The sequence below is a fragment of the Trichosurus vulpecula genome, chromosome 6 (assembly GCF_011100635.1).
Source record: "Trichosurus vulpecula isolate mTriVul1 chromosome 6, mTriVul1.pri, whole genome shotgun sequence".
Classification (NCBI taxonomy): domain Eukaryota; kingdom Metazoa; phylum Chordata; class Mammalia; order Diprotodontia; family Phalangeridae; genus Trichosurus; species Trichosurus vulpecula.
In genome coordinates, this window is record NC_050578.1 from 212,236,050 (window position 1) to 212,380,228 (window position 144,179).

A 144,179-nucleotide genomic window follows, 5' to 3' on the forward strand; every position below is an offset into this window, starting at 1 on the left:
ATTTCTTTTCTTTTTTCCTTTTTTGGATAAACGTTACTGTGTAATATTTTATTTTTCCCCAATTACACGAAAAAACAATTTTTAACATTTGTTTTTAAAACTTTGAGTTCCAAATTCTCTCTCTTTCTCCCTCCCCACCCCCCTCATTGAGAAAGCAAACAATTCAATATAGGTTATATATGTGTAGTCATGCAAAACATATCCATAATAGTCATGTTGTGAAAGAAAACATAGGCAAAAAACTCAAAGAAAATAAAGTAAAAAAGTATGCTTCAATCTATATTCAGACACCACCAGTTCTTACTCTGGGGATGGATAGCATTTTTCATTATAAATCCTTCAGAGATGTCTTGGATTACTGTATTGCAGAGAATAGCGAAGTCATTCCTAGCTGATCAGCTTACAATATTGCTGTTACTTTATACACAGTACATTTCACTTTGCATCAGCTTCTGTAAGTCTTTCCAGGTTTTTGTGAGGGCATCCTGCTCATCATTTATTATAGCACAATAATATCCCATCATAATCACATACCACAGTTTGTCCAACCATTCCCCTAATGATGGGCATCTGTAACAACAATGTTGCTTACAGCTTCTGTGGGGGTGTAAGACCAATAACACCAGCACACAAATGGGCTGCTAGAACAGGTTCTTTGATCTGCTTTTCTAAGGAAGGCAACTTTAAAGGGTTAACAATCTCACTTTAATTAAACATACATATATCATTTACTTAGTTCAGGGAGAAAAGCCAGCACCCTGAACTTCAGAGCAAATACAAACAGAAATTACAAACAGAAAATATCAACAGATCAAATAATACAAACCAGTAGACAGGCTTCTAGCTTTCTGTTCAACATCTCAGTACATAGTTACCAGGGAAGCACCAATATCTGTGTTTTTCCAAAGCTGGGGCCTCTCAATGGCTGCTCAGAGCCTCCTCTAGTCAAATCACTCTTCCAGTGAGTGAGAGCCCTAAACAAAATGCTAAACTCTGAGTTTACACATGTTTCTTAAGGCCCTGAAGGCTTCATACCTAATCAGCAAAAGGGTGTGGGCCTGGGGCTTTGCACCTAGTAAGACTTAATCAAAGGCATCTGATTACTTTAGCATTCTCAAAGAGCAAACAGTAGAAAAGTTGCACCCTGCTTAGCATTACAGCATCCCCTCAATTTCTAATTCTTTGTCAGCAGAAAAAGCTGTTAAAAATATTTTTGCACATATAGGTCCTTTTCTTTTTTTTTAAATCTCTTTTTGGATACAGCCCTAATAATGGTATTTGTAGGTCAAGGGGTATGTATGGTTTTATAGCCCTTTGGGCATAGTTCCAAATTGCTCCATAGAATGGTTGAATCAGGTCGCAGCTCCACCAACAATGCATTAATGTCTCATTTTTCCCATATCCCCTCCAACATTTGTCATTTACCTTTTCTGTCCTATTAGCCAATCTAATAGGTATGAGGTAATACCTCAGAATTGTTTTAATTTGTATTTCTCCAGTCAATAGTGACTTAGAGCATTTTTATATGGTTATAGATAGATTTGATTACTTCAACTGAGAACTGTTCATAGCTTCTGATCATTTATCAATTGGGGAATGGCTCTTATTTTTATAAATTTGACTCTATTCTCTATATGTTTGAGAAATTAGGCCTTTATCAGAGAAACTTGTTTCAAAATGCTTTCCAGAGTTATGATTGCTAACTGTATTTCCCTTCATCCTATTTCCCCCACTGTTCATTCTATTCTCTCCCTCTTTTCACCCTGTCCCTCTTCAAAAGTGTTTTGCTTCTGACTACTGACTCACCCAAACTGCTCTCCCTTCCATTACCCCCTCTCCCCTTCTCTTATCCCCTTCCTTCCTACTTTCTTATAGGAAAAGATAGATTTCTATGCCCAATTGGCTGTGTATGTCATTCCCTCTTTTAGCCAATTCCCATGGGAGTAAGGTTCGCTCACTTCATCTCACCTCTCCACTGCAAAAACTTTTTTTTTGCCTTTTTTATGTAAGATAATTTGCCCCATTCTACCTTTCCCTTTCTTCCTCTTTGCATTCCTCTTTCACCCCTTAATTTTATTTTTTTTTAGATATCATACCATCATATTCAACTCATACCTGTGTCATCTGTCTATATATACTCCTAACTGCCCTAACAATGAAAAAGTTCTTGTGAGTTCAAGTATCATCTTCCCACATGGGAATGTAAACAGTTTAACCTTATTAAGTCCCTTATGATTTCTCTTTCCTGTTTACCTTTTTACGTTTCTCTTGAGTCTTATATTTGAAAGTCAAATTTTTTATTCAGCTCTGGTCTTTTCATCAAGAATGCTTGAAAGTCCTCTGTTTCATTGAATGCCTTTTTTCCTCCTGAAGGATTATTTTCAGTTTTGCTGGGTAGGTGATTCTTGGTTGTAATCCTAGCTCATTTGCCCTTCATATTCCTTATATTCCAAGCTGCACAATCCTTTAATGTAGAATCTGCTAGATTTTATCCTGGCTGTGGGTTCTTGATACTTGAATTATTTCTGGCTGCTTGCAGTATTTTTTCCTTGATGTAGGATTGTTGGAATTTGGAATTTGGCTATAATATTTCTGGGAACTTTCATTTTGGGATCTCTTTCAGGAGGTGATAGGTAGATTCTTTAAATTTCTATTTTACCTTCTGGTTCTAGAATATTAGGACTATTTTCCTTGATAATTTCTTGAAATATGATGTCTAGGCTCTTTTTCTGATTGTGGTTTTCAGGTGGTCCAATGATTTTTAAATGATCTCTTCTGGATCTATTTTCTAGGTCAGTTATTTTCCAATGAGATGTTTCACATTGTCTTCTATTTTTTTTTCATTTTTTGGTTTTGTTTAATTGTTTTTTGATTTTTCATAAAGTCATTAGCTTCCATTTGATCAATTCTAATTTTTAAGAAATTAGTTTCTTCAATGAGCTTTTGTACCTCCTTTTCCATTTGGCCAATTCTACTTTTTAAGGAGTTGGATTTTTTTTCCCCAGTGAAATTTTGTTCCTCTTTTTCCATTTGGCTAATTCCACTTTTCAATGCATTCTTCTCATTGTTTTTTTTTTTTTGAGGGATACCTCTTTTGCTATTTGGCATAATCTGTTTTTAAGGTGTTATTTTTTTCAGTATTTTTACCAAGTGGTTGACTCTTTTTTGTGACTTTCTTGAATCACTCTCATATATCTTCCCAATTTTTCCTCTACCTCTCTCATTTGATTTTCAAAATCCTTTTTGAGCCCTTCCATGGCCTAAGATCAATTCACATTTTTTCATGGAGGCTTTGGATGTAGGGGATTTGACTTTGTTTTCTTCTTTTGAGAGTGTGTTTTGATCTTTTTTGTCACCATAGTAACTTTCTGTTCCAGGGTGGAAGGTGCACTGTCCCAAGCTTCAGGGGTTTTATGCAGCTGTTTTCAGAGATAATTCTAGGGACCTGTAAGTTTTCAGTTTTTTGAAGGTGGTATGATCTAAGAAGAAGTGTTTACTACTCTCCTGGCCCGTGCTCTGGTCTGCGAATGACCACAAGCACTCCTTTGTGCCCTGGAACTGTGATGAGGTTCCTTGCTCCACTGTGGCATGAAAGCTCTGGCATGCTAGTGCTCCTCCTTGCCCTAGGACTGCCACCCAAGACTGTAACCCGGATCAGAGTATGGGCAAAGCAACAGAGTCCTGCCCCCAGTGCTAACAAAGAGACCAGTTGTTCGACCCCCTTACCATCTGTGGGCTGACAGCTCCAGAAGCAGCTGCTGACACTGCTGATTCAGTGGCTCCCAAGGCCTGTTCCTGATTTGCTGGGGCTGGGGCTGTGCTGGCATGGCCTGTGCTGAACTGTGCTCCATTCTCACCCTGGTGCAACAGACCTTTCCTGCCAACTTTCTAAATTCTCTTTCGTTGGAAAAGTATTTCACCCCCTCCTTTTGTGGGTTCTGCTGCTCCAGGAATTGTTTTATGGAATTATTTAAAGGTGCTTGGAGGGATCTTGGGGAGAGCTCAGGCGAGTCTCTGCCTTTTCTCCGCCATCTTGGCTCCACCTCCCATAAAGCTTATATTTCAAGGAGACTTCTGACATTGAACTCCTTGCCTTTATGGAAATACCTACAGCTTCACCATAAACGCCTTCTTTATAGGGTGTGCTTGGCTTGTGTAATGGGAAACATATTCGAACCTCCTTAGGAAGAGACAGATGTCAATTCCAATGATAGAACATGACTGAAACAGTAATAGAGGCTCTCTGTTTGTGAACCCAATGGCTCTTCATCTTCTTATCTGAAGAATGGGTATGAGAATAGGGGTGCAGCCAGAATTAACTTCAATGTACTATGGTTTTCATATTGGATTACAGCTTAGAAGGGCTTGGGCCAAGAGAAATAGAAAACTGAATAATGATCTTGTCCTGACAAGGCTGGTTGTTTGCTGTGTGCAAATATCTTCCTTTCCCTGGGCTTCAGTTTTCAGGCCTGCAAAATGGAAGAGTTTGGCTAGATAGAAGCATTGTGGGACTTTGGAAAGAATGCTATCTTTAGAGTCAGAGAAGCAGGTTTTGAATCCTTGCCAACTATGTGACCTTGGGCAAATCACTTTACCACCCCAGACCAGTTTCCTCATCTGTAAAATGAAGGGGTTGGACTAAATATTCTTTGGGGTCCTTTTCATCTCTAGCTCTATGATCATTTGGCTCTTACATTTGATATTCTAATGTCTTTCCTTAGTCTGGGCAGTCTATGTTTCAAGGTTCCTCTTGGATCCAATATTCTATGCTCTAGGGTCACTTTCAGCTCTTAGATTTTATGTTCTCTGATTTTGTTAATCAAAGGACCTAAAATGCAGTCATTCTACTCCATTGGGTCTCCTAGAAGTCCTTGGTTAAAAAACAACAAAAACCCAAATATAATTGTTACCTGTTAGGGGAAATTATAGCCATTTACATCTTATTATGAATTAGAGGGTCAGATGAATTAGCTGTCTGTTGGACAGCTCACAGCCCAACCTGAAGCAACTAGCTAGTCATTAGATCATTAAGTGTTGCTACAGCCCAGGAGCTGAATGAGGTTCAAAGCCTTAGTCCTTGCCTTCAGGAAATTCCCAATCTGGCTGGAGAGACAAGACACACACATGGTAAAGAGAAAGAAGAAGATAAGTATGTAATCCTTATTAGCATATATCAATATTTATATTTCAACACTGTCAACAATCTGTGATGTCTCTGTGGATGCTTGCCACAGAGCACTCCACCCCATCTTCATGCCTTAGAAAAGGTATTGTCCAGCTTTGAAGAGCCGGCCAAAGACTTCTCTCTGATGCTATTAACTAGCTTTCCAGAGCTGAAGGATTGTTCTTGGTGCCATATTGAAACAGCAAATGAGGACTTTATGGAGAAGATTATGTGGTCTGGGATCCTGGATAATGGAAAGATCAGGAGGAAACTGGACTGGAGAAGGGAAGTCATCTGTTATTATTATTAGAGAGCCAGAGTCCTACTGTCACTTGAAAAAATGTCTTGACAAGATAGAGTTGAGGACCCAAACCAATAAGATGAAATTTAAAAGGGATTAATGTAAAATCTGACACCTGGGTTCAAGAAATCAACTTTACACGTTCAAGGCGGGGGTGGGGGTGAGGGTGGACTGTTCATTTGAAAAAGGTAGTGATTCATTTGAAAAAGACCAAGGGGTTTTAGTGGACTGCAAGTTCAATGTGTCAACAGCCAAGAAAATGAAAGAGAATTTGGGTCTCAGCATAGGTCAGTTATACTATGGCTTGGTCAGCCCACATCTGGAGTATTGTGTTTGGTTTGGGGCACACTTTTTAGGAAGGATGTTACTCATCCAGAGAACTTCTTCAAAAAGAGCTACAATGAGAATGGCGAAGGGTCTCAGGTTCATGCCGTATGGAGATCAGCTGAAGGAGCTATGGTACAGAAGGAAAATATATTAATTGTAGTCAGAGGAACTGGGTTGGTAACTTTCCTACCTTGGACGAGTCATCCCAGCTCTTTAAAACTCAGTTTGTTAACCAGTAAAATGAGGGATTGGGTGACCTATGGGTTCCCTTCCAACTTCAGCTTTATGTATTGTGAACTGTGGATGTTTAGCCTGGAAAAGAGAAGCTTTGGGGCACATGTTAGGTGTCTTCAGAGATTTGAAGGCTTCTCTTATGGAAGAATAATTCCACTTATTCTGCTTGGTCCCAGAAGTCAGAGGCAGGGGCAATGGGTGGAAGATCTCTGAGTTAGATTGAAACTTGACCCATTCATCCCTTGTTAAAAAGGGGTTACTTGTTCAGGTCTGAGTTGTACCAGATGGACTAAGGCTTCTCCTAACTCTGAGACTCTGGGATTCTGTTTCCCCTACTAGACAATGGGTTTCCAAGTTCTGCTCCTATTCTCCCTCCCCTCCCCCTACCACAAATTCTCTGAAGTTAGGGTCCAAGTCTACTTGTCTCTTGCAGAGTATAAGCTCACCGAGGGCAGACTCAAGATATATTCTGCTATCTTTTGACAGTTTAGCTTGACATACAGAGAGGACTCAAGACACACCTGGTGTCTCCCCCATTAGAAGGTAAGCCCCCTGAGGGTAAGAAGGGTTTCATTTTTGTCATTGTCTCTCCAGTATTTAGCATAGGGCTTGGCACGTAGTAAGGGCTTTGTGAATGCTTGTTGAAGGATTGATTGATGAATGGATGAATTTATTACTCAGTCTCATACTGAAATCAGATGGAAAATCTGAGGATTGGAGACTCTCTAGCATTGGTGGGGGATGGCATATAAGAGGAAGGCATTGTCAGAGCAGGAAATCTACCTCAGCTGGGAAAGGGGGGGAGGGATATTCTAGTCCATCAAAGCCCCTATTCAACATACCCTGGGCTGGCCACACGCATCTCCTAGCACTTCTCTATGCCTTTTATTTGTGGGTCTACCCAGGCCAGAATGTCTGACAGTTTCTTCAGTCTGGCTCTTCCCTGGGGAAAGCTAGCACAGGCCCAAAGCCTTTTGGGTGATCGCTTCAGCAGACCCCCCCAGGACCCCACACTCTGTTCCTTCTAATCGAAACAATATCGCATTATGGCTCGAGCCTTCTTGGTTCTATCTGTTTTCTCTCAAAGAGTATTTGTTTTATATCTGACATGTTTATACATGGTAACTGTTTGTTAAAGAAATCTGTCAGCAGAGCTGGCTGGCCGGAAACTCTTGGCCCAAAGCCAGAAGGGCCTTCCTTGAAAATCCTTCTTCACTAGGGGACCTAGGGGTTGGGTGTCTACCCAGAAAAGGGGCAGTGTTAGCCCTCATGGGAAGGGCTTCATGGGAAAGGACCTGGTCTGTACCCACTGAAGACCTGTCTGGGAGCCGCCCAGGAGTGGTTACCCCCCAGCAAACATTTGGAGTGGGACTCACCCTTTGTCACTAGTCAGAGAACGACATTTATGGGCTGCTGCTGAATGGGACCAGAAGGACCTTTAATAAAATAGAAAATATGTACAGTTTTGATCATATCAGGGGGACATGTTCCTGAGAAAGAGACATCTTTGACAGCAGGAGCAGGGAGGAAGGGAAAGAAAATAGGCAGCCTCTCTTTCATGTGGCTTCAGGGGGCTGAGGCCACCTTTTACTCTCTGCCCAGGGAAGTCTTTCAAAGAAGGACACAGGACAGAACATCCACAGCAGCAGCTTACATTTCTCCAGGGCTTCACAGTTTGCAAATAGCTTATATTTTGTAGGTAATTCCTATTTCTGTGGCATTTTATGGGGTGTGGAATACTTTCCCGCTTTGGCTCCGTGGTGGGGAGAAAAAGGATGATTATTCGTCTCATTCTATAGAGCAGAAAAGTGACGTGCAAAATGAGGGATTCTAGGATCTCTAGGGGGCACAGTGAGTAAACAGAGTGCTAGATCTGGAGTGAGCAAGTCCTGAGTTCAAACTTTGCCTCAGATGCTTCCTGGCTGTATGACCCTGGGCAAGTCACTTCATCTTCTTCAGCTTCAGTTTTTTCACCTAAAAAATGGGGATAATAACATCAGCCTCCCAGGGTTGTTGTGAGGACTGAATTAAATAACATGTAAAATGCTTCGCAAACTCTAAAGTGTTATATAGATATTATCTGTCCTTAATACTATTATTAATTATTACAGGATCATAGATCTAGAGCTGGAGAGGACCTCTGAAGCCATCTACTCCAACTCTTTCATTTTACAATTAAGGAAACTGAGGCCAACGGAGGTGAACATGGAAATGGAGGTGAACATGGAAAGGAAGCATCAGAGGCAGGGATTCGGCTGGGGTCCAGAAGAGACTCTCGCTTCCAATGAGAAAGTAAGTGGCAGAGCTGAGCATTGTGGTTTAATGAAATCCCAAGTGCCATTCTGTTGTATCTTCCTCTATTAGAATGTAAGCTTCCTGAGAGGAGGGACCATCTTATTTTCCTGAATTTGTATCCTTGGTGCTTAGCACAGTGCCTGGCATATAGTAAATCTTTAATAAATGATCTGTCTGTCTATCTAGTAATCAATCTATCTATCCATCCATCTATCTACCCATCTTCTCATCTCTCTTTTTTCTCTCTCTCTTCATCCACTCACCCACCCATCATCCATTCATCCATTCATCCATCTGTCCATCTATCTATCTATCTACCTATCCATCTAATCTATCTATCTTTCGCTATCTCTATCTCAGTGCCTGAAAAATGGTAGACATTTGATAAATGTTGCAGAATGAATGAATAAAACAAACTCTGATTTGGAATCCAAATGACTGGGCTTGAACCCTTGCTTTGCTGCTTACTACCTCTCTGGATCTGTCTCTTCTTCCATACAACAACTATCTAGTCATTGACAGAGATTGGACTAAATAGATGGCCTGTGAGTTTCCTTCTGGCTTTAAGTCTATGCTCTATGAACCCAGATCTCTAGACTCCCAGTCCAGACCTCTTTTCACTATAGCACCTTGCTTCCCAGGAAGTATTGTTGTCGTTGTTCTTTTATTTATATCATCTTCAGAAACATGTGCACCCAGACACAGCAAAGAAAGAAGATATCACCATGGTGGATAGATCCAAGTAGAGAAATTTGTGTATTTATTGCTTTTGGGAAGGACCTCATGGTCCAAGCTAGAGTTGAAAGAGACCTTTGGGATCATGAGGGTAGGGACATCCTGTGTCTTCTCCCTCTGTATTTCTTCCATCACCTAGAACAATTTTCTGTACTGAGTAGAAGCTTAATAAATATTGGTTGAGCAGATGAGGAAACTGAAGCCCAGAGAGGGGAAGGGACCTGTCCAAGGCAATGTAGCCATTGAGTAGCAGGGCTGGGTTGAATAGTACCCAAATCTCCTGCTTCTCAAACCCTATGCCTCTCAGCCTTGTAGAAACATTTCCACAGGAATATCAGCATGCTTTGGTATAGTGGAAGGAATGCTGGCCCTGGAATCAGGAGACTGGGGGTCCCAGCCTCACGTTCATCACTTAATACTTCTGTGATGCTGAGCATTGCTGAGAGGGCAATGGGGAGGAATACAGTGGATATGAGCAGGGCTGTAATACATCCCCAGTGAGGAACTTCAAACAACTGGAATAAAGGACATTATTAAAGAAAGGTACGATGGAGAAAAGGAAGATAGGCTATCACATGGGAAAGCAAGAGATAAACAATGATGGATGGTCTGGTCGTTCTCCACTGGTGTTCTTTGAAATGTCAAGAGAAATCACAGAATGTTCCCAGCATGATGAGGACTTTGAGAGAAGGCAGGGAAGAGAGCAGGCACAATTTTTTGAAAGACCAAAATATATATTAAAAATTGACAATTTTAATGTTCAAAACTTCATTCTAAGGAAAGTTTTTAAACATATTTTAAAATAAAAACAATTATTAGGACCTAGTTTTGCCAGATTATGTGCTAATAAATCTAACAATCTAAGTGAAATGGGATGAATGTTTACAAAAATATAAATTGCCCAGATTAACAGAAGAGAAAATGGGATATTTAAATAGCAGTATCTTAGAAAAAGAAATTGAACATGCCATTAAAACGAACTCCCTAAGAAAAAATATTCCCAGGACCAAATGTATTCATGAGTGAATTCTACCAAACGTTTATAGAACAATTAATTACAATACTATATAAATTATTTAGAAAAATAGGCAAAGAAGGCATTCTACCCAATTCCTTTTATTACACAAATCTGGTGCTAATACCTAAACTGGCAAGAGCTAAAACAGAGAAAGATAACTACAAACCAATTTCACTAATGAATACTGATGCAAAATTTTTAAATAAAATGCTAGCAAAGAGATAACAACAATATATCACAAAGATCATACACGATGACCAGGTAGGATTTATACTAGGAATGCATGGCTGGTTCAGTATTAAGAAAACTATCAGTATAATTGACCATATCAATAACAAAACCAACAGAAATCATATGATTACCTCAATAGATGCAGAAAACTGCTTCTGACAAAATACAACACTCATTCCTGTTAAAAATAGCAGGAAGCATAGGAATAAATGGAGCTTTCCTTAAAATGATAAATAATGTCTACCGAAAACCATCAGCCATCATTATCTGTAAACAGGTTAAACTAGAAGCTTTCCTACTAAGATTGGGGTGAAGCAAGGATGCTCATTATCATTACCATTATTCAATATTGTATTAGAAATGCTAGCTATACAGAAAACAATTTTTACAGCCAGTGTCTCTGATAAAGGCCTCATTTCTAAGATATATAGAGAATTGAATCAAATTTATAAGAATACAAGTCATTCCCCAATTAATAAATGGTCAAAGGATATGAACAGGCAGTTTTCAGATGAAGAAATTAAAGCTGTCTACAGTCATATGAGAAAATGCTCTAAATCACTATTGATTAGAGAAATGCAAATCAAAACAACTCTGAGGTACCACACTACACCTATCAGATTGGCTAACCTGATGAAACAGGAAAATGATAAATGTTGGAGAAGATGTGGGAAAATTGCTACACTAATGCATTGTTGGTAGAGTTGTGAACTGATCCAATCATTTGGAGAGCAATTTGGAACTAGGCCCAAAGGCCTATAAAACTGAGCATATCCTTTGACCCAGCAATAGCCTTTCTAGGTCTGTATCCCAAAGAGATCATAAAAATAGGAAAACAACCCACAAGTACAAAAATATTTATAGTAGTTCTTTTTGTGGTGGCTCAGAATTGTAAATTGAAGAGATGCCCATCAATTGGGGAATAGTTGAACAAGTTGTGGTATATGAATGTAATGTAATATTATTATGCTATAAGAAGTGATGAGCAGGTGGACTTCAGAAAAACCTGAAAAGACTTATATGAAGTGATGTTGAGAGAAGTGAGTAGAACCAGGAGAACATTGTACATAGTAGTAGACACATTGTGCACATTTATAGGTGTGATGACTTTGATAGACTCAGCTCTTCTCAGCAATGCAAAGATCTAAGACAACTCCAAAAGACGGAAAATGCTGTCCACATCCAGAGAAAGAACTATGGAGTCTGAATGCAGATGGAAGCATACTATTTGTTCTCTTTTTTTTGGTTGTTTTTTTTTTGTTTTGTTTCTTCTTTCTCATGGTTCCTCCCATTGGTTCTAATTCTTCTTTATAACATGACTAATGTGAAAATAAATAAAAAGAAATGCTAGCTATAGCAATAAGAGAAGAAAAAGAAATTGAAGGAATTATAATAGGCAATGAGGAAAGAAAATTACAACTCTTTGCAGATGATATGATGGCTATACTTAGAGAATCCTAGAGAACAAATAAAAAACTAGTTGAAATAATGAACATCTTGAGCAAAGTTGCAGGATATTACAATAAGCCCACCTATATCAACAGCATTTCTATATGTCACCAACAAATTTCAGCAGCAAGGGATAGAAAGAGAAATTCCATTTAAAATAATGGTAGACAATGTACAGTGCTTAGGAATCTACCTGCAAAAGCAAATCCAGGAACCATATGAACACAATTGCAGAACACTTTTCACACAAAGTCAGATCTAAAAAATTGGAGAAATATTCTTTGCTTATGGGCAGGCCGAGCCAATATAATAAAAATGCCAATTCTACCTAAATTAACTTATTTATTCAGTGCCATGCCAATTAAACTACCAAAAATTATTTTATAGAGCTGGAAAAAATTACAACAAAACTGATCTGAAAGAACAAAAGTTAAAGAATATCAAGAGAATCAATTTTTTAAAATGTGAAGGAAGGGGGCTTAGGTGTACCAGATCTCAAATTGCATAACAAAGTGACAATCATCAAACAATCTGGTACAAGCTAAGAAATAGAGTGGGGTGGATCGATGAGACAAATTAGATTAAAAATGCAGTACACAATAGTAAATGACCATAGTAATCTAGTGTTTGATAAACCCAAAGATCTAAGCTTTTGGGACAAGAACTCACTATTTGACAAAAACTACTAGGAAAACTGGAAAGAAGTTTGGCAGAAACTAGGTACAGATTAACATCTCACACCATATACCAAGATAAGGTCAAAATGGGAACATGAATTAGACATAAAAAGTGATACCATAAGCAAATTAGGGGAATAGTTTACCTGTCAGATCTATGAATAAGGGAAGAATTTATGACCAAATAAGACATAGAGAATATTATGGGATATAAAAGGGATCATTTTGATTACATTAAATTAAAAAGGTTTTGCAGGGGGTGAAGTCAAGATGGTGCTGTGAAAGGAAGGAACTACCGGAGCTCTTTCACAAACTCTGTCAGATATGTTTAAAAAAGTGTGTCAGAGCAGATTTGAGAGAGTTAGAAGCCACTAATGGACTGAGAAGGGTAGAAGCCCTGGGCATGCGGAATGGCACCAGACCAAACCAACTGGGAACAGCAGAGGAATCCAGCTCCTGGGTCTGGGAGAGCTCTGGGTGAGCTAAATGCTGGAGCAGGAATAGGCCCAGAGTGGAAGCACTGGCTATGGCCACAATTGACCCCCCAGGCCTCTCAGCCCAGGATGGGAGTCTGTCAGAGCGCAGAGCCTATGGCCGCTGGAACAACTAGCCTGGAGGCCTCCAACTACAGGCAAGCTCAAGGGCACCAGACCAAACCAGCCGTGAACAGCAGAGAAATCCAGCCAACACGCTGGTCTGGAAGGTCACTGGGTGAGTGAAATGCCAGAGCAGGAACAGGCCCAGGGCAGAAGTACCAGCTACGGCTGAGATTGAGCCCCAGGCCTCTCAGCCCAGGATGGGAATCTGTTGGAGCACAGAGCCTGCAGCCGCAGGAGCAGCTAGCCTGGAGGCCTCCAACCCATGGTCTAAAGGTTTGAAACTCACCCTCTTGAACTTCTGGGAGCCATGATGTGTAGGTAAAATGGCTTCTATCCCTCCCTCGAATAAACCCAGAGAATAATACCTCAGGAGAAACAGAAGAACCAGAAGGGGGGCTTCAGTAATGAGAGAAGTGGGGGAGAGGGCCCTTCCTGTGGTGGTAGAAGGAGACTAGTGCAGGAAGAGAGGTGTCCCCAGAAGCCCTCACCTCAGCAGAACAACAGAGTAACTGAGCCCCAGGGGGTGGAGCTAACAAATGTCAACGCCAGGAACCCAGACTGGGCTTTGCACAGCCAGGGGAAGTGGCAGTCACCAGCACAGACAAGAGCTGAGACCACCCACTCTGTAAAACAGTCCTGGGGAAGAGGAGACCCCCCAGCAGCCAGATCAGCCCTCTTGCATACCTCATGAAACCAGAGGCCATAGAACATAAAGCCAGTGAGCAGACCCACAGATTCCAACACAAGAAACTTGGGACAGAGCCCCCTGAGCCTCAGAAACGGAGATCCACTTTAGAAGCCAGAAAGAAAAAAAACACCATGAAAAAACACACTAAGAAGCCAAAGATGATCGATTTGTATTGTGGAGACAGGGAAGACGAGAGGGGGAAGGTTAGAAGAGAGGGAAGAAGTAGCAAGGGGAAAATGGTAAGATAAGGGAGGGGAATCAAGAGGGAGGGTAAACTGAGGAAGGTGGCAGTCAAAAGTCAACTCTGTTGAGGAGTGGAAGGGGAAATGGAGAAACAAAAGCATAAAGATGGGGGAAATACAATGGAGAAAAAGACACAGATGGTAATCATAACTGTGAATGTGAGTGGAATGAACTCTCCCATAAAACGGAAGTGGATAGCAAAATGGATTAAAAACCATAATCCTACAATATGCTGTTTACAAGAAACACATTTGAAACAAGGGGATACACACAGGGTAAAGGTAAAAGGCCAGAGTAGAATATATTGTGCTTCAGCTAAAGTAGAAAAAGCAGGGGTAGTAATCCTAATCTCAAAGCAAAAGTAAAGATAGAGCTAATTAAAAGAGATAAGGAAGGACACTACATCCTGCTACAAGGCACCACAAACAATGAAGCAGTATCATTATTTAACATATATGCACCAAGCAGGCAAATTCTTAGGGAGAAGTTAAGGGAGTTACAGGAAGAAACAGACAGCAAAACCATACTAGAGGGGGACCTCAACCTGCCCCTCTCTAAACTTGATAAATCTAACCTCAAAATAAACAAGAAAGAAGTTAAGGAGGTGAATAGAATTTTAGAAAAGGCAGGTATGATAGACCTCTGGAGAAAACTGAATGGGGATAAAAGGGAATATATTTTTTTTCTCAGCAGTACATGGCACATACTCAAAAGCTGACCACGTACTAGGGCATAAAAACCTCACAGTCCAGTGCAGAAAGGCAGAAGTAGTCAAAGCATCCTTTTCAGATCACATTGCAATAAAAATTATTTGTAATAAAGGACCATGGAAAAGTAAGCTAAAAATTAATTGGAAACTAAATAATCTAATTCTAAAGAATGAGTAGGCCAAAGAACAAATCAGAGAAACAATTAATAACTTCATTCAAGAGAATGACAACAATGAGACAACATACCAAAACTTATGGGATGCAGCAAAAGCAGTTCTTAGGGGAAGATTTATATCTCCAAATGCTTACATGAATAAACTAGAGAAAAAGGAGGTCAATGTATTGGGCATGCAACTGAAAAAGCTGGGAAAAGAACAAAATGAAAATCCCCAATTAAATAACAAATTAGGAATTCTGAAAATCAAAGGAGAGATTAATAAAATTGAAATCAAGAAAACCATTAAATTAATAAATAAAACCAAGAGCTGGTTTTATGAAAAAAAAAACAATAAAATTGATAAACCTTCAGTCAATTTGATTAAAAAAAAAAGAAAGAAGAAAATCAAATCACCAGCATCAAAAATGAAAAGGGTGAATTCACTTCCAATGAAGAGGAAACTAAAACAATAAATAGGATCTATTTTGCCCAATTGTATGCCCATAAATCTGACAACCTTAGGGATATGGATGAATATCTGCAAAAATATAAATTGCCCAGGTTAACAGAAGAGGAAGTAAAATACCTTAATAACCCCATCTCAGAAAAAGAAATTGAGCAAACCATAGGAAAAAATCTCCAGGGTCATATGGTTTTACATGTGAATTTTACCAAATATTCAAAGAACAATTAATTCCTATACTTTATAGACTATTTGGGAAAATAGGTGAAGAAGGAGTCCTACCAAATTCTTTTTATGACACAAATATGGTACTAATACCTAAACCAGGAAGAGTCAAAACAGAGAAAGAAAATTATAGACCAATTTCCCTGATGAATATTGATTCAAAATTTTAAATAAAATATTAGCAAAAAAATTGCAGCAACTTATAATGAGAATAATACACTACGACCAGGTAGGATTTATTCCAGGAATGCAAGGCTGGTTCTATTAGGAAAACTATCAGCATAATTGATCATATCAACAACAAAACTAGCAGAAACCATATGACCATCTCAACAGATGCAGAAAAAGCCTTTTTTTTGCAGGATAAATAGGAAATAATTTTTTTTATTTTACATTTATTTATTTAACATATTTAGTTTTCAGCATTGATTTTCACAAGAGTTTGAATTACAAATTTTCTCCCCATTTCTATCCTCCCCCCCACTCCAAGATGGCGTATATTCTGGTTGCCCTGTTCCCCAGTCGGCCCTCCCTTCTGTCACCCCACTCCCCTCCCATCCCCTTTTCCCTTCCTTTCTTGTAGGGCAAGATAAATTTCTATGCCCCATTGCCTGTGTATCTTATTTTCTAGTTGCATGCAAAAACTTTTTTTTTGTTTTTGAACATCTGTTTTTAAAACTTTGAGTTCCAAATTCTCTCCCCTCTTCCCTTCCCACCCCCCCCCCAAGAAGTCAAGCAATTCAACATAGGCCACATTGTATCATTATGTATAACCCTTTCACAATACTCATGTTGTGAAAGACTAACTATATTTTGCTCCTTCCCAACCAATTGCCCTTTATTGAATTTTCTCCCTTGACCCTGTCCCTTTTCCAAAGTGTTTGTTTTTGATTACCTCCACACCCATCTGCTCTCCCCTCCATCATCTCCCCCTTTTTTATCTTCTTCCCTCTTCTTTTCTGTGGGGTAAGATACCCAATTGAGTATGTATGGTATTCCCTCCTCAGGCCAAATTTGATGAGAGCAAGATTCACTCATTCCCCCCTCACCTGCCCTCTCCCCTCCTCCCACAGAACTGCTTCCTCTTGCCACCTTTATGCGAGATAATCCACCCCATTCTCTCTCTCCCTATCTCCCTCTCTCAATATATTTCTCTCTCATCCCTTAATTTGATTTTATTTCTTTTAGATATCTTCCCTTCATCTTCAACTCACCCTGTGTCCGCTCTCTCTCTCTCTCTTTATATATATATATATATATATATATATATATATATATATATATATATATATATACATATATATATACATACACATACAAATATACATACATACACATTTGCTTATAAATATATATATATACACATAAACATATATATATATATATATATATATATATATATATATATATATATATATATATACACATATTCCCTTCAGCTACCCTAATACTGAGGTCTCATGAATCATACACCTCATCTTTCCATGTAGGAATGTAAACAAAATAGTTCAACTTCAGTAAGTCCCTTGCAATTTCTTTTTCTTGCTCTTTTTCTTGATTACCTTTTCATGCTTCTCTTGATTCTTGTGTTTGAAAGTCAAATTTTCTATTCAGCTCTGGTATTTTCACTGAGAAAGCTTGAAAGTCCTCTATTTTATTGAAAATCCATATTTTGCCTTGGAGCATGATACTCAGTTTTGCTGGTAGGTGATTCTAGGTTTTAATCCTAGCTCCATTGACCTCCGGAATATCGTATTCCAAGCCCTTCAATCTCTTAATGTAGAAGCTGCCAGACCTTGAGTTATTCTGATTGTGTTTCCACAATACTCAAATTGTTTCTTTCTGGCTGCTTGCAGTATTTTCTCCTTGATCTGGGAGCTCTGGAATTTCGCGACAAATATTCCTAGGAGATTTCTTTTTGGGATCTATTTGAGGAGGCGATTGATGGATTCTTTCAATTTCTATTTTGCCCTGTGGCTCTAGAATATCAGGGCAGTTCTCCTTAATAATTTCTTGAAAGATGATATCTAGGCTCTTTTTTTGATCATGGCTTTCAGGTAGTCCAATAATTTTTAAATTATCTCTCCTGGATCTATTTTCCAGGTCAGTGGTTTTTCCAAGGAGATATTTCACATTGTCTTCCATTTTTTCATTCCTTTGGTTCTGTTTTATAATATCTTGGTTTCTCATAAAGTCACTAGCTTCCACTTGCTCCAATCTAATTTTTAAGGTAGGATTTTCTTCAGTGGTGCGTTGGACCTCCTTTTCCATTTGGCTAATTCTGCCTTTCAAGACATTCTTCTCCTCATTGGCTTTTTGGAGCTCTTTTCCCATTTGAGTTAGTTTGTTTTTTAAGGTGTTGTTTTCTTCGTTGTATTTTTCAGTATTTTTTTGGGTCTCCTTTAGCAAGTCATTGACTTGTTTTTCATGGTTTTCTCGCATCCTTCTCATTTCTCTTCCCAATTTTTCCTCTACTTCTCTAACTTGCTTTTCCAAGTCCTTTTTGAGCTCTTCTATGGCCTGGGACCAGTTCATGTTTTTCTTGGAGGCTTTTGGTGTAGGCTCTTGCACTTTGTTGACTTCTTTAGGCTGTATGTTTTGGTCTTCTTTGTCATCAAAGAAAGAATCCAAAGTCCGAGACTGAATCTGGGTGTGTTTTCACTGCCTGGCCATATTCCCAACCAACTAACTTGACCCTTGAGTTTTTCAGTGGGGTATGACTGCTTGTAGACTAAAGAGTTCTATGTTCCACGTTTGGGGGGGATGCACCAGCTCTGCCACACCAGCACTGCTCCTTCCCCAAGAACCCCCAACCTGGACTGGGCTTAGATCTTCAGCAGGCTGTGTGCACTCCTGCTCTGATCCGCCACTTAATTCCTCCCACCAGGTGGGCCTGGGGCCGGAAGCAACTGCAGCTGTAGCTGCCCCACCTCCACTGCCCCGGGGGCGGTGGCTGAACCTCGAACTCCTTCCACTCCCGCAGCTTTTCCCACTAACCTTCTCCACTGTCTTTGGTATTTGTGGGTTGAGAAGTCTGGTAACTGCCGCAGCTCACTGATTCAGGGTGCTAGGGCCCGCTCTGCCCGGCTCCTGGTCTGGTTGGTCCGTGTCGCTCACGCTGGGCTCTGCTCCACTCTGCTCCCAGCTCCCAGCTCCCAGCTCCGTGTGGGATAGACCTCACCCAGAGACCATCCAGGCTGTCCTGGTCTGGAGCCCTGCTTCCCTCTGCTGTTTTGTGGGTTCTGCAGTTCTAGAATTGGTTCAGAGCCATTTTTTATAGGTTTTTGGAGGGACTCGGCAGGGAGCTCACGCTAGTCCCTGCTTTCCAGCCGCCACCCAGAAAAAGCCTTTGACAAAATACAACACCCATTCCTATTAAAAACACTAGAAAGCATAGGAATAAATGGAGCCTGCCTTAAAATTATAAATAGCATCTACCTAAAACCATCAACAAGCATTATTTGTAATGGGGATAAGCTAGATGCATTCACAATAAGATCAAGAGTGAAACAAGGATGTCCATTATCACCCCTACTATTCAATTTGGTACTAGAAATGTTAGCTTTAGCAATAAGAGAAGAAAAAGAAATTGAAGGAATTAGAACAGGCAAAGAAGAAACTAAATTATCACTTTTTGCTGATGATATGATGATTTACTTAGAGAATCCTAGAGAATCAAGTAAAAAAATACTTGAAATAATAAACAACTTTAGCAAAGTTGCAGGATATAAAATAAACCCACATAAATCCTCGGCATTCCTATACATTACTAACAAAGCTCAACAGCAAGAGATAGAAAGAGAAATTCCATTTAAAGTTACTGTAGACAGTATAAAATATTTGGGAGTCTATCTGCCAAGACAAACCCAGGGCCTACATGAACATAATTATGAAACACTTTTCACACAAGTAAAGTCAGATCTAAACAAATGGAAAAATATCAGTTGCTCATGGTTAGGCCCAGCTAATATAATAAAAATGACAATTTTACCTGAATTAATTTATTTATTCAGCACCATACCCATCAAAGTACCAAAAAATTATTTTACAGAACTGGACAAAATAATAACAAAATTAATCTAGAAGAACAAGAGGTCTAGAATATCTAGGGAATTAATGAAAAGAAATGCTAGGGAAGGTGGCTTAGCCATACCAGATATTAAACTGTACTATAAAGCAGCAGTCATCAAAACTACCCAGTACTGACTAAGAAACAGTCTTGGATCAGTGGAATAGGACAGGTACACAAGACGCAGAAGTCAATGACTATAGCAATCTACTCTTTGATTAACCCAAAGAATCCATCTTCTGGGCTAAGAATTCACCATTTCACAAAAACTGCTCAGAAAACTGGGAAATGGTAGGGCAGAAACTGGGCATGGACCAATATCTTACACTATATACTAAAATAAAGTCAAAATAGGTACATGATTTAGGAATAAAGGCTGATTCTATAGGGAGTGCAAGGAATAGTTTACCTATCAGATTTATGGAAAAGCAAAGAATTCATGACACAACAAGAGATACAGAGCATTACAAAATTCAAAATGGATAATTTTTATTATGTTAAATTGAAAAGTTTTTGTGTAAAAAAAGCCAATGCACCAAAGATTAGGAGGGAAGCAGAATATTGGAAAATCTTTACAACTAGTGTCTCTGATAAAGGCCTCATCTCTAAAACATACAGGGAACTGAGCCATATTTATAGGAATACAAGTCATTCCCCAATTAAGAAATGGCTGAAGGATATGAACAGGCAGTTTTCAGAGGAAGAAATTAAAGATATCTATAGGCATATGAAAAAATCCTCGAAATCACTACTGATTAGAGAAATGCAAATCAAAACAACTCTTAGGTACCACATCTCTCCTGTCAAATTGGTTAAAATGACAAAGCAGTAAAATAATAAATGCTGGAGAGGATGTGGGAAAATTGGAACACTGTTACACTGCTGGTGGAGTTGTGAACTGATCCAGCCATTCTGGAGAGCAATTTGGAACTGTGTCCAAAGGGCTATAAAAATGTTCATACTTTTTGGCCCAGCAATACCACTTCTAGGGTTGTAACCCAAAGAGATCACACAAGTGGGAAAAGGACCCATATGTACAGAGATATTTATTGCAGCTCTTTTTGTAGTAGCAAAGAATTGGAAATCAAGGGGATGCCCACTAATTGGGGAATGGCTGAATAAGTTGTGGCATATGAATGTAATCGAATACTATTGTGCTATAAGGAATGGGGAAGATATAGACTTCATAATTACCTGGAAAAACCTACATGATATAATGCTGAGTGAGGGGAGCAGAAGTAGGAGAGCATTATATACAACCACAGATATATGGATTCTCTGATGACTAACCTTGATAGACTTAACTCTCCTCAGCAATACAAGGTTCAAAGACAACTCCAAAGGACCCATGAGGGAGAGAGATATCTACATTCAGAGAAAGAACTATGAAGTATGAATGCAGATTGAGACAAACTGTTTGCTCTCCTTTTTTTTTCTCTATCTCTGTCTTGTTTTTGTTTTTGTTTTTTTGGTTTTGTTCCTTCTTTCTCATAATTCGTTCCATTGGTGATAATTCTTCTTTACAACTAGACTACTGTGTAAATAAGTTCAATGTGAAGTTATATGTAGAAGATATATCGGATTCCATGCTGTCTTGGGGAGGGAGAAGGGAGGGAGGGAAGAAAGTCTGGAACTCAGGATCATGCAGAACTGAGTGTTGTAAACTAAAAATAAAAAATCTTAATAAAAAAACCAATTGAAAAAAGAAAAGAAAGGTTTTGCACAAACAAGACCAATGTATCCAGGATTAGAAGAAAAGCAGAAAACTAAGGGAAGATTTTTTACAAGTTTATCTGATAAAGGCTTAATTTCTCAAATATATATAGAACTAAGTCAAATTTGTAAGAATACAAGCCATTCCCCAATTGATAAATGGTCAAAGTATGAACAGTTTTCAGAAGAAGAAATCAAAGGCATCTAAATGTTATAAATTGTTATTATTAAAATTAAATTAAAACAACTCTGGATTATCACCTCTCACCTATTAGATTGGCTAATATGACAGAAAAAGAAAATGATAAATGTTGGAGGAGATGTGGGGAATTGGGACACTAATGTACTCTTGGTGGAGTAGTGAACTGAGCCAACCGTTCTGGAGAGCAATTTGCAACTATACCCAAAAGGCCATAAAACTGTACATACCCTTCAACCCAGCAATACAACTGCTAGGTCTGTATCCCAAAGAGAGTTAAAAAAAGAAAAAAAAAAGAAAAGGACGCAAATGCACAAAAAAATTTGTAGCAGTTCTTTTTGTGGTGGCAAAGAATTTGAACTAGTGGGGATGTCTACCAATTAGGGAATGGCTGAACAATGGTTATGATGGAATATTGCTGTGCCCTAAGAAATGATAAGCAGGATGCTTTAAGAAAAACCTAAAAAGACTTACTTGAACTGATGCAAAGTGAAGAGCAAAAGCAGGGGAACATTGCAAACAGTAACAGCAACATTGTACAATAATCTACTGTGAATGACTTAGCTATTCTCAGCAATACAATGATCTAAGACAATTCTGAAGAACTCATGATGAAAAATACTGTCTACCTCCAGACAATGAACTTAGGGAGTCTGAATGCGGATCAAAGCATCCTTTTTTTTTTTAAACTTTATTTTTATCGTTTTTTTTTCTTTTTTGGTCTGTGCTTTCTTTTACAACATAACTAATATGGAAATGTGTTTTGCATGACTGCACATGTATAACTTACATCAAACTGCTTGCTTTCTCAAAGGCGGGGGATGGATGGAGGGAATTTGAAACTCAAAATTTTAAAAAATGAATGTTAAAAGTTTTTACATGTGCTTGGAAAGAATTAAAATATTTGGACACATTTTAAAACAATTTTAACATTTTTTTTTATCGCGTTCCAAATTCTTTCCTTTACTCCCTATCTTCCCCTGGTGAAAGTTTTTAGAAAACGTAACAAAAAGTTTAAATCTGGCGTCCTCGCCCCTCCCCTTGCCACGCTGCGACCGGAAGTGACGTGCTTCCACTGAGCTACACGTTTGGGGTTGCCTCATTTCTCTGGGCCTCGCCGCTGGCGCCGCGGCAGAAGCGGGCGCGCAGGCGCAGTTTGTGGCTTTACTTACGGCTAATGAAAGGGATTCTTGGAGAGTGAAAACTTTAGCTGAAATTCTTGAGGAGAAGAAGCAAAGGAAGAAGCAGGAAGAGATGGCAGAGGCCAAACCCCTTAAATATTCTGACTTCAGGATTCCCTTGGAGAGGGCAAGCTGAGAGATCCAGGCCGGGAGACAAGGATCAGGAATCCCCCCCCCCCCCCACGGGAGGGAAGATTCCAGGACAGATAGAGGGAAAGAAGATGCCTCCTGGGCTCCCGAAGTCCCCCAGTACTCGTCACGGAAGGAAAAGGCCCTTCACAGGAAAGAGGAGGAAAGGACAGAGATGCGTTGGGCATCGCAGTCATTCAGGGCAGTGATGGAGGCATGTCAGGGTGGAAGAGAAGGAGCAAAAGCCGGAACCCGGGAAGAGGCCTGAGCAGGACCAGGAGAAGGCCACCTTCTGGGAAAGGCAGAAAAGGAGGAACGTGGCTCCAGAACATTCCAGGAGGGAAAAGGATCATCTTAAACCGATGCAGCAAAAGAGAGAGTGGAAGGTGAGGGAGTGGGAGAGGCGCAAAGAGAGAGAGGCCAGAAGACAAGTTTCTATACTTCTGGGAATGGTGAGAGAAGCAAAAAGAAATCACCAGAGGCCAAGCCCATTATGCCAGCAGCCAGAGAGATTTGAGCAAGGCGATGGGGAAGCCAGTCAAAGAGGAGAAACTGGAAGCAAGGGAGCTCCTTTCTGATTTACAAGATATTAATGACAAGAAGAGGAAGACCAGCTCAGCTGAGTCCTCATCAGGAGAGTCAGGAACAGGCTCTGTGAGGGAAGAAAAGAGCAGCAATGAGGAATCAGAAGAGGGGGGGTCAGGAAGCAATTCGGAAGAAGTATCTGAGCAGGCTGTTGAAGGAGTGAGTGAAGAGGAAGAGCAAGAGGATGGATGGAAACTATGTCTTAGTTGTTACGGAGTCAAATATTGACCATGATTTGGGAGAGTATGAAGAAGGCGAAGAAGTGGGTCAGAGAGGACCACAGTCCAATGTCAGGATAGAAGGAGATTATGTTCCAGACTCTCCAGCCTTATCTCTCATGGAGCTGAAACAGGAGATTCCCAAATACCTCCATACCCTCCAGGGTTATTGGAGTGTGCAAGAATTCCAGTATCTGAACAGGATTGGAGAAGGCACATATGGTGTGGTCTACAGAGCAAAGGACAAAAAGACCAATGAAATTGTGGCTCTGAAACGGTTGAAAATGGAAAAGGAGAAATTACCTCCCTCAGGGAAATCAGTATTATCCAGAAAGTTCAAATTGTCACTCTCTGGGAGATCGTGGTGGGCAGCAGCATGGACAAAGTCTACATGGTAATGAATTACATGGAGCAAGACCTCAAGAGGCTCATGGAGACCATGAAGCAGTCCTTCATGCCAGGAGAAGTGAAGATACTGACAATTCAGCTCCTTCGGGGGTTGAAGCATTTTCATGACAACTGGATCCTTCACTGGGACCTCAAGACTTCCAACTTGCTCCTCAGTCACACAGGCGTTTTAAAAATTGGGGATTTTGGACTGGCCAGAGAATATGGCTCCCCAATAAAAGCTTACACGCCCATGGTGGTGACCCTTTGGTACCGGGTCTCAGAGTTGTTACTAGGAGCCAAGGAATATTCGGCTGAGATAGACATGTGGTCAGTGGGATGTGTATTTGGAGAGCTGTTAACTCAGAAGCCTCTATTTTCAGGGAAATCAGAGATTGACCAGATCAACAAAGTTTTTAAGGACCTGGGAACTCCAAGTGAGAAGATTTGGCCTGATTACAATGACCTTCCGCTAGTGAAGAAAATGACTTTTGTAGAATATTCCTATAATAACTTAAAGAAAAGATTTGGGGCCTTTCTTTCTGACCAGGGCATCAATCTGATGAACAAGTTCTTGACATACAATCCCAGCTGGAGGATCAACGCAGAAGAAAGTCTGATGCATGAATACTTCAGAGAAACCTGCCTTCCCATTGATCCTTCTGTATTTCCCACATGGCTGGTCAAGATAGAGCAGTAGAGGGTTAAGCATGGCACCAGCCCACGCCTTCCAAAAGGAGGACTTGATTACAGCCAGCTGTGGGACTATGACTTCAAAGATTCTGGCTGCCATGTCACCACCACCAATCACGGAACATCTTCGGCTGGCCCTGGGCTTCAGCCTCAAGTTTTAAGCTCCACACCAGGTCACAGAGCTAAGCAAAACTCTGATAGAGCTGCAGTTGTACCATGGCAGTGAGCACGTGTGAACACGCAGGGGTGGAGGGGTTGGAGGGCGTGCCTCCCCCCCCCCCCCCCATGGAAACACATGCAGCTTAGGAGGGCAGAGAGGAGGGGGACGTCCAGAAGAACTGGGAACTTGTGTGTTAACGCGATTATTACATGATTTGTTATTATTTAATCACGTGACTTAACCAACTGGAGTTTCTCTGTTGACCCTTTCCTTCTAGATCCCGTTGTGCTGGGGGTGGGGGTTGGGTGGTGGGGGTGGGAAGACCTTTGAGGTGAGCTGGGCTGGAGCCCGAGCCCCCGCCCGGCCGTCCCTGCGGTCACCCCTGAGTGCCGGCCGCTCCCTCCCGTGCGTGGAGAGGCTGCTTACAAAGGCCCGAGTGTTGCGAATCAAGTTCGTTTTGTCTTTACAGTAAAATTGAAGTCGAGGAAGGTTTTTTCCTCTTTCCTGGAGACACCGTGCCCCGTTTCCAGCCCCGCGGGGACGGCGCGCAATCCCCTGGCCCGTTTGTTGGGAAGCCAGAACAAAAGCGACTTTATTGTCCTTGGAGTCGAGTGTGATAGGCGTCGCGGTTCTGGGGGCAGCCAGCCCCCGGCGCAGGGAGCTTGGGCGTGGGCATGGATATTGGGTGGGGAGGGGTTGCAAAGTAACGGAGACTGCAGGGCCGGTGCCATCGCTTGCTGCCCGATGTTCTCGGGGCCTTTTCCCCACTGTTACACTTGAGTCCCCCCCCCCCCCCCCCCCCCCCCGCTCCAGGCCCGCATTCCTCAGCCCCAACCTCTCCTAGGCTCCCTGCCCCCACCCTGGATCCCTCCCCCTTCTCCCTCCTCCACCCCCAGCTCACACCTCCCCTGGGCCCCATCTTGCCAGGCAGGAAACTTCAGATAGGCTCACACTGACCAGCTCAGGGAAGAAATGAGATCTTCTCACTCTCCATTTGCTGTTTTAAAGAGGGCGATACTTCGTTCATTCAGTCTGTTCAGTCACTGATTCACTTAATCATTCCTCTAGAGCTGCAGGGAGAGGCAGCATGTGGTACAGAATAGTATGTGGTGCAAGAAGCTCGGTTCAAATACCCTGCCCCACTGTTGCTTGGGACCGGTATGATCCTGGATAAATAACTTAACATCTCTGGGCCTCAGTTTTCCCATCTGTAAAATGAGGGGCTTAGACTTGATGGCTCCAAATCTAGTATCTTACGATTAGATGAGTTTTATGGCTCCTACCAGCTCTAGATCCTATGAAAATTCTCTTTCCCAACAGAACGTAAAGGTCTTGGCTGGTAGGGACTGTTTCTGTGTTTGTATGCCCCAGTGCCTAGAGTGTGGCAGGTACTTAACAAATGATTGTGGGTTGATTGCTTTTTGTTTGACCTGTTTTTTTGTTTGTGATGTTACTAATATGAAGAACTCCCGGGGGGGAAACTCCCTTCACCAGTGCAGAGCATCAGCTTCTCCACAACTTACAGTTTTAGAGAATTTCCCGGGACACTGAGGTAAAGTGACTTCTCCAGAGTCACACAGACTGTGTATGTCAGGCAGGATAGGAACGCTTCCCAGCTCTGTGGCTGGTTTTCTCTACACAGTGACACTGCCCCTCTTGATTGATTTTTCAGATGCATTTAATGCAAATGCCTTCCTTCAGTGCATTTTCTCCAATCTATCCTGTCTGAGAGCAGGGACTGTGTTTTTACTTCCCCTCTCTTCTTCATTCCTCCCCACCTCCCACCCTAAATGAGGACTTTGGGGCTAGATAGCTCTAAAGTCACTTCCTGCTCTCCATTGCTCCCTGGCTCATGAAATGCATGTCTAATGGTCAGAGCTGTAGCTGTGATGGAGTGACTGGAGCTTTGATCCAGGGCTGTCATGGTTAGAACAGAAACAACAGCTCCATACCTGTACCAAATTTGCCAAAAATAATTAGTTAAAATAGGGAGCTACCCAAGTGAGCGATCCATCTTCTCCAAAGGATCTATATCTCCCCTTCCACCTACCTGACAACCGGATTTGTCTTAAAAAGTTGATTTGTGGGCCCGTTTCGTAGTGCTGGTCCTAGTCTTGTTTTTGGCTAGTTAGAGTTCTAATGATGGTAGAAACAGAGGCCTGTGCAGGTAGAAGTTTAGGAGGGGAGGGGAGGGGAGGTGATCCATGTGAATATCCAAATCACATTTCAGGTAAATTGAGGCCTGGCTGAAACACTAGGATTTGAGTCCTTGGTAAAGGAACTAGCAAGACGCATCCTATCGGAGGGCTGGACTAAGGATCACCTACCAACAGCTTGAGTTTTATCAGTTACTGACCTCTAGGGTCTTTATTTTCAGTTTGCCACTTCAGCTAATCTGGGCAGGACCATGAACAAACTCAGTCCTTGCTCGAAAGTTGTGTGTAAATTGTACACTTGGTAGGAGCATAGATGAGATGATAGGAAAGTGAGTCCATGGTGTGGGCTTCAGACTTGGGCTGAAATATCAGGGGAATTTTTTGAGTAGTCTGGTGTAGACAGTCAATTCAAGCCATTTTGGTTAGGTTAAATAAACCAACCTGTCCCTAGTCCTCCTAGGCGCCAGCCCTGCATTGGCTCTGCTGTGGGGGAGATGAGAGGAGACCCTGGCCTTCAGGTAGCTCAGAATCAGATGGGAGCTCATCATCTGGGGGAGACAGAGGAAGAGCAATCCCATATGGGGGGAATGAGTATTTCCATAGCACCTTGTCATAAAATAGAGAGAGACTATATGATAAAAGGAAGGGTTAAAGAGCTGGCCTTCAAACCGGGAAGAACTGGGTTCAAATCCTACTTCTCCAACATACTAGCCATGTGACCCTAGGCAAGTTGCTTAATCTTGAAGTGCTCCAGGCAAATCTAATACTTTAAATTGCAGAGAAATTATTGACCTGCACTGGTGGAAGGGGCGTTTCCTCTCCCATACTAATGAAGACACAGGTCCATCCAGCCCCATTCGTATCATTATCACTTTTGAGCTGTATAGCTTTTAGGGTCGTTTAGTAGTTTTCAAACTTTTTGGGTGTCAGGACCTCTCAACACTTTTTAAACTATATTGAGAACCATTTCCCCCCAAGAGCTTATACCTATTACATAATACCTATTGGTATTTACTCTATTAGAAATTAAAACATCTGAGTATCATGATGGCCAATCATTTATTAAGTGCCTAGTATGTCCCAGGCACTGTGCCAACCACCGGGGATACAAAGAAACGTAAAAGTTTCTGCTCTTCAGGATGTCACAGTCTAGTAATTTATTGTGTAATCTGATCAAAGAAGTCTCTGAATCGCACTCAGAGATCCCGAAGCCTCCTAGACCTTCCTGGCCACCGAGCTCACTTGATTCCCAGGGCTCAGAGAGAGACCACCTCCTGGTCCCTAAAGAATTCCCTCCCTCTCTCTGTCTATTGCCACTCTCTCCAGATGCAGGACCTTAGCCCTCTGTACCAGCTTTTCCTTCCCCACCTTTCCTGCCTCCACACCCTCCAGGCTAGATGAGTCCTTTTTTACTAGGGTTTATTCACAAAGGACAAGAGAATCTACAAATTCAGATATAACACACCAGAAGAAGGTCATTAGCCGAGCTTATGAAAGAAAATTCCCTGGTTCCAGATGGAGGGGCTTCTATCCTAATCTAAGCCTTCTATCCTAATCTTTAACTAAAATGTTCTCCAGGCAGAACCTGCTTGTAACCCTTTCCAGGACCAGAGCCTCTACACCACATCCAACTCCCTGGTCTCCCCTCCTCCCTCCAAGAATGTTCTTTGTTCACAGAATTGTCTCTTTTTCCCTACTCTTAGTGAATTCAGAAATCTTCCGATGGATTTCATGGGTTATCTCTTCATTCTTACTCCGTAATCCTTCGCCCCAAAGTTGGGGAGCAGCTAGAATCAGCCTTGAAATGTTTTCTTGGTGGCTGGAATATCACAGTAACTCTACCTAGCACTTCTTAGCATACGCCTCGTCAAATGGAGTATAGCTCCCAGGCAGCCAGTCAAGAAGTAATTATTAAGCACTTACTATATGCCTGGCCTTGTTCTGGGACTATAAAGAAGGGCAAAAACACTGTCCATGCGTTCAATGAGGTCACACTCCAATGGGGGAGACAACATGAAAACAGCTGTGTACATGATATATGCAGAGTAATTGGGAGTTAATCTCAGCGAGAAGGCTCTAGTGGCTGGTGGGACTAAGAAATGCCTCCTAGAGAGGGCTGGCTTTTGAGCTGAGTCTTGAAGGAAGCCAGGGAAGCTGAGAAGTGGAGATGAGGAGGGAGAACAGTCCAGGCATAGAAGACAGCAAGGATGAGGCACAGAGACTTTGTTTTGTTGTTCAGGAGCAACGGTAAGGAGGTTAGTGACGCTGGCTCTAGAAATTGGGTGGGGAGTAATGGCTAAGAATATTGGAAAGGTAGGAAGGAGCTGGGAAGGGCTTTAAATGCTGAACAGATAACTACATATTTGATCTTACAGGTAATAGGGAACCACTGGGAGCATAATAATAGTCAGGGCTGTGCTTTAGGAAAATCACCTTGGCAGCTGAGTGGAGGGGTGGGTTAGAATGGGGAGAGATTCCAAGTAGGGAGCCCACTGGACAATGAAAGGCACAACCCTGTTGTCAGAAGATCCGCGTTCAGATCCTGCTTTTGATGCTGACTGCCTGTATGACCTTTCATGAGCCTCTGGTTCCTCATTCCTTAGATGACGGGGCTTGGAGCAGAGGACCCTTTCCAGCTCGAGATCTGGAGTTCTATGACCTTCTCTGCTCTGACCTACCTGTCCAAGTGAGGCAACACCACCCTCTTTCACATAGGCTATGTTCCAGACAGACTAGACAGCTCTGATCTCCAGGTGCCACCCTGCCCACTCCCCTCTCTGCCCCATGCAGGGGATAGATATGCCTCCATCTCCATTGCTGCAAACATCTCCTTTTATTAAAGGCCCAGCTCAAGCACCACTTTCTCCTTGAAGTCCCTCCTGATTCTCCCAGCAGGGACTCATAGTACCCTGCCACCTCCTCACAATAACAGGAGTTGGAAAGGTAAAGGGTATGAATGTTTTTTTTCTTACTTTCAAAAAAAGCCAAAGTCAGAGGTGTTAATCATTGGGGGTAGGGGTGCACTCTGTACCCTGAGTCAGGAAAGAAGTGAATAGATGGCATTCCATCTGTCTAATTCTGCTGGGGCTGGGAATCATCAGTCCAAGGAGTCATATGAGAGTTCTGTGTGGTCACTTAAATGGCCCTTTTGCGGACAGCGTAGAGCTGTACTTCTGCCCAACAAAAGAGCTGGAAATATGTTCACTAGCCCAGAGGCCTATTGGGCCAGAGAAGTACTTAGTAAGGAGGCAGCTAGATGGCTTAGTGGATAGAGTGCTAAACTTAGAATGAGGAAGACCTGAGTTCAAATCCAGACTCAGACACTAGGTCTGTGACCCTGGGCAAGTCATTTAACCTCTGTTAATCCACTGGAAAAGGAAGTGGTGCAAACCACTCCAGTAACTTTGCCAAGAAAACCCCAAGGACAGTAAGGTCCATGGGTCATGAAGGGTTGGACACAATTGAGCAACAACAAAGAAGTTGGTAAGAGCGAACACTTCCCTGAGGACAGGAAATAGAGGAGAAGTGTTGGGGCAGCGACAGAAGAATGGCAGTGATGAAGCCTTGACCAGAGCAAAAGACCAAATGTTGCTGAATGGCATGGGGGCTGGAGGGAAAAGGAGAGAAATTATTTCCTCCTTTGAGATACACTAAGTTCAAATTTACTACCAATCCAGATCCTGGTGGCTCTTTGCTCAAAGAATTCCGTACCTGGTTCAGTGCTCCTCTCCACTTCTCCTCCTGTCTTTCTACTAAAGGATTTCAATATGTTGGTATTTCCTCAAACACCCCGACCTCCCACTTCCTCAGTCTCTTCAGCTCCCAATATGGGACTCCTCTACTCCATCTCAGCCATACTTTCGGATGGTCAGTCACACCTATGATCTTAGCATCCATCACAAGTATTCTACTTCCAGGTTAAAAACCTACCTTTATTCAATGATAACCACCCATCCTATCTCATTCTGTACCATATCCCTCCTAAGTCAATTCTGTGTCCTGATGAGAACCTCCAATCCCTACACTGCTCAGCTCTGTCCCAGGCCATCCTCAAGGCTCTGATTTGGCTTTCTTCCTTTCTCCATCTTGACCCTATGGTCAGTTCGGTCAATTCCGTGCTGTCCTTTACTCTATGGTCTCATGTCTTGCCCGCCTCTAGCCCTAAATAACTTTGGCCATTTACTTCTGTATTCCTTCTCACCTGTAACTGAATGGAGCTGGGGCTGACTGGGCCTACCAGAAATGTATATTATCTAATTTCACCTGGGCCTTGGGCTCTCATTGTAGACAGAAAAATCTCTTTATTCTTCCCTAATTAATCTATCTCACTCTCCACAGACGCTACGCTAGACCTCCTCTCCATAAACCTCTCACATCTTCTCCACTGAGGACCTTGCCTCTTTACTGACAAAATAGGGAGAATGAAGGAAATAAAGACTACAATATGCAGGCACTTTGGTAAGCACTTCTCATTTGATTCTCACAGCAACCCCATGAGGTAAATGCTATTATCATCCCTATTTTACTTTTGAGGAAACTGAGGCAGACAGCGCTTAAGGGATTTGCCCAGAATCACACAGCTAGTGAGTATCTGAGGCTGGATTTGAACCCAGTTTTTCCTGACCTAGTTACCTCTAAAATAGAGGCTTTTGCTTTGAGCTCTCTTTTCTTCTCCATCTCAAAACCCCTTCACATCATCCCCATTCTCTCCTCTTTTACTCCAGCTTCCTTGCCAAAGCCAGCCTCTCTCCAGGTGCCCCCAATCCCATCCCCTTCTGCTCCTCCAGCAGGTTACCCCATGATCACTCCCCTTTTATTCTCTCTCCAATCTTCCATCTTGCCCTATTTTTTTCCCTTCTCTGCTGTCTACAAACACACTCAAACTTCTTTCGTCCTTAAAAACCCCTCAGTGGAGCTTACCCTTCCCTCACGTTGTCATTCCATCTCTCTCCTCCCCTTCACAGCCAAGCTCCTAGAAAAACCAATTTATCCTCTGCCACTTCTGCTCCCTCTGCCCTCACTCCATAGCCTGTTTTCTGACCTATTGCTCGACCGAGATGGCTCTCTTCAAAGTCACCTGTGATGTCATTGTCTTGTAATCGGGTGGCCCTGCCTCAGTCCTCAGCCTTCCCAACTAGCTGTCTACTCTTCTGACACTGCTAATCACTCTCTCCTCCTGGATACCCCCTCTCTGTTCTTTGGCTTCTGCCTTGGCTCTCCTACTCCCCATCCTAGTCTTTGCTGGCTCATCTGGGAGCCCCCGAACCCTGATTACTTAACACAACTTCTCTCACATGGTAGGCACACAATCAATACTTCTGAATTGAATGGAAAAGATACCCCTTTCTTTTAGATGGGCATTCTAAACACAAAGAAGGAACAACCCAGATGTATGTGGGGATAGGGGGTGGTGATAAGGAGGTCAAACCATCGTGAAGAGGATAAGGGAAGTTGGGTAGGCTCTATGCAGTCAGTCAACCAGCAAGCATGTATTAAGCGACTGCTGTGTGTTGGGTCCTGTACTAGGTGCTGGAGATATTGTAAAAATAGTCCCCGAGGCCCTTAAAGAGCCTACATTTTAGTCAGGGGAGAGAATATGTACATATTTTGTTGTTCAGTCATTTGAGACATGATCCCATTTGGGGTTTTCTTGGCAGAGGTACTGGAGTGGTTTGCCATTTCCTTCTCCAGCTCATATGACAGATGAGGAAACTGAGCAAACAGGGTTAAGTGACTTGCTCAAGGTCACACAGCTAGTAAGTGTCTGAGGCTGAATTTGAACTCAAATCTTCCTGATTCTGGCCTGGCACTCTATCCACTGTGCCACCTACCTGTCCCATGTACATATTTATGTATGAGAGAGAGAGACAGAGACAGAGAGAGAGAGAGAGAGAGAGAGAGAGAGAGATGGATAACTGGATGGATGGATGGATGGATACATAGATAGACAGATAGACAGACAGATAGAAAGACAGACAGACAGATAGATAGATAGATAGATAGATAGATAGATAGATAGATAGATAGATAGACAGATGGATGGTGATTTGGCCTGAGCAGCCTGGGGATCAGGAAGGTCTCTTTTACAAGGTGGAAACTTGGAGGAAGCGAGAGGATTCTGAGAGACAGAAGTGAGGCAAGCATGCATTCAACCTTGGGGGCCCCCAATGCCAAGACATGAAGCCCAGAGATGGAATGCTATGTATGAGGAGTGAGAAGACAGCTAGTTTGACTGCATCTGTGTGTGCAGAAGGAAGGAATGTGGGACACCGCTGAGAAATGTAGGTTAATCTCAGGCTGTGAAGGCCTTTAAATGCCAAACAGAAGAGCCTGGAGGTAAGAAGGAGCCAAAGGGGTTTATTGAGCAGAGGAGAGATAGATTTATGTTTTTGTAGGGGAAGCCCTTTTAGATCTGTCTTCTGTGTTCAAGTGACTGGGGCATTTGGACATCTCACAGTCCAAAGATTACAAGCAAACACTTAGGGGAGATGATATCTGGGCCAGTGGAGTCGCTGACCTCTCCGGAGGCCCCTCTTTGTCTCTACAATACTGGCTCTGCCGCTAACTCATCTGATTTTGAGGAAGTCTTTTCCCATGTAGGTCTCAGTTCCCTCTTTGGTAAAATAAACTCAGACTAAACAGGCCCCTCCCAGGTCCCTATTTTGTGATATAATGGGAATAGTGCTGAATGGCAGATCTGGAATAAACAAGCAACAAACGGGCTTTGGGGCATTGATATCCGAGGGGAGGGGATCTGTGCTTCTGCCTGTCAGGGACTATCATCCCTGAACCTCATCACTTCCTTCACCTCAGGCTACCTTCCCTTTTGAGATGAGGGCTATTTTTTTTTTTGGTGGTAAGGGGCTACCCCCCTTACCTAGGGGTTATCATAGCCATGGTCAGACCATCATCTGTACAGCCACTGAAGCCACCCTCCCCTTTCAAACTGAATTTACCCCTGCCCTAGTTATAGTAAGTCACTGCTCCATTCTGAGGATCTGGGTTCAAATCCTACCATATTACTTAAGCTCTATGAATCTCGTTTTCCTTCTCTGTAAAATGAAGAGGTTGAAATAGGTGGCTTTCACAGCCTCTTTCAGTTGTGACATTTAAAGTAAGTGTTCTAAGCTCCCTCCCAGCCCAGACTGTCTGTGATTCTCTTATTCCCATGAGGGAACTTTCCAGCACAATAGAGGCATGCGGGGAACGGGGTATGTGGACAATGGCCCCCAGAGAAAGACTACACCAAGGTGGGAAAAGCAGATCGGACAGGACGCTCCATGCTGTTATCAGTATCAGAAGAAAATGAGACACAAGTTAGATTTCACAGTTGTGGAAACCCGAGCCACACTGAGGGGCTGTGTTCCCAGACGCAAATCAATGCCTGTTGTCCCCAGTGCCCAGGGTCCCGAGGGCCTCTCCAATGCCCCCTCCCCCAGGCCTGTAGCATTTCTCTTTTTCTGACACTGGGCACCACCTGATGCCAGTGTGAGCCCCTGGGGAAGACAGCAGAGAAAGGCTCACAGTGAGCAGAGATGAGGCCTCAGCCTGATGTGGGAAGACATCGATAGCTGTCATCATCCCCCAACTTGGCCCCTGGACAATGGGCCAGGCAAGGCTGGGGCTTGTTGGCTGTCCCTGGCAGTAAGCAAACACCCCCGGCTTCACCGTGCATTGTTCTTGGGCTCCCTGTCCTGGACACCCGACCCAAATCACAGCTGTTATCTGAGCAGGAATGGGGGAAGTGACTGAGCCGTTGCTTTGGGTAAGACACTGCACCCACTGGCTCGCTAAGTGAGGTATGCAATGCTCCCAACTCCCTGAGATCCTGGGACCAGAATCCCAGAATTCTGGACAGAGAAGAGGCATCAGAGGGCAGTCGGTCCAACCCATACCTGAGCAAGAATGCCCAGTACAACATCCCTAACCAGTCCCAATTCATCCTTTGCTTGAAGACCTCCAAATTATGAAGGCAAGCCTCCCCTTTCACCTTGAGATGGATTTCTTTGTTTGTTCAATCTCTATGCAACACCCCCTTCCTAGTTCCCTCTTTTACTAGACAACTCTTTAAATATTTAAAGACAGTGATTATACTTTCCCTAAATCTTCTCTTCCTCGGCAGAATATTCTCAGCTCCAAGGTTAGCCCATTTTTATTTTTAAAAAATCTGAGGTCATAGGCATTGTCTAAGCCCCTCGCATTGCCCTGGCTGGTGACAATGGCTGTCACTACCTTTATTTCTGTGTCTGGTCCTCTGCCCAGCTAGGAGAATGCAACCTAGTGAGGGGTGGTCTCAACTGGCTCTACCCTCCGAGCTCTGGGCATGGTTTAGGGAGTGAGGCGAGAGTCAGAGGTGTCAACAGCTTAGCTAGTACTGCCTGTTTCCCCATGCCAGGCCAAGCCAGGTACGTGGCTTTAGGATCTGAAGTCTTTGCCTCCCTCCCTCTGTAGCTCACCTTGGCCCAACTTCGCAGCTTAGCTATGAACCTCCCAAACCTGTCTTCCTGTGTAGTCCCAGGGGCAGCTATGAGGGGCCGTCGTTGACATGGCATTTCCCCTATTCTAGGTGAGAGCTCAAAGCAGGCTCCTGAGGCAGGAGCTGGGGTAAAGCTTGATCAAAAAGCCTCAGAGCTACAGAATGAGAAAAGGGGCTGATGATTTTCGGCACTGCTGGGTATGATAGATCAAGCAACAAGTCATTCACTTCCTTTGACCTCTGCCTTAACTAATTAAAGTGCTATAAGGCAGCCTTAGAAACAGACACTTGCCTAGTCACCCAGAAGACTAATTTACACTCAGGATAATAAAATATCACAGTTAAAAGAGATCTTCCAAGGGAACCTAGACTATCATAGCTAGGAGGGTCCTTAGGACATGGAACGTTAAGGCAGGAAGAGGCCTCAGGACATAGAATCTTAGACCTGGGAAGGACCTTACAGGTCACCAAGCCCAATCCCCTCAACTTACAGATGAACAAATAGGCTCAAGGAAGTTAAATGACTTAACTGAGGTCCCAGGAGTATTAAGTCAGCAGAACCAGAATCCAAACCCAGACCCTTTGATTCTAAAGTCCAGTACTCTTTCCACTGAACCATGAACACAGAAGAAGAGAGCTGAGAGGTCCCTTTGAATATAGGACATTAGAGCTTGAGCTTATTACTTTTGCTTTCTGAGCTACAGAAACAAAAAACATCTTCCACTACTGTACTTACTGTCTACTATTGTGGGGACAATTTGTAAATCATAAAATGCTACAAGAATGGCAGCTATCAGCCTTCCAACTAAGATGCCAGGGACAGGGAGGTTGGAATGATTGTCCCTTATGTCACATCATGGGATGAGCTTCCCAAATGTCCTGGCTCCTCTTCATTACTTTAATTTAATTAATGCACATTAGTATAGTTTGAAGCTATTAAAGCTTGAAACTACCCTCAGACTTTTGCAATGCCCTGTTGTCTAGAGATTCCTCTCACCCTCCACTGAACTTCTCTGTGCTCTCTCTCAAGCCACGGAACTCCTCATATAGACTCCCCATAACGTCCTTCTCTCAGGCTTCCCAGACTGGTCCAGCCCATAGTAGGCCTTTCCCTCCATGCTGAGGGTAGACCTTATAGTTGAGTTGACCTTATAGTACTATCCACATAGCCTGGTGGTCATACATGTTGTCTCCCCCTACAGAACAGAGGCTCCTTAAACACAGCACCCAGCCCTCAATGGTGAGAGTTTTGTCTCTCCAGACAAACTGTGAGCCTCTTGAGGACAGAGCCTGGATCTTTCCTTCCAAGTTACTTGAATTCTAGGCCTTCCTCTTCCTCTGTGTGCTCCAGACTGTTTCCTGAAGGCAGGACCTGGAAGACCTCCTTTGTCTCTTTTAGACTGTAAACTCTCTGTGGGTAGGATCTGGGTCTTCTCTTCCTCTGTCTCTTCCAGTAACTGAGTCTCAGCAATTCAGGCTGAATCTTCCAATGTTTCTTCCTTAAAAGTCTGAAGTCACTGCAAGTAACAAAGACAAATGAACCTGGTTGTGTCTCCTGTTTCCTGAGAAGTCTTTTGTCAGTTATCAACTAAGACATTGGGGTGCTGGTAAATGGTTAACAACCAGCTCTCTGAAAATGCAAAATACTTCTAAGTTAATGTAATCTACATCATGAACATTTTCTCTGTCTTTTTTTTAAAAAGGCAATCAGGGTTAAGTGACTTGCCCAGAGTCACACAGCTAGTGAGTGTCTAAGGCTGGATTTGAACTCAGATCTTCCTGACTCTAGGGAGGGTGCCCTATCCATTTTGTCACCTAAGTGCCCAAATTTTGTTAGGTTTAGACTAGATATGTCAAATAGAGCAGTAACATTCCTGAGTACAACCCAAACCAAATTAAAATGTAATTAGGGAAGATTTAATAAAATAAGTAAAAAACACAATAAAACATAGATAATGTTACATTTTAAAACTAAGTCAATATGCGGCCAACAGTGATCCTTCTGTGTGGAGTAGTGGCTCCCATTTCTATTTGAATTTAACACCGCCACTTTAGACAACCAATAAAATAGTAAATCAAGCTCTGATTTGTAGCATTTGCTAATTTCTGAGTTGTAAATGCTCACGCTGAAAAATAGCAATCAGCTCTTGTGAGCCCGTTGGAACCAGTTCTAGCACACCCTTGAACCACAATCATATTTTCTTTATAACCTTCTTGTGGAGGGTGGGTCTTGGAGGAACCTCGGAGTAGTGTCATGAAATAGAATTAAATAATTCTGAAGTTCCACTTAGCAAACCCATCAGATTGGTTGGAGGGGCTAGGGGAGAACAGGCACATCAATGCATAGTCGGTGGAGCTATCAATTGGTTCAATAATTTTTGTTGTACAGTCGTGTCTGACTCTTTCATGACCCCGTGATCCCACATCCCTGGAGTTTTCTTGGCAAAGATACTGGAGTGGTTTGCTATTTCCTGCTCCAGTAGATTAAAGCAAACAGAGGTTAAATGACTTGCCCAGGTTCACACAGCTAGTAAGGGTCTGAGGCCACATTTGAACTCAGTTCTCCCTAACTCCAAGCTCAGCACTCTATCCATTGAGTCATCTAACTGCCTTTGGTCCAATGATACTCGAGAGAAATTTTGAATTATGCCCAGAGTAACAAAACTGTGACTTTGACCCACTGATACCGCTACTAGGCATATACATCAAAGATGTTGAGTGCTGAGGAAAAGGATCCATGCATACAAAAATGTTCACAGCCACATTTTTTATTGCAGCAAAGAACTGGAAACAAAGTGGATGTCAGTTGGGGAAATGGCTGGACCAATGATGGTATGTGAACACAAAGAGATATTATTACTCTGTGAGAAATTACAAAAGGGATGGACTCAGAGAAACCTTGGAAGACTTGTATGAGCTGATGCAGAGTGAAGGGAACAAAACCAGGAGAACAATTTATACAGTAATATCAAAATTGCAAAAGAAAATAACTTTGAGAGACTTAGAACTCTGATCAATGCAGGGCCCACTCATGACTCTGGAAATTAATGATGCAGCATGCCTCCCACCTTAGTGTGGAGGATATAGGCACAGAGTGAGACATACATTTTTATATGTGACAAATAAGACAACAACTTTCTTTTGCTCAACTATTCTAATTGTTACAAGGAAGGGTTTTTTTTATTTTGGGGAGGAGAGAAGAACAGTCTAGTGGTAATGATGCAAAAAGATGGAAAAGAATATCAAGAAACTTTTATAAAAATATAGACAGAAGAGAGCAGAAGGAAGTTCAGAAGAGGACCCAGATAAGCAGGGCATCATGGGTACCACCTCATTAAATTTAATATCTATTAGAAAAAATAAACGATATACAATAGATTCATGATTTCATATATAATTCTACTTTTCTGGACTTCTTTGAATATGGAAATATTCATGTTTGTTGATGATTTTCTAGTTAATAGCAAAAATTAAAAATAATAGAATTTATTGGCTTCATTTTAGAGATAGGGAAACAGGGCCAGGTAACCAATCAATCCACAAAAATCTATTATGCACCAGTGTGTTGGGCCCTGGGGACATGAAGATGGAAATAAAATAGTCCCTGCCCACAAAGAACTTATGTTCTGTAGGAAGTCAACATGTACTTTTATTAATATATACAAAACATTAAAAAATAATATTAAGGTCTTTTTTTTCTTTAGGGACACTAGCAGCAGGAGGGATTAGTAAAAACTTCATTTATTGTATGTTTTAGGTTTGAAATTTTTATTTTAAATTCCAAATTTCCTCCCTCCCTCCATCCCTCCCCCACGCATTGAGAAAGCAAGAAATACGATACCCATTATGTATATGAAGTCATGCAAAATATTTCCACATTAACAACATTATGAGAAAAAAGCAAGAAAAATAAAGAAAAAATACCTCAATCTGTGCTTAGATCAGTTCTCTCTCTGGAGGTGGATAACATTTGTCATTATGAATCTGGAATTGTTGTGGATCATTGTATTAGTCAGAGTAGAGACTTTCACAGTTGATCATGTTAAAATATTGCTGTTACACTCTACAATGTTCTCTTGGTTCTGCTCACTTCATTCTCTATCAGTTCATATAAGTCTTCCCAGGTTTATTTGAAACTATCCCCTTCATCGTTTCTTATAGCCCAATAGTTCCATATACCACGACTTGTTCAGCCATCCTCCAGTTGATGGGCATCCCCTCAGTTTCCAATTCTTTGCCACCACAAAAAGATCCTCTATAAACATTATTGTACATACGGGTCCTAGAAAAGGCTTCATTTAGATGGTGGCATTTGGAGTGAGCTTTGAAGGCAGCTAGGGATGCTGAGAGGTGGAGGTAAGGAGAAGGTGCAGAGATGGGAAGTGAGCACAAAGACACAGAGATGGGAGGTGGGCATGAGCGGTGGGCACAGAGAGGCAGGAGAACATCACAACAGGAAGACCTGTGTGGTTGGCCTGAAGATCTCAGGAAAGGGACTAGTGTAAAGCAAGTATGGAAAGGTGGGCCCAGGGAAGGGAGAATGGAGTCACTCCAGCTCCTTTCCCAGTGAGGAGAGGGAGAGAGGTCAGGCTTGGGGCATATAGGATGCCTGCCTGCCTGGCTGACTTCCCTCCTATGCTCTGCCCTTGTTGGGGCATTTAATTAGCTTGTCCCTTCAATCAAGAGGAATTTCCCATTTCCTAAGGGTAATCAGAGGGGCCCAGGGTAGGACCTTGTATACTTCTCCTTCCTCCTCATCATCAGGCTGTTTCTCTCTAACTGGGCCCAACCAAGAGGAAAGAGGATTTGGCTGGGTGAGCCCATCCTGGAAGGTCCACGCCTCACTGAAGCCAGCTGATGAAGTAAGGAAATGGAGGGCCATCTGCTGTCAGAGCTGGAAGGAAGGAAGCTGAGGAATTACTGAGGCCAAGCACCTTCTTGTATAGAGGAGGAGATGGAGGCCCAGAGAGAGGAAGTGCCCCTCTCATAATCTGCTTCCTCTGCTCTAAAACAGGAAGAAAAAAAGCCCTCTGGACTATCATTCAGTGACCTTTTGTTGATGTCACCAGAATGTAAAGAGATCTTAGCATTGAGTACAGCACTTTTATTTTACAAATAGGGAAACTGAGACCCAAGGCAAGGACAAGTTGGAATTCATACTTGGCCATGCCTGGACAACTCCAGTCATGGGGAACTTGCTCCTGATTGAGATAGCCTCTTCCATCCTGAGTCGACTGCCATCCCCACACTTTCCTCTCAAAGTTAGGGCAATTTGCCCCTCAAATGAGATAACAGATACATCACTGTATATGGGTGTTAGTGCTTACTGACCACTCTTTGGTGGAAACAGGGCAGGGGTCATTATTTGGTGAACAAGTTAACTAAGACCCAGAGAAGGAAGATGTCTTGGTCAGTGTCACACAGTAAGTTAGCAATAAGACAAAAATTAAGCCCGGGTCTGATATTTCCCAGTCCTTTCCACACTACCTAGCTCTGGGTGAGAGCCAGTTCCAAATCTGAAGCTCTTTTTAGGCCTCTGTTGGTGGTTTCAAAGGACTGCAGAAAGACAGAGGGGTGGGTAGTGTTCCTTTCTCCTCCCCCCAGCCTGTGTTCTTGTCCACAGGGCTGTCTGTTGTCCCAGCAGAGGTGGTGCTATCTGGGAACAGATCAAGTCTGAGAGGCCAACAAACACCGGGGGTGTTAAGATCCTTAGTCTCCAATAGCTTCTCTTCCCTGGCTTTCCTCACAGGATGACAGAATGTGCCAAAGAGTATAGAGATTGGGTTACTGGCTCCCAGGCTGAAGCATTCCCTGGAGACAGGAGCGGACACCTGCTTTGGCCTGCAACAAGCCCTATTCAGTGGGTTCTCAACAATAGCCCATCAGAATCCCGCTCACAAGCTGTCTGGGGTAAGTGAACAAAGGTTGTCCGTAAGCTTTGGAGAACCCACAACTGACTCACTGGGAAGCAATTGGGGGAAGTGGTTCCAGGAAGGCTCAGAATATCCCCATACTTCCCCTCAGTCAGCCCTTCACAGACTCTATAGACATTCCCCTGTTAGAGCTTCATTCCTTGGGATTAAACAGTGCCTCTCTTTAGACTCTTTCCTTAGAATGAACAGAGATCCAATAATCAGAACCACAAAATCACAGATATACAGAGCTGGAAGGGGCCATTAACTTCAGCTCATGCTTGAGCAGGCCTCCCTGACAAGGGGTCAGCCAACCTTTGTTGGAAGATATCCAGAGAGAGGGAAACCACTGAGGCAGCCCGAGGGCCTGGTCTGACTGGTACCCATACTTCCTTCATGCAGTGTAGTGCCCTTGACCGAGTACAGTGTCCAAATATGATTTAGCCTGTTAGTGAGTGAGCTGATTAGATTGCTCTGCTTCTCATAGGAGGGAATCCAGATAGCACGAGGGCTCTGCATACCTGGTAGAAATAGACATTGTGGGAAATGAGCTTGAATAAATCGAAGAAGGCCACAGAAACAATTTTGCCCAAGGCTGCCTGGCCGCATTTTATTCTTTTTTTTTTTTTTTACTTCTTCCCAGGGATGAACCCAATCTTTATGAACAGCCCAATGTTGTACCCTTGCAGTTATGGTTAGAATCGCCTAGGGCCTGTGAATATAGATTTAGAGCTCTGAGGGGTCTTAGAAGCCTTAGAGGGGTCAATCATGTCTCCCATGGGCCTTATGTGGCCCACTAAAATCCCAAATGCAGCCCAAACTAAAGTCAAATGTAATTGGGAAATACTTAACAAAATACATAAAAATACAACAACACATAGATAACATTACATTTCAAAACTAAGTTAACATGCAGCCCCCAGAAATCCTTATGTACAGATTAATGGCCCTGTTTCAATGTGTGCTGATTGTTGTCTTTCAGTCATTTTTAGTCATGTCCAACTCTCCGTGACCCCTTTTGAGGTTTTCTTGCCAAAGATACTAGAGTGGTTTGACGTTTTGCTCTCCAGCTCATTTTACGGATGAGAAACCGGGGAAAGAGGGTTAAGTGACCTGCCCAGGGTCACATAGCTAGTAAGTGTCTGAGGCCACATTTGAACTCAGATCTTCCTGATTCTAGGCTTGGCATTTTATCCACTGTGCCACCTAGCTGCCCTAATTCGTTGTTGCCTTATGAGTTGATGCCACTGATCTAATTCCATCGTCTTATTTTACTAAGGGGGATATAGAAGCCCACCATAATTGCCTGAGGTCACACAAGTTATCGTGAGACAGAGATGAGATTTTAATACAAGTGAGAGGATCTAAAGAACATGAATCTAAACCTGGAAGGGACCTCAGGGGCCATACAATCCAGCCTACACATTTTACAGATGAGGAAACTGAGGCCCAGGGTGGCTGAGGGATTTGCCTAACATTGAACAGAAAGTATCAGAGGTTACATTTGAACCTGGATCCTCTGAATCCAAATGTAGTATTGTTTCTTCTTGCCACACTGCTTCCAGGTGATCACCAGCCTCCAAATCAGTACTGACTTGCCTTACCAAGACCACACTCTTCCTATTCTAGCCATTAACACTTAACCCCCAAAAGGTTATACAACTGGTTAGAACAACAGACCCAGAATCTAGAATTTACAAGAAGACAATTAACAGGGATAAATGTAAAATTTATACTTGGGCTCAAAAAAATTCAACTGCATTACAAGGCAGGAGACCTGGGGCTTTTATTAGACTTCATGAGATTCAGCATAGAAGCATATGAGATCTTAGACTATGTTGATAGAGATGCGGTATTCAGAATCGATAGAGGAGAAAGTCTGAGCCCAGGCACTGGTCACATGGAGAACTGTGTTCCTTTTATGAAGAACATTAATAGACTGGATTGGGTCCATAGGAGGGGTGACCACAATATTAAGAGGAGTGAAAAATGTACCATCTGAGGTTTGATTTGAAGGAACTTGGTGTGTTTTGCCTGGAAATAAAAAGACTTAGGGGAGACATGATAGTTGTTTTCAAGTATTTGAAGGGCTTTCATGAGAAAGACAAATTATACCGCTCTGCTCAGCCCTGGAGGGCAGAACCAGGAGCAATGGAGGAAAGGTATAGGCAAGCATAGGTTAGCTTGCTTTATGGAAAAAACCACTGCCTATCAAAACTGTCCCAAAGTAGAATGGATTGCATCATGAGGTAGTAAGCTTCTGGGTATTGGATGTTCTCAAGCCAGGGCTGGGTGACTTTTGGTTTTGATAGGAATGGGACTAGCTGCCTTCTGAAGTGCCTTCCATGTCTGAGAATCTAGGATTCTAGGATTCGTCCACTCCCAGGGGCCCTGTCCCCTCAGGAGACACCAAAATCTCTATGATTCACTCACACTCCAGAGATATTTTGGGAGTGTTAAACAAAGATCCCTACTTTTTTTTAGAAAGCCCCATTCTTTTGCTGTGCTAGGTACTTAAAGGTATCGTGGTATACTGATCCACTCGGGATTTGTAGTCAGGAAGGTACGGATTCAAATCCTGCCTCAGATATTTACTAGCTGTGTGACCCTGGGCAGACCATGGAGCCTCTTTGCATCTCAGTTTCTTCTTCTGTAAAATTAGACGGTTGGACTTAATGACCTTTAGGGTCCCTTCCAGCTCTAACCCTCTGATCCTATGACTGATAAGAATACATTTTGGGGTCTAAATCCTTTTTTTCTGATGTGAAGGGAGCGGATGCTTCCTTGAACACAGATTTTTCCCAACAAAAGTTCCCATAGGCAGGGTGGAGGTGCGGGCTGGGGTGGGGTGAAGAGTGAATATACTTCTTGTCCAGGGATGATTGATGCACTCCTCATTTTCTCAATTTTTTTTAGAGGACAAAACCCAACTCTTTTAATGAACCCAGCTCAATAATTCCTAATCCCAAAGTTAAACACTAGCAGGGGACTCAATAGCTGCCCTCCCAAGTCTCGAGACACAAGTCACAACCAGAAACCATTTGTAAACATTCCTGAAAATAAAGTGCTTTCTTTCTTTCTTATGCCCCTATCCCCCCACCCCGAAACCCTGCAGACATCCACTCTCTCATAATCCTCAGCCTCATATCATAAGCTCATTGGACTCCTTCCCACCCAGAACAATGGCTTTCAAACTGGGTGCTGAGATGGCTGCCAGCTCAGGGAAGGTTCTCTCTTCTTGAGAAAGACTTGGGTCAATTCCTTTTTTAAGCCTTCAAGAAAGCAAGATACTTAAAAGGCTTCTGTTCTCCCTCCTCCCATCTCTTCCCTCCTCACCATTCCTTTCTGGAGTAAGGCACCTTTAGAATCAGAGAAAACAGCAGCCGAATCTACTGCTTCTCCTGTCTCAAAACCTGCCCTCATCTTCCTTGCTAACTCTCTCTGATGCCCTTGTTTCTCTTTCTTTATATCTCTATTTCTCTCTGTCTCTTAGTGTTCTTCCTACTATCTTCCTCCCTCTCCATCTTTCTCCCTCCCTTTCTCTTCTCCCTCCCTCCTTTCCTGTTTCACTCTCTCTCCTTCCCTCCCCGCCCCTGTCTTCTGCCCCTTCTCCAACTCTCTTCTTCCTTCCCTCTCTGTCTCTATCTTTCTCTGTCTCTGTTTTCTTCCTCTCTATTTTCTTCCCTCTCTCTCCCTCTCTCTGTCTTCCATCCCTCCCCCTACTTTCTTCATCTCTCTCTCTCTCTCTCTCTCTCTCTCTCTCTCTCTCTCTCTCTCTCTCTCTGTCTCTCTCTCTCTCTCTCTCTCTCTCCCCCCCTTCCTTCCCTCCCTCTGTCTTCCTCCTCTTCCCCCACTCTTTTCATCCTTCCCTCTCTCCCTCTCCCTCTCTGCCTGTATTTCCTGTATTGCGTATCTTGGGCTGGGATAGAAAGAGTCTTGGATTTGGGGTCAAAAGAAATGAGCTTGAATCTGACATGTCGCACTTACTGCTGAGTTACCTTGGATCTGCTTTATGTTTTGTACGTAAGCAGGACACGTACTTCACTTGTGAGAATAAAAAAACTCCATGGGAGAGAGCCTCCTCATGCACCGAGGGACACACATGTAAGGAGCTGCCAGTGTGGAGGTCTAGGCAGGTCAGTAGGTACCGAGGGAAGTCCTTCGATTTGTAAATATCCTCACCTATCAGTAAGATGCACAAGGGGAGGAAGGTGTAAAGAGGTAGCAATGTACACAATGATGAAGGAATTCAAAATAGAATTCATATACCAATAATAATAATAATAATAGTAATAATAATAAAAGCTAACATTTATATAGGATGCTACAAATATATTTAAATTTAAGCCTCATTACAGCCCTGGGAGGTAGGTGCTATTATTATCCCGTATTACAGATGAGGAATCTCAGGCAGACAGAGGTTAAGTGACTTATGGAGGATCATATAGCTAATAAGTATTCCAGGCAGGATTTATACTCAAGTCTTACTAACTCCAGGGCCAGAACTCTATTAACTCTTCTTTTTACTTGGAAAGGTAATCCCTTCTTTCCCCTTCATCCCAAGCTGGCTAGCATCTTCCACGTAGGGCTCTTCTACTCTAGTCTAGGGGATTTTTTATTTGCTTCAGATTATTCATTTCTCTCAAGCTGGCTAATGAATATGATTGTAGAATGACCAAAAGGGTTTGTGATCTCTAGAGAAAAAATCACAACCCTGCTCTCTCCCTGCATGCCTCTGCTCGAGGCTGGATGCATCTCCCATTTCTCCCAGACTGACCAGTATTTCCCCCATATCTACAACCCTAGCATTGATCTTGCAACGAGGATTATGGGCCTCAATTTTCTCATTTGTAAATGGGAGAGCACCTTTAAAAGTCTCTGCCAGTTCTAAATCTATGTCTATAATCTCTCTTTCTGAGATTCATTCTCTGTCTCAGTTTCTCTCCTCTTTTCTCTCCTTCTCCTTTTCTCTTGTTATTTCTCTCCTCTCTGTATTTTCTGCCCCTCTGAATATTTCCTCCCCTCTTTCTGCTCTCTCTGGATCTTGATCTCGTTCAGGATAGTGGTGGTTAGCTACATCACTACAGTTTGGAGTTTAGGGGGGCTTCCCTCCTAGCTCCCCCTGCTGAACCACTGCCCATATGGAGAAGTAAGAGTAAACAGAGAAAGTGAGAATGTCAACAGAGGAGTTAACATAAGCAGAAGAGGTGATGATGTTTCAACAAAAGTTGAAAGCGAAGTATGACGAGAAGCAGCTGCCGCATTAATAATTTGGCAGCCGGGGCTTGAGGGATTGGTTCAAAAGATGCCCCTTCCTCACCATGCTTTTGGGGTGGGGGTGGGGGCTAATGGCAGCCCTGAGCAGCCAAGCTCCAGGTATCTGGGGAAAGGAGGAGGTCCCAGAAAGAAGAGGCTCTGGAGGGCAACTTCATGATCTCAGGATCCTCAGGGGAGAAGAGACCCTAGTGGAAAGAGCCCAAGACTGGAACTCAGACGAGCCATGTTCAAAGCCTTGCCTTGATGACCTTTGGCTTGTCACTCACATCTGTGGTTCTCAATCTCCTCTCCTTGTCCAACTCTCCCATTTTAAAGATGATAGCATTGAGACTCAAAGGAGGATGGGCAGGATGGCACATGCCCACTGGCTCCTCAAAGGGAGCCAGTTCAAAACACCTCTCCGGAGGTGTTTATATTTATACTTTCTGTGGGGGCATTTACACCTTAGGAAGTAACAAAGGCCACATATCTAGGCTTTATTTGTTGTTTTGTTGCTTTCTAGACTTAAGAAAGTGATGGATAAAGTGTGTTAAAATGTATTAGAAGTGTGTTGTGACTGCATCTTCCCATCTTCCCCTCCCCTCAGAGAGCTAACTGTGCTTAGATCATAAAGTCATGGAGCCGGGGCTGGAAGAGACCATTTATTGCAAACCCTTCATTGTAGATAGAATGATACTATGGCCTCAATCTTCCAGAGTGAATGAAACCCTAGTTTCCTTTAACCAGTTAAAATCCATTAGCTTTTACAAAGGGATGTTTACTAAGAAGATCCGTCCAGGATGGAAATACAAACACTTCCCCTGGGGATCTCAGGGCACACCCATCTTTATATCATTTTAGTCCTTGGGGAGAACAGGATCAGACTTAATGCATGTGCTGTGAAAGCGTGCTTCCCAAGGTGATGGATGGATGATTTTGCATGTCTGGTACCACTGGGTTGGGTCAAACTCTGGGGGTAGGGGTAGGTGGGAAGGGAGCAATCATTTATTAGCACTCATTATATGTCAAGGACTGTCGAAGCACTTTACAAATATTGTCTCATTTTTATCTTGGCAATAACCTTAGGACTCAGATGCTTTATTAGTCTTATTTTACAGATGAGATTAAGTGACTTGACCCCCAGGGTGTAAGTGTCTGAGGTCAGATTTGAACTCAAGTCTTCCTGACTCTGGACCTAGTAATCCATGCACTGCACCATGGAGGTCTCTCAAGACTTTACTTCTCATGGTCTGGCTTCTGGCAAATCCTAGCATGGATTCCAATTCTTTGGCTTCTGGTACCTCACTCTACTGATGAAGGTCATGGTCAGATCCAATATTCTTTCACCTAAAAGCAGGAAAAACTAGCAGATATTAACAATTAATAATAATAATAATGTAATAATGGAGATAGAAGCAACAGCAGAGTGATGCACTCCCAGGCCACATGGTGGTGGCCCAACTAGGGACATAAGGATCGGAGGCCTTTCTTGCCTACCAAAGGCTTACGGCCCATCCTTAACTCCTTACTTGAATAGCTAAGAAAGTGGAAGCGCTGAAGCAGAGATTCACTTTGGCTGGCTAGTGCTTTTTGAAAACACCCTAGTTCTTCCAGTGTCAGTCTTTTTTCAGTCACATGATTAGAGGGCCAGAACCAGTAACAGAATCCATATTTGTGTTCCAAATCCAGAAGCGAGCCCTTCCATCATGCCTTTCAGGGAATAGGCTCCCCAGCCTCTTTCATGAAGGGATTGCATCAGTTGAACATGGGGCACAGATTCCCTGCTGCTCTGCCTACCCCCTGGGAGTGATGGGTGGAGGCTGTAGAGGCAAACGCCTTCTCCTTATCCCCATTAACATGGGGAAACTGAGGTCCAAGGAAGCTAAGGATGTCCTCAACTTCATATATGTAGCGCAATTGTCAGAGGCTGGATTGAATGCAGATTCTCTAATTCCAGAGCCAGCTATGTGTTTGTAGTGGGTAGAATGCCACAGCTGGAGTCAGGAAGACCCGAGTTCATATCTAGCCTCAGACACTCACTAGCTGTGGGACTCCGAAGCAGGCCACCTAACCCTGTTTGCCTCAGTTTCCTTCTGTGTAGAATAAGAATAATGATAGCATCTGAATCCTAGGGTTGTGGTGAAGACCAAATCAGATAATATTTGAAAAATAATGTTCAAATTTTAAAGTGTCATATATCATTCTTATTAGCTTGGGGTCTTAGAGACCATCTAGTGACTCCTTATAATTGACCGATTGATCAAGGTAAACTTGGGAGTCAGAAGATCTGTCTCTGCCACAAACTCATTGTGTGACTTTGGGCAAGTCACGCTCTTTCTCTGGGACTCAGTTCCTCCATCGTGAAATGAAGGAGTTGGTCTCTGTGACTCCTGTTACTTGTGATGGTCCGTGTTTCTATAACTAGGGGCCATGACGAGGCAATACAAGACATTAAGAGCTGAGGGATGACACAAGGACACGTCCCAGCTCTCTCTTGGGGATTCTGGGGGCTTCTGTCCTGTGCTCCTTCCTGAGATCCTCTCCAGCCTTTCAGCAAGAGGAGCTTGAGACCGTGGGTTTGGGCACGTCGGTTGGGCTGGGCTGGGCCTCAGCCACCCAGCTGTGGTGGGAGGGAGGGGGTGGCCGGGGGCCCTGGAACGTCATGGCAAAGGAGAACACAAAGTGAGGCTTGTTTATCTCATGGGTGGTGGAAGTTCTCAAGAAAACCAAACACAGGCTCGAAGCCCAGCACTGCAGAACGGGTGGGCAGCGGCCCTTCCAGGAGCCTCCCTCTGGAACTCAGGGTTCTGACAGCTGAAAATTTGGGGAAAAGTCCAATAGGGAGGTATAGAATACCAGCATAAAGAGACCTTCCAGGTCAACTAGTCCAATCCTCCCATTTAACAGATAGGGAAACTGAGTCCCAGAGAGAAGGCTCAAGGCCACACAGTTAATCTTATAGATCATTTTATTTTACAGAAGAGGAAACAGGCTCAGAAATCAGGATATGATCTGTCTGAGGTTACACAGTTACCTTAGAGGGGCAGTACCTTGCCACAGTGAGGATAGTGGCAGAACTGAATTTAGAACCTGCAATGACTAAGTCCTAGGTTAGATTTCATTCAACTTGTCTTACCATGAATGCTCCAAAAGAACACTGGATTTAGAATCACAGGGTCTGAGTTCAAATCCATAACTGGAATGCCTACTATACAAATATGACCTTGGGCAAGTCATTTTGGGATTGAATTAGATACAAAGACAAAAACAAAGGACTGTTCCTGCCCTCAAGAAACTGACGTTCAATCCAGAGAAAGAAGGCACAAACGTTTCTTTTGAAAGGAGGTTGGAGGGGTGGAGAGAGGGGACATGAGGTGGCAGGAAAGTCCTTCCATGCCATGCAGGTCCAAAGACAAGGAGCTTTTAACAGCCTGAGGTGACCAAAGAAGATTTCTCACCTCCTTTCTATCAAGGCAGACGGATGAGAGTAGTTTCGTTAAAGGTAGGAAGGGGAAACAGCTTAAAGCCATGCAGGGGCAGAGTTGTTCTCAGAGGTTCTTCTAAGCAGCCTGGGCAATGTGAAAATTCCAAGTTCTTTGACCTGGTGGGGAATATGGAGCAAGAGGCTGCAAAAGAAAGAGGGATGGGGAGGGAGATGCCAAAGATAAAGTCTGCTGGCTTATAAATTTTCCTAGGGGCTGGTATCAGGCTGAGACAGTCTTCATAAAGGAGGAGAGTTAGTTGAAGGAACTGGGAAAGTTTAGCCTGGAGAGGAGACAATTTGAGGGGGTGGGGTGGAGGATCAGAGGCCTAACTGTGGTGGAGATGACTGGGATTTTTGCCCCAGGGAACTGAAAATTAGAGGGTGCTCACAGCACTTTCACTCCTTCTGCAGGTAGAAACAACTAAGCTTAGCACCTAGTTAGCATAAGTAATTAGATAAAATGGAAAGCTAGTCCATTATTGCCCTCCTCTTCCCCACTCCCATCCCCCAGAACTCTTTCCCATCTCAGCCTTAGCTTCCTCTCCCTCCCAGATGATTCCCCAGAGGTGGCCTCGAACTGTCCCCGAGGTCTCCACCCACAAGGCAATGCCTCGGACTCTCTTCTCCCATTAGGCTGTGTCCTGAAGTCCAAGGTCTCTCCCCGCTCCAGGGGAGGGAGGTAACGATTTGCATGTGTCTCCAAAAGTTGATTTGAGGAAGCCTTTTATCCCCTGCCTCAGGCCACAGGCTTGTTAGTTAGTTACAGCTCTCCAAGGACGACCCAGAATCCTAGCTTCTTAGAGATGCAGGAGCCCTTCCCAAGCCCAGACAAGATCTCTTCTTCTTTACTATCCCTTTGACAGGTCCTTATGCAACTTTGGCCAGCTAGAAGGTTGGTAACCTATTCCATTGCTGGAGGGTTCTCACTGAGAGGGAGTTTTTCCTTTATATTCCGTTGGTGTTTGCCTCCACAACCTCCGCCCATCTCTCCCAGTTCTGCCCTTTGGAGCCAAGCAGAACATCTCTCATTCTTCTTTCATTCAATGCTTTTTTTTCAGACACTTAGAGAGAGCCAGCACTTCTCAATTAAGAATTTTCTTTTCCAGGTGTTGGTGTTGAGTCGTGTGTGACTCTTCATAACCCTAATTGAGGTTTTCTTGGCAAAGATACTGGAGTGGTTTGCCATTTCCTTCTCTAGCTCCTTTTGTAGATGAGGAAACTGAGGCAAACAAGGTAAAGTGACTTGCCCAGGGTCACACAGCTAGTGTTTGATGCCAGATTTAAATTCAGGACTTCCTGACTCCAGGCCCAGCATTCTGACACTGTGCCACCAAGCTGCCCCTCTTCTCCAGGTGGAATACCTCTAATTCCTTCAACTGATGTCATGACAAGGAAAACTCACCTTTACAACTGCCCTGACAAGTAGTCATCCAGCTTCAGCTTAGGGGTTCCTGTAGGACAGGTCATCCATTCCTGAAGGACTACCTCAGGGAAAGAGATTAGGTTTGTTTTGATTGGCCCAGAGGGCTGGACCAATGGAAGGAAAGGAAATAGGGTGGACTTCAGCTGAATATGAGACAAAAGTAGCCCCAGTCAGAGCTGTCACACGCATGGAGAAGGCTGCCTTTGCAGGGAGGCTGAAGGTGCTCCCTTGGAGCCTGAAGCCTCCCTTGGAGGCTAAGCAGGGAGCCTGAAGGTGCTCGATGAACCATCTAGTTCACACCCGCTGAACAATGGGACCTGACCCAGTTCAGAGAAGAGAGACCGTGGTTGTGGGCATCTGTGCGCTGAGAGGCAGAGAGATGTGGAACCCACGACCTGGGGACCCACGACCGGAGATGACATCTTGCCACAGGATGTTGGGCATTTCCCTCAATGGGCCTCCATTCTCTTCTCTGCAAATGAGGGTCTTGGGGCTGCCAGGCCAAAGCCCCCCGCCCGCCCCCCCCCAGATGCATCAGCCTGTTCTCAGCCTGAACTGACCTGACATTGTATATACGTAACTCCTGTTGCCTCGGTGAGGTTGGGGATTAGTAAGTCAGGCAAGAATTTGGTTTCTGGGTCTTGTAAGTTCTTGCTCCACGCCACTGAATTCCACATAATCCCCCGTGTGGTGTAACCAGAGCTGCTACTGCCTCAGCCAGGGCCATGATACAGTGCCCGAGTCATCGAGGAGGACGGGCGGGGGGGAGAATGATTTTTGGCTGGGAAGCTGCATTCCAATTAGTCCCGGGGAAGGCTTTGCACGTACTCATTGACCTGGGAGCCAACTGGATACTCTGACAGAAAATGAGACCTTGCTGGGGTGGGGGCGGCGCATGAAAACAGGGAAGCAGAGAGCTCGATGTGGAAAAAGAACATTGTAACGATTGGAGGTTACAAGGTGGCAGATCTTTGGCTCAATAGAAGGAAGAATTTCCTGAGATTGAGAACTACATCTAAATGAAAGAGACTGTGTCAGAAGATAGTGAGCTCCCCATCATTGCTGGTACTCAGTCAGAGGGGAGGTAAAGTCCTGTCAAGGGGGCTGAAGATGGGATTCTCACACTGGAAAGGAGTTTGAGCTGGTTGCTTTCAGAGGGCCCTCTGTGCCGTTCTAACTCTGAGAATTTCCATATGAGATCCTCTATTGTTGCTACACACGGAAACCCAAACCCCAGGGGGTAATGTCCAGAACTTGAAGACTGGATTTGTAATCAGAAGTCCTGGATTTGAATCCTGACTCAGCTTCCCACCCTCCTACATCATTTCTGCAAAATCTGTGGCCTGGGTTAAATCCCTTTTCCTTTCCGGAATTTAGCTTCATCATCTCTCAGAGATGATCCCTACTCTACCAGGCTCCAGGATTGTGGTGAGGATGCAGCAACACTTCTTCTGAGAAGCCTTCCCTGACTCCTCTTCAGGTTACCTTGCATTCCTCCTCAGTAGAATGGAAGCTCCTTGAGGGTAGGAGCTATATCATTTTTGTCTGGGTAGCCCCAGGGCTTTACACGCACTAGACACTTGGTAAATATTGAATTCAGTTGAACTGTAGCATGCCAGAAGGGCCTTTGGGACAAAGGACATAGAATTCCAGAGCCAGAACTTGAGAGAAGGTTAACCTGAGGCTCAGAAACCTCCTTTGTGATAACTGGGGCCCAAAGAGAAGTGACTTTTCCAGATCACAGTGAATTAGAAGAGCTAAGGAGGGAATTTATTGGGTAGATTCCACCTTTCAGATACTGCTATTTCTGCAGGGACCCTGAACTGCTGGATCATAAGCAACATGCGTTATTAATTGGTAACTAACCAGTTGATGTGGATCAAAATCTACCCTGTCCCTTGGTCGAAGAGGGACCTGAACTGCACAATTGCAGAGTCTTTGACAGAGTGGGAGTTATATTCTGAAGCAAATCTGACTTAGGGGATTCATGTCCACAGGGCTTGTCAACTGTTCTAGGTCACAAAGGTGGTAAGAAGCCCTTTTTTTTTAAAGTTGTAGAGTCGATTCTGGTCACTCAGGCTCCTTCTAACTGAGAAGCATCAAGACAAGGCACTGGGCTTACCTAGGGCAGGAAGATCTGGGTTCAAATCCCACCCCAGACACTTACCAGCTGTGTGAACTTGGATAAGTCATTTAATGTTTGCATGCCTCAGCTTCCTCATCTGTAAAGGATGGCCTTGAAGGTCACTTCCAGCTCTAAATTCATGACCTTTAAGCCTAGCAACTGTGACAGTCTATGATTCAAATTGATGGACAGCTTCTTGTGCCAGTGACTTCTTTCTTCTCAGTCTCGAGCTCTTCATCTCCTAAGTGCTGTAACGAAGAGGTTGAGTCAAAACAGGGTTCTCAATCTGGCGTCTGTGAATCAGTTTTTAAAAATATACTTTCATGTCTGCATTTTGATAGAATTAGTCTCCTTCTTCATCTTATGCATTTAAAAACATGATTATGAAAAGGGCTTCACTGGAATACCAAAGGGCTCCATGATGCAGTACAAGTTCAGAACCCCCTGAGTTAAAGGATTCCGTGGAGTCTAAAGAGTCTAAATAAATCCTTTTCTTAAGGGAATTTGTTCTGTGAAGTTTGGATTAAGTCAAAGGGCTGCACTTGAGGACCTAGAGGACCACATGTGGCCTCGAAGCCATAGGTTCCCTACCCCTGCCTTAGACCCTTTCAAGTGCTGATGTTCTCTGCTCTAGGCTCCAAGGCACCTTCAAGCCCTGATGTCCTCTGTTCTATGCTCTATGGCCCCTTAAAGCACTGCTGTTCTCTGTTCTAGGCTCTAAGGCCCCTTCAAATATTGACATTATCTGTTCTATGTTCTAAGGCCCCTTCAAGTGCTGATGTTCCCTAATATACCCTATTCCACATCCTAAGGGCCCCACCCCCAGTTCTGACTTGCAGTGAAACATTAATCTTTCTCCATGTGATCTTCAGCTCTGGCCCTGAAACTTGGGGAACAGCCCAAAATTTGACTACTGTTTTCTGCTGGGATTGCTGGCGGGCTGCGGGTCTCCCGCCTCTGGGATCAGCACAACTGCCAAGTCTACACATTCAGCAGGAGATAAAAGTTGAGCTAAAACAAAAACCATGAAATTTTTAAGCTGTGAATGATTCATTCTCCTTTGCAATTTCTTTTTCTGCTGGCCCAGGTTAAGGGGCTTGGGGAGCTAGATCAGACTCCTGTTTACAAGTGGATACAGTGAGGCATCCTTCTGGGCCCAGCTGGTCAGCTCCTATCCTTCAAGGCCTAACTGAAATGCCACTTCTCCCAGGGAGTTTTTCCTGGTCTTCCTCCAAGCCTCATCTCTTAACCATCCCCCTTCTCCACTACGATACCTCCACTGATGGGGAGTTCACTACCTTTAGAAGTAGTCCATCCCCTTTGTCGGACAGCTCAGACTTTTCCTATCTCTGAACTTGTGGATTTATCACAAGAACACTTTATATTGTGACTAAACTTTGATTTCACATAATAACCATAAAAGGATGTGTGAAAATAACTTTTTTAATGGTTTACCAAGGGCTTTACAGTATGAACATGACTTTATTGAGGGCTTAACAGTTTGTAAAGCTCTTTCATTTACAAAGCTCGCGAAGCACTTTATAGGTTATGAAGCTCTTTGGAGTTTACAAAGTATTTTCCCATCCATCACCTCATTCAGTCCTCCAAAGAACCCAGTGAGCAAGCCAGAGAAGGAATTATGACTCGTCTTAGCACAGTGTGGGCTGGTAAGCAGTGATTTGGCCTGGCAATGGCAAACTATGGAGAAATGATCCTTAAGACTAGAGAATGAAGTCACAGAACCTGAGCATAGGAAAGGATCTCAGATGGCATGTCCAGACTGTACCTGATAGGGATTACCCTGTGCTACATTGTCATCCTGTCTGGAGACGTTTTGTGATGGGGAGCCTGTTAGGTCTCCAGGAAATCCATTCCACTTTGTAACAGCCCTTATTATTAAGAAGCTAGCTCTTGCCCTAAAGTGAAATCTGCTTCTTTTCAATTTCTACCTGTTGCTGGTTCCTAGATCTGTACTCTCAAGTGAGTAAACAGATGGTCCTTCAATTACTTGATGATGTAGGTGCAGGGAGACAGTATGGTGGTTAAGAACAGGACCTAGAGTCAGGAAGACCTGAGTTTAAATCCTGACTCAGACATTTATGAGCTGTGTGGCCCTGGCAAGTAACTAGCCTCTGTCTACCTCAGTTTCTTCATCAGCAAAGTAGAGATAATGGTAGCACCTACCTGCCAGGTTGTTGTGAGGATAACATTTGTAAAGCGCTTTGCAAAGTTTAAAGCGGTATAGAAACATTGGCTATTTTATGTACCTGTATGTGTTTTTACAAAATGTTTTCTTCACAACAAGTCTGCAAAACATGACTATTATGGAAATGTTTTACATGTCTACACATGTATAATCTATATCAAATTGCTTGCCTTCTCAATGAAGGGAGGGGAGGGAGAGAATTTGGAACTCAAAGTTTTGAAAATGAATGTTAAAAATTGTTTTCACATGTAACTGGGGAAAAATGAAATACTAAACAAAAGAACTGAAATACAACAACTCTGTAAGGTAGGTAGTTAAAGTGCTTTTATTACCATTTTACAGATGAGGAAATTAGAGGCCCAGAGAGGGAGATAATGACCATGAATCAGTAGCAGTGTGGGAATAAATGTCCTAGTCTCCTGACTCCCCATCCAGGATGCTCTTGTCACTATAAAACTGTTTATTTCTGTGCCTCTCTCCCTTCCTCAAGAAAATTTCAGAGGGATACGAACTGGGAAGTAGAACCTGTGGGACATGATGTCAGCCAGTCAAAAACATTTATTATGTACCTACTACGTGCCAGGCACTGTGCTAAGCTCTGGGGACACAAAAAGAGGCAAAAGACAGTCCCTGCCTTCAAGGAACTTACAATCTAATGAGTAAATAATGTGAGGGTAGAATCCAGGATCTAGGAACTCTGCCTCAGACTCACTATGTGAACCCACTTAATTTCTCTGTAGCTTGGGTAATTCCCCAATAATAGTAATAAGTACTTGAAGGTTTGCAAAGAGTGTTTCATATGCCAGCTCATTTGAGCCTCCCAGCAACCCAGTGAGGCAACCCAAAGACTTAGCTGTTGCTAAATTCAGCTGATGAAATCACAGATCCAGGTCCAAGAGAGGGTGGGTTGGGAAGAGTCGGCAGCTTCCAAATGCAGTAATTCAGGGGCAACATGGGCTGGTGGAAAGAAAATAGGTTCTGGAGTCAGAGACCTTCTCTACCTCTAATTACCTGTGCGACCTTAAGTGAGTCAGCTTGCCTGTGTCAGCCTCAGCTTCTCTTTCTGCAGAGCCCAGAAAAGCAGACTTGTACTACCTAGTAGGGCTGCTGTGGGATAAATCCTTTGTAAGCCTTAAAATGGCACAAATAATAATTACAGTTAGCATTTAAACAGCCCTTATAAGACTTGCAAAGTGAACAAATATTATCTCATCAGCCTCACAACAACCCTGGGAAATAGCTGTTATTATCATCTCTCTCTTCCAGATGCAAAAACTGAGGCAGGCAACGATTAAGGAACTTGCCCAAGGTCACATGGCTGGTAAGTGTCTGAGACAGGGATCAGGCTGCTGATTATTTTTAATGGTATCATCACATTCCAGCTGTGGACCAATGGGCTTCTCTAGATCTTTCCAGCTGCCCACGTTCTGGGGGAAGGGAGCCAATCCAGCTTGCTTCCCAAGTTGAAACCCCCACAGGTTTATCGTGTTTTCATCTTCTTCTTGGGGGTCTCAGGGACACAGTTCATCTGGACAGCACACCCACCACGAGTGTTGGCCCTTGGACCTTGATTTTAAGGGGCCAAAGTACAGTATATGTGGGGGCGGTCAGTTACAGGAAGCCAGCCTCCCATTTCTCAATGGGCTTGGCACCAGTTGAAAGCCTGAACCCGCTTCTTCCAGCTGCTGGGGTTCAGGGCCCTTCCAGTCCCCCATCCCTTCTTCTAAACCCAGCCTTGTAGGTCAGGCAGGTCATCCCTGCTCCTTCACCCCTTACTTCCCCGGCTCCTGGAAGGCTTGGCTATGCATTTCTCTGAGCTACTTGAGGAGGAGGGCTCTTTCCTGTCAGGCCCTTAGCTTTAATAATGATAACAATCACTTTCACATGGCAATTTAAGGCTTGCAAAGCACTATACACATTCTCTCATCCCTGGGGAGCTGGAAGGGACTTCAGAGGGCATCATGGCCAATCTCTTCTTTTTACAAATGAGGACACTGAGGCCCAAGGGGTTGGTTGTTCTGCTCAGGGTCATCAGAGCTGGGGCCTGAACACTGGTCCTTACACTGGTCCTCTGGTCCTCCCAAACAGTGACCCTGAGAGGGCGGTAGCACAAGGGTTATTTGTACCAATTTTTGAGATGAGGAAACTGAGGCTCAGAGCAGGTCACTGACTTGGTCAGGATCCCAAGGGGCATACAACAAGCAAATGACAGGTTTGAACTCAGATCCCTTGGCTACAAGGCCAGGGTTTTTTCATGTTTTTTCTTCATCAGTCACACACTAGGTTTCACCTCTTCTACTCTTCTCTCAGTGAACCCAAGGGTCTTGTGAAAGTTCCTAATTTCCTCATAATTCATCCTCCCCCAACCTCCCAAGCACATTAAACACCTTCATCCTGACCCCACATCCTGTTCTATAATTGACCTATCCCTTGCATTATTAAAATTTTTTTTGGAATCCCAGACTCTCAGGGTTGGAAGGCACCCCAGAGGACAGACATCTAGCCCAACCTCTGCCTGAAGCACAAATCCCCTTTAAAACTTAGTGAGTGATTCAACTGTTTCTTGGACTCCTCCAGTAACAGGGACCTCATCACCTGTGGAAGTTACCAGAACCACTTTTGGACACCTCTGGCAGGAAGTCTTTCCTCCCACTGAGATGAAATCTGCTCTCTGCAACTACCTGCCCTGCTCTCCCCTTTCTAGATTTAAGAAGAATACATCGAATCCCCCACCCCAACAAAGTCACTCAAGCAATTAAAGATAGCCATCATGATCCATAGCCCAGGCCCCCACCCCCAGGATTCTCTTCTCTAGGTTAAATATCTCCAACTGCTCCTACTATAGGTGTCTTCAGGCACCTCCTGCTCCCCAGCTGCCCTCCTCCTGTGGACACTCCGGCTTGTCATCGTGCTTTCTAAGGTGCAAGTGTGAAGAGTTCTGAGTTTGGTTTAAGACCCTTCCCAGGCATTCTGACATTCTATTATTTTTAAGTCCTAAGGCTTAGCATGGAGCTCTGACATTCTCTAAGCTCGTGAAAAATTCTATAAGTTGAAAAAGGAAGGAGTTTTCAGTCCATCATCCAGATGTTTTGGCTTCAGTCCATCACCCAGATGGTCTGGCTATATAATTCATCATCCGGGTCCCTTTGCCAAAGGCTCTGTATATGTGGAAACATCTGGGGGATGGACAGAATTTTCCAGTGCATATCCAGATGTGAGGCTGCTTGTAGACACACACAATTCATTTCTGCTGAATTTTACTCCTGGTTACCTTCAACCTTTTCATTCTCTTTCACCATGGGATAGCATTGAGAGAGAGTTCTTCCTTATATGGATTGGAAATGTGTCCCCTGGTAACTTCCTCCCAATGGTTCTACTGCTGCCCTCAGTGGGCAAGCGGAGCAAATCCAGTTCCAAGCTTCAAAAGGACAGTCCCTCAGGTATCAGCTGCAGTTCAGTGGATTTGGAGGCAGGAGATGCGGGAATAATGATAATGATAATTTTATATAGCTCTTTAGGTTTTGCAAAAAGTTTTACATATATTATCTGAGCCAAGTTCCACCTAGACCTGTCATATGATCTCAAACAATTCATTCTCTTCTCTTGGGACTTCAGTTTCTACTTCTGTAAAATGAAGGGAATAACCTTGTCATAGGCTTGTTCAGAGGAAAGCACTTTCCAAAATGCTATAGAAATGTGAACTCTTAGTATACATGCTTAAAAACGGCTCTTGTCTCGCATAAAGTCTTCTTGCCAGGCTAAAACACCTCCATTTTCTTCTAACCAGTCTCCTCTGGAATGGTCTTTAGCCTTCCCACTGTCCCAGATTGCCTTCCTCTGTGCATGCTCAGCTAAAGCCAGAACTCTAGATTTAATGTGACAGGCGCAGAGTTGAGCGAGACTTCTGCTAGTTTCTAGGTCTCTTCTGTCTTTACTTTCCCGTCATGCTCATCACTCTGTCTTATTCTCATACGTGTGCAGAGTGATATTTCAGTTAATCAGCGCTCACTTATTCAGTTGCCTTATCTATAAGGATCCAGCTCCAAAGGGGGAAGGAAGGAAGGTCAAAAATCCTCTGAATGACCCAATGGCGTCTAAAGTCTCTGTGTGTTTCTAATGCCAGAGACTCAGATCCTCACTTGGAGCTTATTATCACTCATGTTATCCATGGTTCTAACAAGCCTGGTGACCCAGGGAGAATCAAGTTCAATGAATTCCATTGGAGAAGTCAGCAGTAGCTTTCAGTGTAGTAGAAAGAATACCGGGTTCAGAAAAGCTGGGTTTGAGTCTCTGTTCTGACTTTTGGCTAGCTATCTTCCCTCTCTGGGCCTTGATTTCCTCCTGTGTAAAATGGGTGTAATGATAATTGCCCTGTCTCCCTCCTTGAGCCCATGTGAGGAAAATGCTTTGAAGTGTGTAAAACACCATCAATCACAGGATCTAGATCTGGAAAGGATCTTTGAGATCATTTATTCTAAGTTTCTCATCTTACAGATGGGGATACTGAGGCAGGGAAGGACCTTGCTCAAGATCACTCAGCTAGTAAGCAGTAGAGCTGGGATGTGAACCCAGGTCTCTGAACTCAAAACCCAATGTTCCTTTCACTCTAGTGTAATGCTAATGCTATTGATATTATTTAAAAAAATTCTTACTTCTAAATGGCTAAAATATAAACTACTTTGGCCCTGAGAGGCTCAAGCCCCTAGCTCTCTGAAAAATTCTTTTATTGTGGGTAAATTGTCTGGATAAGTGAGGTTGGTCCACGTCCATCAATCAATAAACATTTATTAAGCACCTACTATGCGCTAAGCACTGGGGATACAAAAAGAGATAAAAGATAGTCCCCACCCTCAAGAAGCTTACAATCTAATGGGAGAGTGTAACAACAATGCTACTTGCTGCTACTGTAGCCAATAACACCAGCACACAGGAGGGCTACTAGCACAGGTTCTTTGATCTGCTTTTCTAAGGAAAGCAACTTTAAGGGGTTTACAACCTCACTTTAATTAAACATACATATATCATTCACTTAGTTCAGGGGAAAAAGTCAGCACCCTGAACTTCAGAGAAAACACAAACAGAAATCACAAGCAGAAATTATATAAATAGAGCAAATAAACACAAATCAACAGACAGGGCTTCTAGCTGTCTGACCAAGACATTACATACATAGTACCAGAGAGAGAAGCACCAACATCTGGATTTTCAAAGCCGGGGCGGGGAGGGGGGGCTCCTTAACAGCAGCCACCCGGAGTCTCATCTGGTTAAATCACACAAGTGAGCCCCCAAGCAAAATGCTAACCCCAGAGTATATATATATACACTTCTTCAGGGTCAGAGAGCTTCACACCTCTTGGGACCTAATTAGCAAAAGAGTGTGGGCCTTCCTACAAACAAAGGCAAGACTCAATCAAAGGCACTTGATTGCTTAGTGCTGAGAAGCACTCCAAAACAAAAGACAACGGAAAAAGTCCCACCCTGCTTGCCATTACAGGGAGACAACAAGCAAGCAAATATACACAAAGCAAGCTATAGATGGGATAAATAGGAAATGATTAACAGAGGGAAGACATTAGAGTTACGAAGGGTTGGAGAAGGCTTCCTGTTAAGGTGGGATTTTGTTGTTTGTCCTTCATTCTTAAAGAGGACTGTGACATCAGCAAGGTCATTCCATGACTTGCAAGTGAATTGGATTTAAGTGAGGGAGGGCTGTGCAGAGTCACCAGCCTCACTCTCTCCTCTGGAGACATCTGGGCCCAGTGGTAAGATATAGAGCAGGACGACTGGAGATGGCCCTGGGACTTTAATTGGAACTTAAAAGAAGCCAAGGAGGTCAGTAGTTAGAGTGGAGAAGGTAGAGTATTCCAGGCACGGAGGACAGCTAGAGAGAATGCCCAGAGCCAAGAGAGGAACTGTCTTGTTTATAGAAGAGCCAAGAGTCCAGTGTCACCAGATGGAGAAGCATGTATTGGGGAGTAATATATGAGAAGACTGGAAAGGTAAAAGGGACTAGGTTAAGAAGGGCTTTGAATGCCAAACATTAGGGAGCTGCAGAGGTTTATTGAATAGAGGCGGTGTAGGTGCATATGTGACATGATTGGACCTGTGCTGTAAGAGAATCATTTTAGTGGCTGAAGGGAGAATCTGTTAGAAATATCAAGCTTCAGGTTCAGGGTTGACATCCAGCTGCCACACTTCCCAATGATCCCCCTCCCCTCTTTAGGAAGGGGTAACCCTGCCTAGAAAGTCAGTGATTCCCTGAATGAAAATAATCCTGGTGTTCCTGAAGCCAAACAGCCGGTTCTGGCTGGCTGGGCTCAGGGTGTGAAGAGGTGAGCACAATGTGACTCTCCTACAGGGATGGTTTTTAACCATCCCACTGGGGACAGCCTCAGATTTCTTCCCTGGAGTCACACACAGCTCAGCTGCTCTGCTCAGGGCCTCTCAGAGCTTGTACTAATCCACCACGTGTGCAGAGAGTTTTTCTGGCCACATTCTGGAAATCTCTGACGGCGCTTTCTGGCTACAATCCTATGAGGCAGGTAGTGGCAATGTTACAGTAGCCCATTTTTCAAGACGGGAAGCTGAGGCTCAAGATCTGAAGTGACTTGCTTGATGTTATACAGAGAGCAAGAGATAGAGCCAGGACTCAAGCCTCAAGTCTCCCTGGCTCCAAATCCAGTGCTTTTCCCATCTCCCCGCTTGGTCTTTGATCCTTGAAAGAGGATCTTTTCCTTGAATCTCTCTGTGATCCACTCTAAAAAACTATGGGAATCAGAAAGACATTGTTCCAATAACTAGATTCCCATCACCCTCACAGTCTAAGGAATTTAATTCAACATCTCTTCCAGTACAAGAATCACCTCTACGGATGACAGGGAATCATCCAGATTTTGCTTGAACACTTCTGGTGAGAGGAAGATCACTACCTGACAGGGCAGGCGAGACAGTTCTGTTTATTTGAAAGTTCTTTCTAACGGTGAACTGGAATCTGCTTCTCTGCCCCCATCCCCAATTGCAACTAGATCTACTTCCTGGGTCTAAGCTGAACAAATCGAATTCCTCTTCCCCAGGAGGCAGGTGGCTGGTGAGATGGATAAAGCATGGGGCCTGGAGACAGAAAGACCAGTTCAAATCTGGCTTCAGACCTTGCACTAGCCATGTGACCCTGGGCAATTCATTTATTCTCTATCTTTCTCAGTTTCCTCAATAGGCATAATAATAGCACCTACTTTACAGAGTTGTTGTCTCAAATGAGATATTTTTAAAGTGCTTAGTATAGTAGCTGGCATATAATAGGTGTTCAATAAATACTTGTTTCCTCTCTTCATTTTTTCTTCCCTTCCTTCCTTCCTTCCTTCCTCCCTTCCTCCTTCCCTCTCTCCTTCCCTCCCTTCTTTCTTTCCTTCCTTCCTTCCTTCCTCTCTTCCTCTCACCCTCCCTCCTTCCCTTCTTCTTCCCTCCCTCCCTCCTTCCCTTCCTTCCTTCCCTTCCTTTCTTCCTTCCTTCCTTCCTTCCTTCCTTCCTTCCTTCCTTCCTTCCTTCCTTCCTTCCTTCCTTCCTTCCTTCTTTTCTTCCCTCCCAATCTTTCAGATGCTTGAAGATAGTCCCTCACACAAGGCTTCTCTTTTCCAGGCTAAACATTCTTACTTCATTCAGCTCTTTCTCATATGACATGGTCCCACGTCCCCTACCCATACTGGTAACTCTCCTCAGGATATGCTCCTTCCTAAAATGTTGTGCTCAGAACTGATACTCAGGTGTGGTCTGACTAGGGCAGGGGACAGCATGACTGAAATCTCCCTCATTTTAGACACTATGCCTTTATTTTTTAATAAAATTTTATTGGTATCTTTTATTTTTATATCACTTACATTTCCTCTTGTATCTCTCCCCTCACCCCCTCCCAGAAAGGAATCTTTTATAATTACTGCTGTTTGTCCTTAGGTCTCAAAGAGAAACATGACATCCAGGAGGTGATGTTATGACATGCAGGTGAATTTGATTTAAGCGAGGGAGGGCTGTGCAACGTCGCTTTCTCCTCTGGAGCCATCTGGGTCCAGTGGCCAGATGTGGATCAGGACAACTGGAGATGGCCCAGGATGCAGTGGGAGATCTTGGCCTTTTCAAGCTAAGAACATTAACAGGTCTCAGTTTGACTGAGGCAAAGCCCACTCATTGATTAAGGCTTTAAAAAATGAGGCAAAGAATGGTCTCTTTAAAAAAATAGATTTGGGAGGGGAAGACCCTCAGTGTTTCTGGCCAAAACAGAAACGAGCCTTAATTGTCCTTTATAATAAAGAATAAAAGAAGGAAGAAAGGGGAAAATCCCTAATCAACCTATCAAACAAGGCTGAGGTTATATTTAGTGCTCTGCATCCATGTGGCCTATATCTTTAAAGAAAGAGGCAGGGAGGTAGGTCTAGTTTCATATCTCTTTGGGACCAAGTTTGGTTACTACGATTTTGATAGCATTCAGTTTCTGTTGTTTCGATGTTGTTTTTTTTCTGTTGACATTGTTGAAGTCACTGTGCATATTATTTTCCTGGCTCTGCTCACTTCACTTTATATCATTTCACATAAATCTTTCTAAGCTTCTTTGCATTCATTATAGTCATCGGTTTTTTTTTCCCAGCCCAGTAATGTGCTATTATTATATTCATGCCTCACAACATGCTTAGCCAGTACCCAGCTGATGGACATCTACTTTGTCTCCAATTCTTTACTACCACGAGCAAGGTTGCTATTAGTATTGTGGTATATATGTGGCCTTTCTTTTTTTGTCAATGACCACTTTGGACTTTATGCCTACCAGTGGAATCTCTGGGAAAAAGGAAATAGAAATGTTAGTCACTCTCTTCCTGTATCTCTAAATTGTTTTCCAAAATGATTGGACCAATTCACAACTCCACCAACAATGTATTAGTGTGCCTATCTTTCCACAACCCCTTCAACATTGACCATTCCTATTTTTTGTTATCTTTGCCTAATTGCTGGGTGTGAGGTTAAATCTCAGAGTTGTTTTGGTTTGTGTTTCTCTTATTATTAGTAACTTGCTGCTTTCTCTCAAATCATCATTTTAGTTTGCAATTTTTTTGGTGAACCATTCACATGTATTATTTGACACCATGCCTTTATTAATACAGCCCAAAATCACATCGTTAATATAAATCGATATTGATTAATGAATCTGATCATTCATATTAATTGAACCATAGATCAGGTTAAAGAGTACTTGCCAAAGGTATTTTCTGTTGCCATAGAGGAGTCGAGATTATAATCTGAGTGGAAAAGGGATTCCAAAAATATGATGAGAGCTTTTAAATGTTCCCGATTCTGGATTATATGGTGGTAGTTGCAGCAGGTCCCAGAACACTAGAAAATTTTCTAAACCCATGAGATCCATAATGACTCAGAGTTCCATCTAACAACCCAGGAGAAAACAAAGCAGATTAAGAATGCTTGTTTTTCAGATGACTATATGTAGCAGAATGGACTTGTCCATAGCACTTGCCCATCAGTGCTGAAACATCTCCAATACTATATGTGAAGAATAAATTGGGGGGAGGGATCTATAGTTTTACAAAAGAACAGCAGTCTGGATGGTCTTCGGGAAGCTGTAGTTATTTTAATGTACTGATTTCAAATCCAGGGCCTTTGGATTTGTAAACATCTGTAAATAGCCCTTAGTATAGCATAGCACCTGGCAAATAGTAGGTACCTTGTAAATGCTTATTCCCTTCCCGTTTGGATAACTGCTAAATTCTTTCAATAACTCTCAAACCTCTCCCCCCTCCCCTCCCCAACCCCTTAATTAAGCACCAATATTCTTATGGTACTGTAGTGTGGCTATGAATCATGGGATATTGGAATTTGCAGAGACTTGGAGTTAGGGATCTTTCAAAGCAGAACAGAGAAGTGTGGGGTGGGCGGGGGAAGACTCCAACACGTTGCAGATGAGCTGTGCAGGAGTGGTATGCCAAGAAAGGATCATCAGAAAAAAAAAAAAAACAATAGTCATGTTGAAGGCTGAGGGATGACCAAAGGACAGTTTGCATGGTCTGTTCACATCCTTGTAAGATCATGAGGTCTTGCTGTGATATTTGAGATTTATGGGAAGCACTAGATAAGAATGAGGTTGCTAAGTGGTGCTAGTGACACATACGGAGTTAGGAAGACCTGAGTTCTAATCCTGCCTCAGACTCTCAATAGCTATATTAAAATAATAAATAAAATAATAAAGCTACCTACTTTGCATGGTTGTTGTCTCAAATGAGATAATATTTGTAAGGTATTTTGCAAACCTTGGAGCGCTATATAAACATTAGCTATCATGATTGTTATCTTCTCTAACTCTGTGTGGTCTTGAGTAAGAGGTGCATCCTTTCTTCTTCTCTATGTCTCTATAGGCATCCTTTCTTCCTCTATAAATTGAGCAGTTCAAACTACATCATTTCTAAGGTTCTTGCCAGCAGTAGCACTGTCCATTCCAAGGTCTGTCCTACTTCTGGCCTTTGGGGTTCTCTGAGCCTCTACTTAGGTGGTTCTGTGTTTCTGTGATTATAATATTCTAGTTCTATAGGCCTGTGTGTGTGTGTGTGTGTGTGTGTGTGTGTGTGTGTGTGCGCGTGCGCGCACGCGCACGAGTGTGTTTCAGGGATAACTTTTTTGTTTTCCATTGCTGTCATCTCCTAGTAAACACTCTCTCTTCTATAGAAGCCTCCCCATGACCAAGAAGTACAACTATTCAGCAAAGCAAACCGAACCATTGACTGTGTCTAATGTCGCCTATCCCTTGCTCTGCTCTGCAGCCCACCGCATCGCTACCAGAAGGAGGGAGGCATGCTTGATCATTCGTTTTGGTTCTAGGTTTCAGCAGTTCCACCATTCCATCATTCTATAATTCTGTGATTCTCAGAGGTCCCTCCAGAAGCTGCTTCTCTCTTCCAGCACCCAGGACAGGCCACAAATAATTAACTGAAATTGGGAGAGATGTGCCTCATGAAAAGGGGGGTGGGTGATACTGCTGCCAGTCCCTAACCATGTGCCAGACCTAGAGGCAGCAGCAAAACCACGAGCACGCACTAGGCATCCCTCGAGAGGGTGGGGGACGGGACTGAAGACTCTGGAGAAGCCACATAGCCAGGCGATTGACTGTCCTCATCCAGTGCCTTGTTCACATCTGGGAGCCACCCCTGAGGGAGGAGCAAGAATGAAGTCTGGATCCACTCATGGCCAGGAGCAGGAGGGGTAGGGCTGTTCCTGCTTAGGAGTGGGAGGGAAGCCTTCCCAGAACAGCTATTTTTGGTTCCTACTAACATGAAGTCATAAAAAATGTCAGAGCTGGGAAGGATGCTAGCTATGATCGAATCTAACCCCTCTCCCTTCCCATTTTAGAGAGGAGGAAACTTAGGCCCATAGATAGGATATAATGTATAAAACCATCAAGCCTCTAAGCTAGAATGCATCGCAGCCCAGCAGAAATTTTCTCTTGTAGCATCCGTAATAAATATCATCCAGGCTCTCCTTTAAGAACTCAAGTGATGGGGAACCCACTGCCTCCTAAGGAGGCTATCATTTTGGACAGCTCTTTCCCAAGGTCACACCACATCAAGTCACTGGCAAAACAGTGACTTGACCCCAGGTGTCCTGCCTCCTTATCCCAGGGTTTTCTCCTCTTTTTGTGCATCATGGACCTCTGTGTCAGTCTGCTGAAGCCTATGGACCCCTTTTCCAGCAATGATGTTTTTAAAGGCATAAAATAAAACCCATAGGATTACAAAGGAAACTGTTGAAATACAATTTATAAAATATAAATTAAAAGTCAGTTCACAGACTCCAGGTTAAGAACTCCTGCCCTAACCTGTCTTCACACTGGGACTTAAGGGTAAGATGAAGCTTGGCGTCAAGACCCTGGAGTCATCAGGCCCTGAAAACCCAAGGACTGAGTCATGGGACTGTGGCAAGATAGCAACCAGTCCTTATTAGATACTCAAATACTATAGTATTTCAAAAGCCAGCTTGAAATATATGGATTATTATTATTATCCTATTAACTGATTTCACTTGGGGAGGGAAGCTTATAAAGCCTTCAAGAAGTCAGAGTTTGGGTCCAACAACTTAATCCAATCGAATAAGCATTTATTAAACACCTACTGTATTCAAGGCACTGTGCTAGGTAATGGGGATATATAGACAAAAAAGAAAAAAGAAACAAACCCTCCCCTCAAGGGACTTTCATTTTATCGAGAAGCATACAACATATTAACAGATGAGGGTCCCGCCCTCTGCCTCTTTGCTTTTTCTTTGAAATTTCCCTTTTGAACAAACCCCTTTGCCTCTCCCCTGCACCCAATTGACAGTGACCTACACTGGAAAACACCTCCTTTTGGAGAATTTCAGGTCAAATCCAAGGGCACCAAACCACAGGCCTGCTCGGGGCTTCCGCCTCCCTTCCCTCCCCATCCGCAGAGCCATAAATCAGCTGGGGTGTTTTTTTGACTCGATGCCCAACTCCCAACAAAACTGGTGGTCATGAGAAGGTTTGCAATCTTTGGCTGAACAGGCTCTGGAGTGGGTGCCCAGCCCCAGCAACTCCTGGGCATCAAAGCAGACCCTCAATCTGCTTCCTTTCCCACCCCTACCCCGCCATACCTTAGATGTTTCTGGCAATCATACCCACCCACATGGGGACAGGGCAGTGAGGAGACTAGACATTTTCCTCTCTGTTCCAACCCTGACTCTCTGTGTGGTCTCCTTGGACAGTTAAGGTAAGTTGAGGTCAACAAATATTTTTATGATATGGCAGGAAGAGCACTGGATTTGGGGCTGGAGGCCCTGATTTCAGATGATCCCAGTTCTGCTTCTTGCTACTTCTATGACCTTGAATGAATCTTTTGCCCTAGGACTCAGCGTGCATCTCTGCAAATTGGGCATGCTGGATCGGACAATCTTTAATCTCTCTTGCAGCTCTAAATTTCCCAGTCCTATGATCTCATGAACAGTGGGGTACATTGGACACTGTAGAAGGAGACAGGAGAAGGAAAGGACATCCTTAGGAAACCAAATCTAAGAAAGGAGAAGAAGAGGAGGAGTCTTTTCTCACCTATCTGGTTGGCTTGTCTATAAGGACCCAGCCTCGAAGCTGGAAGTCAGTTCAAAAGGCCTCTGAATCGATAAAATAGATTGCCTAAAGTTCATGACACTCTATTGGAACAGAGATCTCAGATTCTTCCTCAGAATCTATTGATTTATTATATACACAATCTAAACAAGCATGGTGATGGGGGCAGGGGATGGGGAATAGTTAAATTATGTCCAATAGACTGGTTAAGAAGACATGAAGCAGGTGAATAGTTTTTATTGTGATAGGAAGAACATTGGGCTTGTATTCAGAAACAGAGACCTGGGTGAAGACCCTCAGGGAGCTTCACGGTCTATTTGGAGAGACCAGGAAGATGGGAGTGTGTAATAAAGAGCTGCATTGATATCCAAGGGCCAGTTCGTGGATATTTGGTGAATACAATGGTTTTCAGGGTGATCTGTGTTGTACGGATTATCATGGCACCTTTCAGAGACTTCAGCCTTGAAGGTGAACTAGGAAAATGTCCAAATCTGGCAACCTCAGGGAGTGTTAACATAGACCCCTAAAAAAGGTCAGGAGAAGGCTGAAGCTGCCAACCTAGCCAGCCTTTTGCCTTTGAGAATGAGTAGCTAAATCCACTCAGATGGATAAACATTTCTGTCAGTCTGTCTGTCTGTCTGTCTGTCTCTCTCTGTGTGTCTCTGTCTCTCTTTTTGTCTCTGTCTCTCTCTGTGTCTTCTCTTTCTCTGTCTCTTTCTCTCTGTGTGTGTCTCTGTCTCTCTGGTGGGCAGGAATGGGGGAGGTATTCTAGGACTTTCACATTATGCTCTTCCTCCATGTTGTTGTTCAGTCATTTCAGTCATGACCCCATTTGGGGTTTTCTTGGCAGAGATACTGGAGTGGTTTACCATTTCTTTCTTCAGTTCGTTTTATAGATGAGGAAACTGGGGCAAGCAAGGTTAAGTGACTTGCCCAGGGTCACACAACTGATAATTGTCTGTGGCTGGATTTTAACTCAGCTCTTCCTGACTCCGGGCCTGGCACTCTATCCACATTACAACCTAGCTGCCCTTTCCCTTCATACCTCATCGCTAAGCCTGGAGGTGAATTATACAGTAATTACATCATGAAAACTTTGAGGTAGAAGGGATTTCGAGACAGTGTAATTCAGAGCTTCTTCGTCCTTTTGTGTGTTATGGAGCCTTTTGGCAGTGAAGATCCCCTTAGAATTGTGTTGTTAAATGTATGGAATAAAATACATCGATTAAAAAGAAACCCAATTCTATTGAAATTAAGATCTTTTTTTTCTTGTCCATGTTCACCCCCACACTCCCTCCTTAAAATCGAAAGGGATGTTAGCTCCTGCTCTAATCCAACAGCCTCATTTTACAGAAGAGGGGATTGAGAAAAGCACCTACCCAAGCTTAGTCAGCTAATTAGCAGCAAAGCCAAGATTCCTCCCCAGGGCCCCTGCTTCCCCCACAGGTGCACCAACTGCTCCAACCGTCTCCTGCCTAAAGCCAGGTTCTGGCTCCTGGTCCAATTCTCTTCCCACTTGACTGGCTCCCTTAGGCCAGGCCCTCTGCAGAAGCTCTTTAGAAAGCCATCCGGATACCCCCTCTCCACAGGGCTGTCCCACCCCCACATCCCTTGTTTACCCCACATCCCATCAGGCCCTTCTATGTGCATCACAGACATCATTCTCTGATTGGGAAATCTTTTCTTTTCTCCCTCTCCTCTGCACCATCCAGACTTCAGGGCCTTCTTGTGTCCTGGTCTTTCTCTTTCTTTTCCCCTCTCCTCGCTCCCTGCCCCCTCCCCATCTTTTTTCTCCCCTTTCCTGGGGACTCCACAAGTGAGTTCTAATTACCCACAGGCCAAAGGACCCTAAAGAGCCTCCTGGTCTATTCTTTGGGGACATTTTATGAACTGTTCAGTCCCCAGCTCCCCCGAGGGAGTCTGATTAAACTAATTACCCTGATTGGCTTGTTTAATCAATTGCTTGCTTTAATTGGGCCCCGCTGCCAGGGACTGGGCGAGTTCACAGTCCGTAATGTGAGAACCAGGAGACCCAGGGCAGGCTGGTGACACAGCAGAGAAAGAGGCCCGGGTTTCCCAAGCTCCGGGTGTGTCTGTGTGTGTGTCTGGGAGGGGGAAAGTTTAATCAACGCCCGGCGGGCCTGAGGATCGAGGAGGGGGATTAGGCCGGCCTTTGAATGGGTCCAAGGTTTTAGTGATAATTAAAATTGTCAGCCTTCTCCCCTTCTAAATACACCTCCCCCGCCCAGCCTGTCCCTCTCCCCCCTCATTAAAGATGCTTCCCCAGTCAGGAATCTGGTCCCCATAGTCTTAGGTAAACACTCCATCTGCCTGGGATGCCTGACCAAAGAATTCAAAGGGGAAGGAGCCCTGGATTTGGAGTGGTCAGAGGACCGGCTTCATGTAACCCTGCACTGCCACTGTGCGACCTGGAGCAAATCACTTCGATTTCTGGGCCTTAGTCCTTCTCTGAAAGATGAAGGGGTTGGACCAGAGTGACCTTTAAGACCCCCTCCAGATCTAGATCTGGGACCCCATGTTGTGAGGTTGGAGAAAAGAGCCCCAGCCTTAGAAACATGAGACCCAGGTTCAAATCTCTGCTCTGACACCAATGGAGTGACTTTGGACAAGCTAATTTCCTTTTCAGAGTCTCGGTTTCCCCATCCTGAAAATGGCACTAGTCTCTACCTAATAGATTGGAATCTCATCTCTGTGTGAACCTTAGGTAGTAACTTATCTTTTCTGAGCCTTGCTTCCCTCATCTCTAAATTGAGAACATTGGGCTAAATGATACTCAAGGCCCCTTTCATCTCTGGATCTATGATTCGATGATAAGTGCATAAGAGGGATGAACAAGGTGTCCATGGGAGTTCTGAGAAGGCAAAGGTCCCCTTCCAGCTGGGAATGGAATAGCAATCCAGAGAAACATTTCGAGGTGAGCTTTATAGATGGGGGAAATTACACTGCGTTGATCTGGAGGTAGTTCTAGGGAAAGAGTTCAGAGGTAGGAAACTCAAAATTATTTGGAGGAAAGCTAGTCATCTGGTCAAGTTTTCTTGAGATGTGATGTAAAGAACACTGGGCTCAGGGTCAGTTGTTCTGGGTTCCAGTCCTCAATTGTATTCTTCATCTGTCAAATGATTATGCTACAGATATGGAAACTATGGTTGTGAGTCATCGCAACCTGTAGATCACCTGGTGTGGGCCCAAGAAAAAGCTATAAACCAATAATATACCCTGTGTCCAGAAGAGCTGAAAATAATACTGGCTTCCATCACGACTTGCTAAAAGTCAGAGGATCAGGTTTGGACTTGGAAGGGGCCTTAGAGTCCAAATCCTTTATTTTTACAGATGAGGAAACAGAGGCCCAGAGAGATTTAAAAGATTTGCCCAGGGTCTCATAGGAAGGATTAGAGTTGGAATTTGAACCCAGATCCTCTGACTCCTAATCCAGCACTCTTTCCATGGTGCCCTTTGCCTCCAGGATTCAGACCCCAGGCCTCCTTCTATGCCTGTGTTGTATCTCCATGAAATGAGATGACATGTTTTGGAAAAGTTGAAAGCAACCTGAAAATTTAAGCATCACCTGTTATAAACAGCAGCCCACATGTGTGCCTTTCGATGAAGTCTGGAAAGTGAGAAAACCAGCCTTTTTGATCCCAGCAGCTGGAATGGCTCCCCACCCCTCCCCATGATCCTTCGTGCTGTCCCCAGGGACTTCACAGCTGTTCTGAAAATCGCACAAATGCACAACTTATCCCATGAAGGAAATAAGGAAGCCAACAGGGAGACTGAGACCCATAGAGGGAAAGGTACTTGTTGTCTAGGGTCACAAGTAGTAGAGCTGAAACTCCAGGCAATATCTTCTGCCTTGAAATCTAGTGCCTAGCTAGCCCAATGCTAGCCTCATAATATGTACTTTAATGAATGTGTATTGAGTTGAGTTGAGTTTCCTAAACATACTTTGATCATTCTCACCTCTGGGCCTTTGTTGACACTGGTGTGAGCCTCCTCCCCTGCCCCCTTCCATACCCTTCCTGCTTTCCTATAGGATCTTGGGGTTTGAAGCTAGAAGAGATCATTTGGACCTCATTTTCAAGATGGAGTACAAAACCTCAGAACTGCAAAGGAACTGAGAGGCCGTTGTGTTCTCTCTACAATATCTGTGAAAGGGGCTTTCCACTCTCAGCTTCAAGCCCTTTAGTAAAGAAGACCAGCCCACCATCTCCTGAAGGAATGCATCCTACTTTTAGACAGCTGTAATTGTCAGGAAGTTTTTCCTTATTCCTTATCCATTTCTCTTAGTTTGATTCTTTGGGGCCAAGTAGAACAGTCATCTCTCCCTCTCCCACATGACAGCCCTCCAAATACTTACAACTACTGTTGTGACTCCTCCAATTGGCAGGCACCATTCTTGTATGAATCACTCACTATGTGCCAAGCATTTGTGCTGAGTGCTGGTGATGCAAATACAAGCAAAAAGAAAAAAAAGTCCCTGCCCTCAAAGAGGGGATTCTATAATGCGGGAGCTGAAAAGCTGGGGCTGGAGAAGGTACTAAGAGGGGCCATGGTGGTGGACTTCTGAGGGTCAGAGAATCATGAGCACTGCTGGCAGGGGAAGGAAGCGTGTTCCCCAAATGGAGGCTTCCAAAAGGAATTCACCAATGGGAGAAGGGGGATGGCATGTGGAGGGATCTTCAAGAGTGAAAAGACAGCTGACATGAAAATCTGGAGAGTCAGAAGCCAAGAGGGGAAAAAGAAATCTTCTTTCTTTTAGGCTAAACATTGCCGGTTCCTCCGATCAATTCTGATCTCCTTCCTTTGACAAGCTTTAGTTTTCAATGTCCTCAGAATGTGGTACCTAAAGCTGAATACCTCTATGAAGCATCTGAGGTTCCAAGAGGCTGATCAATTCCAGGAAACAAACAAGCATCATTGAAATTTGAATTCAGGCCCTCTGGCTCTGAATCCAATGCCCTCTGTACTCTACTGCTTTCTGGAGGACCAATTACTTGAGCTGGGCTTTGAAGAATGGTTATTTGTAAAGAGAGGAGGTGAAAATGTAAGCAAAGGACAGGGATGGGGCGCTTCCTTTACTCTGGGAATTTGTAGACCACAGGGCAGTGTTCACAGACTCCTGTGGTTCCCGTGGATAAAGAATCACAGCAGAGCTAGACAGGCCTTAGAGGTCACTCAAGCCAATCCCCACATTTCACAGAGGAATAAAGTGGGGCCCAGACAAAGGAAGGAACTTGCCCAAAGACAGACAGCAAGTCAGGAGAAGGACCAGGATTTGAACTTAGGCCTCCTGACTTTAAATATTTCTACCATACTACATGTAAAATATTCTTCCCTCTTACTGAAGTTCAGAATTCAATTGGATAAGTGAGGGAGCCCCAAAGTTCAAAAAGACCCCCCCCCTTTTTTTACAAGGTTCATCTAGAGAAGAGCAGAACATTTCTAAATGCTTTGATGCTGCAGATCCTTGACCCCAGTAGCGTTTTTCTGCAATTGTTCCTCAGGACCACTACAAAGGCACATCTCACCTCCCTGCTCTGTGGTTGCAGCCATATATGTTGCCCATGGATTTTCGGGAAGACCCAGGAACCCAAGGTTGATGTTGGCTGAGGTTTAATAACTGTGGGACTCTTAAAAGAGCCTGATGATAGCTTATTGTGGGTTCCTGGCCTCCTCAGTTGGCCAAAGTTGGTCTCATCTGGTTTTTAATGTTCTCACCCACCAATCCCTCCCATTGGCCAGAGCACTTGGGGGAGGCCACAGTCACTCCTGGTATTCATTCCTTCTGGGGGAAGAGGAGAAGTTATCATCTATCCAAGAATCAATCCTGTCAAATGTGTTGGTACTGGGTGCCATTCCACCAAACAAAATCCCCGTGTTATTTCAGCTGGAAATTCTTAGAGGGATCTTAGAACTTAGGATGTCAGAGCAGGAAGGAGCCTTGAAAAACAGAATAGTAGCAATGGAGAGCATAGAATGTAGAAGAGCCCTGATAACATGCAGCTTCAGAACTCTTACGCTGGGGTTTAACTTATTTTGAAAAATAATTTGATAACTGTATTTCTGTAAAATTGCGTTCCTTTGTAGTCCTGCATGTTTTATTTTAGAGATTTAAAAACGTTATACTGAGAAGAGGTCCACAGGCTTCACCAGACTGTCACAGGGATCCATAACTCTAAATAGATTAGGAAATTCTGCCTCGGAACAAAGAACATCAGAGCTGAGAAGAGACTTTAGAAAACAGAACATCAGGCATGGAAAGTAGAATTTGAATCTCAGAATGTCAGAGACCTTAGAACAGAATGTCAGAATTGGAGGGACCTTAGGACAAAGGCTGTAGAATGTTAGAACTTGGGAGAACATCAGATTCCATTTATTCCACACTCCTCATTTAACGGAAGTGGAAACTGAGTCCCTGAGAAAAGGAAACTTGTCCACAGAGTACCTGTGTACTCTGCACAATACACAGTAGGTGTTTAATAAATGTTGACTGATTGTTGTAGATACATGATAACTCCTCATGCAGTTAATTCATGGCAGGGACAGAATGACATCCTTCTTAAACAACCAGAGAGCTTTCCTAATGTAAAAAAAAAACTAAACAGAATCCCTTCCCTGCCAGCTCAGGAAAGCTCAGATTCAACGCACAAGGCCAGAAGAGAACAGAACGTTCGTTCGTTTGTTAGGCAGTCTTGAAATGCTAACTTGTTCAAGGTTCCCCTGGCATTGAAGGGCTCAGGGAAAATTGGTAGATGGGGACGAAGGTTTGGCATCAATTCAAATTGCATCAGGCCTGAAGACTCAGCTCCACAAAAACACAGAAGCCCAGGATTGGAAGGGGCCTCAGAGGCTATTCAGTCTAGCCTGTACATGAATGAGAATCTATCCTTTCCCCGCCAAAAAAAATCTGAGTGGTTGGTAAAACAGTAAAGGCTACAGGAGCCCTCGACTCCCCAGAAACCTGTCGATATCAACTCCCCAGTGGGGACTGAACCATTGATCACCATCTTTAGAACACTCTTTGATCCCATTAGGAGAGTGTGTGTATATGTATGTATGGAGGGGGATGTGCCTCTCTGTTTAAGGAGAGCTCGGAGAGCTCAGGGAGCTCAGACATGTCCTCATTTCTCACTCATCTGGATGCACTGCTTCTCAGACTGATTTCTCCACCATCGTCCCATCAGGGGTACCTTTTCCTCCTTGGAGGGCAGAGACTGTCTTTCTTCTTTTTATATTTCTATCCCCAGAACTTAGCACAGTACCTGTGTACCCTGCATAATAAATAGGTGCTTAATAGATGTTGACTGATTGTTGTAGATTTACAGAACATCAGAGTTGGAAGGGCTCTTAGAGACCCTCTGCATGATCCCCCTCCCCTTACAGACATGGAAACTGGAGACCAGAGAGGGATGTGAATTTTTCATGGTTACGCATTGACTTATGGTGGAATTGGAAGGAAGAGCCAGGTCTCCTGACTCCTGTACCAGGGGTCTTTCTAACACACCACCTCTGCCTCTATCAGAGAAAGAGAAAGGGAATAGACCCCCTGGGACCCGTGATGAGAAGCATATATTTGTTTTCTCTTGACTGCTGTCTGCTGGTTTCACAATAACCTTGTGAATGCAGAGATTATTATCCCCATTTCAGAGAGAAGAAAACGGAGACTTAGAAAGCTCCAAAGTCATAAAGCTGATAAAAGTCAGAGGATGAACTGGAGCTTCTGGGTCTTGACTTCCCCTCCCCCACCCCCCCCCCCCCACCTCTTGCTAGAGTGTGGACAACAAATGTTCTTGGAATTCAGAGCAGGACCTAGGACCTCCAGCTGAGGCAGTCAAGGAGAGACAGGTTGAAATCTCAGCTGGATTGTGAAGAATGATAGGATTTGAAGAGGAGATTGTCCTCAATTCAGGGCTGGTGGGGCAAAGGCAAAGGGACATTTGTGATCTTCTTGTCCCTTGATCTGGAGTCTAGGGACCTGGGATCTGGTCCCAGCTCTACCATTTACTTGCTATGTGACCCTGGGTAAGGTTTATGTCTCTCTCTGGACCTCAGTTTCCTCTCCTATAATGTGAGGGGGGGCAGCTCACTGGCACAGTGGATAGAGCGCTGAGCCTGGAGTCAGGAAGACTCAATTTCCTGAGTTCAAATGTCACCTTAGCCACTTACTAGCTGCATGACCCTAGGCAAGTCACTTCACCCTGTCTGCCTCAGTTTCCTCATTTGTAATATGAGCTAGAGAAGGAAATGGAAAACGACTCCAGTATCTTTGCCAAGAAAACCCCAAATGGGGTCACAAAGAAGCAGGCAGGACTGAAATGGCTGAACAACAACTGCAATAACGTGAGGGGGTAAGGCTCTCTGAGGTTCCTTCTCGTTCTGATATCCTAGGTTTTACAGACTTTCCAAATGGAGGCTCTTCCCAAGCTTGTCCAGGGCTCTCTGACGCCCGCATCTTGTGCATAGTAGAGGGGCTGGGCTGTCAGCAAGGCATATCTCTCTATAGTGCAATGATTCAATGCTGATCATTACAAATGAGCATTGCAAGGAACCAGACACAACCCCTGGAGAGTGAGTTATGGTTCCCATGGCAACCTCCAATGGACAGCCCATTGTGAAGGCACAACTAGTGGGGTCATCATTACCTGAGCACACTCTAAGGTTTTCATGGACCTTAAAATCCCTTCATAGACAGCTGTTATTTTTTTTTTACTTCCCATACCGACCATAACCACTGGATTTCTCAGTAGCTGGAACACTATTCCCTAGATTTGGGGATTCTCCAAACAGCTAGATTGAGTTGAACTGGGACAATGAAGCCATAAGTCTATAGGGTATCAGAGCTGGGAGATATTCTAGAATATTAGAAGGGAAACGGACCTTAGAACATAAAACATAGAATGATAGTACTGGGAGAGAACACAGAACATGAAACATTGACTATCATGGTTGGAACGGTCCTTAGATGATAGAATATAGAATGTTAGCACTGGAAGAGACCTTAGAACAAAGAACATAGAGTAATGGAGCTGGACGAGCCCTTAGCACATAGAATGTTAGAGTGCTGAGGAGTCTTAGATCATAGAAAAATGGAATAAAACAGGTAGAAAGGCCCTTAGAACCTAGAACACAGAAAGTTAGAGCTGTAAGGAGCCTGGGAATGTGGAACATATGTCTGAGCTAGAAAGGCTCATTCAGTGACTTTTGTAGTAGAACCATTAACTCAAGGAGCCCCCGATGCCCAGGCCAGGTTGGTCCATTGATTTTTGCCTATCCCATCACAGCACACATTCCTTAATGGAGAAGCAGCAAGCGAACAGTAATGCAGCTAACAGTCCTCCTACATACAAGGTCTTTTTTAGTGGCGGATCAAATGGGGAGAGAGAAATAAGACAGACACCTGTTATCCTGGAACTTACAAGTCTAGTAGGGGGACCTAAAACATGGATATAGGATATTTCAATGCAGGGGGCAGGGAAAGGCTCCGGATGGGCCTTGATGGATCATAAAATTTGAAAAGGTGAATGTTAAAGTTGTAGTCATGTTTAGGGTGAGGTTAAGGGAAGGTTGTGTGAAGATTTGGGTAAGAATTAGGCAGGGGTAGGGTAAGGAATAGAACAGAATAGGATGTAATGTAATGGGGAAGTGAAGGGAAGGGAAGGGAAGGGAAGGGAAGGGAAGGGAAGGGAAGGGAAGGGAAGGGAAGGGAAGGGAAGGGAAGGGAAGGGAAGGGAAGGGAAGGGAAGGGGAGGGGAGGGAAGGGGAGGGAAGGGAAGAGGAGGGGAGGGAAGGGAAGGGGAAGGAAGGGAAGGGGAGGGAAAAGGAGGGGAGGGGAGGAAAGAGGAGGGAAGGAAAGGGGAGGGGAGGGGAGGGGAGGGAAGGGCAGGGAAGGGAGGGGAGGGGAGGGAAGACTCCTTAAAGGTCTCCAGGGCAGGAAATCTGAACACCACATAATTAGAAACAGGAATTTGTTTTGTCTGGTTTTAGGGATATGTAAGATTTCTTTACCAGGAAGATAGTAAAATTTTGTTTTTGGAATTCTCTTCCAGAGCTCTTCTTCTTCATTATTAGCTCTTCTTCCCCACCCCCACCCCCAGGAATCTCTCTTGTCTCTGAGGCCCCTTGTACCTGTCTGGGTCTCAGTTGCCTGTGAACCATGCCTCTAAGAATTTAGCAGTTTAATGCGAATCCTTCTAGTTGGGGACAAGGGGATTTAACACATTTTTAGGTATTGTAGGTGGCGCAGTGGATAAAGTACTTGGAATGGAGTCGGTAAGATCTGAGTTAAAATCCAGCTTCGTACACTTACTGGCTGTGTGACCCTGGACAAGTCACTTAACCTCTGCTTGCATCATCTGTGAAACGGGGATAATAATAGCATCTTCCTCACAGGGGTGTTGTGAGGACGAAATGAGATAAAAATTGTAAAGTACATTGCCTGGCACATAGCAAGCACTATATAGATGTGAGCAATTATTATTAATATTAGTTGTATGACCTTGGTCAAGTCACTTAACCTCTGCCTGCCTCAGTTTCCTCATCTCTAAAGTGGAGATAATAACAGCACCTGCTTTTCAGGACTATACGTGAGGATGAAATGAGATAATCATTATAAAGTGCTTTGCAAGCCATAACACCAGCTAATTTTATGGGACATTCTGGCAAACCTTCGAGGTACAAAGGAATGAATCTCTAATAGTGGAATTCCAGGCACTATAAGCAGTTGGTGGGAGGAGGTTGTTCCCACACATCACCCAACTTAGGCAGCAGTGTCTTACACCTGTTGGCACCACCCGTACTTGTGGGAGAAATCGAGGCATAGTTAAATGGGATGGTAGAATGAATACTGGATTTACAAGTCAAGAGCCTTTGAGTTAGGGTCTTTGCTGAGACACTTATTAGCTGTAAGACCTTAGTAGGCAAGTCACTTCATAGAGACTGGCCTTGGGGTCAGAATACCTGCCTCTGCCACTTAGAGCAAGCCATTTATTCTTGGTAGGTCTCAGTTTCCGTATCTGTAAAATGAAGGAATTGGACTAGGTGGTTTGTTTCTAAGGTCCAATTCTAAGATCCCATGAGTCCTAGTTTTGTAACTGAATTGCTACGTGACTTTGGGTGAGTCATTTCTCTTTATGAGCCTCAGTTTCCCCCTCTGTAAAACCAAAAAGTCATACTAACTTTCAGCTCTGATGTTCTGTGCCTCTCGAATCCATATGGTCGCCTTCAGCTTTTGACGGGTAAAGAGGCCTCTATTTCATCTTAAAAAATCTCTGGCATGATCTCCTTCAGGGCAGCAGTTTGCTTAATTTGGGGCTGGAGGCAGGGCCTCCCAAATAACCCCCTCAGGTTTCCTCTCACTAGATGTTCAGTCCTCGCCCGCCTGCCTGCCATCCCCCAGTACAGAAAGGGCCGTTCAGGCCCCGCCGTGCGTCTGATAAATGCCTTATTGGCTCTGACCTCCCCCGCTTGCCCTCCTAAATCAAACATTTTCCCAGCCCTGAATAGTGAGTCTGTGCTGACAGACCCTGGCAGGGCAAGAGGACTGTGCTGGGTACTCAGTGAGACTGAGAGGACATGAGTGATGGAGTGTGTGGAGCAGCTGGGCCACCGGGCTTGTCTGGTGGAGGAGAAGGAGAAGGATGAGGACGAGGAGGAGGAGGAATCTTCGAGGCAGCTAAGGCCTACTGCCCACGATCCAGGGGGAAGAAGGAATCATGAGATCCGCCTCACCTCTACCCAGCTTCAACTGCTCCAGACAACCTTACACATTCAGAAGAATACATTTCATTCATTCATTCATTCATTCAGCCTTCAACAAACACAATGTCTACTACATCATTCAATTCAACAAACATTTATTAAGTAACTGCTTCCTATGTATGTTGGGCACTGGGAGAAACACAGAGTTTAGATGAATCTCGATCCCTGTTCTCATAGAGTCGATGACCTAGCAGGGGAATAGAAAAAAGCTCAGTTCGTTACAATACATGACGTTACATAGCAAGTACATCGGAGAGAGGAAAATGTAGCTCGAAAGAGGGAGGGCCTCTCTGGTGGGAGTCAGGAGAATGGAATTTTCCCCACTTTGCTGCTTACAATAAAGACTGCTTACAGAGACTGCAAGTCTCTCTTTGAGCCTCAGTTTACCCCGCTCTGTAAAACTGGGAGCCCCCTTGCAGCTCTAATTTTCTGTGCCTCGAGAAGTCAGACGATTTCCTTCAGTCTTGATGGTATGATGAAAAATACTCTCTACTTCCAGCAAGGGAACCAATGAACTCTAAGTGCACATGGAAGCAGACTTTTTTTTTATTTTATTTTTCTTGGATTGTGTGTGTGTGTGTGTGTGTGTTTTCTTTTGCATCGTGGCTAATATGAAAATATGTTTTGCATGACTTCACACGTATAATTGATATCGCATTGCTTACCTTCTCAAAGGGTAGGGAAGGAGCCGGAGAGAGAGAGAGATTTGGGAACCCAAGGTTTAAGAAATGAATGTTAAAATGTTTTTTACATGTAATTGAGAAATATTTAATAAAATAAATAAAAATACATTAAAAAAATCACAGGTCGAGCTCCTTTTAGGATGAGCTGTTCCTTAAAGCCCCTTTAGACCCTAAATCTATGCTCTTTGGCAGTCCTAGACAGCAATGAGTCTTTCCTCCAATGATTCTGATAGCAGCCGGCTTCCTGGTACGTGCTCTTGGTCCTTTCTGAAATGGGTATACCAAGCTCTGCCTCCCCTGCAGTCTGTCCTGGAGGAAGAAGGAATATGAAAGCACTTTTTAACATGCTCTGGAAATGGGAGAGATTATGAAATGTTTACTTAGTGACCATTACTATATACTAATCCCTTAAATCACATTAGCACTTCAGGCTTTTTGAAGACCATTAGGCCCATCCATTACTTCACCAGATCCTCACGATAACCCCCGTGACATAGGGAAGGCAAAGCAGGTGGGAGTAGCTCCATTTTACAGATGGGAAACTAAGGCTGGGGAGGTGGAATGAATGAGTGGTGGAAGGAGGGCTAGAGCCCGAGGTCTTCTGACCACCCCCGACCCGGCCCCTGATGGCTTTTTCTTTCCCACACCCAAAACTTCTCTTGTGAGTTCTTCCTCAGCCACGAGAGAGAAGCCAGTGTTTCAAGTATATTTCTGTTCCCACAAGATTCATACAACTTTCTAAATTTAGATTCTAAATTCCCCATTCCTACCATGTTTGAATGGGTCTAGGACCTGACAAAGGTCATCTTCTCTACCTTCGCTTGGAGTGACAGTTTATCACCGCCCCCCCTCCTGCTTCCAATCACACCCCTTACTCACCCCAAGTTCCATCCTAATTTATTGTGCACACTCTTGTACAAGGCCCTTATCCTTCCCCTCATCCTCCATCTGTAAAATGGCTGTGTTTGGGGCCAGATGGCTTCTGATTGTCCTTCTAGTTCTGACATTCTGTGTTTTCTAGTCCATAGGTTCCCCCTTCTCCTCGCAAATCTGACATTTTATGTTCTGTGTTCTAAAGCCCTTCCTAGCTCTGGTGTTCTGCGTTCTACTATTTCTCTTAGCTCTGACATTTTCTAATGCATTGAGGGGCTTTGCATCCTTGGGCCCCACTTGGGTGATGAGACATAGACTAGATGATCTTTGCTGGGCTATATTCTGAGCATACACATAAGCAGATTATATAGATTGGGCCTATGTGGTCAAGAACATGATCTCTGTGATATTCGTCTTCGTACATCCCTACCTCTGAGTAAATGGTCTTGTACCTAGTACATGCTACACCTATGTTTGCTTAATTGAATGAATGAATAGGTGAATGAATGGAGTGAAGACAGCTACTCCCCAATTCAACACACGTTAAAGCACCTACTGTGCTTCAGGTGCATCCCTGGCACAAACTGTATCTTGACAATTTCCTCATCAATCTGGACGGAGGATGATTTCCCCTTTCCCCCTTTTCAAACACCTCCCTGATGGCTTTAATCCTGATTTCCTCCCCCACTCCCAACTCATCAGTGTCAGCAGTTCTGAGGGCAGCAATCCTGGCCTGATCAAAGGTCTTCCCCCAGTGGGACCCAGGAGAACATTCCTGACGTGTGGCTGTTGGCCCAGGTTTCAATAAGAGCTTTCTTGGTAGAGCTAAATTTGATGTCAGACCAAGCCCACATTAAATAGCTCCTTGAAATGCATCCCCTTCCCCCATACTCCCGCCCACCCCTGTCTCTGCTGGGGCCTGTTTGCAGAGTAGCCCCTCATTCCCCACGGGCCCAGCCTGGTCCCACCTCAGCTGCCCAAGACCCCAAAACCAGGCACGGAGGAGGGAGGAGCTGGCCTGGTTAGGTTCATCCAGGAGAAAGGACAGGGAAGCAGCAGGATGTGGTGGGGAGAGAGAGCCCTGGGCTGCCAAGAGGCCCAGGCCTGAGCCGATGGTTCCTACATGATGGGTGACAGTGGGCAAGTCCCTTCTCCAATCTGGGCCTCTGAAAAACGACTGAAAAATCCAAGGACCTTTGAGTTCCAAAATCCTAGGTCTCCGAAGATAGATAGATGATCTGCCCCCTGACCTATAGGGCTGGAGGGAGTGCTCCGCTAGCCCAATCCACACCTGGTCTGGAAACAGTTTCACTCTCTAGTCAATCTGTGATTTATTTAGCTGCAGGGATTTTTGTTTGTTTGTTTTCAGATCCTCTTTAAGGGAAAGGAAGACACTGTTTTGAAAAATGCTGGTGTTACTTGATGCTCAACGGGAGTTTATTGACTATTGACCTCTGAGTATCTCTTACATCCCTCCCTTCCCCATTCCACTCCCTGGGCCTCCACCCTGGGTCAGGACCTTTCCCCCCCCTCCCTGGCCTCCTCACTGGTCTCCCGGCCTCCAGGCTCTACCCTGTCTTTGCCATGGCTCTCAGAAACTTTCCTGCTGCCTATAGTATTTATTCGAAACTCCCTCACCCAGGCTTTCCAGACCCTTGTTAACAAAGCTCCAACTTCCCTTTTCCGTCTTTACACTCTATTCTGTCTGCTCTATATTGCAAGCAAAAGGAACTACTTATCCTCTCTCCTCACCTTGTCCAGCCCCCCTCCCCTAGCTCTTTGCCTTTTAGTTGGGCCATTCCCCATGTCTGGGATGGACCCTCTCCATACCTGGGATAGACTCTCTCCATCCCTACCCCTGATCCGGGCTATCCTCCATGTCTGGGATAGAATTTCTCCATCCCTATCCTTGACATATGCCATCCCCCATCTTTTGAAGGGACTCATCATCCCTACTCCTGAGCTCTGTTGGGTGAAGTCCTTCCTTCAAGGCCCAGCTCAGACAGCTCCTACTCTAGGAAGCCTTCCCTGACCCCACCCCTCACATTCCTTACAGAGCTTGAAGGGTGAATGCCATTTATCTCTTTGTACTAATAGCACCTACACAAAGTCACTGCTTGATAGATGTTTGTTGCTTTTGTCGAGTTAAGTCTGGATGGAGCATGACCTGTGCGTCCAGAGGGTGGTAGGGCCTGGGGGCAGTGAGAGTCTGAAGAGAGAGTGCATGGCCACTAATCCTTCTGGAAGAACTCTCCTCCCCCTACCCCACCATCAATTCTGCCCAATGGATTCCTACACTTAGCCTGTAAGACCCAACCTCAGTGTCATTTCTCTTATGTACTTGTTCAGTAACAACCTTCCCCATCCTGACAGGCAGGTGGACCAAGCTCAGAGCTGGGTGCACTGCACCAGAGCTCCTCAATGTCAGCTCCGTGTTTGAATGTTTCTCATCCTTGATCTCAGGCTGAAAGCCAGCAAGATATGAAGCAGAGGACAGAGAGAATGCAGAGGGATCTGGCTTCCTGCTGGAGGGGGTTGAAATCCAATTAGCCCAGCAACATACAGATTGTGTGCACGTGTGTATTTATAGATGCACATTACAAGCTCTGGCTAAAAAGTTCAATCGTGGCAGAACTGGAATTTGCCGTGTTGTTTTCAGAAAATACATGTCTTTTGAGGGTAGTGGGGCAGCAGTGTTGGTGGCCGTGGCCATGGAGGTCATATCAGTAGCAGTAATAGCAGCAACCCCTCCCAGCTATATGACCTATTTTCCTTCCCTAAGCTTTCCCCAACCCACGTTTCATCATTGGCTTGCAGGATTCAGATCTGGAAGGGATCTTGGTACATGGAAGATGAAAATATTGGAGCTTAAAGGGGCTTCAGAGAATATTATCTGACTCGGCCTGAAAATGGCAGGGCTTGGATTTGGTCCTGGGTTTTCCAGCTCTTATTCATAAGCCAGCCCTTGGAGGGCTAAGAGAGCGAGGCCTGGGTGGGACCTAGAATTCCCATTTTTTTAAACGAGGCAATTGAGACTCGGAGAAGGAAGTGACTCACTTAAAGTCACTCAGTGAGTGAACGGCAGAGCTGGGAATTAGAAAAAAAAAATTATTATTCTAATAATAATAATAATCACTAATACAACTAGACTTTATATGGAGCTTTAAGGTTGGGAAAGTGCTTTATGAATATAATCTCATTTTATTGACACAACTCTAGGAGTTAAGTATTGTGATTATCCCCACTTTACGGATGAGGAAACTGAGGCAGACGGTGGTTAAGGTACATGTCCAGGGTCACACAGTTAGTAAGTATCTGAGGCCGGATTGGAATTCAGATCTCCAGAATCTCAGTATATACCAATGAATCAAAAATGATATTTGGAACCTCAAGAACAATGTGTCTGGCATGCTGTGATGCAGCAAGAAAAAAGATGAGGTCACCTAACCTCGGATGAGGGCAGGCGGAGGAGGAGCTGATCTGGGACTTTTCCTTGGGAAGGTCATTATGTGGGGGGGAGGGGAGGCAGAGGGAAAACTCAGCTCTCCCACTAACTAGCTGTGTGACCTTGGGTCCATCCTTTCTCCTTTCCACACCTTGGTTCTCTTCTTGTATTTGAAATGTTGAAGTTGGTTTATATGGATTTTAAGGCATCTTCTTGCTCTGACGTTCTGTGGCCTCTGTACTAAGGTCTCTTCCAAATCTGACACTCCGTGTTCCACATTGTTTCCTACAGTGCTTAATAAATTCAAACATAGTCAATAAGAATTTATTAAATGCTTACTGTGTACCCGACACTGTGCTAAGCACTGGGGATAACAAAGAGGAGCAAAAGAAAGATAGGCCCTGCCCTTAAAAGGTTTACATTCTTATGGGGAAAGACAATGCGTAAAAGCCCAGACTCACAGCATCGAATTCTCAACAAGGAAGGATGACTGCTTGGGGTCCTTCATTAAAACGGTGGTTCTGGGGAGAACTCACCAAAGGGGAAAAGGAGGCGTCTGGGGTGAAGGGAGAAGGTTGGTTGTTTATTGAATGATTCTGAGGCTTCTTCCCACTCAGAAGCCCCAGGATTTCATTTTCTGCCTTGCCAACCCAGACCTTTCTACTGGACCCCTCTGCCTTTATGAGCCTCAGTTTTCTTACCTGTTCAATGGCAGTCATAAGCATTGGCCTTCCCTCCCAGGGTAGTTTGGAGGATGAGCTAGCAAGGCTTTTTGGAAGTGTCATCACACAGCATGAGGGAGCTTTACCATGCAGGGCTCTCGCTGGTTCAGTTCTGGGTTAGGCGCACAGATACATACCATGTGCGATGGTGTGGGGGGTGCTATAAATATTTTATTGCTGAATTTAAAATGCTGGCATGAGTCATGAGCGGCTTAAAAGCAGAGTGAGTGACTTAAAGACAGGCTTCCTGAACAAGAGGCTATAAAATCTTTACGGCGGCGCCCGCCTGATATTTTTACACGACTTATTTGAGTTTTCTAATTTGGTGGGGTTTTTCCCCCATCCTGCAAATAAAGCTTATTACTTTTCTTCCAGGTTTCATTTTCCTGGGCCTCTGGTTGTTAGTGTCCTTAAGAGGCTGGGTGTTGGGCTTTACCCAGAAACCGGGGGTAGTTATAAAGTACAGCCACCCTGGGACCCAGGGAGAGGGGAAAGCCCCTAGAGAATCATAGATATATGGCTAGATGGAAGCTTCATCTCTTCCAATACTTACATTTTATAGATAAGAAACTTGGGGGCAGAGAAAGGAAATGACTTGTCCAAGACAACACATCTAGCTTGAGGCAGAGCTAAAAGTCAAAACTCAGAGCCTTTCTGTTGTATCTTGGTGCCCATAATAGTCTATAGTAGCAAAGGGGCCAAGCATGGGAGCCTAAAGGCAGAATGCTGCTTGCGACACTCCTGAGTGCAGCTGATCCAGATTAAAATGTAATTGGGAGATATTTTTAAAAACAAATATAAATACTATAGAACACAGATAATGTTAATTTTTGGTTTTCTAAGTCAACATGCTACCTGTAGGAATTTGGTGCCCCCCCATTTCTATTTGATTTTGATATCACTGGTCTATAGACCTAGAATGTCCGAGCTAGGAGGGCCTTTGAACCTAAAATATAGAAGATCTGACCTAGAAGGGCCCTTAGAACATAAAATATAGAAGGTCAGAGCTAGGAGGGCTCTTGGAATCTAAAACGTAAAGATACTGGTCAGAGCTAGGAGGGCCCTTAGAACCTAAAACATAGAAGATCTGCTTAGGAGAGCCCTTGGAGCACAAAACATAGAAGGTCAGAGCCAGGAGATTCCTTAGAACATAAAATACGGAAGGTTAGAGCTAGGAGGGTTCTTAGAACCTAAAACAGAAAGGTCAGAATTGAGAGGGCCCTTAGAACATAAAATGTAGAAGGTCTGAGCTAAGAGGGCCCTTAGAATATAAAATATAGAAGGTCAGAGCTAGGAGGACTCTTAGAACATAAAATGTAGAAGTTCAGAGCTAGGAAGGCCCTTAGAATATAAAACAGAGAAGGTCAGAGCTGGGAGGGATCTCAGAACATAAACCTCAGGATGTCAGAGCTTTATAGGACTTGAGAACAGTGAATGTTAAATCTGTAATGGGGGTTTTAGCATCTATCTAGTTTAAAATCTCCTCATTTGACAAAGGGCTGGAAAAAAGTTTGGGGGGTTTTCCCCCCCCCCCAAGACTCCACATTGATTTAGTAGCAAAGCCAGAACTCAAAACTCAAATCTATGGCTGTTTAAAAATTATTTTCAATTAACAAAAAATGTTTTCTCTTTCTTCCATTTTCCCTCTTTCCACCCCACTCCTTCTATCTATCATTCCCTACCCACAGGCCTTTCTAGTAAGAATTCACGTTCGAACAAGTCTCTTCTTCCTTCCTCATCCCTATTCATAGGCACTGCATGTGAGAATTCATACTTAGACCAGTCTCTTCCACCTTCTCCATCTCCACCCATAGTCATGGGCACTAAAAGCCCATCTTCAAAAATTGACCTTTAGGTCCCTCTTAACCTTCTCTTAAGCAAAGAAAGATCCTGTCCAGGGCCAAAGACTCTGTTGATGAAGACAGGGAAGAAGGCCTCAAGCGCTACAAAGCAAAGTGATTGAGGGCTCAGACCTTCCATTTCTAAGAAAAACTCATTTATTTATCAGAAGCCCTAAAGGCCCCAGCAACCTTGTTAATCAAGGTTAATCAAGAAAGAAAGAAAGAAAAAAAGAAATAAAGAAAGAAAGATAGAAAGGAGGAAAGAAAGAAAGGAAGGAAGGAAGGAAGGAAGAAAGAAAGAAGGAAAGAAAGAAAGAAAGAAAGAAGGAAAAAACAAGAAAAAAAGGAAGGAAGGAAGAGAAAGGAAGAAAGAAAGAAAGAAAAACAAGACTTCTGTAACACATACATAATCAAGCAAAACAAATTCCCAAATTGGCCATGTCCATGCTGCATCTTCACTTTATCACCCCTCTATCAGGAAGAAGATATTTTGCTTCATCGTGGGTCCTCTGGACATGACTGGTCATTGTTCTTCATTGGAGTTCTTAAGCCTTTCAAAGCTGTTTGTCCTTATAACACTGTGGTTACTGTATTAGTTGTTCTCTCGGTTCTGCTCATTGTACTCTGCATCCGTTCATATGAGTCTTCCCAGATTTCTTTCAACGTGTCCCTTTCATAATTTCTTATGGCACAATTGTATTCTACTCATGCTTTGTTCAACCATTCCCCAATTGGAAGGCACCTCCTTAGTTTCAAATTCTTTGCCACCATAAAAAGAGCTACTATAAATGCCGTTGTACATGTGTGTCCTTTTCCTTGTGATATCTTTGAGGATATCTATTGTTCTTCCCACCATACCTCGCAGACTAGATACCAAATCCCCATCTACCCTGGGCTAGAAATGGGATGGAACTGACACTGGTTTTTATTATTAACAAGCCCAAATGGTCAGACCTTACTTAACAAGGTTACTAAGGCCATTAGGATTTCTGGCAAATGATTTTTTGTTCTCAATCACTTTGTATGGTAGGTCTTGAGGCCACCTTCCATGTCTGGGTCAACACCATTTTAGGACTAGGACATAACCTTTCTTTGCTTAGTGAAAGTTAAGAGGGACCTAAAGGTCATTTTTTGAAGTTGAACTTTCAGTGCCCATGACTATGAGTGGAGATGGAGAAGGTGGAAGAAACTGGTGTAAGTATGAATTCTCGCTGTGCAAGCCTATGAATAGGGATGAAGGAGGAAGAAACTGGCTGTAGAGTGAACTTTCACTGCCAAGGCCCATATATGGGGATGTAGAAGGTGGAGGACATTGTTTTGAGTGTAAATTCTAGCTCACTATGGGCCGCTATCTTCAGAAGAGGAGAAATTCTCTTTGGGACATGGAACCTAAATCTCCCCTTTAATTTCTACCCCTTATTTCTAGTTGTGCCTAGTTCTGGTCCCTCTGTGGTCAGGCAGAACAAGTGTAATTCCTCTTCTATTTCATTCATAACACTCCTTCAGATACTTGAAGGCAAACATCATGCTCTCTCTGTTTTCTCTTTGCCAGAGTAAATACCCCATTTCTTTCACAAGATCCTCATGTACCATATTCTCTACCTGATCATGTGCCAGCTAATCAATGCTCTTCCTGATGTAATTGGGCCCTGGGAATAATGTTTGATGGTGGACAGAGACTTCTGGCTTCCTCCTGGGTACCTACAGGGAGATGGTGACAGATGACAGGGTCCCTCCCAATTGGGGGAGGGAGGGAAGGAGAGAGCTGAAATCTTGTGGGAGGTGAGAAGCATGCAAATCCCATGATGGGTGGTAGTGAGGAACCCTAGGAGTGTGGTGATGCTGCTGTGATGGGGAGAGTGATCACAGTCATGACAATACATGAAGGCAGGGAAGCTGCTGCCTTCCCCTAACCAGTTGCTGGGGAAAAGACTATAGCTGAACAATGGGGTATCACGTGGCACCAATACAGCCTGAGAGGCACCGTCTGCCTCTGATGCTAAAAACAGAACTGGTGAAGCTCCTACCGCCCTGTCTCTTACTGCACTCTGGCTCTAACAGGCTAAGCCTATGGCCCATTTCTCATTACCTTAAGAGTTTGCTCACTTTATGATTTTGCTGTTTTCTCAAAAGAGTCTGGTTTCTCTCAGATATTTTTCATTGTGATATCACTGGGGGATTAATAGTATGTGAGGGTGGCTATGGTCACTAGAGGGAGGAGGGGGAAAGAGAGAGGAAGGAGGAGGAGGAAAGGGAAGGGAAGGAAGGAGAGAGGATGGAGGAGGGAGGGACAGGGGAAGGGAGAAGAGAGACAGAGACAGAGAGATCCTCTTTTTCTCTTTCCTCTTTCAGCTGGGATTGCTGGCTGGGGATTTGAGACAAACCAGAGACTTTATTGATAACTACCATCATAGCTTCCCCAAAGCAGGGAAGAAGATTGAATGAATCCAGACCATACTGGATTCCCTAGGACACAGAATGATTCCGAAGTGTTCTGGGGGAAGAGGCTTGGTGAATAGAAACTGGAGAAAGTCCCATCAAAGGCTTTTTGCCTCCAGCAAAATTCTCTATTGCACAGGTACTTACTTAACCTGGGGTCCATGGATTTAAGTAGAGTAGAATTAAGGGGGGATGAACTTTAGATGGGAAAAATTACATCTTTATATTCCCTAACCTCTAACTGAAATTTAGTATTTCCTTCAATTATTTAAAATAATTCTGAGTAGGGGGTCCACAGGCTTTTCCAGGCTGCCAAAGGGTTCATGAAATAAAAAGCGTTAAGAACCTCCACTCTTCTATCTTCCCCCCTTCAGCAATCTAAAACAAACTCCACCCCCAACCCCGAAGGGTAGAGAGAAGGCATTGACTGAAGGGGAAGTCAGGCTCCAGGATGTGCCCAAAGGGAGGAGATTGGAAAGAGAAGCAGGGTCCAGAGAAAGGGAGGGAGAGCGTTCCTCTTTAGTCAAACAACTACCCCAACTATTTTAGAATAACACAGAGTGCCCAGAGCTGGATACTCCAGATGAGGTCTAACCAGGACAGGCGACAGCCGGACTGTCACCTCCTCATTCTGGGCACTGTGCCTAGGACTACACCGAATTGTTCTGGCCATTGTGTGACACTATTGGCTCATATTGCGCTTGTGGTCCACTAGAGCTCCCTGGTCTTTTTCACAAAGAGACTATCTAGAATGATACAGCTTCCCATCCCATATTAGTGACTTTGATCTTTGGGACTCAAATGTAGGACTTGAAGTGTATTCCTATTACATCTCATGATATCAGAACCAGTCCATTGTTCTCATCAGCTAGCTAGTCAGAATCAGTCCATTGTTTTAACCTTTCAATGTCTTTTTGGATCCCAGCTCTGTCATCCCATATGTTATCCTTTATCTAATAAAAGATACTCGAGGGCACTCCTCAGGGACCTCACTCCAAGAGCATCTCAACCCAACAATCCTTATTCTTTGAGTTCTATTCTGCTTTCCCTAACTGGGTTGCTATCTGGCCTCCATCTCATCTATCTCTATCTATGCACCAGGATAGCATGAAAGACCTTGTCACATGCTTTGCAAAAACTTAGCCACACCATGCCCAGGACGTTTCCCTGAACTACCAGTCCAGTAACCTTGTCAAAGAAGGAGATGAGTGTGGTCTGGCATGACCTGTTTTCGGTGAAGCTGTTCTCTCTTAGGGATCACTGCTTTCCTTTCTAAACACTCACAAACCATCCTTTTAAAAATGTCTTAGAATTTTGCCAGAAATTGGAGTCGAGCTCATTGGTGTAGAATTCGTGATTTTTCTTTTCAGTAATGAGGTCAGCCCTTCTCGCCTTTTTTTCCTCTAGTCCTGCCGCTCCTCTCCACTTCAGAGATCACTGGGTAATGAATTTAGTAATTATTTGCTTCTTGTTCTCTGCCTCTTCTAGACTGTGAGCTCCTGCTGGCCAGGGCCTGGATTGGCCCATCCTTTTTCCTCATCCCAGACTGTTCGATCCTTCAGAGATCTAGGTTTGTTCTGACTCTGCCTCCTCCATACTATGAATGACTCGAGGTAGCTTTTCCTTTGTCTCCCCCAGACTGTAACTGGCCTGCGGGCGGCCCTGGTTCAGTCTCTTTTCAACTCTCACCCCCATTGTAATCTTCCTTAGGAGAGAGACTTCTTTGGTCTTCCACAGATGGTGAGTTCTGTGAGGGAATGTTCTTAGGTCTCTCTCCCTTTGTTTCTTCTCTTCCCCGCTAGGGTAGCCAAGCAGAGGGCTCGGCACGTGGGGATGGCCATCAAGAAATGCTTATTAGCCTCCTGAGATGGCCAAGTTCTTTCCCAGTTAGGTTGGCCTGGAGAAGATGCTTAATGGAGACATGGTACTCTGGGCAGCTTTGTCACCAACAGGCTGCCGGTGGGGCAGGGAGAATTTGGGTATGGAGGGAGGATAAGATGAGAGAGATACAGAGACGGAAGTGATATTTGAACCCAGGTCCTTTGACTCCAAAGCCAGAGCTCTTTCCACGGTCATGTGCTGTCTCTCCTGTGTGACCTTGGGCAAGTCAGTTCACTCATCTCTCTAGGCCTCAGTTTCTTCATCAGTAAAATGCGAGGGCTAGACTGGATGATATCTGAGATCCCTTCCAGCTCGGGAGGGTCTTTCCCCTTAGGTCGGTTGTCCCTTTATAGAATCCTAGAATTTTAGAGTTGAAAGGGCCCTCAGAAGGCATCTGGTCCAATTTTTCTCCCATGAAGGAAACCACTTGACATGGAAGAGGGGAGAGGAAATTGTCATCCACCCTCTACTTGCACACTTTCAGTGATAGGGTGCTCATCGCCTTATTCTGACCACCATGTTTATCAATGGTACCCAGTCTTCCATGTCTGAAGCCTTGGGATTTCATTCTTCCCTTCCATCACAGTCAATCATCCTCCCTTTTCTACTTTCATGATATCTCCCAAATCAGTCTCTTCATCTCTCCTTCCCAACCATCACAAGAGCCTACCCCCTCATCACCACCACCACCTGGCTTTCCTGCCCTACCACCTCCTTCCTTTCAATCCATCCTTCATGTGGCTTCTAGAGTAGTCTTTCCAACCATATCACTCTTCTGCTTGGCATGCAAAATTCCTCCACAACCTGTCCTCATTGTAGCCCCCTCAGCATCCCTCTTCACTTCATGATAGCCTCTCCTTCTACCCTCATGGTGCTCATTAATAAGGGCCCAATTTGCCCTGAACAAACTCCAGAATTGGGAGACAGGAAACCTGGGTTTGAATTCTGACTCTTCCACAGACTCACTGTGTGACCTTGGGCCAATACCTTTTCCTCTCTGGGCTCCGTTTCTCCCTTCTGTAGAATGAGAGCTTGGACTAGATGGCCCTTGTGATCTCTCCCAGTTCTAGCTTTATAGGCTCTGTGATCTGTGGAGCCGACCTCTTTTCGGGGCAGAGAGGAGGTGGAGATTAAGGAGAAACAAGCAGTCCCCCAGGGGAAGAAGACAGTGCTGGGAATTTCAAATAGAAACTCCCAAGGAGTGTGTGTGTGCGCGTGCATGCGTGCCTGCGTGCGTGTGTGTGTGTGTGTGTGTGTGTGTGTGTTTGTGTGTGTGTGTGTGTGTGTGTGTGTGTGAGAGAGAGAGAGAGAGAGAGAGAGAGAGAGAGAGAGAGAGAATCATTTTGATTTTTTTCTTGTTGCCTCTTCCAGGCAGGCAGTCGAGTGTGATGGGAACAGGGAATCCTAGCAGGTGCAGGGTCTCCCAGAAGCAGAAGCAACAATAATTCATGTTTCTATGGTATTTAAGGTTACAAAATGCTTTCCTCATAAACCACCCACAGAGAAACTGGTAGCACAAATATTTACTCTGCCTGACAGATAGGGAAACCAAGGTACAGTACTCTTCCCTCTAGTCAGTTCTTGAAAATCTTTCTCAACTTTTCCCAAACCAGTCCTTTGTGCTGGGGTTGGCCCATGGGGCCTCAGTTCCATATGGCTCTGGATGAGAGGTGCTATCCAGGTGTGGGCTCCCTGTGTATCTGTCCCCTGGGGTCCTCCCTGGCCACCATCAGAAAGTGGGACTTATGGAGGACCCAACCAACACCAGCAGAGCCTTTGACCCACAAGTGCCACAACTTCTGAGTTTACCCCCACGGAACCAGACCCTGGAGGCAAATGAAGAAGGCAGAGAGACGTCCCAGCAGGTCTGGCTTCACGATGTCAATGTAACTCACTCACTGACTGCTTAGAGAGCCTCAAACCCAGCCTTCCTCATTTTTCCAGAGCTGTGACTAGAAAGGGTGCTGATACTCCGGCTCTTACTAGATGTGTGATTTTGGATTTCAAGTCAGGAGACATTTTTTTTCAACTGTCCCCTTCCCCGTTGAATAACTTTTAAAATGAAAGAAAATCCTCCTAACAGATATGCAGAGTCCAGACAAACAGATTCCCGTATTGGCCATGTCCAAAAACGTGTCCCATTCTGCATCTTGAGTCCATTTCCCCCCCTCCCCGGCAGGAAGAGGGCCATGCTTCCGGCCATCTCAGTGAGCAGGCTTCCAAACTGCTTTTTCATTATAGTGGCATTGGTACAGAAATTGCTCCCCTACTTCTGCTCATTTCATTCTGCAGCAGTTTAGGGAGATCTTTCCGGTTTCCTTTGAAACTGCCCATTTGCCCTTTCTTATGGTCTAGAGCTGTTATCTAAACGCCGGGTCCTTTCAGTGTAAAGCTAGTGCTTTCCCAATGGCTCCTTACACACGTGTGATCCAGGTATGAGTGTATGAGGGTACAAGCATAGGCCTACAGGCCCTTGAGGACATAAGACACTGGGTCCTGGGTTCCCAAGCACAAGATGGCACAGCTGAGGCTGAACAGTGTTTCATCTGAAAAAGATCTAGGCTTACAAAGTACCTTGCTTACAACAACCTTGTGAGGCAGGGGGTGAAAGGAGGAAACTGAAGATCAGAGAGGGTAAGTGATTTGCCTAAGGATGCACAGTAACATCCAAGTCAAGATTTGAGCCTGGGTCTTTTGACACCAGGTGTGCTGGACTCCCAAGTTGCTCCCACCCCGTGACAGAACCGAAGAAGAGCTGGGGAGAATGGGACAACGGAAGATAAGCCCAATTCTGACTTCCATGCTGCTTGAGAGTTTCCAGATGGATTTTCTAGACAAAAACCAACCTGTGAGGTTGAGAGTGCAGTGATGATCGTTGCATTTGCAGGGAAGAGAAGGGGAGACAGGTGAGGACGCATTAGGCTACCTGGGCCCTGCGCTTGAGGGCCAGGCCAAGCCAGAGGCAAACTCGGGGCCCCTTTGGGGGATTTTTGGTTCTTCCCACGCTCCTGACACCTTGGAACAAGACACTACTGTTCCCCATTCAAAGGGACAGACCATATCTCCCAGGATGATGTGGGCGAAGGCAGGAGCTCACCACAAAGGCACAGGATTGTCTCTCACACAAAAGGCATTTGTTCGTGTCTCTAGGGTCTGTCCTTCAGCCTGAGGACACCCTGGGAAAGCAGAGTACAGACTCAGCCCCAGGAGCGGCTCCCAGCAGCATCTCAGTACAATCAAGGGAGATCTTGGGATCCCAGATTTGGATTTCAAAGACATCACAGACCATCTATGCCATGTTATAGGGGAGGAAGCTTAGGGCCAGAGAAGGAAGGGTCTTGACCAAAGTCACAATGACGACGAGTGGAAAAGTCAGGACTCGAGAGACATGGGGTGGTATGGTGGAAAGAGACCTAGATTTGGAGCCAGGGCATCTGGGTTCAGTTGTTTCTGTCACTGACCGCTCGAGGGAGCTCAGTCAAGTCCTTTTCCATCTTTGGTCTTAAGTTTCCTGATCTGTGAAATGAAAAGGGTGGGTTTGATAACTTAATTCTCCTCTGGTCTTCTAACTATAAATCATTAAATTTGGATTCTTGGACCCCCAAGTCAATGCTCGGTTCTACTGCTCCCCTGAAGGCATGAGACGATGATTGCAGAAATTTCTGTAAGGAAGTATGGAAGAATTCAGCCCTTCTCAGCCCTCCCACCCAGTAGGATGACAGTTGAGGCAGCTTGGCTTCAATTGCAGAATAAGACTCATCAGGTTGACGTATGATCCAGGTTGTACTTGACACAGATTTGTCGCTTACATTGAACATCATCCTGCCTGTATAAATGAAACCCCTTCATTTGTGCTATGTTGTGTTTCTGTGATTCAGACTTGCCTACAAGAAGTGTTTACAAAAGACAGCATCAAGGTAGGCCCTTACAAAGGAATTAGCTGGTCATGTAGCAAGAAGGAACGGTGACATATGGACAGTCTGGGTGCTGCCCTGGTATCTAGGAAATACGAAAAGAACCAGAGGAGGCCTTTGGTACTTGGGGTGGACCTTGGATGAATGATTTACAGAAGGATGTAGAGAGGGTGTGGCCTGGAATCACAGAGGAAGCAAAGGCATAGAGGGGCTGAGAGGGAGAAGAGGGAGGGAGGAAGGAGGGAGGTCCCGAATGAGTTCAAGTGCCCAAGACCGAAAGCACTCATCCCCACTTGTTAGACAGTAAGCTTCTTGAGAGTAGAAATTAGGTTGTTGCTAATATATCAAAGTGAGGAAATGGTCTCATGGTCAGCGGGGTGGGGCGGGGGGGAGGGGAACAGCAACACTAACAACCACCCAAGTCATGGTCCATCCTCCCCTACCCTTCCCTTCCTTCAGGTCTTGAAGTACACTCTTGAATCTCAGTGGGCATTTCCTTTCCTAAGGATCCAGAGTATAGTGGTAATATTAGTGGACTTCCGATCATGAGGGGTGGGTTTGTGTTCTGTCTCTGACATTTACCATAGACAGATGACTTTCCTCCTCCAAGCCTCGATGGCCTTCCTTATAAAATGTAGGTGCTAATTTTGAAGCCGAGTAACTTGCAGGGCTTGAAGGCTGAGGAGTTTGAATATCATCCTATGGTGTACAATAGGCAAGAGGTGGTTTTTGAAGATTCTTGAGCTTAAAATGGATGCGGTCAGACTGGGCTTTAGGGTTATTTTGGAAGCTGTGTGGGGGATGGGGTAATGAGGGCAGAAACTAGACAGGAGAATAATTAGGAAGACCGTTGCAATAGTCCAGGGCAGAGGCGGTAAGGGCCTGAGTTCCAGTACAGAGAGGGAATAGAAGAGAAAGAATGGAATTGTTGTTTGTTTGTTTGCTGTCCTTCATAGTCAAAGAGGACCAAAGACGCCATGATGATGGGATCAAGGTACAGTGTGCGCAGCTGCGGTGGATCAGTCCAACACGAGCTTGGAAGGCTCTACCGTAGGTAGAAAACTGAACTTAGAGACCCGGGTCCAGAGTTCAAATCCTGATTCTGACACTTACTGCCAATGAGCCCCTGGCTAATTCACTACTCATCGATGAAATGGTGGGGTTGGACGAGAGGATCTCTAAGGCGGCTCTTGACTCTGACTCTGTACTTTGATCTATGATGCTTTGAGATGGAGTCAATGAGAGATTTGGAAGCTGATTGGATATGGGGTGGCTGGGAGGGAGGAAAAAAAGACATGGATGATTCCAAGGTTGGGAACCGGAGTGACTGAGAAGATAATAGTTCCTTAGAAAGAAATAGGGAACTTTGGAGAAGAGACAGGCTTCCTGGGAAAGAGGATGAGTTTTTAGATATGCTGAGTTTGAGGTGCCTGTGAGACATCTAGGAAGAGCTGTGCAGTAGGCAGCTGGGAGTTCAGAAATGGCGCACAGGAGAGAGATTTGGGCTCCGTACGAAGCTTTGGGAGTCTTCTGGGTAGAGATAGGAACTGGATCTCTAGGACAACATTAGATCACCAAGAGGGCTAGGGTGGAGCATTGGTGAACAGCGTTGACTAGGGAGCAGAATACAAATGATGACCCAGAAGAGGCTGAGAAGGAACAGTAAGACCTGTAGAACCAGGGGGGAGCCCGGGAAGCCAAGAAAGAGGAAGTGGCCAACAGTACTGAAAACTTGAGTACTTGCAAGGAATGAGAATTGAGAAAGGGTTGTTGGGTTTAGCCAGTAAGAGATTCTTGGCCACCCTGGAAAAATGTTTCAATTGAATCATGGGGTTAGAGTCCAGAATTCAAGTATCTGATAAGGGAGTGGATGGGCGGGGGAATGGAGGTGACAGAATAGGACTTTTTCCTAGGACTTTAGCTGGGAAAGACAGAAGGAATCTAGGACGATTGCTTGAGGGGATGCCAGGGTCAAGTGAAGATTGTATAATATCAGGGAAATCATGGTACCACAGATGTAGAGGTGGGAGAGATGTCAAAGGCCATCTAGTCCAACCCCCTCATTTCACAGATGGGGAAACTGAGGCCCAAGGAATTTAAATGACTTACTCGATATCACACATCCTATACACGTCAGAGGTAGGATTTGAACCCAGATCCTCTGATTCTAAAGCCCAAGTGATCATAGCTAGTAGGTGGCATAGCCAAACCCTACCCTGAGATCTTCTTAACCTAAGTACAAGGCTCACTGGCCATATGCTACAGTTGACTTACAACTGCTACAGAGCCTTGTGTGGCCTTTGGGTCACCAGGACTTGCAGTTCTTCTGGGGTCCTGGGCTCCCTTGATTTGCAGCCTAGGCAGCACAGGGAGAATGTTGCTGGGCTTTCAAAGCAGAGAAATTAATAGTCATAGAATGTATGGGAAGTTGGCCTGGGCTGGGGGGCTAGTCAAGGAAGGCTTCCTTAGGAATCATAGTCACAGCTAACACTCATATGGCCCTTTACATATGGTAACTCAATTGGTCCTCATAACAATCCTGGGCCTTTATATCCATTTTATGGACAAGGAAATGGAGACTGAGGGAGGTTTAAGTGACCAATCTAGGTTCACATAGCTACTCATTTTATGAGGCAGGATTTGAACTCAGAACTTCCTGGCTACAAGTCCTGTGCTTTGTCTGGTGTACCACCTAAGAGATGAAGGCCTTAAGCTGGGCCTGGGGGTTAATGAAGCAATATGGTGCAGGAGGAATCACAGCCTTGTGGTGGACTCACTGGACGAGAGGCCAGGGTGCTGTTGGGGCATGTTGGGGACCTGGGGAGGGGCTTGTGTGAAATGCCAGTCTGTTGGTCCTCGAATGGCTGAAAGAGCCCTAGCACGCCTTTCATCTGCTGATGTCCCTTCTGCAAAAATGTTCTCCCTTTAGGGTCAAGGAATCACAGGCTTAGAAAGGTCCTTAGAACATGGAATACAGAGCATCCTAGTTGGGAAGGACTTTACCAGGGGTGGAGAACCTGTGACCTCGAGGCCACATGTGGCCCTCTAGGTCCTCAAGTGCAGCCCTTTGATCTCACAGTTCTGTGAAGTTTGGACTCAGTCAAAGGGCCACACTTGAGGACCTAGAGGGCCGCACATATCCTTGAGGCTGCAGGTTCCTTACCCCGGCTTTAAAACATAGGGTGTCAGAGGCATAAGGAAACTTAGGATGTAGAATAAAAATCCAGAAGGTGTTTCAGAGAATTTAAGTGTGTGAGTTTGGGGGTAGGGGGTGGAGGGATGGATCTTAGAACACAGAGTATAAGTAACAGAATTGGGGAGAAACTTAGAACTTGGAACATAGAATGTCTTAGTTGAGAGGGACCTTAGAACACAGAACAGAGAATGTCAGAACTGGTTTCAACCTTTGAGATCAACCCCTTCCTTCTGCAGATGAAGAAACGGAGGCCTATAGGGAGGAAGTGACCTGCCCAAGGTCACACAGTCCATCAGTGACAGAGCTTTGACTGCACCATGTTGCTTTATAGAAGTGGAGGTAAATGGAGAGCAGAGAGAAGAGAGAAGCACATGTTTTAAAGTCTCTGACAAAGGCTTTCCAGGAAGGTTTGGAAAGATGGGGCAGATCCCCTTGGGGCTCGTTCCTAGCACCAAGTGGCCCAGGAGGAAGAGGTTCCTGCTCCAGGAGAGGTGGCTAACATTGCCGGCTTGCTGCAGGTCCTGTCCCTCTAGCCACTGGCTGGAGAAGCTGAGACAGGTCCAGGCCAAACAGGGGCCCTGGTTTGCTTGTCTTGGATGCTACGAAGGGGAGTGAGAGGTGTGAGCCAGCTGGTTGGGCGGTCTCGGAAGTTGTCTTTCACCCATACGACAACTTGGGAGCCCGACTGGGAGCACCACTTGGAATGTAACAGGTGGAAGGTGCGTACAACACAAGGAATAGTTTCTTCACAATCGGAACCTGTCCAAAAAAGGGAACAAGCTGCCAGATAGATAGTGAGTGAGCTCCCCATCACCAGAGGTATTCAAGCAAAAGCCAGGTGGGATATGGGTCATTGCTCACTCATGGATCTGATTAGATGTCCCTCTTTGTTCCTTTCCAGCTCTGAGATTATAGGATTCTGATTTGAGGGTCTGGCCATAAGATTCCCAGCCAGTCTTTGCGATAGTAAGTCCTGGACCCAGATACAACTTTGGCCCAAAATGGTGTGAATTTGAAACTAATCTCTGGAGTGTCGCTGATGCGCCTGGGACTACATTCACCTGTATTGTGGAGAAGACAGGAAAAGGAGCCAACTTCAGTCCTGCCCTTAGGGAGCTCAGTCTGGGGGAGATAAGATTCACATATGGAAATATCAGACTGTAGAACATAGACGGTCAGCATCGAAAGGGGCCGACACTGAATGTCAGAGCTCAGTGAGGTCTTAGAACATAGAACACAGAGCTAGAAAGGGATCTCAGGGACCATCTAGTCCAATCTCTTAATTTTATAGAGGAGAAAAATCATACTCAGAAAGGTTCCATGATCCCTGGAAACATTCCAGGAGAGGCTGGATGCCCTTTTATTTGGAATGTTGTGGAGAGAATTCTTGTTCAAATATATACACATACGTATACATATATATACACATACACCCATACACACCCACCCACACACACACACACACACACCCACACACACACACACACACATTTTGTCTACATATATACAATACATAGTCTACATATTCTCTGCTATCCCTAACCACCGAATAGTCCATGATTCAACCCAAGGTGACCTATCCAAGGTAACTCAGCTAATTAAGTAGCAGATCCAAGTTGACTTTAATCCATTGCTTGTTCTGCTACACAGTGATGGGGGTCCCGATGACATGGAGATTTGGAGGAAGGTAAGAGAGACTCAGCCTGATTTCACTCTGCAAAGCATCTCACAGACCAGGCCGGACCAGCCCCCCCAACCCACCCCACAACCTCTGCCTGTCTTCTCCACATAGTGTTCTTCTCCTAAGGTTTTCAACAAATCAAGCAGTTGAGGGGTTATTCTGGCCTTCACCCCAAGGCCCAATTTGTCGATCATCTGAGTCACAGAATGAAGGGAAAAAACAGGGGGAAAAAAGCCTGTTGGCAGCCAGGCCTAGCGAATTGCCTGGAAGGGAGTCATGCGGGCGTCCACTTCTAGAAAGGATTTATTTTAAAGCACGTTGCTTGTTCAGAGCCCTTTTCATGGAAATGGACCGTTTTACTTTTCAGAGTTAATTTCTGGCCTTGCTCCAGACAGTTGGTGCACAGTGGTTCCTCAGTCCTCCCCGACAAGGCTAGCTGTGTTTGCTGGTGAGGGGAGTCCAAGCACTGCCTGGAGTGAGGCTGCTGTTTGCGAAAGAGCCGGCCTTTGGGAGCGTTGGGCTGTGGGGCAGAGGGCCAGTCTATTTCCAGACTCCAAGCCCTGCCTGTCCGTGGCTACCACTGATTCCAGAGGCCCCCAGAGATTAGAGCAAAGACCTTTGAAATCTATGGTCAATGCCTAATCTCCTTTGGGCCAGGGGCAGGCTGGCCCTGCCTGTGGGTGGCATGAAGCGCCCCCTCTTCCTGATTGTCCAACAGGACCATTCATACACTCTGAAATTCCACCGTTAGACTCTCCTCAACTCTCTGAACACTAAGTGAATCTGAAGTCGTCCCTGGGAAAGAAGGGATATTTCAAACTCTCTCCCCAATATGACAGAGGAGAAACTGAGGCCCACAAAGTGATATCTCCAAAATAATACAGCTAATAAGTAGCAGGGAGATCCTAGGCTAGGGTGTTTTCCAGGATGGTGTGACCACTGTGGACACTATGGAGCTCTGCTAACCTAAGGAAGTAGTGAGATCTCCATCACTGGACATAGTTAAGTGATGGCCACATGACCACACATTAAAGGAGTTACGGACGGGATTGCTATCTCTATCCAGATTGGGCCAGGTGATCTCTGAGACCCCTTCTTGCTCTAAGATTCTAGTACTTTAGGTTTTGACATTGTAGGAATGGAACAAATATTTATTAAGTGCCTGCTGTGTACAGAATACTCTGCTACGTAGCGGCTGAGCTGGAAAGCCAATCAGTCAGTCGAGAAGTATTTGTTAAGTATTCCTATGTGTCAGGCACCGTGCTATGAGCTGGGGATGCAAAGAAAGGCAAAAATATAATCCCTGTCCTCAAGAAGCTCCATCTAATGGGGAAGACAGGCAACATTCAATATACAAGATGTATACCACATAAATGGAATATAGTCTCAGAAGCAAGGCACTAGCAGCAAAGGTGTCTGGGAAAAGCTTCTGGCAGAAGGTAGATTCTGAGTTGAGTCTGGAAGGAAGCTAGGAGGAAGAGGCAAGGACAGAGAGCATTGCAAACACAGAGGACAGGCAGTGAAAATTTTTGTAGTTAAGAGATGGCATGTCCTATGGAGGAACAACGTCACTAGATCATAGAGTGGTAAGAGGGGAGTAAAATGTAAAAAGGCTGGAAACATAGGAAGAAGACAAGTTATGAAGGGTCTTAAAAGTCTATCAGAGAGGCAGCTAAGTTTTACAGTGGATAGAACACCAACCCTGGAGTCAGGAGAACCTGAATTAAAATCTGGTCTCAGACACTTACTAGCAGTGTGACCCTGAGCAAGTCATTTAACCCTAATTACCTTTCTCAAAAAAGCCAATGAGAGAATTTTATATTTGATCCTGGAGATAATGGAAAGTGATTGGTATTTATTGAAGGGTGCGTATGTGTGTGGAGGGTGGGGTATTGACATGGTTGGACATTAGAAAAATCATTTCAGCAGCTGAATGGAGGATGGATTGGTTTGGAGAGACTGACCAGAAGGCTGAATGCAGTGGTCCAGGAGTGAGATAATGAGAGCCTGCACCAGGGCGACTATGCATATATGTATGTATATATGTATGTATGTATGTATTATATATGTGTGTATATGTATATGTGTGTATGTATATTGATAGATAGATAGATAGATAGATAGATATGACATGTTGTAAAGGCAGAGATGACAAATCTTAGCCACAAGAATAAATATGTGGGTAAGTACAAGTGAGGAACTGAGATGCCACTGAAGTTGTTTGCAAGCCTGGGTGACTGGGGAGAGGGAAGAACTTAGGAGGAAAGATGTTGAGGATAAAGAGACCTGAAAATCCTCTGCATAGAGATGATCATTGAATCCATGGGAGCTGATGAAATCACCACATGAAATGGTATAGAAGGAGAAGAGAAGAGGGCCCAGGACAGAGCCATGGGGAATACTTATGGATCTTGGAAGTGACCAGGATGAAGATCCGGAGGAGACTGAGAAGGAGTGGTCAGACAGTCCAGAGAACTTGGATAGAGCAACATCACAGACACCTAGAAAGAAAGGAATGTGAAGGAGAGGAGCGTGGTCGATAGTGCCAAAGGCTTCAGAGAGGTCGAGAAGAAGGGGGATTGAGAAAAGGCCATTGTATTTGACTATTACAAGTCCACTGGTGACTTTATAGAGAGCAGTTTCGAAGTGCCAGGCTTGGAGTCAGGAGGACCTGAGTCCAAATCTGGCCTCAGACACTTACTAGATGTGTAACCTTGGGGCAAGTCATTTAATCCCTGTTGCCTCCAAAAAAAAGAAGGGAAGAAAGAAGGAAGGAAAAAGGAAGGAAGGAAAAAGGAAGGAAGGAAGGAAGGAAGGAAGGAAGGAAGGAAGGAAGGAAGGAAGGAAGGGAGGGAGGGAGGGAGGGAGGAAGGGAGGGAGGAAGGAAGGAAGGAAGGGAGGGAGGGAGGAAGAAGTAGAGCAGTTTCAGTCCAGCGATGGGGTAAGAAGCCAGATTGCAGAGAGTTTAAAATGAAGTGAGAGGAAATGAATTGGAGTCCACTATGGTAGATGCCTTTCTCAAGACATATGGCTGAGAAGGAGAGAATGACAGAGGATGAAGGCTAGTGGGGATGATGGGATCAAGTGACGGTTTTTTAAGGATGTGGTAGGAGTATAGTGGTCTACAAAAGGAATGTTGTAGGTGGCAGGGAAGCAGTCAGGAGGCAGGGAGAGATTGAAGTTTAGTGAGAGTGAGGACGATGGAGGGAGCAGTCTGCTGGAGAAGGTGGGTTGGAAGAGGAAGAAGGGGATGTGGAAAGTGGAGGTAAGACACTGGTCCCTCCCTCCCTCCATGGAGCTCGCAGACTAGGAAAAGGATGGGCTGCATCCCCAGAGAAGTATGATACATCGGAGAAGTATGATCAATCTCTTTTCATTTCAACAAACATTTCTTTAGCACCTACATGAACAAGGCACCATGTTAGACAAAGACAAAGATAGAAATGAGGCTGTCCCTGCCCTCAAGGAGCTTACATTCTATTTGGGGAGATACAGAATGCACGAAGAGAAGTAAACACACAGTAATTTGAGAAGAGATCACTCTGACTGCGGAGATCTGGCCAGACTTCCCCAAGGAGACACCTGAGCTGAGCCTTGGAGAAGATGGATCTTGAATGGTGAGGAGGAGGAGAGCAGATTCGAGAAATGCTTTCTAGGTAGTTTGTAAAAATGTGGAAGATGGAATATTGAACCCAGGGAATAGCTGGTGCTTGAGTTTGGCTTGAACATAGACTACACAAAGGGGAGATATTGTCTAATCAGACTGGAAAAGTAAATTGGAGCCTTAAATGCCAGACAAGGGAAATTTGTATTTCGTCCTAGAGACAATAGAAAAGGATTTTCAGGAGGATGAAGACAGAGGGGGTGGAGGGGGCACACCCTCCAGAGGACGAAATGAATGAATGAATGAATGAATGAAAAATCATTAATTAAGCAATCACTATGTGACAGGCATGGAGGCACACCCTCCAGAGGACGAAATGAATGAATGAATGAAAAATCATTAATTAAGCAATCACTATGTGACAGGCATGGTGCTAAGCACTGAGAACACAAAAACAAGATATGGAGGAGGAAGGAAGAATTTGAATGAGGACTGGGCACTCAGGGGCTCTTAATCACATGGCTTAAGGGGACTGCAAAGGAAAGCTTACTTGCCATAAGCTAGAGGGAGATCTAGCCAATCAGAGCCCTTAGTTGCTCAGAAAAAGAAACAGAAGGTGGATAGTGATAGGAGTTAGGAAAGTTTTGTGGTAAAGAAATCATGAATACTGGGTAGTATTTTAATAATGGCTGACATTTTTTGGTAAATCTTTTTATTTTACACTTAGATATAAAATGAGAAAAGAAAAAAAAAACATCATCATGTGCACAGCAGGCCACAGGAGAGGATTCAATATAAAACAATAAATTTCCATTTCAAGAAAACCTATATAATAAAAACTACATATTGTTTTCAAAGTGACCCAGCTTTTCTTTACTTCCTTCTTCATTTTCTTTTGTTTTATGCTGTGCACTTTTTACTTTTTCTCCCCACCCCATCCTAAAGAAGGCTACAATTAAGTGAGTATATGTATATATGTATATGCATATGTTATGTATATAAGCATAGACATATATCCACATATATGTAAGGCTATACTATGCTTATTTCCTCCTATCATCTGCTTCTCTGAAGGTAGATAGCATCTTCCTTCATAAGTCCAAGTCCTTCCATGTGTTTCTAAAACAACCAACTCATCATTTCTACACCACAGCAATATTCCTTTCTGGATTCAAACAGCGTCTTCCTTCATGGGATCTTTGAGGTTAATTTGGGTTTTTATAATAGTCTGAATGACTTGGTTGCTCCAAGTTGTTCTTAAAACAATACTGCTGTTACTGTATACAGTGTTCACTTGGTTCTGCAATAACCGACATTTACATTCAGTCATTTCAATCATGTCTGATTCCTTATAAGCCCATTTGGGGTTTTCATAGCAAAGACACTTCCATTTATGTGCATTCTCAGGGAGGTGCCTTATTATTCCCAATTTACAGATGAGGAAAGCAAGATACAGAGAGGGTAAGTGGGTGTGCCCAAGGATCCCACTGCTGCTAACTGCTGGAGGCAGAATTTCAACTTGGGTTTTCCTGACTCCAGGACCAGCACTTTATCCACTAGGCAACCCTGTCTCTCTTTTCTTTTTCACCATCACAGTCCTTAAGAGGGCCTGGCTTGTGCTGGAATCTAGAAGGTAAGCAGTAATGGGGATTTCTTGAGGGGCCAAATGCAAATGGAAGCAATGCCATCCGTCTCATCAGAGGCAGGGGTACCCACCCCTCTGGTCCCTTGATAATGACTGAGAGCATCTGCAGATCATAATGGAAGACTAGAGGGACATGTGTTGAGGAGGCAGGACCCAGTAAGAAAAGACTGATTTGGGAGCCAGAGGTCCTGGGTTCAATACCAACTTCTACCACTTGCTACCCGTGTGACTTTGGATAAATCACTTAAATTCTCTGAGACTCAGCTTCCTCATCCTATTTGTGATCCAAAGCTCAAAGAAGCTGGGCTCCCCACCCTCCTGGCTCTTATGGTCTTGGGGGTGGAGTAGGTACCTGGATAACAGGCAAACAAAGTGTTATATATAGTCTGGGGGAAGGAGTCATTAATGACTGGGGGAGGGGAGGGGACAGCAGAGGGAGTGGTGTGTTGGAGTCAGCTCAAACCAATTAGAGCCGATTGTTAAATTTTCAGCGCAGGCATTTACACCTTGGAAATTGGCAAACCCTACAAATCAGGATTTGATTTATTGTTTTGTTTATTGTCTAGGCTTAAGAAAGTAGTGGAGAAAATACAGATTAAATTTAAGACTGGCTCCTGCTTACATTCCCCATCCCACTCCCCACCCCAGGGAATTGTTAAACATTTACTGGTGCACCACCAGGTCAGGAAACTTCATGGAGAAGGTGGCATTGGAAATGGTCTTTAACAGCCAGACAGGAATTTAGGTAGAGAAGAAGGTAGGAGCAGATGCCCCCGGATTCTCAGCTCACATTCTCCGACCTCCCAATTCTGTTGATTTCATCCAGATGATGAGTGAGGTAAAGAGTTCCAAATATCCTGTGCCCACCCACCCACCCTCACACACAAGCAGGCACGCACACACTCCCTCAGGACCATCTTTCCTCAGTTAAGTCTGTTTGGACTGTTTATCCTCAGCTGTCTCAGGGCTCTCTGAAGATCTGAAGATGCCACATACAGTTAGGCAGTCTGAACAGGGTTTCCCCTTGGGCCACCCATTGTAGGGAGGTTACAGGATGGGGGATTGAGATCATGTCTGGCCATTGAGTGGGGGTGGTGGAGGTTGGGGCTCCTGGATGCCCTGCTTTATACTTCCCATGCTGTGGTATCCCCAGCCATCTCCCTGTTCAGCCATATTCATTGGGCAGGGGGAAGACAGCGGTAGGGACACTGACTGGAGCATCCCAGGAGCTGGTGTGGGGCAATGCGGGTTGGAGAGACAGACCCGGCAGAACGGGAACTGGCAAAGCCCACAGCAAAGTGGTGGAGCTGATTAGCTGGACTTTGTTATTTTCCCTTTGTTCGTTGGTCTGGCTTCATTCTCTGTCAGCTAAAACTCTGGGGAACTGGTCCTGGAGCCAGGGGTGGGGTTGGTCACTCTAAAGTGGTGAGCCCCCGAAGTAGGCAGTGGCTTTCAAGACAGCTTTTGAATCCTTTTCTTCCAGGGAAGTACCTTCAACAAACTTTCTTTCCCTTTCCTCCTTCCTTTCTTCTTTTCTCCCTCCCTCCTTCTCTCCCTTTCTTCCTTCCTCTCTCCCTTCCTCCCTTTCTCCCTCTCTTCTTCCCTCCCCCCTCTTTTCCTTCCTCCCTCTTGTCCTTCCTTCCTTTCTCTGTTTACTGAACATTTACTATGTGCCCAGTGCTTTGCCAGGATGCATGGGCAAAAGAGAAGGAATGAGACATAATCTCTGTCCTGGAAAACTCACATTCTGGTTGAAGAAACTAGACATAGATTAACCCTTCAGAGTCTGGCCTCGCAGAATGTTGGAGCAGAAAGGGCATACTCTGAGCAAATCACAAACAAACAAAACCCCTGAGTCAGACGTCACTGGGAAGAGAAAGGTCTAAGCATAGTGTGGGCCCCAGGTAGCAAGAGGGGCTGGGGCACATCCCAAGCCCAGTCCAAACTGGTCTTCTGATGATCATGGTTCCAGTTTTCTCTTCTCTACTACCAACCACCTCCAATAGCTGGAAAAAAGAAATCCACTATAAGAAGAGGGCAGAGAAGAGAGTTGGGGCAGGCATCAGGGGAAGAAGGAGAGTGGACGGTGGGAAATGCCTCAGGAGGGCAGGCCCTCGGTCTGTGAAGATTTTTGTCTAAAGAGTCTCCCACCTTTGGGCTTATGCACTTAGAGTGGAAGAGGCAATGCATAAGAAATAAGGACATAGAGCATTTGAGCTGGAAAGGGGCCTTAGAGCATAGAATTTTCACTCTGGAGGGGGCCATAAAGACGAATCATTTTACAAATGAAGGAGGTTAGGAGCTCTGACACAGCTGGGGCCCCCTGGACTTCCAGGCCAGCACTCTTTGCTCTACAAAATGATGCCAGTCCCCTTTTCTTGGTGCCTACCTGTTCTTTCTGAGCCACCCTTCCCCTCTTATCTCCCCACCACCACCATGATACAGGTTGGCCCTCTCCAACCAGGTATCCGGAAACCAGACATTTCTCTGCCCATCACTGATCCAGTCCCATCCTGTATCTGGCATTTCCAGAGGCCACCATTCCGTTTTCCAAACTGACAGATGACTAAGAATGGGTGTCTCAAGAGAAGAAAGGTGTCTTCAGGCAACACCTAAAGGAATACAAAGTGTAGTGCTTAGAGTCACATTTTAGAAAGGATATTGATGAAGTGGAGAGCATCCAGATGAGATCAACTAGGGCAGTGAGGGGACCTAAGAACATGACAGATTAGCTATTTAAGATAATAATAGCTAGCATTAATATAGCATTTTAAGGCTTGAAGAGCACTTTACAAATAATATCTCATTTTATTCACTCAAGAATCCTTGTAGGAAGTAGACGGTATTATTAACTCCATTTTACAGAGGAGGAAAATGAGGCAGGCAGAGGTTAAGTAACTTGCCCAGGGACACACAACTAGTAGGTAGCTGAGGCTGGATTTGATCTCAGGCTATCCTGACTCCATGTCCAGAATGCTCTCCACTGCATCTGTATTAGGAGGGGTTGGGATATTTGGGGTGCTTAGCCTGTACAAAAGAAAATTTAAGGGCACAATTTAACTGACTCCAGGTATTTCAAGGGCTACCTGAGAGAGAGGAATGAGGCTTACTCTACTTGGCCAAGAATGAGGGGAGAACTAGGAAGAATGGGTGGATGATACGGCACAGGAAGGTCAATTTTGGCTCACTCTAAGGACAAACTTCCAAACCTTCAGAACTGCTTCCCAGTGAAATAGGCTTTTCAAAGGCTGGTATTCCTGGGAAGGGTACCACAGCAACCTATGATTGGCCATTAACAACTTAGGAGGAATTTATCAGAATAGTTAGCTGTCACTGGCAGAGCATGTGATTTGTGCTAGAATGTGTGGTACAGCCCGAGAGTGTCTGGGGATGGGGCAGAGATCACTATGGGCTGAAGTGCCCACACTGAAAAGAGATGGGATCAATTAAACTTGAAAATATGGAGGGGGTTTTGAGGTGGAGTAGAGGCAGAGGTTAATCCAGGCTGGGCAAGGGCACAGAAAAATGAGTATCATGTCTGATGGAGAGGGAGAAGGTTGCTTTGACTAGTGTAGAGGGATATGCGATATTCTGTCTAGATAGGGCACAGTTTATAGTGGGTTCTTGCATGACCAGCAGAGTCATTTGGAGAATATAGCATATAGCACAGTGGAAAGACAATGGGATTTGGGGTTCAAAAGACTTGGGTTCAAATCCCTGCCAAGGTACTTGATTGATATCTGTTTGACACTGGGCAAGTAGATTCTCTGAGCTTCATTTTCCTTCTCTGTAAAATGATAAAGTTGGAAAACCCCGTCCCTGTCCTAAGGTAGCTAGGTGGCACAGCGGTTAGAGCCCTGGGCTAGGAGTCAGGAAGACCTGAGTCCAAATTTGATCTCAAACACTTGCCAGCTGTGTAACCCTGGGCTAGTTACTTCACTTCCTCCTGATTTGGTTTGTTGTTGTTGAGTTGTGTCTGACTCTTCATGACCCCATTTGGGGTTTTCTTGGTAAAGATAGTGGAGTGGTTTGCTATTCCTTCTCCAGCTCATTTTACAGAAGAGGAAACTGAGGCAAGCAGGGTGAAGTGACTTACCCAGGGTCTAACCAGTTTTAAATGTCTGTGGCTGACTTTGAACTTACGAAGATGAGTCTTCCTGATTCCCAGCCTAGCGTTCTATCCACTGAGCCATCTAACTGCCCCTGACTCAATTTATTCAACTGTAAATGGAGAGCGAGAGCCTCAATCTCTCAGAGCTGTTGTGAGAGTCAAATGAAATAATATTTTTTAAATGCCCAGCCCATAGTAGGCAATTAAGAAATGCTTGTTCCTGTTCCCTTCCTTAAGGTTCCTTCCGGCTCAGCCATTCTGTATGCCAGGGCCAAGTTCTTGCTCCAAATCCTATCTTCCTATGAGCTTCTAACTTTATCATGAGGCAGTGGAAGCTGCTGACAGTTTCTGAAAGGCTGCAGTACGAGAAAAATTTACAAAGAAAGGAGAAGAGCATCTAACTCTTCCCGGTTGACTCTGCCTGAGGCTGTCCACCCCTCCTTGGGTCGCAGCTGGGGACGGCGTGACCAGATCTCTGTTTCCGAGGATCGATCCTTGGGACTCCCCGCCGCCTCCTGCCGCTACATCCTCCTCTCACGCAGCGCTAAGCTGGGAAGGGCCCAGCTGAGGCTGGGGTGCCTCCCCAGTCAGTCGCCGCCGCTGCCCAGCCAGCTTTCAGATGCTCGGCATTCAGGGAAATGCTACATATTTCTCCCCAGTTCTTTTCCCACTCAGATGTCTTTTCAGGCAAACAGGAGCCATCTGGTTTTGATTCATTTACACTCTGAGCTCCCCAGGATGGCTTTTCAAAAGTTATTTCATATCTGAGAAGCCGCCGCCGCCGGAGCCTTCCTGATCGGGGGTTTTTCAATCTCTCTTTTTTTCTAGGTCTAAGCAGTCACTTCGGGGCCAGGGGTAAACAGACTCACACACCGAGCCCTTCATGGCTAAGTGGAGTGCTGGGCACCTTCAAATAAAAGCCTTAAAATAAGAGAACCTTGTCTCCACCGCCCCTCTTCTTCCTTCCCAACCTCGGGTCCTCTCTCTCACTTCCCTATGGGACTCTGGGCAAATTGTCTAAAGAAGGGAACATCTGAATTACCATGTCCCAAGTAATTACTGCTCTTTAAGGTTTTGGAGGACACATAGCAAAGAATGCCCATTTGGAATCAGCGAACCTGGAGTCAGAATCTTAGCTCCAAAATTTAAAAAGCTGTGTGATTTCTGCCAAGTCACGATGGGCCTCTGAGCCTCAGTTTCCTCCTCTGAAAAATGCTAAGATCCTTTCCAGTTCCCAAACCCAGGAAACCTCTCATGAGTGGGGGACCTGTGGCCTCGAGACCGCATGTGGCCCTCTAGGTCCTCAAGTGTGGCCCTTTGAACACAAACTTCACAGAGCACATTTGTCAATGGGGCTGCCCTTGAGGACCTAGAGAGCCATGTGTGGCCTCAAGGCCAAAAGTTCCTCACCCCTGTGTCTAAGCTGTCCCTTCATGAATAGCTCAGTTAGTTCTTGGATTCCTCACTGGGCTCTCTCCAGTCCGAGTTCCTGCAGGCTTGGATTCTGCCTCCTACCACCCTGAGCTCTTCTCGCTTCTCCTGGGTAAATATTGCTTAAATTATGAAGCCCATATGAGAGAGGGCTAGGCTTGAAGTCAGGAAGGCTCAGGTTCAAATCCTGTCTCTGATACTTGCTACCTTTCACAACCTTTCTAAGCCTCTGCAGTTTCATCTGTAAAATGGCATTGATAGCCAGTAGTATCTATTGCTAGGGTTATTGTGAGCATCACATGACATAATACTTGGAAAGCACTTAGCACAGTGCTTGTCACATAGTAGTCACATAGTGGAGCCCACGTCCTGATAACTTGACCATAAGAGGTCAATTTCTTTTTGTTTGGCTCTTTTTTCCACTTTTTTGGGGACTAATCCAGGAAAGCCTCTAAAATAAAATTTAGGTATACCTAGTGCTTGGAGCTTCCCCACACAGGGGAGTCCTCAAATCCTACCCAAGCACTTAACATACAATATGGTTATAGGGTATAGGACAGCCTTTGTTTCCCTCAACAGAAAGCACCCGAGAGGGTCAGTAGTCACAGGAACCCACAGGATTTAGGACAATGAGAGTTTAACTTTTTGTCATTCTAAGTTTTTGCATCTTTTGCTGCTGGAGAAGTCAATTATCTTGACTGGAGATTGAGACACCCTTTAACTGAGACATGGACAACCTGGGATAGATCCAAGGGAGAGTGACCAGGATGAGGAAGGGACCAGAATGAGAGAACTGGTGGAAGAAATGAGGGGTATTTACTTTGGAGAAAAGAAGCCTCCGAGAGGGCAAGACAACTGGCTTGAAGCATTTCAAGGATTTTTCTGGGGAAGAGAAATGAGACTACTTCTTGGCCCCAGAGAGTAAAACATAGAATAGCTGGGGGTGAGGGAGGTCAAAGTAACAGAGATGCCATTACAAAGAAGGACTTATTAACAATTAGTGAGCTCTCCATCACTGGAGATATCCAAGCACTCTGTCTCTCTGTCTCTCTCTCCCTCTCTCTGCCTCTCTCTCTTCCAGCTCTGGGATTTCCAGGACTCTGAAGGCTCTTTCCTTCCTCTGACCTCAGAGACCACTTTGTACTCCTTCTATGCACTGGCTAAGCTCTATGTTGCTTCAGAACCAGCCATTAGGGACTGTCAGGGACCATATCTTAGACACCTTTGTGTTTCCAGCACCAAGCACAGGACCTGGCACTTAGTAGACACTCAACATATATTGGTGGTTTATTATTTTAAAATTTGGGGATTCCAAGATTCTATGGCAGAAAGGCATTGATCCCCACTGGAAAGAAGACTGACCTTGGAATCAGGAGACCTTAGTGTGAATCTCAGCTTGGAAGATGACTAGCCTTGTTAGCTTGGGCAAGTCACATCAGTTCTCTGGACCTCAGTTTCCCCATCTGTAAAATGGGCATAATAATAATAAACTACCTACTATGTCGGGAGGAATCATGCCTCCTTGATTCTTATGGGCCTGACAAAATAGGAGCCATAGGTGGGCTTCTAAGATTCTCTAGTCCTGCGATTTCATGGTGGAAAGTCAGGAGCGCTGGTCTCTTCCCCTTTCTGGGTTATAGATTCCTCCTTTTCAAAGAATGAAGGAGGTGAACAAGGTGATCCCTTAGGTTCATCTCAGCCCCAGAGCATATGAAATCAAACCATTTTGTGCAGCAGACAATCTCACTCTTGTTTTTATTTTCTCAACTCTGAAAAAAAAATGCCTTTTTTGCCCACCCCCCAAGCCTGCCCGCATCCCGGGCGTGTTCCTGCTGAGACATTTTCCTCTGTGCTGTTGATGGATTCAATTAACTGCTTTGCTTTTCCAGCCTCACTGACTGCCTTGATTGCCCCCACCCCCAGTAAACATCCCAGAATAAGTCCAGGCAGGGCACTCTGTGTTCCATCCTGGTCTGGCCTATGCAACTGCTTGTCACCAGGTAGCAAGATACAGTGAAAGCCCGGCACATCAAAGGGCATAATCCGCGTTCATGCAAAACAACTTTATTTTCCTTGGCCCTGCGACTGCCCCACTCGGATAAGCTGCCCTTACAGGAAGGGCAGGGCTCAGCTCTACCCTGCCTGAAAGCTGGGGCTTCTAGAGCCATAGAACAGAGAACATCAAAGCTGGGAGAGAATTTAGAGTGCGGAACATAGGATGTTCAATATGAGAAGGGCAATAGAGCATGGAGAGTCAGGGTTGGGGGAATCTTAGACTGTATGTAGAACACTGAATGTCAAAACTGGATGGAACCCTAGAACATAGGATATCGGTTCTGGAAGGGACTTTAGAACATGAAATATCAGACTATCAAGAGACCTAAAAACATAGAAAGTCAGAGGTGGAAGGAACTTTTAGAATGTAGGACATAACAGGTCAGAGCTGGAGGGAACCTTAGAAATAGAACATTGAATGTCAAAACTGGAGAGAACCCTAGAACATAGTGTGTCAGTTCTGGAACAGACCTAAAAACATGGAATGTCAGAGCAACAAGAGACTTTAAAACATAAAAAGTCAGGGCTGAAAGGGACTTTAGAATGTGGAACATACTCCCATTTTCTCCCTTTCTTCCACTCTTGCTCCTCTCCCTTCCCCTCCCTCCCCCTCCCTTCCCCTCCCTTCCCCCCCTTCCCCCCTTCCTTTCCCCTTTCTTCGCCATCCCGTCCTTCCCTCCATCCTTTCTCCTACCTCCCTTCCCCGGCCTAGACGATGCCGTGGTGGAGACGGCGGAGGAGGCCACAGAGCCCGCCGAGGCGGACATCACGGGGCTGTGCCAGGACATGTTCTCCAAAATGGCCATGTACCTGACGGGCGAGCTCACAGCTACCAGTGAAGACTATAAACTTCTGGAAAATATGAACAAACTGACTAGCTTGAAGTATCTAGAAATGAAAGATATTGCAGTAAACATAAGTAGAAACCTAAAGGACTTAAACCAGAAATAAGCAAAGTACAAGAAGTTAGAGAGGCGATGAAAGAATTCTTTAGCACAGACTTTTAACTACAAGAATGTTTTATAAGAGCTGAAATAAGTGGGATGGAACTTATCACTATGCTTCAATTCCTAAAAAGAAGCCGTGCTGCTGATCCAAGCAGAATCCCAGCCCCCACCTCTGGTTGGATGTGTAACTCTGGCCACCCCCACCCCCGCCGTGTTTTCCTAAACCTGTACCCCCCAACCTCATCTTAATTGCGTGCTTCGTTGTGTGCCCTGGACCAAGGCTCAGAAATCAGGATCAACCCCATCTAGAGCAGACACAGAGGAGAGACTCTAGTCTCCCTGTCTCTTCCCTCCCTCTCCTCTAGGCCCTCCCACACCCACCCCTTTCACAACCTGTTCTTGAACTTAAATAATAAATGCCAACATATGAAAAAAAAGAATGTGGAACATAGGAGGTCAGAGCTAGAAGAGTTCTTAGAACACAGACTACAATGATCTTTCTGGATTACCCTAGATGGGCTAACTCCTTGAGGATCTCTGCTTCTAAGGTCCTTTCTGACACTGAGAATCTGTAATTCTAGAACATCAGAGCCACAAAGGACCTCAGAACACAGAAGTTTTGTGCTGGCAGTGACTTTAGAACACAGAATATCTCTTGTGAGATGAGAGTGGTTTATAGTCGCCATTTTGCCAAAAGAGGCAGCTAAGCATGGTGGAGTGTCAGTATCAAAGTCAGGAAGACCTAGGTTCAGATGACCCCTCAGATACATAATGACTGTGTGAGCCTGGGAAAGTCACTTAACCTCTTAAAGCTCTAGACAACTTTAAGACAGTAAGGTACTCACCAGCATTCATAGTGATCCTCCTTACCTGGGAATTCCTTATACTAGTGAAATTAAGGTCCTTTCCCTATCTTTATTTCACCTTAAGTATACTGAAATACTGAGATGTATCTGCCTATCAAATGTTTGTGGAAAACAGCTTTAATGTCAGGGGCTCTGAGCCTGCCCTCCGTGGAGGAAAAATGTTGGATAGGAGAGACCGCAGACCATGAAACATCTATGACCATTTCTCAAGGGTTCTTGTTGAGTTGTATTAACCACCAAATCAATATTTCTGAAGCTCCTATTATGTTTGAAGGACTAGGCTAGGTGCTAGAAGCTTAGCAGTCTCTTCTAATTCTGAGAATCTATGATTCTGGGGTCTCAGAGCTGTGAGGTACCATAGTACATAGAATGTCACTATTGGAAGGATCTTTAGAACCAAGAATGGAGATTGCCTTTTGTGAGCTGTGTGGCTCCCAGTGCCCATTGTATCAAGAAGGAAACAGCCCCAAGGAGATTAAATGATTTACCCATGGTCATAGGGTAAGATTGTCGGGTCTCCTGCCCCAAGTCTGATGAACTTTCAATTTCCTCTCCAGAGAAGGCTCTGATTCTTAGGGCAGGAGGGCAGAAGTCTCGAGAAAGGACAGAGAAGACGTAGAGGGATACCGCATATTTCCTCTTTTCTTCTCCTTTGCTACAATGAGATAGACCTGGAGTTCAAAAAGACATTAGAGTTACGGTAAACATTTATGAAGTGCCTATTATGTGCCAGGCACTGTGCTAAGTGCTAGGAATATAAAGAGGCAAAAGACAGTGCTCGCCCTCAAGGAGTTTACAGTCTAATGGGGGAGAAAAAAAGCAAAACAAAATATGTACAAACAGGCTGTTTGTTGTTTGTACAGATTTATTAAGATTTGCAGAATAAATAGGAAATAGTTAAGAGAGAGGAGGCACTAGAATGAAGAGGGCATCTGGTGCAACTCTTTCATTTTCCACATCTTGGTGAAGTAGAAAGGGCCCTCAATGATCAGTGAGGACATTCGGGTTCAAGTCCCAGCCCAAGTTTTGTCTTTTGTGCCACAGTTTCTCCATCTGTAACATGGGGATTGTAAATTGTGTCAATGTCACAGAGCTGGTGGGAGCCTCAAATGACAGTCACTTGCTGGGATAGAAGGGCAGGTCTGTTTCTTATAAAATATTCTTTTTTCTTTTTCCATATTGAAATATTTGGGTTTGCTGATGAGAGTTAAATTCATAATAAAAAAGAAAATATTTTTAAAAATAGTTTTCATTGGGCTTCTTGTCTTGCACTGCCCTCCCAGTTCAGGAATCTCTTTTATAACATCCCTGACAGTCTGTCAGCTTCAGCTCGAAGCCCTCCAGTGATGGTAAGCTCCCTATTGCTCTGGAGGCAGCCCATCCCACTTTGGGACAGTTCAGATTGTTGAGAAGTTCATGCCTCAGGTGAGCTGAGATCTTCTGGCAATAGCCGGTGTTCTCCATTGGCTGTCTAGGCTGGGGACCTGGGTTGGAAAATGAAGGAGCTGGATTCTGTGACCTCTAGGGTCCCTTCCAGTTCTAGATCTCTGACGCTGTGATTCCCACTCCTCAAAGGGGATATGGGCTGATCCCCCGGCTAGGTATCCTTCCATTTTCCTTTGGGGTCTTGGATCTCCTTTGGGATCCCCAGATCCCCCTTGACTCTGACTGTCCTAGATAACTTCCACTAGGGAGGGAATACCCTCTCCTCCCCAGGCCATGTTCTAGGCTATCCAAGGATCCATCCTTTCCCTCCTCACCCAAACTCCTTAGCCTCTCTCCCACATCTTCAGAGCTCTGTCCTCCATCCCTTCTCCCTCAATCCAAATCTCTTTTCAGTTCCTTGTCATCTTGGGAACATTCTGATGAGTAAATCCAGCCTCAGAGTGTGGAGGGTTCGCTCAGGGAGGTGTGCACCTCTTAAGGGAGAACAAGAAGACTGAAGGGGGAAAGTGATGGCTGTCTTCAAGTATGTGAAGAGCTGACCTATGGAAGGGGTTGGATTTGTTCTGCTTGGCCCCAGAGGACAAGGCTAGGAATAATGAGGAGGAGGGCTTTAAAGTAAATTTTTTTAAATTACAAAAACAATCAAAAACACAAACATTCTAAAATACAAAGAACAATTTTAAAAAGAGAATTGTTTATGAAATGGTTTCTATAAATTTCTGTTACTCCAGTTTTTTTGTTTTAGTAATTGCACATTAAAATTTTAAAAGTGGTAATGAAATCACCCTGTTGGCCTCCCCTTCAGAACTTACTTCTGTTTTTTTCTGCATATTTTTTAGTTTTATTGATGTTTCTTTGTTTCCTCTCTCCCTTCCTCCCTCCCTTCCTCTCTCCTCTCCTCTCCTCTCCTTTCTTCTCCTTTCCTCTCCTTTTCCTTCCTCCCTTCTTCCCCCACTTAGAAACCCTCTCTTTGGACTGATAAGTACAGTGTCCCCCAAAAATCTTAGTGCCATATTAAGTTATTCTAAGCTGAAAACACTCCATAGAGTCAAGCAAGAGAAAATGACACGTTGGCCGCATCTGTCTGAAAACAGACATCTCCGTTCTGTACCTCTCCCTCGTTCTAGGAAATTCTACGAAAGGGTACACTAACCAGTGAAATGGCTAGTCCATGGCCACCTAGCCAGGCTATTTCAGAGATAGAAACAGAACCCAGGTTTTGATTCCATGTTAAAGGAAAACTTCCTAAAGACAAGGGTGATCTGCAATGCAATAGACCACTCTGAGACATAGCTATCATCCCACCCCTTAAGGAGCTAAAAAGGAGGCTGTGCCCAATCATCTCCTGAGGGCCCTTCCAGCTCTGAGATTCTAGTTTTCTTATATAACAATAACTAACGTTCTTATCATGTTCATTATTATCATAATTGACAATAGCAGCTTTTGTTCCTATGTTATTTTGAGGATTATAAATAATTTCCCCCACAACAATACTATGGGGAAAAAATGTCATGCAAGAACCATTATCCCCATTTACACTGGAGGAAATGATCCTCAGAATGTGACTTGCCCACGGTCCCAGAGCTAGTAAATGTCAGAACTGGAACACAAACCCCGGTTGTCTGACCATCGCTATTGAATTTCAAGCACATACACACATGTATACATATGTACATGTGTATGTACATATATGTTTATATGTGTATATAATACACATATTTGAACATACATATACATGTGAGGGAGACTTACTGATTGTACCTTCAAGGGCCCCAGTAGGATCTTTGGGGCTGGGCACCATGGCCCACAGGCCCCCACTGTCCCAGCAGCTTGCCTGAGCTCTCAGCCTCACAACTGACTTGGGTAAATATCTCTGGGGTTGAGGCCCATCACAGAGGGCTTTCACCAGCCGCCTGCCCCAGTAACAAAGAAGCCTCACAGAGTGGGTTCGAGGCTCAATGCCCAGCTAATATTCCCTAATCCCAGAAGGCTTGGCAGATAAACACAGCCCCGCAGAGGTCTGTTGACTCAACAATTGGCATTTAAAAAAAAAGAAGAAAAGAAAAGTAGGAGGAGGAATATTCCTCAGATCAGACTATTTGAAGCCTCTGTAGTCTGAAAAAAAATCCATCTCAGGGAGCAGGGAGGGGTGGGCAGTTCTCTCAGGAGACTTTTATCCTGCCTGTGATTTCACAAGGCAAAGCCTCAGCCCCCTGACGGCTTAATCTTTCCCAGGACGTGTGCCGGGAACGAAGGAGGCCCGGGATAACCTTTGGAGGGGAGCCTGGAGGGCAGGTTTATTGGGCCTTGTGGGAACAGCAGCCATCAGCCTACCAGGGTACTGGAGGAAATAGGCTGGGGTCTTTGTGAGACGAGGACTATGGGATGGCAACAGAAAGGGCCCTGGTCTTGGAGTGAGCAGACCTGCTCTGATACACGAGACCTTGGCCAAATCACTTTGCTGCCAAAGGCTGTAGTTTACTCACCTTTCAACGAAGAGGTTGGGCCAGATGGCTTCTGAGGTCTCTTCCAGCTTGAAATCTGTGATCCGGACTCTCTGAACCTCGGTTATTCATGTACAAAATTGGGTTGGTAATCCCTACAAGGTCCATTCCAGGCTCTAAAGTACTTTAGGATTCACACCATAGTTATGAACATAAATTCTATCATTCCTATACTCCAGAAGGAGAAACTGGAGCTCTGAGAAATTACTTTATTTATTCAAAGTCACCCAACTAGTGACCTTCAGAGCTGACATTTGAACAGTCATTTCCAAATTTTACAGGTGAGGAAACTGGACGAAGAAGGTGAAATGGCTCACCCAGAATCACATACTTAGGAAATGCTAAAGGAGAGATTTGAACTTAGGTCCTGCTGATGCTGGGCCCAGCACGCTATCCACTGCACCATCTGGCTGTTTCTTGATAAATAAAGAATATTGCAAAGCTTAAAATGCCAGATGAAGGTGACCTGTTAATAGAAGATCAGGTTTAATTGATTCTTAAAGGATCAATAAAAATAATTTCTTGATGTCTTCTACCAACCTTGTTTCATGGAAAAACCAATTAAAAGTTATTAATAGAGAAGGGGAATCCATCATAAAACTGATTTCCTAACCCTGATTTGGGGGCAGCTAGGTGGCACAGTGGATAGAACATTGGGCCTGGCATCAGGAAGATCGTTCTTCTTGAGTTCAAATCTGGCTGCAGACGCTTACTAGCTGTGTGACCCTGGACAAGTAACTTAACCCTGTTTGCCTCAATTCCCTCAGCTGTAAAACGAGCTAGAGAAAGACATGGCAAATCACTCTAGTATCTTTGCCAAGAAAACCCCAAATGGGGTCGTGAAGAGCGAACACAGCTAAAACAACTGAATAACAACAAGCAGCCCCTGATTTGGAATCAAACATTTAAATATTTCAAGAAGTCATTTTTATAGCCTCTTTGTACCCAAGCCTGTGCTATGGAGGAGAATTAGAAGGACACACAGGTTCCCAACCTCGGGCAACTCTTAGTCTGCTTGGGAAAAGAACACTAAAACCCAGATCAAAGGAAAAAACAGAAAGATAATGTGTCATGGGAACAAAAATCAAGGGTCCTATATTTGAATCTCAACTCTGCTCATTGCCACTTATATGCATGCTGAACCTTATGACCTTAGTTCTCTTTGAGACCTAGTTTCCTCATTTGTAAAATAGGGGTGGGGGCAAACTAGATGATTTCTAAGGTGCTTTCCAGCTTCCAATTCTGTGATCCTAGACTCAGACCTGCAAGATGTTCTTCTGTTTATCTCTTCCCCTTTGATGCTGAACTTCTAAAAGGTCTTCGAAACTCATCAGAGCTATACCTAGGATGGGCCTATAAGGACTTTTCCTTAGGCTGCCAATTTTGGGGAGAAGTGCCTTCTCTCCACTTCCTCCTCAAAGCAATGTCGGGGTGACTATGTCCATGACCTCAATGTCCTCTGCTACCATGAGCCTTTTATGTTTGATACTGTGGGCTGCCCCCTCCTCCTTACCTCCCTACTCTCTGATGACCTCCGTCCATTTCCTTTGCTGGTTCACCCTCATCCTCTTCCTTTCTCTTCAACTTGGGTGTCCCCAAAGGTTCTCCTCGGTCTCTTTGAAACCTGCTTCAACATCCACCATCTTCATGAAGTCAGCCCTGATTAAACCCTCCTGATTCCAATGACGCCTTCAGTGAACTCAGGCTGGAGGACAGTGTCTAATTATTAGGCTTCACAATTGGAATGGGCCTTAGAAGTCATCTGGTCCAAAGACTTCACTTTACACAGCCGGAACCTGAAGCCCAGAGAGCAAAATGACTCACCCAATGTTGGGGAAGGTGAATGAATGGCAGGAACTAGGATTTGAACTTGGGTCTTCTCACAACAGTCCCAGGGCTCTTCTATTCTGGTGGATTTTTCTCAAGTCATTTCCTATTGGTGAGTCTTGTCTCCCACCCAGACTGTGAGCTCCTCAAGGTCAGAGCCTGGGCATATTCCTCCTCCACCTCTTCCTCCTCTACTGCATACTTCGTTCTCTTCTTCCTTCTCTACTGCCTTCTTCCTTTCCTCTTCTCCTTCTTCTTCTCCTCTTCTTTCTCCTCCTTCTTCCATCCCCTTCTCCTCTTCTTTCTTTTCCTCCTCTTCCACCTCCTTCTTCCTTCCCCTTCTCCCCTTCCTTCCCTTCCTCCTTCTCTACTGCCTTCTTCTTTCCCCTTCTCCTTCTTCTTCTCCTCTTCTTTCTCCTCCTTCTTCCATCCCCTTCTCCTCTTCTTTCTTTTCCTCCTCCTCTACCTCCTTCTTCCTTCCCCTTCTCCTCTTCCTCCTCCTTCTTCCTTCTCCTTCTCCTCTTACTTCTCTTCCTCCACCTCTACTGCCTTCTTCCTTCTCCTCTTCCTCCTCTACTCCCTCCTCCTCCTTCTGCTCCTTTTCTTCTTCCTTGTTCCTTCTCCTTCTCCTCCACTACCTCCTTCTTCCTTCTCCCCCTCTTCTTCCTTCTCCTCCTCTACCTCCTTCTCCTTCTCCTCTTCCTCTACCTCTTCTTCCTCCTTCTCTTCCTCTACCTCCTTCTCCTTCTGTTCCTCCTCCACCTCTACCTCCTCCTCTACCTCTTTCCTTTCCTTCTCCTCTTCCTCCTTCACTCCTACTCCTCCTTCTCTTCTTCTACCTCCTTCTTCCTTCTCCTCCTCTTCTTCTTTTTCCTCCTTCTCCTCCTTTTCCTCCTCTTCCTCTTACAGGGCTGGATGAGTTTATTTAATCAACATGTGTTAACTGGATGAATGACTCTGAGGACCTCTTCCCAAACACCTGCCTTTCTGGGCCTCATGGGACCTTTCTGCCTCTGTAGTGGCCTCCATCATAGGGGATGTCTCTTGGGCCTGAGGAAGTGTTGCTTGGAATGGCCCCTGGCCAAGGTGTTTGTGCAATGATATTTCCATTTGGCAGACTTCTGCCCCAGCCACCTGTCAGAAAAGCATAAGAGGGAGCTTCAGAGAAAAAAAGAGGAAGGGGAGAAGAGAGGAAGCGAGGGAGGAAGGGAGGGAGAAAGGAATAACATCTCACATTTCTATGGAGTGGGGGTTCTTCACCTTTTTGTGTATCCTGGACCCTTCCACAGGCTAGTGAAGCCTATGGGCCCCTTTTCAAATCGTGTTCTTAAATGCATAAAATAAAATAGAAGATTAAACAGGAAACCAATTATATTGAAATATACTTATCAAAAACTTACTTAAGTTTATGGACCCTAGGGTAAGAATTCCTGCATGGAGCTTTGTGGCTAACAAAGCAGAGTTTTTCCCCTTTCACAATAGCCCTAGGAATATTAGGAAGGGCAAGTGTTAGTCTAATCATTGCAGAGGAAAGGAAATGGAGTTTCAGTGGGGTGACTTGACTTGTCTGAGGTCACATCAGTAGTGAACAGCAAAGACTACGGAGCAGGTCTTATGAGTCAGGATCTAGTGCTCTGTCTGAGGCAGCTGGGTGGGAGAAGGAAGGAAGGAAGGAAAGAAAGAAAAAAAGAAAGAAAGAAAAGAAGGAAAAAAGAAAGGAAGGAGGGAAGGAGGGAGGGAGGGAAGGAAGAAAGAAAGAAAGAAAAAGAAAAAGGAAGGAAGGAAGGAAGGAAGGAAGAAAGGGAGGAAGGAAGAAAGAAAGAAAGAAGGAAGGAAGGAAGGAGAAAGAAAGAAGGAAAGAAAGAAGGGAAGGAGAGAGAGAGGAAAGGAGGAGAAAAGAAGGGAGGAATAAAGAGAGGTGAAAGGAGAGAAAAAGAGAGGATATCCATATATCCATTTGTCTACTGGTCAAATTTGGGACCCCTGTATTTTTTTGTTTTCATTTTTAATTGCTCTTAGTTTCTCTAACATTTATATAATATTCTGATATTAACCCACTAAGCAAGTAATAAAAGGAATCAAAAATTGTCAGAGCTATGAAGGACCTTAGAGATAGGAAAACTGAGGCTTAGAGACAAGGTGACTTATCCAAGATCACAAAGCAAGTCAAGGCAGATCTGGGACTCCACCCACTTCCTGAGGGTGTGGCATCAGGATAGGAAAGAAACAGCAAGAGTCGGAAATTTTGGATGGAAGTAGCTATACCCCGCACCCCACCCCACCCACACCCCACCCCCTCCCTGCCACACACACAACACCAATGTACCTCAAATTTACCCCATCTGTATATTGCTGATACATAGTTGTTTACATGTTGTCCATCCTACTGGGATGTGAGCTCCTTGAGAGCAGGGTCTGTCATATCTGCCTTTCTTTGTATCCCCGGTGCTTATAGCACAGTGCTTGGCACTTAGGAGGTGCTTTATAAATGTTTATTGACTATTACTTCTCAGCAGGGAAAGTGACTTGATTCTCCAAATGCGTAAAACAGTAGTAATATTTTGATGGGGAAATGAACAGGCAGGCAGACAAAGAGGCAGATAGAATTAGGTGGCTCCACAGAGAAGCCCCTTTCCCTTGTCTGGTAGCTGGTATGTAAGGAAATCCTGAAGGGATCATTCTCTGGGGGCCTGATGCTGAACCCAGTGGAAAAATGGGATAAGGACTTAGTCCAGGTTAGAGCTTTCCCTCTTGAGGTAGTGTGTGTGTGTGTGTGTGTGTGTGTGTGTGTGTGTGTGTGTAGCACGCACAAGCAAAGTGCAGTTCCACCCATAAGATGCATGTTAGACACATGATTTCTCCAAGTCTCTGGAGAACTCAATTTCTCCTCAGAGTCCTCTAGGAGAAGCAGCCCACAGCCCCTGATCCAGAGCTAAAAACGTCTTTTATTAGCAGCCCCACAACTGGTTCACTTTTACTCACTCCTCATGTCTCATGGGACCTTTCTTAAACATCAGCAACACAGGAGGGGGTGCCCTCACACACTCGGATATAGACATGCAAAGAAACACACATAAACACACATAAACACATAATGCTATAACCACACTCATATGATATATTTTCGTGGACTCCCAGACACACACAGATGTATAGACACACAAACCAAAGACATATAAACTCACTCCTACCCTTCTCTCCTCTGGCCCTTTCTTTCTTAATCCAAAAAGGAAAGATACTTTTTTTTTAAATTGGGAAATAAAGGAAGCTATTTCGCTCCCCTGTGATTATGCAAATCTCCTGGGGTCTTTTTTTCAGTTCTATCATCACCAGGCAGTACTGGGGTTTAGCCTGCCAAGCCCTTCCAAAAGGAGAGGTAGACCTGAAAGAGGGGGGCCAGCTCCCCTTCCTGAGTTAGAAGCCAACAGCTCTACGTCTCCTTTGCACCCCAGACCCTTCCCAGGCTGTCTTGGTGATGGGGGGTGGGGAGGTCAAAGGCAAGACTCCCTTTAAATATCAGGCAGCTGTTTGGAGAGAACAGCTCTTCCCCTAAAGGGGAGGCAGAGGCCTGGGGATCATTGTGGCTTAATCCCTCCTTTGGCCAGAGATGAAACCCGGATCTTCCCGTGTCCTGTCGTTTCTTCCACTGACCTGGAAAGAGACATTGCTGCTCATGGCTCTGTGAGTTTTGTCTTTGCTAGGGAATGGACCAGGGCCTAATCCCCAGTAGAAAAAGCCCACCGGGGTCCTCAGCTCAGGAAGTCTCTGGGTCTCTGTTGGAAAAAGGCTCCTTGAAAAGGAGCTGAATGGCAGCTGGGGAAAAGCAACTGGATGGAGCCCCAAGCTTGGGAGTCACAACACCCGGATTCGAGTCCTAACTCTGTCACCTACTAGATGAGCCCCGTGGATGGTCATTTAACCTCTCTGGGCCTCCGTTTCCTCATCTGTGAAAGAAGGGGCTTGGACTAAATGACTTCCAAGGACATTCATGCACAGGTTCCACTTATTAAACTCAATCCAGCAAACAGAGGCGGGAAGGGAACAAGCATTTATTAAGCACCTACTATGTGTTAGACAGAGCACAAAGCACTTTACATATATCATCTCATTTGATACAACCCTGGGAGGAAAGCACTAGTATTATCCCCATTTTACAGCTGGGGAAACTGAGGCATACAGGAGTTAAAGTGACTTGCCCAGGGTCACACAGCTAATAAATATCTAAGACTGGGTTTGAATTTGGGTTTTTCTGATTCCAGGCCCAATGGGCTCTCTGCCGCATCACCTAACTACTTCCATATGCTGTCAAGCACATACTATGTGCCAAAGTCAGGGAATGGGGCCAGGACAACTGGACAGAGAAAGCCCTCTAGGCCTGGGGAAATCTCTATCTACTTCTTGATTGGAAATACAATTCAATAAACATTTATTAAGTGCCTACTATATGCCAGGCACTGTGCTAAGTGCTGGGGATACAAAAAGAGGTAAAAGACAGTCCCTGCCCTCAAGGAGCTTGCGGTCTAATGGGGAAAACAGCATGCAAACAAATGTAGACAAAGCAAGCTTCTACAGGATGAATGGGAAATAATGAGTGGAGGGAAGGTGCTGGGATTAAGAGGGGTTGGGGAAGGCTTCCTGTAGAAGATGAGATTGTAGTTGGGACTTAGAGGAGCCTGGGAGGGCAGTAGTAAGAGTGGGGGAGGGAGGGCATTCCAGGCATGAGGACAGTCAGAGAGAATGCCTGGAACTAAGAGATGGTGCGTCCTGGTCAGAAAGATAGCAGAGCCCTAGGGAAGACATAAAATTTAGAGTAGATAATGCCTACGGTCATAGTCTGGTGAGGGGTGATGGTAAGGGGTCACAGTCGGGTAAGGGGATGAACTGGAAGATCACAGTATTTAGAGCTGTATAGCATCTTAGAGGTGATTTCCTCTAACCTAAACAGAAGGAGAGTGACTTGCCAAAAGTCACACAAATAATGATGATGATGATGATAGTGGTGGTGATGGTGATGATGATGGTGATGATGATGGTGATGGTGATGGTGATGATGGTGATGATGATGGTGATGGTGATGGTGATGGTGATGGTGATGATGACGATGGAGTCTCAGGTTTATCTCTCCTCAAAACAACCTGCAGCACAAACATCATCTTTCTGTTTTACAGAGTAGTAAACAAGCTGTTGTGAAGTTAAATGATTTGTCCCTGGTCTCATGGTAAATTTTGGAAGCTGGATTCAAACCCAGGTCTCTCTACTTCTAGCCTGGCTCTCATTTTACTATTGACAGCTGCCTTTCTCCTTCCAGCTCAAATGATCTCCAGGAGAGATGTCTCAAATGCACAATGATACATAGGTATATGGGAGGAGGAAAGCGAGATGCCGTGTGAAGCCTGAGTGGGGAAGGTTGCTACCAACAGATAGCAGTGGGGCCACATAGGGGAAAGCTTCCTGGAGAAGGTCATAACTGAGTTGGGAGTTAGATCACAGGGTGACAGATTTTTGAGGTAGAAGTGACCTTGGTGAAATCACACCTAACATCTCATTTTACACAGTTAGGTGACTTGCCAAGTGTCATACAACCAGTAACTGTCATGGACAGGATTTGAATTCATGTCTTCCTAATACATGCTACCCCTCACAGCAATTCAGTAAGTGAAAAGGGTACAGAGAAAAAGTTTCCCCAACCTGAAGACAATTAGGAAAAAAAAGGAAAAGGAAGAATGAGTTTCCTATTTCTGAATGAACATCTGGTCCCAGATGAGTTCCTGGAGCAGGTGGGACTGGGGGGAGGCTGGGTTTAATAATATTTGTACCTCATAAACCGCAACAAGGTTTTGAGGAAAGTGTGTTTTAAACCTTAAAGTACTGCAGGAATGCATATTATGATCGTTCATGGCCTTGCTGGACAATTTCTCCCCCTAACAACCTCATCTCCCCACCCTGATTTCCCAGCTTAACCTAGCAAGAAGATGGTCAAGGGCTTGTGAGCTACAGTTTTCCAGGTGTGGAACTACAGAGTACTCTGAACTTGGGGTAGCTAACCCTGGAGAATCCCATCTGTGGGTCTGAGTTGGGGGAAGCACTTAGCCCAGAGGGATGCTAATGGAAAATCCAGTCAACAGAGGGGAGAAGTCTGATGGAAAAGATTTAGATGAAGATCCATAGAAGCAGAAATGGACTCTATATTGTCATTGGAGTATCTTACCAGTAGCCAGATGACTCAGTGGATAGAGGGCTGGGCCTGGTGTCAGGGAGACCTGAGTTCAAATCCAGCCTTGGACGCTTCCTAGCTGTGTGACCCTGGACAAGTAATTTACTCTTCATTTGCCTCAGTTTTCTTGATTGTAAAATGAGGAAAGCACCTACTTCCCAGGGTTGTTGTTAGATCAAATAAGATTATCCAGTCACTTTTTAGTCATGGTCAATTCTTTGTGATTCCATTTGGTGATTCCATTTAGGGTTTTCTTAGCAAAGATACTGGAATGGTTTGACATTTCCTTCTCCAACTCGTTTGACAGAGAAGGAAACTGAAGCAAACAGGGTGAAGTGACTTGCCCAGGGTCACACAGATAGTAAGTGTCTGAGGCCAGATTTCAACTCGGGAAGATAAGTCTTCCTGACTCCAGACCTAGTGCTCTATCTGCTGCACCACCTAAGCTGCCCAAAGGTTAAGAACCTAAGGATCAATATAGAAAGGTAGGGAGGTAGGGCACAAAGGGTGTTGAATCTAGAGTTTTGTTGTCGTTATTCAGTTGTGTTAGTCATGTCTGACTTTATGTGACCCCATTTTGGGATTTTCTTGGCAAAGATACCGGAGCGGTTCGCCATTTCCTTCTCCAGCTCATTTCGCAGATGAGGAAACTAAGGCAAACAGGGTTAAGTGACTTGCCTAGGGTCACACAGCTAGGAAATGTCTGAGGTCGTATTTGAACTCAGGTCTTCCTTACTGCGGGCCTGTTGCTCTATCTACTGAGCCACCAAGTTGCCCCTCAAATAAGATAATAATTGTAAAAAGTACTTAGCAGAGTGCCTGGCACATAGTAGGTGCTTAATAAATGTTTGTTTCTTTCCTTCTTTCCACTATATGCTGCTGGTTAATCAGGAACTTCAGGAAGGGATATTTTTTTAAATGATCAAGCTTAATTTCAGATATAAATGAAACCAATTAAATTTGCCTACAACTATTTACATTTAAATGACTGAATTTCAATGCTTGCCATGTTATCACTTCTAAATTTTTCCCAGGCTTCCTTGCTTGTTTATTCCTATTTGTTTGTCCTATTATATGCCCATAGTCAGGGTATTTGCTCTCTAATTATCTTTTTCCATTTGCATTATTTATTAAAATTTCTTCTTTATTTCTTCATGCACTTCAAAGTTGTGTATTTTAATTGCATTACACTACCCCATTATACTTATATGCCTCAATCTATTTTAACGCTTCTCCAATTGCTGAAGATTGAGGTCACTTCCAGTTTTATTTTGTTTTTTTGTTGTTGTGGCAATTACCAACAATGTTGCTATCAAAATCTTGGAGAAGGTAATAATTTTTTTTCTTTTTGGTAACGCTCTAAGGGTAGATTCCCAAAAATGAATTTATTGATGAAGTCAGAGGGTTCAAGTACTTTTACAACTTTGACTGCATATTGCCAAATTGCTTTCCAAAGAGATTCTGCTATTTTGCAATTCTACCGGTGATGTTTAGACTTCTTTCTCCAAAAACCCACCAGTATTGAATTTTATTGCTTCACAAACAAATTTCTACTGTAAACTTAATAGCCAACCATGGACAAATAACAGAATGAGTAGCTGGAATGCAAAATAGAGTCTTACATAAAACTCTCATCTTTAGACAGTAGAGAAACAAACTCATGGAAAACAAGTAAACAAGAAATGCATTTTCCTGGTGTCTCCTTCCCAGTGCATGGCTTCATTGTCTGTTCTTTATGGGTGTTTGTAGGTAATATTAGGCCACTTGGGGGGATATTTGCTCAGCTCCCTTGGCATCATTTCATCTAAGTCTTTCTATATTTTCTTGCATTTACGTTAATGGTTTTCATGGCATATTATTCCATTCCATTAACAAACCATAATTTAATCAGTTATTCTCTGATACTTGGATTGTAGATTGTTTTTGTTGTTGGTTGGTCTTTTTTAGTTGTGTCCAACTTTTTGTGACCCCTTTTAGGGTTTTCTTGGCAAAGATCCTGGAGTGGTTTGTCATTTCCTTCTCCAGGTCATTTCACAAGTGAGGAAACTGAGGCAAACAGGGTTAAGTGACTTGCCCAGGGTCACACAGCTAGTAAGTGTCTGAGGCCAGATTTAAACTTGACTCTAGGGCTGGTGCTCTGTCTACTGCACTACATAGCTGCCTTTCAGTTTTTACTATTACAAATAAATGCAACTAATGAACATTTTTATACCAAAATGTTCCCTCCACACACACACTTTTTAATGATATTTTCAGGGTTATATCGATTTAGCAAGCATTTATTAAGCACCTACTATGTACAGCGCACTGATGAGCTGACATCCTACTGGGAGATAAAACGTTTACACGGCTAAGTAAATGCAGAACAATTTGAGGAAGGAAGGGACATAAACAACATGGAGGACCAGGAAAGGTTTCCTCCAGAAGGTGGTTTTTGATCTGAGTTTAGAAGGAAGGCAAGGATTCTGAGAAGCAGGGGTGAGGAGAAGGTGGATTCCAGACATGAGGACAGCCCATGTAAAAGCGTAGATGTTGAATGCCAAATATAAGGAATGGCAAGTAGGCCAGTTTGAATGGACAGGAAGAGTACAGGAAGAGATATGATATGAAATATTTGGTAGAATAGTTTGGAACCAGACTACACAGGGGTTAAAAAGCTGAAGAGTTTGTGTTTTACTCTAGAGGCAAGGCTAGATAAAATCAGCAAGCCTTGGCAAGGACCTGGATACGAGCATGAAGGAGGGTGAAGCATTCAAGACGACACTGAGGTCGAGAGCCTGGGTGACTTAAAGGTTGGTGGGGCCCTCAACAGAAATAGGCAAGTTTGGGGAAGAGATAGGGTTGGCAGGGGGTGGAGGGGATAGGAGATGAAGAATTCCATTTTGGACATGTTGAGTTTGAGATGCTTGTGGAACATCTAGGCAGAGATATCTCATAGGCATGGTGATGTAAGCAGCTAGACCTCAGGAGAGGCATTCTTATTGTTGCTGAGTTATTTTGCAGTCATGTCCAACTCTTCATAATTCCATTTTGGGGTTTTCTTGGCAAGGACACTGGAGCGGTTTGCCATTTCCTTCTCCAACTCATTTTACAGATGAGGAAACTGAAGTAAACAGGGTGAAGGGACTTGCCCAGGATCACACAGCTAGTAAATGTCTGAGGCCAGATTTGAACTCACGAATAGGAGTCTTGCCCAGTGCTCTACCTACTGTGCCACCTAGCCACATAAAAGTATCTGTACAGAAATGATAACTGAACCCGTACTAACTGTTGAAATTATTGAGACAGAGCAGAGAGAGAGAAGAGAGGGGAGGAAGGGAGTTGAGAGGAGAGAGTTGGAGAGAGAAGGAGGGTAGGATGTAGATGATAAAGTTTAGAGTAAATTTCTAGTAAAGAAATTATTATGCCAAAAGTTATGAGTCTTGTGACTCTTACTGTATATTGCTCTCTAAAATATTTGCGCCATTTTATAGTCCCACCAAAAATATGCCTACTTCCCTGGAGTCTTAAGTTTTTATCATTTTTTCTTGTTTTTCTCTTCTAGTAGACAGATATCTTGAGGTTGTCTTGATGTACATTTCCCTGATTGTTAGGGAATTCGTATATCTTTTCATATGATGATTAGTAACTTGTGAGTTACTGTAGCATAATGGATGAAGAACTTTCCTTGGAGTCAAGAAGACCCAGATTTAACTCCTTCTTTTAACATAAAATAGCTAATCTCTCAGAGAACCCTTTCCTCAACTGTCTACGACTATGTTATAGACATATAGCCTGTTGGAATCAATGGAGGTAATTTAGAAACCCTTGGAATTCCTTAAACTGAACCACCTCCTTCCTCCTCCCCAAAAGGGAAAAATTAGTAGCTTGCATTTTCTCCTTTCAAAATTATCCGTTCATGTCCTTTGACCATTTTTCCAGTTGGAAATGTGCATTGTATGTGTGTTAGTCTTGTAGATAGTCTTGTAGATAGCTCTTTATAGATTGTTGGTGTCAGACCTTTATCTGAGGTGTGTGTGTGTGTGTGTGTGTGTGTGTGTGTGTGTGTGTGTGTATTTATTTTCCCTCCAATATCTTTTTTTATTCCTTTTAATTCTATAGATGGTACTTTTGGTTCTATGAAATCTTTTTGCCTGTGTATAACCAACACAACTGATTTTTGTCTCTGATGTTGTTTTCCATTTGTTTGATAGAGAGTTTCCTTCACTCCATAGTGGGGACAAATAAAATTATTCTGTTTTTTCTAGTTTTTGAAATTTTTATAATTTTCATTTAGCTTTATAACTGTTAGTTTTTAAAATTACTCTATCATGAGAGAATACACACTTTCTTAAGCTTATGATTTCTGTTATTAACCCAAATTTAGCATATCGCTCTAAGCAATGTTCCTCTATTTTATATTTATAATTTCAGCACTCCTTATAGCAAATACATAAGCTCTTCCTTAGGATTACCTTGTTTCCATTTCCTTCCATTACCCATCCCATCCATCTACCTTTGGATTTTTAAAAATCTTTTTTATTTCCCTGAAATACTCTTCTGAAACATTAAATGACGGAACCAATACAAAGCTCCAAGAGTTCTGACACTGTAAGGAAGTGATTTGTCTCATTTGAGCCATGTGAATTACTTGGAGCACTTACCTTTGGGACTGAAGTCTGAACTTGGCTGTTATTGGGAAACTTCCTTGTAAGAGACAGATCTTTCTATAAATTTTCCAGAGTCAATTGCTTTTTAAATGTTCATCTCTTGCTTAGAGACAGCAATGTGAATTTTACTGGGCTAATAATTGTGTTCATGACCCATGTTTCTTAATTTTACATATGCTGCAAAATGGAACATTAAAATGAAGTGGATAGTTTCTCCACAGTCCTTTGTTCTCATTCATTAATCTAATAAATGTCCTTTGACAGAAGTTTGCATCTTTCTTCTGACATCCTGAAATATTTTTTTCCTTATTGTTGTAATGTTAGTGTTTTAATTATAACGTGTCTAGGAGAGTTGATTCCTGAGTTCTTTCATGTTGGAGTCTCTCTCTCTGTCTCTCTCTCTCTCTCTATATATATATATACATATGTGTGTACATACATACATGTACATACAAACACATACATATTAGTTCGTCGTGTTAGCCATTCTGGGAAGTTTTGTTTGGCAGTTTCCTGGAATATTGCATTCAAATTCTTTCAGTATTCTAAATTTTCATGTAATGTCATGATACATTCTCCAGCACAATCCTTGATTTTGTACGTTTTCCTTTTATTTAGATAAGGTAATTCATTGATTTTCTGTACTTGTATTTCCTCCAGCTCATCTGGATTGGCTTGACTTACCTTATACTGTTTTTGGTTGTCTGTTTATTTTTTCAAGTTTTCTAGTGTGCTTTCCATATTGACTATTGTTTTATTATGCATCTTTGCATGTTTTATTATGCATCTTTTAAAATGCATCTTTGAATTCTAACTTGACTTTTCTCTCCTATTTTTCCCCCTTTCTTCAAGCTCTTCTTTGACTGTGTCATTTAGCTATTTTAGGATGTCTCTCAATATAATGTTGGTATTCTCTTTTAAGTGTGTGTGTGTGTGTGTGTGTATATATATATATATATATATATATATATATATATATATATACACACATACACGCACATATATATATATATATATGGGGGGGGGGGTCTTTCATTTGTTTCTGTTCATGACCACGGTTTCTCTTTCTGCCTCTGTTGCTTGGTACATTAGCTGAGTCAGTTCCATAATGCTTTTCTACAGTCACATTTTGCTTTACTCATTTTAAATTTTGGTTGGTTTTTGTTTTTCTGCATCACTTCAGGAGAAGCATCCTGGTGTAATGAGTAGAGTGCTGAATTTAAGAGTCAGAAAGACCCAAGTTCAATCTCTGACTCTGACACATATTAGTTTTGTGACCAAGGCAAATTACTTCACCTCTCAGGGCCTCAGACAATTCTGCAGGACTCAGAGAACAGACTAAGGTAAGGGTCTAAGTCCAGATTATAGACTGGGGATTTTCCATACGAATGAAATCACAGAATGAAACTGACCTGTTCTCTCCTCTTTGGTGTTTTTGAGTGACATATAAGGATCCTGGCTCCCTTCTTCTCTTCGCCCTTCACTGGAAAACCTGAATCCTTTACTTTTGATTATTGTTTCCTGTCCAGAAGGTGTATGAGGTGGCACTCCCATACATTTTAATTTCTTTCTCTTTAGTTATAGTGAAGGTGAGCATTTTTTTCAAGTGATAACTAACAATTTGTATTTCTTCTTCTGGGAACTCTGTTTACACCTTTTGACCACTTTTTCATTATGCCTGGGAGTCCATTTGTAATTTTTTTAGCAGTTTCTTATATATTTTCAATGTCAAGTTTTTAATCTGCCATGTTTGTCATGAATTTTTTCCCCAATCTTTTAATTTTCTTCTTGGTGTAAAGAAGTGGTTTTTTTTTTTTTTAAATTGAAATAATCAGGCACATCTATCTTTGTCTCTAATCAGTCCTGTTTATTTAATGGGTACAAAGTTATGTGGGGAGGTGAATTTTTCACTTTACCAGTGGATTACTGTGTTGGCAACCAAAAAATGGGCCTGGAAGCTTTTGATCAATATATCAAAATGGGGTTGCTGGTTCATGGGTTGGTTACTGTGGAGCCTAAATATATGTTTTGATTCTTCTGCCTTCTACTTTGAGAGTTTCTTATATCTGGCGGTTCCGAACCTTTCAGACATGTTTATGATCCTCTTTGAGATTATAAACTCTGCCCTCCTAATACATTTGGCGATGAGGATGGGATAGCTAGGTATAAGATCTCTATTTAGAAGCAGAACAATTTCAGAGGAAGAGATGAATATCCCAGGATGGGAGGATCCATTTTATTCCTCCCTAGCAAAAGAATTGGCTAAAAAAGCTGGACCCTGTGAAAACTGGGAACCAAGTCTACGGAGAGGAGATCCTAGGGATTTGGAAAAGTGTTTATGAGAAGTTGGGATTCAGTCAGGGGCATCACTATCTAGGCAAAGCTGGATAGTGTTATCAGCCTATCGGCTAGTATACGAAAGATTGAGATTAAGTGAAAGACATAGGGACACTCCTACCCCACAGGAAGAAGGGGAATCTCAGATAGCAGGAGACCAAACTGACTCAAATGAGAACTTTTCTATTAATGTGGCTAGGAGCAACAGGAGACCAAATAAGCCAAGAGTGCATTCCAACCCAGCCCAGAAAGAGCCTGACTGCCTGCTTTGTCCTAGCCATGGTGGCAGAGGAAGTGAGTGGGGGGAAAATGAGACAACGTTAGGGGCTGAGGCACAAAACACTACTGGGGTTCAGGATGTCCCTCACACAGAGAATAGGAGATGGTTAAATGATCAGACAAGGGCTCGACCCATACAAAGGAGGAAGACAGAAACCCGAGGTGAAGATTCAGTTACAAGGGAAATTCAGGAAGATTTCTCACCGCAAGAGGTCACAGATATTTTGAGTAGATTCAGCCAAAGAATAGGAGAACCATTGATATCTTGGATGGTAAGACTCAGTGATCAAGGGGCCAGTGGAATATCAGTAGATAGGACAGACTGTATGATTCATAGGTATCAGCCATGATCCTCTAGTTCAACAAGCTTTTAGGGAACATCATCAGCAAGGAGATGGTGATAGCAGGACTACTCTGTTGGCATTAGCCGCTGTGGGAGGCAATAAGAGATATGCTACTGATTCTATGTGGCCCACTGAGCACAGACCCTGGTATTCACTTAGAGATTGTATCATGAGACTAAAGGAGGAGGTGATGAAGACTGCCATTATGATAGGAACCGCAGACAAATGTTACAATGATCCAATGGGACTGCCTCATAGGAATTTAATAATTAGGACAGCTGCCCCTGCTTATAAACAACTAATTTTGAATTTATTACTTGGAGAAGTAGGGAGCCATCTTACAACAGTGATAAATAAGATTTTACAGTTACATGACTTAGGTGACTGGGGAAGGGATAGATCTCCTCAAGAGAGAAGGGTGAATAATCAGCAAACTTGGCGCCAAAGGAGAGTAACAAGGAAAGAAATGTTTACTGCTCTATTGAGGGCAGGGGTAGGTTTCGAAATGATAGATGGCATTCCAACCAATGAATTATACAGAATGTATAGAGATAAAGGACTTGATAACAGGAGAGATAGGGAAATAAGAACTGCTCCTGCAAATGCTACAGATGTTGAACCTTCAAACCCAAGTGAATCACATGAAAGGGAATACTAGGGAACAGGCCGAGCCCCAGTCCAAATTAAGGAAATACACAGGCTGGATTGCAGACCTCACATTAACTTGACCATATATTGGAAAAATGGGTCAAGTACGGTAACTGAGGCATTAATAGATACTGGGGCCGAGGCCACCCTTATTTATGGAAATCCAGACAAGTTCAGCCATGGAACTCCTATTACCATTACAGGACTAGGAGGGACTGAAATATCAGCCAGGCAAGTTAAATTAATGATGAAAATTGGACAGTTGCCCAAGAAAGAATATAGTGTGGTTATTGTGCCTATTCCCGAATACATCATTGGAATAGACATATTGAAGGGTATGACCTTAAATTTACCCGAAGGGAAATACCAATTTGCTGTGAGGAAAATGGGCATTAATGCAGTCTTAGTGGGGAAAATCAAGATGGATCCAATCACTTTGCCCGAACCTTCTAAAATAATTACTTTGAGGCAATATCGTGTGCCAGGTGGGCAAGATGAAATTGCCAACACATTTCCCACCTGAGTTTGGCTCTGATGTTGGATCTTTGCATAACTGAAATCTCAACCAAACTTGAGATGATTTTATTTGAAGGATAATAGTCCATACTTGTCTACTCTTTTTGTCCTTTGTTTTGGCTAACGTTGTTGCTAGTTCTGTTTCCTTTAGGCTTAAGCACCCTGCACTTTCTGGTGACTGCCTAAGCACATAGCATTCTTGGAATTCCTGCCAGCTCGTTAAAGAAATGACCTCTGGAATGGGACTTTTTGGGGCAGGGCCATCTCTACATCCAATTTCAGCATGAAGAAGCTATGGAAAATGAGACCTTCACCCCTTACCCCAAGATTTTGAGCCCCAATCATTCAAGGGGGGTGGGAATGATGATAGTGTTCTATGTTTACTTATTTTGTGTTATCCTTGCTATGTTGTTTTATTATTATGATATTATTGATCCTATGTAATGGATACAAGGATCTAGGGGTGGACATTTGAATTATTAATAATTATTTTGGGATGATTGATTGAAGAGATTATCTTGCTGGGACCTAGGGGTGGATCACATTTGAATCGTAAACCAATATTTAGGAATGTCACCAAATGATATGTTTTGCTTTATAATGAATGATATGTTTTAGTTTCCTTTGTAATTGGATCACAATGTATGTTCTAGGATACATGGCTGATTAGATTATGTATCCTATAACAAGGGGTGGAGTGTGTTGGCAACCAAAAATAGGCCTGGAAGCTTTTGATCAATATATCAAAATGGGGTTGCTGGTTCATGGGTTGGTTACTGTGGAGCCTAAATATATGTTTTGATTCTTCTGCCTTCTACTTTGAGAGTTTCTTATATCCGGCGGTTCCGAACCTTTCAGACATGTTTATGATCCTCTTTGAGATTATAAACTCTGCCCTCCTAATACAATTACTTGCTTTGAAAAAAAGATTTACTCAGAATTCTTTAAACAATTCATGCTCTTACAACATCTGGAATATGGTTTAGTTACCAACAAATCCAAGACTGTTCAACAAACCTTTTAAAATTCACATGTTTGTGTGTGTGTGTGTGTGTGTGTGTGTGTGTAGAGAGAGAGAGAAAGAGAGAGGGAGAGAGAGAGAGAGAGACAGAGAGAGAGAGACAGAGAGATAGAGAGAGAGAGACAGAGAGAGAGAGGAGGAGGAGGAGGAGGAGGAGGAGGAGGAGAAGAAGAAGAAGAAGAAGAAGAAGAAGAAGAAGAAGAAGAAGAAGAAGAAGAAGAAGAAGAAGAAGAAGAAGAAGAAGAAGAAGAAGAAAATGAGGAGGAGGAAGAAGGGGAAGGGGAAGAGGAAAGGGAGGGGAGGTAAAGGGGAGGAGGAGGCAAAGAAGAAGAAGGAGGAGGAGGAAGAAGGGGAAGGGGAAGAGGAAAGGGAGAGGGAGGTGGAGAGGAGGAGGTGAAGAAGAAAAAGAAGGAGGAGGAGGAAGAAGAAGGGGAAGGGGAAGAGGAAAGGGAGGGAGAAGTGGAGGGAAGGAGAAGGTGGAGGAGGAGGAAGAGGAGAAGGAAATAGTTCCTGTCCTCAAGGGACTTAACGTTCTGCTGGAGGCAGGGGATGGGATACAGTACTGAGTGTGAACAACGTCATTTCAGGATGGAGAGAGAGTTAATATCTGGGAAGGTTGGGGAGGCTTCCTATGAGGGATGTAGCATCCCAGCTGTGCTTTGAAAGAAGCCGATCCTAGAGTGTGAAGATGAGGAAAGAGAGCATTCCAGACACAGGAGAGCATCACATAAAGGTATGTAGGTGGGAAATGTAATGTATAAGAGGAAGAGTTAAGTGGAAAGGAGAGTGAATGAAGGGAATAGGTAAAGTAACCCCTTCTAAACTATGAAGCTCCTAAGAGAAGTTGCTGTGATTTGAGGATCCTAGGGGGTCTTCTCAGAACTCCTGTCCTCATGTCAGCTAAACCAGCTGTGCTGGGACCCCGATTGCCCTGTTTCCAGCTATGTAGAAGGCACTTTGCCCCTGGTTTCTCTGGCTAATGGCTCTGCTTGTCTTTATCCCCTCAACTGACCTGGTCGAGCAAAGGTTGGGAAGCTGCTGAATCAGCCGTGGGAAGCCCCTTGTGAAAGTATGAAGGAGTCTTTCCCAACTGAGATAGGGAACCATCCAAGGAGAGATAAGTAAAGCGATGTCACTTTCCCCACGGGCTAAATCTCTCCCCCACCTCCTCTGGAGCCAGCTGGCCTCTTTTCATGCCTCATCCCACAAAAATCCAAACCACAGAAGAGCCTGGACATACTAGGATCAGAGCAGGAAGAGACCTTAGAGGTCTTTTAGTCCAACCTCCTCCTTCATGTTACAGATGGGGAAACTGAGTCCCATAGAGGTTATGTGAGTTGCCCAAGGTCACACAGCTGGGCAAATATTAGAAGCAGGATTTCTGATCTACCAGGTTCCAAGTACCATTCTTTATCCATTGAAACAGAGGCCACCCAGGGCAGCAAGCACGTCATCTTTGAGGCCCAGGCTCTAGTCCTGGCCATGCCATTAACTTACTGTGTGACCCTGGACAAGTAGCATCCCATCTCTGAGCCTCTGTTTCCTCTTCTCTAAAAGGGAGTTGGGTGGTAAGACATGCTCAAGCTATCTCATAAAGCTCTTCATCTAAAAAAAAATACTCATTGACTATTAAGAAGCAGCAAAAAGCAGGGGAAGTATCCTTGCCCTGAGGATCAAGATACTTGAATTCCAGTTCCCACTATGCCATTGACCAGCTAGGTGGCCTTGGACAAGTCACTTCTTTTCTCCAGACTCTAGTTTTCCTGCCTATTAAAGGAAGTATTTCCAACTACCAGGTCTCTGATGTTCCATGATCATAGAGTCATGGATGTAAGAGCTCAGAGGGACTGAGAAGGCCATTCATCTAGCCCACCCTCAGTTTTACAAGACTGGGGCTTGGAGAGGTGAATTCCCTTGCCTAGGGTCCCACAGGTCAGAGGTGGGATTCCAACTTGTGTCCTGGGACTCCCAAGTCCAGCATTCTTTTCACTGTACCAAGGTTGCCCTAAAGCTCCACTCCAGTTCTGACATTCTGGGAAACCCTACTTTCCAGCTCTCAACTTTTCGGAGTTGATGAGTGTGAATCAGCATCATGAGAAGTCCCAACCTTCAAATAAGGGGTTCACATCTGCACTAACCCCTACATGATACCAGTGGACCTTTTTTTAAGCCTCTTGCCTCCTGCCACCCTTGACTCTTTTCCACTGGCTTGGGATCAAGATTACTCTCTGCAGATTTCAGACCAGGCCCAGACTGACTCTCACAAACACAGGAGGGAGGAGGAAGGAGGGAGGAGGGAGGAGGGAGGAGGGAGGAGGGAGGAGGAAGGAGGGAGGGGGGAGGAGGGAGGAGGGAGGAGGGAGGAGGGAGGAAGGAGGAGGAAGGAGGGAGGAGGGAGGAGGGAATTGTCAGCCAGTTTCCCCAGGAACCTGGTAACCCAAGGAAGATTCTTGGCTAGCATGAAGAGGAAGGGGGTCTCCCAGCATCTATCTCAGCAGAGACCATGCACTCCTTTGGACTTTCTGTCTCATGTCTTGAAAGTGGCTTCTGCCTTGGTTATTATATACCCAAGAGAGGCCCATAAACTACCTAGGAGGCAGCATGGGGTAGTCAGAGGATCTCAGTCCAAATCTTAACTCTGATGCTTACTACATGTATGATCTTGGGCAAGTCACTTAACCTAAATGAACCTCCATTTCCTCATCTGTGAAATGAGGGGACTGGATTGAATGTCCCCTGAGGTCCTTCCCAGATTATAATATGTGATCCTGTGCTCTGGGATTAAACCAGAGAACTTCATGCATGCTCTCATATTTACATCCGTTGCCATTCACATCTTCATGGAAGGAATCCTCTTCTACCTTTGGAGTTCCAAAGGACATCTGGATTTCAGTCCCTCTCTGTGCCTTGTGCAAAATGAATGGTGTGATGGTGCATAGTGTCTGACATCTCTGCCAGTGCCTATGTACTTTGTGCTATGACTTCTGTGAGCTCTCTACTTGCTTCCCTTCTTGATGAGAAGGGGAGGGGACCAGTGGGTTTCAACTCCGTTGTCTCTATATACTTCTTCTTCACCTTCCTTCACCTCTACGGTTGTCCAGTCCCAGGTCCCAAAGGCCCAGAGAGCTCCAAGTCCCACCTGGGAGAGCAGGCCTAGCATAGCCCTCCCTCATTCTGACCTACCCAAGCTTTGTCGACCTTTGATAAATGACTGTCTCTCACTGGGGGTGAGCAAAGGAATTTGGAACCATATTTACCTTGTAATTCATCATTCCTCCATGCTTTCCAGCCTCCCCTGGGGGCCCTTGCCTACTGATGAGCAGCTCAGAGGGGTGTTTGCAACCTGGGAGTTATAAAGGTCAGAGATTAATAAGTCTCCAGAACAGCCCTGGAAAGGGACCCAGAGCTGGAAGGGATGTTGTGGAAGAAGAAGAAGAAGAAGAAGAAGAAGAAGAAGAAGAAGAAGAAGAAGAAGAAGAAGAAGAAGAAGAAGAAGAAGAAGAAGAAGAAGAAGAAGAAGAAGAAGAAGAAGAAGAGGAGGAGGAGGAGGAGGAGGAGGAGGAGGAGGAGGAGGAGGAGGAGGAGGAGGAGGAGGAGGAGGAGGAGGAGGAGGAGGAAGAAGAAGAAGAAGAAGAAGAAGAAGAAGAAGAAAAAGAGGAGGAGGAAGAAGAAGAAGAGGAGGAGGAGGAAGAAGAAGAGGAGGAAGAAGAGAAAGAAGAGGAAGAAGAATAGGAAGAAGAAGAAGAGGAGGAGGAAGAAGAAGAGGAGGAGGCAGAAGAAGAAGAGGAAGAAGAAGAGGAGGAGGAGGAGGAAGATTTTTCATAAGAATGTTTTTTTAAATTCGTAATTAGAGGATATGCTGAATTTCAGTTAGAGGTTAGTGAAAATATACAATATTTTCCCCATCTAAGTTCACAGACCCCCTGAAATCTATCTGTCCTTGGATCCCTTCTGTGGATCCCAGGTTATTAAGAACACCTATTAATATAGACTAATCTTTTCACTTGACTGAGGAGAAAATTAATGTCTTGAAAAAAGGAGGATTTGCCTCAGTTCTGTCAAGTAAGTAGAGCTGAGCCTCAAAGTCTGACCTTCTGACTCCCAGCCCCTATTGCTCCTCACTCTTACTATTGCACCCCCACCTGGCCCTCAGAATAACACCAGCACCCCTCCCCCCATGACTGTCCTATTGCTGTCAAGGATTCTACTTTTCTTCCAGGGATCCAGGCCTGAGTGCTAGGTGGTATAGGAGCTTCAAAAAAAAGCATTGCACCTGGATTTACAAAGACCTGAGTTCAAATCCTGCCTGAGATACCTATAAACTGTATACCTTGGGCAAATCACTTAGCCCCTGTTACCCCATGTGTGAAACAGGGATAATGTGTAGAGGGCTTCACAAACCTTAAAGTGCTGCATAAATATTAGCTAAATAAATATTTTTATTTATGTTATTTATTATTTTATTTGTATGTTACTACTATATATTATTATATTACATATAAGGGCCTTTCCGACTCTGAGCTTTCCCACTCTGAACCATAAGAACAGTCTCCTGATGGTTTCCATGCCTCCAGTCTCACCTTTCCCACTCTATTATGCCAACTGCAATTATGAGTAAATTAATTGGATAATTAAGGTCTGACCATGGTCCATTATCTCCCTCCAGTGCTTAAAGTCCAAATTCCTAAGATGTTCAAGGCCATGCTACATTTCCAACCTTACCCCATACTCCTCCCCCTTCACATTTGGTCCCAGACAGGTCAGTCTTCCCATTGCTCCCCCTGCCTAGAAAACGCTATCTTTCTTCTCTGTGAATCCGACCTAACTGAAGCAGATCATAGCAGTAATCCATTCCAATTATATTGTTTTAAAGAAAATAAAACTGAGGGTCAGATAGAGACTCTTGCCCAAGGTCGCATAGCTAACAAGCAACAGACCAGGATATAATATGAGATCTTCCAAGTTGAGGACTCTTTCTGCCATCCCCTGCTGCTCTTCTTCTTCCCCTCCTTCCTGTCCTTCTTTTTCCCCTTCTTCTTCCTTTTCTTCTTCCTCTCCTCCAGGAAGCCTTTCCTGGTCACCCAAACCTACCCTCATCCTCTCCTTCTCTGATGGAAAAGAGCTTCAGATTATGGAGTGTCTAGGCATGGGTTTGAATTCTGGTTTTGCTACTTTTTAGTTATGTGACCATGACTAAATCTCTTCCCCTTCCAAGTTTTCCCCTCTTTAAAATAAAGGGGCTAGACCAGATGAGAGATACACTCATACTCCCTTACTGAGTCCCAATCCCCTGCTCCACATCCCACTCCTAGTGGGTACTGCCACCATCACTTGTTCGTCTCCTGGTCTCCAGCTTTCCTTACCACCTTTCCCACCTCTATACCTTTGCCTCCTCTTCCCTCCACCCCCTCTGTGCTAGAAGTTGAGGACTAGGGATCATTAGCCATGCCAAGGGGTGAGGACCAGACTCTAGGGCTGAAGCTGACCAGTAACTCATGGCACCACTGCTGGGCTTAAAGACCTGTGCCAATCCTTTCACATAGATGCCTAGAATCAGCAGTGACATGGAAGCCTGTTGGCCAAGATAAGATTCCTTAGGTCTTTCCTTCCTTATCTCAGGGCACCTCCTTGCCTACCTGCCACCGACGAAATCTACACAGGTGCCAAAATTCCTAGTTATAGCTCTGGTGGTTTGGCCTTGAAGACATCAGGGTTAGGGTTGACTTGGTGTTTTAGGTTTGAAGTTAGGCTGGCATTACTGACAATAATAACAGCTAACATTTATGTGGTGCTTTAGGGTTAAAGCATTTTACATGTATTACATTATTTGATTTGATCTTTATAGCAATCCCAAGGGCTATCGAGGTGCTATGATCATCCCCATTTTTGCTTGTTCATTGCTCAGTCTTTCAGTCATGTCTAATTCTTCATGACTCCATGCATCATAATGTGCCAATGCTGGTCCAATGTTTTTTTTTTTTTAGCAAAGATACTGGAGGGGTTTGCCATTTCCTTCCCCAGTAGATTAATGCAAACACAGGTTAAGTGACTTGCCCAGGATCACACAGTTAGTAAGTGTCTGAGGCTGGATTTGAACTCAGGTCTTCCTGACTCCTGGCCCAGCAATCTTCCCCTGAGCCATCCAGCTGTCCTTATCTCCATTTTATAGATGAAGAAAAAGAAGTTAAGAGACTTGCCTGGTCACACAGCTACAAAGTGTCTGAGGCAGTATTTGAACACGCCTTTCCCTTGACTCTGAGTCCAGACCAATGTA

The 144,179-nt window shown here is 44.2% G+C and overlaps 1 protein-coding gene across 1 annotated transcript; it reads left to right on the plus strand.

Annotated features, from left to right (window-relative positions):
• Positions 1–12,994: 12,994 nt before the first annotated feature.
• On the plus strand, positions 12,995–119,936 carry LOC118854897 (cyclin-dependent kinase 11B-like). The gene is given in 14 exon segments (XM_036765085.1): positions 12,995–13,142; positions 22,633–22,782; positions 22,785–22,846; positions 22,848–22,983; positions 23,015–23,336; positions 23,338–23,577; positions 23,579–23,907; positions 23,910–24,844; positions 25,128–25,300; positions 25,381–25,518; positions 111,274–111,407; positions 115,020–115,142; positions 117,493–117,545; positions 119,802–119,936. Coding segments are annotated over 14 exon segments (3,078 nt in total).
• The last annotated feature ends 24,243 nt before the right edge of the window (positions 119,937–144,179 follow it).